This window comes from Humulus lupulus, chromosome 3 (assembly GCF_963169125.1).
Source record: "Humulus lupulus chromosome 3, drHumLupu1.1, whole genome shotgun sequence".
Taxonomy (NCBI): domain Eukaryota; kingdom Viridiplantae; phylum Streptophyta; class Magnoliopsida; order Rosales; family Cannabaceae; genus Humulus; species Humulus lupulus.
In genome coordinates, this window is record NC_084795.1 from 278,802,108 (window position 1) to 278,946,286 (window position 144,179).

The window sequence follows — 144,179 nt, forward strand, 5'->3', positions numbered from 1 at the left end:
GTCATTTTATAAATTATATGCGTCTTGGCATAGGACACATGAAAGAAAAAGGAAATTGGATAATTACTTGAACCAGAATATAGCATCCAGTTAGTATTTCAAGTGCCTGCAAGCCATTCAAAATGGGTCAAATAAGTATCCAGTATTGAAAAGCATCTCTAACATATTGTGTCACAGATAATTATCGTCTGTTCAAAAAATAACAGATAATACACTTTATTTTTAAGTACAGATTATTAGCTAACATATCATATTAAAATAAATAAACACACCTTTAAAGTGGAAGAATTGGGACCTATAAGATGTTGTCTTCGTTTAACAAACCGTTCCTGCATACAATTACACCACCAACCACTAATTAAATTAATTTTGAGGTCTGTTAGTGTTCAAAAAATTTGCACTTCCCTCGTAGCCAGTAAAGAGAGAGAGAAAGAGAGCATTATCCATGAAAGGAATCCATATTACATACAATATTGCATAACTTCAACTATAATATTTTTGCATATCATCAGACTACACACCTAAACAATATCCCTAAGTAATTAATCTAAGGTGGGCACAATGTTGAAAATACTTTGAGTTTGAAGACTACTAATAGAAATGAAAGGTGATTTTTTTTTAACTAGGCTTCCCGCTTGATCTTACAATACTTGGAACCAGAAAACTATAGCAATTGCCATAAAGGTACCCAAGTGGGACACAAACCTAAACCTCGTGGGAGCAAACTGCATGCCGGCTTTTGAAGACTACGTCTCCTAACTGAGCCATTACCTTATAGAACAAATTTATAAACACTTTAGTCTAGTATTGCTTTCCTGCTTGGGCATTAACATCCTTTGTGTTACACCTTTTAACCTCACAGTATTAAATTTTAATAAAACCGGCTATGACTTCACCAACAGAGACGTAAAACACGACTAAGTGCCTGATTCGTAAAAATTAAGTAGAAAATTTAACTTCTGGGAGATCTAAACTAAACAACTAAATATAATTCCAAGAAAAGAGAGATAAATACATATCTGTTTTACTAACAATACCTAAAAAAGACAAGGTCATGATCACCGCATAAGGACCTCAAATTAAAACAACCTTTTAAGATTAGGCACAGCCAATTGATTTTTGTCCAAAACGAGACTAAGAACCTTGCATCAGTCTTGTTAAGATGTTTTTCTTCAAATGACTACTGTAGATTTTAGCCATACACTGTGCACTACAGCAGTTGTTTCTTTAAGAAATAAAAAAAAGTCAATTATTACAAACAATTTTAACACACACACTTTGAGCAAAAAAAATTAAACATATAAATTGCTCACCTTATTGCGAACCAAACCTCCAATCTTGATGACATCACACTGCATTTCATCATTCAGTATTTTTATAGCCTGCATTGAAATTTTAAAGATGATTATTCAAAGTGAATACAATTAAAGGGACGCTTTGCAACAACATAGTTAAAAATTACCTAATTCAAAAACCTATAGTGGAAATGCAAACACAAATGACAAAAACATGGTAATTTGTACCTGAGCTACGGGCACACTTCTTGATAGAAGCTTAATAAGATCCCTAGCCTTGACAATTATGTATGGGTCTTTAGTCTTTCTGGTAGTTGTAACTGTCATGGAACCGTCAACCTGATCAACATATATAAAACCGCAATAAATCAACTATTACAATTAAATAAATCTGTCGATAATGCATCAGGGGGCAAAGATTTGTTGTAAAGTATCTATGTTTTGATGCTGCCTGATTTGTAATTTCAGTGATAAACTTGGTGAAGTTTGTTAGTGCTTACAAACTCCTCTGGGTGTAATCTTAGTTCTAAACCATAATAGTACACCAGTGCCATTTCTTATTCAAATAAATAAATCAGTGAACCCTAATCATAAAGACCTCATCAGCACAAATATTCTCATATATGGTCTGTCAATAACTAATATTGGGCAAATTTTAAAAGAAAAACAAAAGTGATTTTAAACGCTCTTTACTTTAATGACTCACCAGATTTAGTTCACACGAAACACCATGGTCTTTCAAAGCAGACTTCACCTTAGGCCAAATTTCCTGCAAATATTTTTCTGGGCAAGACAATAAATATGTTCATGTCGCATGAGAAAGTGCAACATATCCAAACTAAATTTTTCTAGTTCAAATATTCATCAAAACATAATAACATTACAATAATATTGAATGTAACAAGGTTCTGAAAAAAGTATACTCGGATCCTAAAACAATCCACCGATGAAACCCAAGCGAAGCTTTGAATTGGCTTAGTTTAGCCACATTTTATGAGAAAACAAACAAGAAAGAGGGCAGGGAAAAGAAATTACCCAAGTACTGAGGGAACAAGGTGGAGAAGGTGGAGACTTCGAGCATGCCCCCTTCGTTCCAAGAGGGATCAAATTTCTCAATCTTCCAACGGTCAATGTTGGGGTCATCGTCCCAAGGCTTGGGCTTATCATGCTTCCCCTTGTGCTTTTTGGTCTTGACCTCGTGCTCCAAGTCACCATTGTCGTGCTCCATGACTAATTTCTAAAACCCTAGAACAGAAACGAGGCTTATAGCTATAGCTCGTTTGGAATTGATAATAGGGATATTCAAACTATCTGCAATTCTAAAATTAATAAATCATAAAATTAGTTGATTTTTTCTTTTTCTTTTTCATTTACATAATTATGATTACTTCAACTCATTATGATAATTATATGCAAACAGCCCATATATATTGAAATCTGATCATTTGTAAAGATGCCCAACAACATCACATTAAGCAGCAAGGCACTGAGAATACACACAATTAAGGTTCTGGGAATCTAAAGGTACTCAGAAGACACAAATACTAACACTAAGAAACTGTTAAGACATTTGCAGTAGTGAAATTTAAGACAATTGCAGCAGTAATATACCCAAAACTTAATCAATTTTTCTGCCAGACATTTGCAGCAGTGAAACCCTCAAAAATTAAGAAACTTGCAGCATCGAAACACCAAAGATTAATCAAGTTTTCTGCCACAAAAACTCAGAGAATGCGAGAATGGATTGGAAGAGATATGGTACCTGTTTGTTGTTGCCAAAGTCGAAGTCGCGTTGCCGTCGAAGACGGAGTCCTGCACTTATGCTACCGGAGACGAGAGAGAAGAGCGTGGAGAGAGGCGTTGAACTGAAGAGAAAATGGACTGCCTGCCTAGTAGTCCTCTGCCTGCAAAGTTGAGAACTTGAGAGGCAGACTTAGTAATGGTATAACTTAGGTATTTTTTTAAAAAATATATATAAATTTAATTATGTATATAATATATTAATATATGTAAATGTATAAAAAAATATGTATAGGTGGGGTTAGATTGGGCGGGTTTTTAATTATGTTTAACTCGCCTAATGTAACAAGTTTGTTGCTTAAATTTGGGAAATCTACAAAATTACATTAAAAGTTAAAAAAAATCTGAAAAATATGGTACATTACAAAAATACAGAATTTTTGGATAAAAACACGGAATAACAAAATTGTAAATACGGAGTGACAAAATCATAAATAAAAGCTGTAAAATACAATTTTTTGTAACCAACATTTACAAACTAGTAAATATCTGTTACAAACTTGTAAATATCTGTTACGTGTTTGTAAATAATATTTACAAAATCAGTTATAGAATTGTAAATTTATTTTTTATTTTTTTGTAAATAAAACTTACAAACAAATTCGTAACTAATTTTTTTATTTTTGTAACAATAGTTTACAAATCTAGTTTTACAACTAAGAAATATATTTTTGTAACTAATATTTACGAAAATATTTTATAGTTAAGAAATCATAAACAAAAAATACATAAAAATATTATACTTTTCCATATTGTTACAATATTGTACCAAAAAATTACATGAACCATCATATTTATGCTACAAAACTTAAAAATATAAATTTAAGATATTCATTATTTATAAAACACTTTATTGAATATAGTGGTGAAATATAATATTTTTTTTAACAAGTTTTACATTTTTGTAACAACAATTTACAAAACTAATTTCACAACTAAAACGTTTATTTTTGTAACTCACATTTACATAAATATCTATAAATTTATTTAACATGATTATTACAAAGATTTACAAAACTAATTTTTTAATTTTAAATATATTTTTGTAACAAAACTTGAAACTTGGATTAGATTATGATTTTGGTTTAACATTGAGTGTTGAGACTTGACTAGCTATGATTTAATAAAAAATATATATATAATATTTTTATAAAGAATAATAATATTGTGATTATCTTTAACTATATATTGTAACATATAGTTATTAATATTAATTTTAATTAACAGCATATTGTAATTTGTATAAATATTTATTTATTTTTTGAGTAATTGTATAAATATTAATTTTAATATTAATAAATACATTTATTTTAAATAAAAATAAATTAATCTACTTTATTTTATTTTACTGAAGGTAGTAACTATAATTATTATTATATATTATTTTATATGCCTAAATTCTTATTAAAAATTAAGATAAAAAAATAAAACAAAAGGTCTATATATATACATGGTTGAGGAAAGTCGTATTTTTGTAATTTATTAAACATACCGTATAAAATGAATTTTTTTGTATATTACGGTGTGAGATGTAATTATCTCTTTAAATTTTTGTAGGTTTATTTTGTTTGTGGTTTTTTGGCGATTTAATCTCCTTTTAAACTAATTTTCTAAATATTAGTTACAAAAATGTAAAAGTTGTTTACCATTTAGTAATAGATGTTTACAAATTTGTAACAAATATTTACAATTGTAACAGATATTTACAAATTTGTAACAAATATTTACAATTGTAACAGATATTTACAAATTTGTAATAGATTTTCATATCTTTTTTAGATTTTAATGTATTTTTGTAGATTTTCTTTTAATAAAGTATTTTATAAATAATGAATATCTTAAATTTATATTTTAAAGTTGTATAGTATAAATATGATGGTTCCTGTAAATTTTTGGTACAATATGGAAAAGTACAATATTTTTATGTAAATTTTTGTTACAATTTCTTAACAATAAATTATTTTTGTAGATGTTAGTTACAATAATTTGCTAATATGTATTATGTAAAAGCATGTTACAGGTTTGTAACATGTAAATTCATAGTTGTCATTGTCTGTAAAAGCTTGTTATAGGTTTGTAACATGTAAGTTCTTATTTAGCATTTCTTTATCATGTTGTTTAGGGTTGCTCAAGATCCAAACCAGTCCAATTACCGAACTAATCCAATAATAAAAAATTGGATATCCAATTACAATTGGATTTGTAAACTTAGCCTTTCTCTATCATGATGTTTAATGGACTTAATATTGTAAACTTAATATTTAAAGGACTACAATGTGACAATTGTAAAGACTTAAATTGGTATTATTACTTCATAGTCTCTAGTTTTTTTTTTTTTTTGTGTTTTTTTTTTTGCTTGTTAATTTGTTTAGTATCAAAATTTAGGTTCAAAAATAAAAAAAATAAAAATAAATCGACCCAATCCAATTACAATTGGATTGGATTGGATTTGTAGGCCAAAACAGATTGGATTGGATTGGATGATGATTTCCAACATCCAACATTTAATTTGATTTGATTGGTTAGTGGTAAAAATGTTGGATCGGATCGGATGAGCATCCCTAATGTTGTTTGTAATTTTTTTTACAAGTTTATTGCTATATTTTTAAATAACTTTATGATTATGACCTTTCAACAATATGATTTTCTCAAGTGTAAACTTTGATTACAATTTTACAAGTTTACAAATAAGTAATTCAAAATTGATTTAAAGATGTTAATATATATATGTTGTTCAGGATAATATTTGTAATGGTTTGATACAAATTTGGAGTGTGATATTCAACATGTAATGGGATAGGTAATATGGATAACTGGGTAAAAGTTGGTAATAGTGGGTTGTGGGTTATACGATAGGCATAGATTACTGTAATTTTGTAATTAGTTTAAAATACCGTATTTTTAGAATTTTTTTCCAAATTTTTCGTATATGTGTTAATTTCCCTTTTTAATTTAATATAGTGGTTGTGTCATGTGTTGTGACTTCTTTTGTCTATTGAGGCAAATTTATATCATGTGTGGTGGCTTGTTTCTGTGCATGTCGAGGCTATAATTTTGTGTCATGTTTTATAGATTGTCTTGTTCCATATGCTCGTTTCATTCCAGAGTTGTGAAAATTAATATGAAGAGTTCTTAAGATTTATGGTAGTCAATATAAGATGAGTTTTTTGATCCTATATAAACTTTTTATTTTTTTTAGAAAAATAATTAAATTTATATGGTATAGAATTCATTGTAAGTAAATGAGTTTGGATATGGTTAGTTGTTTTTTAATTATTCAATATCCTTAAACAAAATTTAAGGATTCTAATCAAAGGGAAGGTTTTGGTTAGACTACCTAAACTCCAAAATCATTTTTCTTTCATTTTTTTTTCTAAAATTTTACTCAGGGCTAAACCAAAGGATAGACCCTTCGGTTGGACATTCTATGCTCTAAAAAGGTTTTTAACTTTACTTCATAAGTAACTACTTATCTTTGTTTGGTTTGTGATGCATGTATCTTATTGGCTTTTCAAATTATAGCACTTATTTTTTTCAGGGACAACTTTATTCTGATTAGCTAGATTAAATTATTATTATATGTAAATTACTTTGTCTAATTTTCCGATATCATATTTCCATGTTCTTTGGCTAGACAATGAGTTTATGTTGGTCAGAGGAATTATCTTCTCCAATTTATACTATTTATCATATTATTCCTAAATAATAATAAAATTATTCCAAACAAAAAAAAATTATAATAAAAGAAACGAAATTGTGGGTGAATTAAATAAAGGGTGTTTTTTGGCATCTATTTTTTTTTCTTTCCTTACTCTTTTTAGCTACATCCCTCTTAAAATTTAAAATTTTCTTTTCAAAACTTTTACTAGTTTTCATTTTAAACAAATGCTCAATAAATTTTAAAATAAAAATCTTTCTACACACATACTTTATTAAAATAATAAAGAAAAATTGATATATCTCCAATAGTTTAAAATAAAAATCAATTATAAAATTTAATTTTTATTTTTTTAGATAAAAAGTAAAAAAAAGTAATATTAATTATTTAAAAAAACTTACTTAATAAAATACTATTAAATTATAATATATTTGACTTTAATGTTTGTTAAAAGAAATAAATTTAAAATTTATAGTTTAATTTAAACCTTATTTTGTTTATTTGTTAAAAGTGTGTGAAAACATATAACATTATGAATAAATTACATTTTTGCCCTCCGAACTATGACATCTATATGATCGTGCCCCCGAATGATTCACGATGTTAAAAATTCCCCCTAAACTATGCATGTTATTGAAATATGAGACTTCTGTTAGATTTCACCTTAGGTGGCTAACAAATTGATGATGTGGCGTTTTGTCTGTTGATGTGACATTATCATGTGTAGAATAATTAACAATTTTGCCCTCCAAACTTTGACCGCTACCAAATAATACCCATTTTATTAAAAAAAATATTTTTTTTCCTAAAAATAATAATTGAATCCTTAAAAAATTAAAAATTTAATTAATAACAAATAACTTTTTTTTTAGTTTTACTTTTCTTTTCTTTTACAATATAAAATAAATATATTTTAGAATGAAAATTTAAAATAAATACTAAAACAAAAAAAAAAAAACCTTTAATTAAAGAGGATGGCGAATGACTTAAATAAAATAATTTAATTTAAGAGGAGGAGGACAAAGGGGAACAAACTTTGTTTTAGGATTTATTTTTAATTTTTATTTTAAGATATATTTATTTTATATTGTAAAAGAAAAGAAAAAGTAAAAAAAAAATAGTTGTTATTAATTAGATTTTTAATTTTTGAGTATTTAAATATTTATTTAATTAGTTTGAAACTTTTAATATTGTTTATTTTCTCAATATTTTAAAATGATTTTTTTCTTAATTTTTAAAGATATAATTATTATTTTTAAGAAAAAAAAAAGAGGTTTTCTTAAAAAATAAATAAATTAGTTTTAATAAAAATGGCACAATTTGGTAGTGGTCAAAATTTGGGGGGCAAAATTGCTAATTATTCTACACATGGCAGTGATACATTAACAGACAAAATGTCACATCATCAATCCGTTAGCCACCTAGGATAAAATCTAACAGAAGTCTCATATTTCAATAACTTGCATAGTTCAGAGAAAATTTTTAACATCACGAATTATTCAGGGGCACAATTATATAGTGTTCGAGAAACAAATATGCGATTTATTCTAATAAATAATAAATAATAATAATAACTAATAAATAACTAATAATGCTATTTATTCTAACTTTATTTTTAAATAACTAATAAATAATAATACATAATAAAGATGCCTCGATTGCTTTAGTTTAAAATATATATATATTATAATTTAATACGTACACTATTTATATCTAATAAATGTTTACATAATTAATTATAATATTTATAATGTTGAATGATACTATGAATACTTTCTTTTACAATGTGGTATTTTTTTTTAGGCGATGGTATCTTATTTTAACTTGTGATTACATGGTAAGAAATCAATGATGATATATATTGCACATTTCTCAATGAGGTAATAAAAAAAAATTACATTCCATCGAGTTTTTCAAATTTTATTTACATGGGTCTATACCTTTGCAGACTATGTGTTTTGCTTTATTATCTGTTTGGACTCTGTGTTTTGATAAATTATTTTTTGGACCCTGTATTTTGTAAAATTATTAAAATAGGCTCCTAAACCTGATTTTGATGAACAAACAATTAAATATAACAACACAGTTCTTAGGTAGAATGACTGTATTTTTTTCTGAGTTGTTAGTTTGATGAATTATTTGTAATTTTAGTTCAAAAAACTTTGATCAAAATCGAATTTAGGGGTCTATTTGAACTATTTTAAAAAATATAAGGTCCAAAAAGTAATTTTTTAAAACACAGGGTCCAAATAAGTAATGAGTCAAAACACATGGTCTAAAAAAGCATAAACCCTATTTACAATAATCATGTTGCCATTTTTTTATTTCACAAATATTGGATTGTATACACCAAATTCAAAAATAATTTCCACCTATTATCTTTCTCTCCCTCTCTTTTTCTATTTTCACGGTCAAAGACATGTCACCGACCACTAGTGGACAAGTTCCATAGATGCGCTCGATGAAAGGGAAGAGGAGATGTCGATGATGCTTTTAGCTAAAATTTTGCCACCAACAATCGTTGGATGCCATTGCAAGCACCGGTCAAAGGCGATATCGAAAACATTTAGACTGCATTTTTCAGCGAGCTTCAGCCACCACAGACCTCAGGAATGGCACCATTAGATCCAGCTTTTCGAGAGAAACAAAACCCAATCACTCTCTCATGTTATATCGTTGACATTTTTCGGTGAGTTTGCGGGTATATGCGCGACTTTAAGAGTTTTTTTTTCCAATGACATCGCAGGTCATTTGGGCTCAAAAGTGGTACCATCGCAACATATTCTTCAAGGGGATCATTTTGGTATATGGCAAGCAAAGTTTCTTGTTGTTTCCGGATAAGATAATTGGAATGAGGTGTTTTTGTGTTGTGTATGAGAAGTAACTTTGTAGTTGCTTTTTAATTTAGTTAAGCAAAATTAAGTAGTCCTAAAAATGTGTATTGTTTGCTGTAATTTAAAGTAACTTTTAAGTTCTTTTTTGCATGGCTAATAAAAAAAAAACTCCTATAATTGGCATGTAAAAAACATAGGTGACTCAATGTCTATTATACTTTTTTTCATTTAAAAATTACTATGTACTATACTAAATGGTATCTTTCACTAAATATGGCAACTTGTTATACTATATACTAAGTAATTGGTGTTTTTAAAATAGGCTTGAAGGTAACGTGCACGTATTTCAAATAGAAATAATTACATTTAGCAACCAAAAACTCAATTAATTACAAAAATGTCAGTACATTTTTATTTACACATGATAACTCTAGAAATTAGAGTTATTTTACCACATTTTTTAAGCTAAAAATGATTTAGTTCTTAAGTTTTTAATTAAATTATTAAGTTTTAATTATTTTTTGTATTTACTAGCTTTAATTTAATTTTATAAAATTTTGTGTGTTTTTATAATTATTTTGTTGTAAAATATTGTAGTTAATTATTTGAATTATTATTGTTAAGATAGTGGTAAAAAATTGTTGTATTATTGAACTTAAATGTAAAATATAAATTAAGTTATAATTAATATTTTCAAAGAATTAAATTGATTTATTTTATAATTGAAAATATTGTATTATAATTTATTTTATATTTATTTTGTAGAAATTTATGCTCTTAAGAAGGAAGAAAAATGAAGGACAATATGGCATTTTGAAGAGTAAAGAAAAGAAAGAAAAAGTGGCAAATGTCAAAACAATTGGCATTTCTGATAAGCCCAAATGACGCCAGGCCCAGGCCCAGGCCCATTCCAAGTCCTTGTCTTCCAGCTGCCACCTCACGCCCAAGGCTGCTCAAAGCTCCACCTGCCAGCCGTACGGACAAGCATCACCTCAGCACGCCACTTGTCCACTTTCCCTTCAGCAAGTGCCTTGCCGAAACCACCTCCCATCAGCTTCAGCATAGCATGCTCCTCATCACGCCTGGGACTCACCTGAAGCAATTATTCCCAGGCCCAATCACCTCTGCCAGGCCCGCCTATTTAACCCACGGCCCACATCTTTGGCCCAGCCGAACCCATATGCCACAAGTTGCCAGCACAGCCACCAAAATGCCAAAAATCATGATTTTTATTCCCAATATTTTTCACTCAAATATCAATTCACTCATCCCTATTTTTCTTACCTAAATAAACATTCCTAATTTATTTTTTTATCCTAGCTTTTCACTAATCTTTTACCCAACCAAACATTTCATCTTTCCAATACTCTTACACTTACTTTATTTATCCTACCACTTCCCAACACAATTAAATTAATCAATTTATTTATTTTAATTTGATTAATTTAATATCCATATTTTGCCTATAAATAGAGTCTTGTAAGACCATTTGGGGAGCTCTTCTTCTTCATCTTTTCAACATCTTCTACACATATTTTTCTCTCTTTTCTCTACCATTTTCATCTTTTGAAGAGCATGTCAAGTATGTTATTTTGTAATTTTTATCTAGTTATGAGCTTCTAATCTTTTTCAAAGGTTATTAAGATGATGATGAAGCAAAATGTAACTAGATAGTATTTTTTTTTTGTATGTTGATTTCCCATTTGTACAACATTGTTTATGGATTTTTCTATCAAAGATATGCATTTTTCATCTATTATTGAGTGTTAAAGCATATTACACTTAGTTCTTCATTATGCAAAAATATGATATTCTTTGATTAAATGTTTTTCATTAAATTGTTCACATCTAATTCTTAGAGCATAAGTATCATATTTTGCCTAAACATAATCTCTTTGATTTCTTGTAGTTTCATTAGGTTGTAACACAACTAATGCTTAGAAATTATATCTTTTATAAGTGAAGAAAAATCCTACCTTTTTTAAAGTAACTTGTGCTTGAATAGAACATGTATCTTGAAAAAATATAGTGTGATTTATTTCAACTATATCTAAACTTGGGAATCAATATACTTATAAATACTATTGAACTTGCATTTTGTAGATTCTAAAATCTTAATAATCTTATTTTACACATCTCATTGGAAAACCATTTTTATCATTAATATTTTTATTACTTGTATTTTATTTTTCTAAAACAAAATCTCATCAAATATTTGGAACTAGGTTAGAATATTCTTGCTTTGTTTGAAATAGTTTCTTTTGATGTTAGTCAACTCCCATGGGTTCGACCTCGTACTTACATGAACATTATATTCCGAAACGATTCATGCACTTGCGAGTTTCAATATTAAAACCTACCCGTTTTGGGTCCAACAACACATATACTGAATTTCACACTATCGATTTAAAAAAAATTAAACTTTTCTCTATCTCCTTTTGTGTCAACGCCCCACTTCTCTTTCTTAACGTTTATTGCTTCTTATTTTTTTTAACTTTTCCTGCTTTCTCTCTCTTCTCTTTTTTCTATAACTTCAAAATTATTTTACGACCACACTGCTAGTTGGTTGGACTCAATAGTGGTACCATCATGACCTACTCTTCAATGTGGTCATTTTGATATATGAGAATGAGATATATTTTTTTGCCATCACCGAAAAATGGTACCTTAACCGATATTTTTTCACCATGGCCTATTATTGACACCTTGATGCACGTTTATAACCAAACGACTCATTTAGTGAGTTAAGCACTGTTCAAAGTCCACAGTAACGGTCTTGGAGTAACCGGGGTGTTACATAAACACTCAGCAAACAGCCAAAAACCTCAAAAACACCCTAAAACACCAAAACTCAAAGACTTACCAAGAACACTTAAGTAAACCCCAAGGATAGAACTCCATACCTCTGAATTCCTCAGCAACTCTATTTCCGTTAGCTTGATGACGCCCCTAGCAGCCTCCAGTCCTTAACCACAAAGTCAATTCCAACTCAGATCACACCTAGGTTAAGAATTCTAGGAGAAGCTCTTCCAAAAACCCAAAGAGAGCAAAGAGAGAGAGAGAAAGTGAAAGAGAGAACGTGAAATTGTGTTCTGCCTAAGCTGAGTCTTCAGCTATATCAATGGTAAAAGACCATTTTGCCCATGCCTTATCTAATTTCCAAGTTAACCCCCAAAGGTGTTTTGGTCATTTGGCACCAATTCCCACTAAACCTCAAATCACACTTAAAATTCCTAGTAATTTTCTAATCCTCCAATTACTAATATCTTTCCCCAAGTATATCCCATATCCCAATAATTCATAGTAATTCACCAAATTACAAAAATACACATAGGCTCACCCGAGCTGGGTATTTATCCCCGTTGTGAATTTTCTGCTACCTTACTTGTTATCCCAAAAATTTGAAAAGAATGACGTGGCAATAAAATTGACACATGGCATGACTCGGTGAGGTGATCTGGCTTAATAATGGCCCAATATGTCACTTAAGTAATTGGACAGATAGCCAAGCCAAATACGCCCGATCGAAGAGAATATTTGGACTGGGGGTTGCTTGGCTGAGACCTCAGTTTGAAGACCCTTGTAACAAAATTGGAGCCAAGTCCAAGAAGTTGAAGGGGAGGATTGAAGAAGTGTGGTTCAAAGTATAAAAGCAATAGGTCCGATCGGACCTAAGCTTAGGGGACCTCATGTTAAGCTTGGCTCGAATGAGTTCAAAGAGAATGACCAAGGCTCAAGTTTTACTCAAGGGGAAAGCCACATAATGGCCGATCGGGTATGATGTGGAAGAGTTGCACTTGGACTTGAATGAGGTGAGGAGGAAAGGTATACCTCGGACCACTTTGGTCCGAGGAGAAGGAAGTGGTGTCCGATCGGACATGATGCGTATGAGGTACCTTGGACCATTTTGGTCCAAGGAGAGGACTATGTCCGATCGAGCATATTCATAAGAGGTACCTTGGACCATTTTGGTCCAAGGAGAAGTAGATAGTGGCTCGGACCACCTTGGTCCGAGGAGAAAAGTCCAATGCCCGATCGAGTATTGGTTAAACAAAGAAGGCTCGGACCATTTTGGTCCGAGGAGAGGAGTCGTGCCCGATCGGAGGTACCCATAGGAGAGCTACCTTGGGTCATTTGGATCCAAGGTGATGATATACAAAAGAAGGCTCGGACCATGTTGGTCCGAGGAGAAGAAGGATATGTCCGATCGGACATGGTGCTTGTGGAGTACCTTGGACCATTTTGGTCCAAGGAGATGTAGACGGTGGCTCGGACCACCTTGGTCCGAAGAGAAAGGACCATGGTCCGATCGGACCTTGGTTGAACGAAGGAGGCTCGGACCATTTAGGTCCGAGGAGAGGGGCATTGTGCCCGATCGCATAAGACGCCTGAAAGAGTGCTGTGGACCATTTTGGTCCGAGGAGATGCTAGGAAGAAGATGGCTCGGACCACCTTGATCCGAGGAGCAAAGTGCAAGGTCTGACCGGACCTTGATTGAAGGAGTCAAATAGGGTGGTTTGAACCACCTTAAGCCAAAGAAGACAACCATTGTGTCCGATCGGACACAATGAAGGAGTATACCTCAAATGTGCCCGAGGTAAGAAGCAAAGTAAGTACCCTCGGACGACCTTAGTCCGAGGAGAGCCAAATGTACCTGACCTTTGGTCCGAGGAGAGCCATGCACATACCACCCTTGACCTACGTAAAGCTTGAAGAGTACTCAACATGCATGAGAAACTACGTCAAACTGCCCGAAACTACTTCAGTGAGAATTGGTCCAAGCATCCGGGAATTACTCAATCCTCACTTGAATTTAGGGATCAGTTATATTTTGAATGTTTATCTTGTAATATAAATATTAGGTAAATAATGGAATATCCCGATCTAAAGGGGATATCAGTTGAAAATCCCAGGTCTATAAATAGAGACTTGGGAGGATCGTAAAAGGACTTTTTGGCAAAATCAAGAGTGAACTTGTGTTCTAGAGAGAGAAAGTGTTTTCCCTGAGAGAACCTCTTTTTGTATTCTGAAATATTTCACACTGAAGAAACTCAGTTGACACGGTTCATCTGATCTTGAGTGTGATTACATAATAAAATCTCTAAGTGGATTAGGCTATTACCGATCATCGGGGCTGAACCACTATAAAATCTCGTGTTATTTGCTTTCATTGATAGAAACTGTCTGTTGTCGTTTATAATTCTCTTGAAGGTTTGTCGTAGTTGACGTTCTTACGTCGTTAGCTAAATTTACAGTCAACATTTTGGTGCTTTCATTGAGAGCCTGAAGAGAAGACAGACAGTCCTTGAGGCATTATGGCGCCTAAGAACACCACTGCGGCCTCCAAGAGGGTAAGCACCTCCAGGGAGCATGCTAGATCGGAGAATCCCAGCGTTCAAGATCGTGAGAATGAGCCTAGAGTTGTGCTCGAGGATGCAGTTCCAGAAGTAGAGGAGCTCCAGGAGACTATGAGCGCATTCCAGGAGGAGCTAGCTCAGTTCAATGCTAGGCAGGAGGCCTTTGCTGAGGAAATGGCCAAGCAGAGGCAAGAGATGGACGCTAGGAGCGAGGAGATTCGTCGACAGCAGGAGGAGGTCGACAGGCGACATCGCGAAGCTGCGCTTGCTCTGGAGGCAGCTACGCAATTGACCCGAGCCAATGCTTAAGCTGCGCCTGGGGTGATACCCACTCTAGAAGCAAGGACCACAGAGGCTGGTCATAAGAAAGCTGATAGACCAGGAAGGGGTGATGGTAACCCACCTGGTCATGAGGAGGAGGGAGTACGATCGCGCACTGCCTCTACCCAAAGGGGGAGTTCTAAGACCCCCTCAAGGAGCCACAGATCAGAGACTTCCAGGTCAGGGAGTCATAAGTCTGGCAGTAAGAAAGCACCTTCTGAGCAGGGGCACAACAAAGCTCCTTGTGGCAAGGAGACTTCCCACTTTAAAGATGGACATGGGCGTGATGAAGGTGACAGTTACCACACCAACCAGTCGAAGGAGAAGAATAATAACCGACGAGGAGGAGATGATCAACCAGCTCAAACGGGGAAGCCACCACGGCATCCCAACCAGCGTAATGGCAAGGAGCACGCTCCACCTAGTAGGCCCTCCGAGAAGACTCGGAGTACGGTGTTCGACCGGTTGGGAAGGAACACTGCTCAGAAGGACCTGAGGGACGTCATTGATGACAGAAGGAGGACCGCTCCGGTCGAAGGGCAGGAGCCAATCCGTCCTACCAGTCGAGTAGAAATACTCGATGTGGATACGCCGGATAGGAGTGCCCGACCAAGCGGTCCCGAAGGTGCATCCCCAGCAGTGGCCCCAGCCATCCAAGCCCAGCTTGATGCTTTGACGGCGGCAGTCCAAAGTCTGTCGAAACAACCAGTTATTGAACCGGTAGACCACATAAGTGGTAGCCCTTTTTGTGCTAGAATAAGAGCGGCCCAACCACCAAGGAAATACAAGGCGCCGGTACTGCCAGTTTATACAGAAAAGGCAGACCCGGTGAGACACGTTGGGAAGTTCGAAGATCAGATGGAGCTGCTTGGGGTGAGTGATGACTACCGCTGCAGAGTCTTCCCCACCACCTTGTCAGATACTGCCCAGGAGTGGTACTGGAAGTTCAAGCCCGACTCCATCACCTCTTGGGAGAGCTTTAGGAAGGAGTTCTGCAGGCAGTTCAGTACTGCCCGAACCCCTCCTGTTTATGCCAACCACTTGGTGGACATTAAGCAAGGTAAAGATGAGTCTCTCAAGAACTACATTCAAAGGTTTATGAGAGAAGCCAATCGGGCTACCGCGGTTGGAGATGAAGGGAAAATGGTTGCAATCTCCTCCGGTATTATTTATCGAAGTCCTTTGTGGGACAGCATTCACCGCCATCCGATTTCAACTTTACAACAGTTTTTGGACCGTGCAGATAAGTACATGAAGTTGGATGATGCCATTGAGAAAGGAGAAAACGGGTTGAACAACCCAAGTGGATCAGAGGATACTCCAAAAGATAGTGGAAATGATCAAGGCGGTAGTAAGAAACGTGGGAATAACGGGTCTGACCGCCGCAGTGAGAAAAAAGCTAAGTCTGGGTCGAATGACAAACCTACGAAGTATGAACCTCGATTCACCAACTACACTACTCTTTCGGCAACCCGAGCGGAGATCTATCTAGCCAGCCATCAGGAGGTCCCTTACCGAAGACCCCCTCCAATCAAAAAGGAAATGAGTAAGAGGGATAAGAACAAGTTCTGTCGTTTCCATGGAGACTATGGTCACGACACGAACGAGTGTAATCACCTTAAGGATGAGATAGAGTTTCTCCTCCGCTCGGGGAAACTAAAAAAGTATAAGGCAGAGAAGACCCAAGGAGAGGGGAGCAGCAATAATTCTGGTTTCAAGCGGCAACGGTCCCCACCTTTGCAACCTGAACCTGTGGACTTCACGTTAGATACAATATGTGGAAGACCACATCTCGCTGGTGATAGCAACAAGGCGAGGGAGAGGTATGCTCGTACCCTTCGTCATGAGTTGGAGGCAACGTCCACATCCGAGGTTATGACGGTGGAGGAGAGACCATCAAAGAACCCAAGGTATGAAAGTGAGTCCCTCACTTTCACTGAGGAGGATGCTAAACACGTGAGGTATCCTCACAATGACCCTCTTGTAGTGACAATTCAAATAGCTAACATGAAGGTGAAAAGATGTCTGGTTGATACGGGAAGCTCCGTAAACATTATTTATAAGTCCTCTTTTGAAAAAATGAAGCTATCCATCAATGACTTGAAGCCATGCTCCCACGTCATTTATGGGTTTACTGGAGAGGGACTATCACCAGCTGGGACAATAAAGTTACCAGTCACCACGGGGGAAGCTCCCAAGCATGAAACCGTGATGACTGAATTTTTGATTGTTGAACGAAGGAGGCTCGGACCATTTAGGTCCGAGGAGAGGGGCATTGTGCCCGATCGCATAAGACGCCTGAAAGAGTGCTTTGGACCATTTTGGTCCGAGGAGATGCTAGGAAGAAGATGGCTCGGACCACCTTGATCCGAGGAGCAAAGTGCAAGGTCTGACCGGACCTTGATTGAAGGAGTCAAATAGGGTGGTTTGAACCACCTTAAGCCAAAGAAGACAACCATTGTGTCCGATCGGACACAATGAAGGAGTATACCTCAAATGTGCCCGAGGTAAGAAGCAAAGTAAGTACCCTCGGACGACCTTAGTCCGAGGAGAGCCAAATGTACCTGACCTTTGGTCCGAGGAGAGCCATGCACATACCACCCTTGACCTACGTAAAGCTTGAAGAGTACTCAACATGCATGAGAAACTACGTCAAGCTGCCCGAAACTACTTCAGTGAGAATTGGTCCAAGCATCCGGGAATTACTCAATCCTCACTTGAATTTAGGGATCAGTTATATTTTGAATGTTTATCTTGTAATATAAATATTAGGTAAATAATGGAATATCCCGATCTAAAGGGGATATCAGTTGAAAATCCCAGGTCTATAAATAGAGACTTGGGAGGATCGTAAAAGGACTTTTTGGCAAAATCAAGAGTGAACTTGTGTTCTAGAGAGAGAAAGTGTTTTCCCTGAGAGAACCTCTTTTTGTATTCTGAAATATTTCACACTGAAGAAACTCAGTTGACACGATTCATCTGATCTTGAGTGTGATTACATAATAAAATCTCTAAGTGGATTAGGCTATTACCGATCATCGGGGCTGAACCACTATAAAATCTCGTGTTATTTGCTTTCATTGATAGAAACTGTCTGTTGTCGTTTATAATTCTCTTGAAGGTTTGTCGTAGTTGACGTTCTTACGTCGTTGGCTAAATTTACAGTCAACATTACTCAAAAGGATCCACTCCTTCCAAATATCACAAATATATCCACATAATCATGTGGTCTTAAGCATATAACACATAAAATATAAATATACCCTCAACGGGTCAAAATTACGAAAAATACCAATTTTTAACAAAAGCGAGTCTTTAAACACGTTTAATACACATAATCATACATACTCAATTATATATTAATATAATCCACATATTTGCTCCACGTGCCCTTCCAGCATGCTAATCCAAGCCCTTAATCCTATTGAGAATTTTGGGACGTTACATTTACTATTGCAGAGGATGAAGGATGGTAAGTTGATGAAGCTTTAAAGGAGGAAGCAAGAAAATTATGTTTGAAGGGGAGACTTTGCTCTACAAGAGAGTTTAGTCGCGGGTTTCTCAAGATGGTGGTGCTCTGCTGACTTTGGAGATTGAAGGAACAAGAATGGGATGCAAGCTCAAAGGGCGAACCAATATGGACATCTTCTTGATCTTCACATTCAAAGATAAGAATCATCTAACTCTAATTCTTACTAAAATGCCTTGGCACTTGAATAATGGAATTCTAATTATTGTCAGATTGAGTGAAATGATTGACTCTTGGGAGAACGAATTATTGAAATTTTCAGCATGGGTCCGAGCAATTGATGTCCCAAGTGACTATCTGACCAAGGAGAATACTAAAAGATTGGCAAGAATGGCGGGCGATATCATTGATGTTCAAAATGGCAATATTACCAGTATGATTGTCAATGGCTTCTTTAAGTTTAAAGTTTGGGTCTCAATTTGAAAGAAGATCTGTCATGGATTCTTCCCATGGGAACGCAAAAAAAGATGGATTCCGTTCAAATATAAGCGCCTACCAGTTGTGTTTTCAGTGTGGAGCAATTGTCCATGATCAGAAATGGTGTAGCGAAGAAACTTCAATGTTCCAAAGGGTTGATGGAGCTCAGGCAAGGGCTTAAGGAGTGTGGCTCAAGATCGAGAATGATGTTAGAGATGGGTTTCAAGAATATAACGAAGCGAATCAGAGAGAAAAATCCTTACTCGAACCGAGTAATAGCAAATATGATCGATATACTGGAATAAGGGTTGAAGAACAAGGTTTACCATCAAGAAAGGAAGGCGTGAATCATGAGCAAAACCAGGTTTCAATGAGTTCTCTAGAGATGGATGAAATTAGATTCGCTAATGGTAATGGGTTACTTTCAATGGGAAGAGAAGATAGATGGGTAAGTAACTCTGATAGGTAGGATGTAATGGATGATGGGTCAGAACGTAACTTCAAAAAGAAAAGAGGAGGTGAGGAGATGTGGAATGTGGGGTCGCAAGATTCTGTGATGATTGCTAACTTTACGAAGGGAACTTTACCGAAAGGCAAAATGGAGAAAACAAGCTGGTAGAAGAATACTTTCCTTTAAGAAAAAGACGTGAAATGAAGGAGGTGAACCAACTTAGAAAGGGGAAGTTTCAGATTTATCTTAGGGGAAGTTTATGAAATTACAGATTCCAACCTTGAAACAAAAAACCATATCAGCGGACCTTGCAGGACAAGGTCGCCGGGAGCCATGAATCTTTTATTTTGGAATGTCCAAGGGCTGGGAAATCCTTGGAAATTACAAACTCTAATTTCCTATGATAGAGAATACCCACCTGCTATTATTTTTACGGCTGAAATGCGTTTGAAAGTTATGCAGATGGAGTGGATTAAGGTTCGGCTAGGTTTTGAGGGTTGTTTTTGTGTTGATGTGATCGGTGGAAGTGGAGGGCTTCCTCTTCTTTGGAGGGACTCGATAGAAGTTTCCATTCTTTCATTTTCTTCAGTGCACATTGATGCCATGATTACTATAGAGAAGGGCCCGAAATGGCGATTGACAGGATTTATGGCAACCCTGTGACGAGTTTGAGAAAACACTCTTTGGAAATGCTTCAACGTCTTCATGACAACATCAAAGTTCCTTGGGTGTGTGGAGGCAACTTCAAAAAAAAAGGAGGGGGGTGAAAAACCTGAATATTTGATGCATAATTTTTGGAATGTTATTGATGAATGTTGGCTAAGGGAGATTGAGAATGAATGAGGTATTTTTGCTTGGCGAAAGGAGAGCTTGGTCTTTAAGTGTTTAGATAGAATTCTCTGCAATGAAGATCAGGCTAGTATTTTTATGGTGACAAAAGTTACTCATTTACAAAGACGAAATTTAGATCATAGACCCCTTCTTCTCAAATTTAATTCTATACCAGCCACTATAAAGTCACACCGAAATAGATAGAAAGCTAGATTTAATTATGAACATGCTTGGCTTGATCACGAGGATTATCAAAATGTCATTAAGGAGACTAGGTGAAATTCGGACAACATTAGTAATGTGAGAGAGCTGAAAGGAAGGCTAATTTATTGTGGTTCAAGGCTGAAGTGTTGGAGTAGAAAATGTTGAAAGGAGATGGAGTGTAAAAAGAAGCAGCTGAAAAAAGAAGTGGATATCCTGGCTAGATCAAGGGATAGAAGTGATTGGCTTCGATAGCGGATGGTGGAGAAATGTCTTATTGTTTTGGAAGAAAAGAAAGAAATTATACGACGTCAATGGAGTCGGGCTATTTGTTTAAGGTATGGAGAGAGAGAAATACGAAAATTTTCCACCAGAAAGCTTCAAGTAGGCGGGAAAAGAATGAAATCAAAGGGATTTTTGATAATGAGATGAAATGGCAGGACAGTGTGGAAGGAATTGGGCAGGTTTGTTGTACATATTTTAGTAATCTTTTTACCTCTAGTCTTCAAAATAATTCTTTTCTTCAGGATTTCAGAAGATGTGTTCCTCACCGAATGACTATAGAAATGAATGACATGCTCTTAGAGTCGTTTATTGCTGAAGAGATTAAGAATGCTATTTTTCCCATTGTTGCTCTAAAACTTCCTGATACTGATGGCTTACCAGGTCTTTTTTACCATTCTCATTGGGATCTAGTGGGGTCGTCTGTAACTAGAACTTGCTTGGATGTGCTTAACAACAATGCAGATTGTTCAGCGATTAATGATACTCTCCTCTGCTTGATTCCTAAGAAGAATAACCCAGTTAGTATGACTGATTTTTGACCCATAAGTTTGTGCAATGTGGTCTATAAGGTGATTTCGAAGTGCCTAGCTAATAGAATGAAGGAAAGTTTGCCTCTTATTATTTCTGACAATCAAAGTGCCTTTATTGGAGGAAGGTTGATTCAAGACAATGCAATAATCGACTTTGAGAGTCTTCATACAATGAGGAAGGGCAGATTTGGAAATGGAAATCGAATGGCTATGAAACTTGATATGTCAAAAGCATATGATCGAGTAGAGTGGAAATTTTTGGAGGTAACGATGAGTTGTCTTGGTTATGATGAGCTTTGGATTAAAAAAAATTATGAATTGTATTTGTTTGGTCTCGTTTTCTATTCTTATAAACGGTGAAGTTAGAGGATTGGTTCGACCCCATCATGGCTTGAGACAATGAGATCCAATTTCTCCTTACCTTTTTATTCTATGTTCAGAAGGTCTCTCTTGTCTTATCCATGAAGTTGAGCGCCAAGGCAGATTACATGGGGTTTCTTTTGGAAAAAACGGGCTGAGAGTCTCTCATTTATTTTTTGTCGATGATAGTTTCATTTTTTTTTGAGAGCTTGTAAAGAGGAAGGTGAGACCATAAAGAATATTTTAGCTGAATATAGAAATTTTTTTGGGCAAAGTATCAGTTTAGACAAGTCGGGGGTGTGTACGAGGAAAAGAATATCCAAGGATGTTGCTAGTGGGGTGGCTGGTCATCTTGAGGTGAAGTTGGTTGATCGTCACAATTCTTATTTGGGGATGCCAACTTTTGTTGGTACATGGAAAAAAAAAGATATTTTCTATAATCAACCAGAAAGTTTGGAATAAACCAAGGGGCTGGAAGACAAGTCTTTTTTCACAAGCTGGTAGAGAAGTGCTAATAAAAGCAGTTATTCAAGCAATCCCTTGCTATATAATGAGATGTTTTAGGATTCCCAAAGGCATTATTAATGATATACACGCAATGGTTGCCATTTTTGGTGGGGATCTTCTACAACCAAAAGGAAAATTCATTGGGGTAGTCAAGAGAAGTTATGTAAAAATAAAGGGAAAATGGGTTTGGGTTTTTGCAATTTGGAGGATTTTAATAGGGCTCTCCTTGTCAAGTTATGTTGGAAAATTGTCACTAATCCTACTTCTCTTCTTGCTAGAATTCTCAAGGAAAGTTACTTTGTTCAAGGGACTTTTATGGAAGCAAGGAATAGTTCTTTCAGCTCTGTGATTTGGCGCAGCATGTTATGGGGTAGGGAAGTTCTTGCTAGAGAGTGAAAAATGGGAAGACCATCCGAATAAATGAAGACAAATGGTTACCTCGGTCACACGGTTTTTGTAATGCCCCAAAATCCCTAATGAAGTTTAATGGTTGGATTAGTAGGCCGGGAGGGCCATAATTGATTTATTGTGCCATTAAATGATTATATGCATGTTTATGTGAATTATATTATTATATGATGTTAAATGCATGCATGTGGGTCCACATTTCATTATAGGGGCATTTTGGTAATTTGGCCCCTTGAGGGCATAATTGTATATTTTGGTGCATGTTTGTGATTAATTGATGATGTTATATTATAATGTGGATTTGTTTGAGCCATTCGGCATGAGACGATCTATGAGTGCAAGTTAGCGGTTTGGTCATAACAGGTTTAAATTCGGGGCTTAGGGCGAGTCTCGGGATAATTTGATGATTAGAGCGTTACCGGGAATTAAAGGGTAACAAAATATGAATTATTGGTATTTGAGAATATCGAGAATAACGGAAATTGGAGGGTGTTAATTATGATTAACGAAATAGGAGGAAAATGACAGTTTTACCCTTAGGAGCCTTTAGAAGACTTTAATTGACTTAGGGGAAAAATAGTATTTTCACCCTAAGATATACTTAAGCCATTGAAGGCTGTAGAAGTTGGCCAAAACAGAGCATAAGCTCTTCTCTCTCCCGTACATCTTTCCTCCTCTTTTTCCTTTGGATTTTGAAGCAAGTTGGGGGATTCAAATTTGGAGATTGAAGCTTGAGGTCTTAGGCTAGTGTTCAGCCATTGAAGAGGGTTTAATCTTGAGCTTGAGGTAAGATTCAATCATGAAATTTCTGGTTTTACTCTGTTTTTGGTTTGGTTGAAAGCTTGAGAGTTTTGATTATAGAATTGGGTATTTGGTGTGGTTTTAAGTGGTTCAAAGCTTGGGTTTTGTTGTTGGAATGTTGGTTGTGTTGTGGTGATGATTGGTGTTGATTTTGGGATTGATTTAAGGAAGGTTTGGTTGTGTTTGGTTTGAGAAAAAAGGGGAAAAAAATTTGGGTTCCAGGTTGAGCTGCAGCTCTGTTCTTAGGCGTTGCAGCTTAAGCTGTGTGAAGGAGAAGTTGGTGCTGATGGGTTATTAGAGCTGCGGCTCTAGTGCTGTCAGAGAGGGTTTTGGGCCCTTGATTTGGGTGGATCTACGGCTCAAGTGCTTGGGGCTGCGACTCAAAATGGGAATTTGGCCAAAATGGGTTTTAAGTGATAAAAACTCAAACCTAAGGGCTCGGGATCGAACCTACTACCCGGTTTAGTAGAATTCAACATCCCGGAGGTTAGGACTTGGTCTGGGAACCTTTTAATACTCATTTTATTGATGGAATCACATAATTGGTTATGACTAGGTGACTGTCAAGGAACTAAAAGGTTGATCGTTCTCAAGGGTCGTTCTTTTACTAATTCTCGCTCGAACTAGAGGTAAGAAAACTGCCTCCCATATGTGACATGCATGGTTTTTATTGAGGCATGTTGAGTGTTTAAATGTGGACATTGATTGCATATCAAATGCTTAACAAATCTTGCTTACTTGTGAATGGCACTGACTCATTAGTCAGAATTGGCAATGGTGTCGGTATTAACTGTGAAGCTGTGACTCATTAGTCAAGTTCAACATTAGTACTGAGCACTGGTCACATGGTATTGACTCATAAGTCAAGAACGGTCTTAGCGTGTTTAACGTAAGCCAACAAAGATTAGATTTAATCGACATTTGCATTGAATGACTCATCATGAGCATTAATGCTGGACCGACCTCAAGTTCAATGAAAACTATAAGCGCTTATCTAGCCTATGGCTAGTCACTTAGAGCCAAGGCCAGAAGGCCCAGGTGACTACATCGTCACATGGCTATGGGTGTTGAGCCCCGTAGTGACTTACTCATTAGTCACTAATCTGTTTAAGCTAGTGATTTACTCATCAGTCACTCATCTGTTTTAGCTAGTGACTTACTCATCAGTCACTCATCTGGTTTACGTTAGTGACTTATACATCAGTCACTCATCTGATTAAAGCTATAAGTCTCAGCATGGTTAACAGAACCTCAAATGTTAAATCACTCATTTGTTCAGAGCTATAAGTCCTGGATGATTATCATGATCATCATTTGATATTATATACATGTAATAATAAGTTTTCTTGCTGGGCTTTGGCTCATGGGTGCTATGTGGTGCAGGTAAAGGGAAAGAAAAGCTCACCCAGCCTTGAGTGGAGAGCTTAGGTGGTGATGTGTACATATGCGGCCGCTTGACCACCACGGCCAAGGAGTTTCTCAGAGGGACTAGGGTGTTGACTGCGTTTTTAGCCAACGACGTGAGAACGTCAAATACGACAAACCTTCAAGAGAATTTAAATCACACAGACGGTTTAAACAGGAAAAGTAAATTACACAGGAGATTTTTATAGTGGTTCAGCCCCGATTGTCGGTAATAGCCTAATCCACTTAGAGTTGTGATTTATAGATTTGTACTCAAGATCAGATGGACTGAGCCAACTGAGTTTCTTCAGTACAAATTGCAAAAATACAAGAGTCCTCTCAAATTTAAGCACTTTCTCTCTCTAGACTACTCGGACCCAATTTTCTCTCTCTAGAAAGAAGAAGCAGAAGAAGCCCCTCTCTCATCCCATAAACCCTCTATTTATAGGTCTGGGATCCTCAACCGATATTCCCTTTAGATCGGGATATTTTATTATTCATCTTATATTTATATTACAAGAAATATTTAAAATACAACCGATTCCTCAATTTGAGTGAGGAATGAGAGATTCCCGGGTGCCTAGACCGATTCTTGCTAAAGTCGTTCCGGGGATTTTGATGTAGTCTCACATGCATGTTGATTACTCCTTCAAGATTTTCTTGACTCAAGGTGATGCATGCTTGGCTTTCCTCGGGCCAAGGTGGTCCGAGCCAACTCCCTTGGCCTTTCACCTCGGGTAGGTCCGAGCCTACCTCCTCCAACCAAGGTCCGATCGGACCTTGTGGCCTTCTCCTCGGACCAAGGTCATCCGAGCCAAGCACCTTTTGCCTTCTCCTCGGACCAAAGTGGTCCGAGGCATCCTTCTCTTGCCTTCTCCTCGGACCAAGGTGATCCGAGGCATCCTCCTTAGCATCTCACCTCGGACAAGTCCGAGGCACTCTCCTCTAGCATCTCTCAACTATGTCCGATCGGACATTGTGTATGCTCTCCTTGTCAAAATCTAAGTCTCAATTCTTGGCTTGCATGGAACTCCTCTAACATGGCACTCTCCTCTAGCATGCCATGTTTCTCCTCGGACCAAATCCTTGGGGTCTCCTAGGACCACTCTCTTGGGTTCTCCTAGGATGCACTCTCCTGAGTTCTCCTAGGATGCACTCTCCTTAGTTCTCCTAAGATGCATTCTCCTTAGCCTCCTAGGATGCACTCTTCTTAGCTCTCCTAGGATGCATTCTCCTTAGCCTCCTAGGATGCACTTTCCTTAGCTTTCCTCGAACCAAGGTGCACTTGGCTTGGTTATGACATCTTTCAAGCAGTCCAAATTCTTCGTCAGTCTACCGGGTCCTTTACCACAACTCTGAGGAGTGCACTGCCACTTGTCACATTTATTGCCACGTTATTGATCTCCAATTTTTGGGTATAACATAGGGGTTAACCCTAATTTTGCTGCTTAGGTCGGCGGGTTATAAATTTAAACTGTAATGACCATTTTGGATTGTAAATAACTTGTAAACGCTTTTATGGGCCCATAAACAGTTTCATATATTAAATAAAATATATCATTTCCTTTTGATGGGTTTTATACCTTAACTTATTAATAACACCTAGATGCACGTTTATAACCAAAGAACTTGATTAGTGAGTTAAGCACGGTTCAAAGATCACAGTAGCGATCTTGGAGTAACCAGGGCGTTACAGTTTTACTCTTAGGACTAAAGCTATGGGTTGCGGCAAGGACTGTGGTTAACACTCTAAAAAACGATGATGGTTCTTGGAAGGAAGACGAAATCAAAAGAGTGTTTCATCCAGATGACATCCCTTGGATATTTGGATCAGCTCCTAGGAAGTCTAATAAAGAGGATGATGTTTGTTGGGGCTTCACTTCAGATGAGTTATACACAGTTAAAAGTGGCTATCACATTGCTAGGCAGTTGACAAAGGAAGCTGAAAGTTCTACAGCTAGTGAGCTTAAGGATTGGTGGAGAAATCTTTGGCGTATTGGCATACCCCTAAAGATGAGAACTTTTTGGTGGAAAGTTTGTAATAACTGGCTCCCTGTGAATCGAAATTTACATCAGAAAGGTATTAAGATTTCTCCTAGGTGTTGTTGGTGTAAATCGAATAATGAAGATGTTATTCATGCTAGAGTTAAACACCTTTGGAAATCTGTGAATTTGTATCATTGCTTGCCTCCCCACTGTTCTGACCATTGTTTTTTAACTTTTGTGTGATTTCCTGTGTTGTTTGGCTTCGGAGGAATAAAATTTTGGTTTTGCACAACCAATTTGTCCCTAGAGATTCAGATCTTGTGGAGTGGGCTTTCTCTTATTTGAAAGATTCAGATTTGGCCTTCAAATCAGTAACTTTATTGTTAGAGATGGCTGAAAGCCTTGCCATACAATTGGGGTTAGGGCATCTGCAATGTAACAACATTTTGCTGTATTTGGTGCAGAGATCTCTCCAAGGTAGCATTATTATCCACTGTATTTTGCTGTTTTGCTACAGTACACAACATATATGCCGTGTACTGTAGCACACGTTATTGTCTTTTTTTTTTCTTTTATTATTTTATTATATATAATTTAGAATTTAGTTTATTATGTGGAGATTAAATTGTATATACCACAAATTATTTTTTTTAATTATAATTTAAATAAAACATTATTAAATATTTGTATTTTTTTAATATTACACAATACAAACATTACAAATTTAAAGACACATTAAAAAAAAATTAAAATTGAACACATTAAACATCACATTCTCATTATAATCAATAGTACACATTCTCAACATTCACAATCACATTACAATTTTTTTTAATATTAATCATAGTAATGCAGACGAAACATACTCAAAATTATACAATAAAACATTATAAACTTAAATCATAGTCAATGTTACACAATAAAAACATTACAAACTTAAACATACATTGAAAAGTTAAAATTAAACACGCCAAAATCAAACGGACATAGAAATGAACCTTATGAGATACAAAGACAACAATTCAATAATGTGGAAAATTATTCCCTGTTCCGCCAAGATAGTCAAAATATGGACTATAATCTTGTGAGTCATTTTCAGATCTTTCACCTTGATCTTGAGATCGTTGCCTTTCATCTTGAGCACTTTGTCCTTGATATTGAGATGCTCGATATTGTGATCCCTGATATTGAGATCCTTCTCCTTGTTCTCCAACTTCGGATGTTCGTGCTCTTTCTCTGTAAATTCTTCTTTTTTCGCTTTGAATGTACTAGCGAAACTTTGGATCGGATATAGAATCCAAATCCGTGAATAAAATTTTATCTTCAGTCTTTCTTTTATGGCGTTCATTTCTATCTATGTTACTCTTTTCAATAACTTGAACGAGTTTTTTACTTTGTTCCATTAGTTTGTTAAATTGATCATCACCTAATTGTTTTGCCTTTGGTTTTTTCACACCAATAGGTCTTTCAGTTGAATTAGTAATGATTTCCTCATTATTTACATTAAGATCAAATGAACTCATACCGGTGGATGCTGACGTCGGAGAATCGAAATTGTGAGATGATGATTTGGACGAAGTAAAATTAGGACCATCTTGTTGGAATATACTTGGTGCATTGATGTTGTCATCGCTTGTAAATTTCTGAATGTGTTTAAGGATGGGCCACACATGATCAAATTTGAAGCCTCTGCTATATTTTTTTTTCTTGGGCTAATAACATCTTCGCTTGATTTAACTATTAAAACATAAATAAAATAATGGTGTCAATAAAATTTAAAAACAATTTAGTAACAATAAGTAAATTATAACAAACACTTACAATATCTTCTTGTAAAGCACCACTTGGATTTTTATTTTCAATTTGGTTGATGCATCCCCTTAATTTTGCAACTGCACCAATAATGATAGTCATTTGCAACTGCACCAGTAATGATAGTCATTTGAGTTTGCAAAGATCTTCTTGGTCGAGGTTGATTACTAAACTTCTCATTCTTGTGGTACTCTGATTCAACTCTTGCCCAAAAACTGTTACCTGATTGGTTTCTTCCTATGATTGGATCTTGAGAAATGTCAATATATACATGACACAAGTGCATATCTTCCTCAAGTGAGTATGAAGCAGTGCGATTGGAAGACATTTTGGAAGAAAATGTAGTTGTTTTGAAAATATGTTGAAGAGATGTGATTAGTTTGAATGAGTAGTGTGGAAGAGGTAATCCATTTGAATGAGTAGTGTGAGATTATATAGAGATGAAAAAGCTACATAAGATTTGATTTCTTATCTTCTGATTTTGGATTCAGAAGATAAGATGTGATTTGACAACACAATGCAACGATTGAGATTGTGGTCAAATTATTTCAGCGGTCAAGATTAATCCGTGAGATTTCTTATCTTCTGATTTTGGATTCAGAAGATAAGATGTGATTTGACAACACAGTGCAACAGTTGAGATTGTGGTCAATTTATTTCAGCGGCCAAGATTAATCCGTGAGATTTCTTATCTTCTGATTTTGGATTCAGAAGACAATGATATTTACACTATAAAACATGGATATCACACATGATATAGGGTACACCGAAAAATATATACAATTTAACTTTGATAAAATATGAATTATTATCCTGGTATTTCATATTATTTATCATCGTCTTCTTCAGATGATGACTATTATGATGATATAGAAATGCAAGTAGTAGGTCAAATTAATGCTAACAACAATTTTTGCGTTTCAACACCAAAAAAACAAAGGCTCACGTCGAGGCTCGATTCATGGTCATATAGTTATCAACTGTGACCGGGAAAGTGATGATCGCAATCTCTTCAACGACTATTTTGCAGAGAATCCTCGATTTACCGATTTGATGTTTCGCTAAAGATTTCGAATGAGTCGTCCTTTATTCCTTCATATTTTGGATGCTATACAAAGACATGAAAATTACTTCATCCAGCGAAGGGATGGAATGGGTAAACTCAGGTTATCAGGTTTGCAAAAAGTAACAGCTGTATTTCGAATGTTGGCGTATGGTGTACCAGCAGATGCTACCGATGAATACATCAAAATAGGAGAATCTACAACTATAGAAAGCTTGAAGCGATTTTGTCGTGCTGTTGTCGAGGTGTTTGGAGCCCGCTATCTCCGATCACCTAACGCTGATGATGTTGCAAGACTACTCCACATTGGTGAACGTCGAGGTTTTCCAGGAATGTTGGGAAGTTTAGATTGTATGCATTGGAAATGGAAAAATTGCCCAACTGCTTGGGGAGGACAATATGCCGGTCGTAGTGGGTCCCCAACTATTATTCTTGAAGCTGTAGCTGACTATGATCTCTGGATATGACATGCATATTTTGGTTTACCGGGATCTAATAATGACATTAATGTGCTGGAGGCATCCCATCTTTTTGCTAATCTTGCTAAAGTATTGCTCCACCTGCTAATTATGTTATTACAGGAAAAGAGTATAATATGTGTTATTATTTAGCTGATGATATATATCCAAAATGGTCTACTCTTGTTCAAAGTATTCATGATCCACGTGGTCCAAAAAAGAAATTATTTGCAATGAAACAAAAAGCAGGTAGAAAAGATGTGGAACGTGCATTTGGAGTACTACAGTCTAGATTTGCAATTATTGCTGGATCGGCACGTCTTTGGAATAAAAAAATATTACATGATATAATGACTTTATGTATTATTATGCATAATATGATAATTGAAGATGAACGTGATATTAATGCATCAATTGAAGAGCGAGTCGAAGTGCCAAGTCCAGAAGTTCAAATGGTAGAATATGATAATACTCGGTTTCAAGAATTTCTTACTAGACATAGAAAAATCAAGGATAAAGAAGCTCACATTGAGCTTCAAAATGCATTAATTGGACACTTGTGGGACGAATATGGTAACTCACAAAATTAAAATATATATTTTCAAGTGTCTTTTAAGTTTAATTTAATCTAATGTAATATTTTTTTTCCATGAATGTAATATTTTTTCTTTAGTGATGTAATCTTTATGTTACTACGTGCAATATGATCTTTTAATTTATCAAGTATTAATTATCTATATAGTATTATTATCATGTAATTAAAGAGTAGTTTTATTTAAAACATTAATTAGATATAATAATTATGATGATTTTGATAAATTAATATAATAATAAAAAGAATATTCAATTTATTTTAAAAAAAAATATAATAATAAAGAATATTTTTTTGCGCAGTTTTTAATGTTGTAATTGGAGTGAAAATAGTTTTTGACACCAAATTTGATGTTGGTGTGACACCAAATAGAGTGTCAAGGTTGGAGATGCTCTTACAGTTCCACATGTTTGGTAGATAAATAGGGTTGGGTTAAACTTGATTTTGTACTTTTTTAGTGCGTTATTTCAGATAGCTTTTGTGTTTGTTTACCTTCCAAATAAGTAATAATGTAATAATCAAGTCGTATCATGTTTTTCAGTATAATTTGTTTATTTAGTCTTTTGAAAAGAAAAACAATGCTACTTCCTAGATCTAATTTCTTTTTCAGAAAGAAAAAAGGTATCGTTTATATACACTAGTTTTTAGGTAATTTGCATTGACAATTTGGACATAACATTAATCCATCAAAGTAGCCGAGCAGGTCCCTTTCTATCCCACCAGATTTCTATTTAGTCACCAATCTCAAGTCCAATATCCTGCAACGAAAATAAAATAGGAATATTCGGAACATATATATATATATATATATTCATAGATACTGAAAAGAGCACTTTCTAATAAAAATAAACCAGGCAAAGGAAGTGTCAGAGTGGATATTTACATTACGCAACACACATATGGCCAAATATACAAAAATGTCTTATGTCTTGATGTTGAGATAAGTTCTGAAATTTCAATCTTTGCATAAAGAGTTGTTCTTCTATATTGATAGGAACAAAGGCAAGAAAAAGAAGAGTGGTGTCTTTTGGCATTTATTCAAATGATCTTTTCCAAATTTTTATCTGAATACAACATAGTCAGTAACCTCAGATCTCTTCTTTCTTTGAGAAATATTCCATTGAAGTATATACTATCTCAAATCACTTAGTGGTTAGATTCACAAATATGTTGGCTGAGGTTAATTCAATTTTAGTTACTTTAACAATGATGTCAATTTTATTAACTAAAGTCCTTAAGGTAAAAGGGTAGTAGGAACACCGAACGTGATATGTATTCTCATACACACCCACATACCTGTGACTATGATATATACTCATGCTTTCTAAACATAAAATTATCACTAAGGTTCAGAAGAGCACACCTCTTAAGATCTTCAATTCTGTTAGATCAATCAACTTGAGGTTTAGCAGCACGTAGCATTTCCACTATAAGGGTCTTCACGTCCCTGAAAATATACAAGAAATAAAATTATAAATTGAATTATGCGAACAAACACTAAAAACCTTTATAAGCTTTTATTCTTTTTTTTTTTTTGGATGTACCAACCAGAGCAGATTCAATACCTGTTAGATAGTTGCTATTCTATTTTCAATTTTCATTTTGTAAATATAAGGACTATGATTTTGAATCATTGTCTGTCCTGACTATGGCCATATATCAAGTCGACAAGGCAAGAGAATACGCAAAATTTAATGATAGTGACATCAACACTGAAATTCGAAATTTATAATTTAAACTGTTGATGCTTAATCTGATACAACACGAGTGAACATTGTATATTACATTAGGGGAAATAGTTGTTAAAGAAGACTCACTTCCGATCCTCTGCACGTCTGGGGAAAGGTATTCGAAGCTTGAAGGTATTTCCTTGATAACCCGCCTAAATTAATAATAAAAATAAAAGAATATAACTGTTTGATATCAACAGGAAAGAGAAAATACATTGTCTTTTTCTTTTCTATTTTTTGATCTTCATTTTTTTTTAAAAGAAGCCCTCATAAACTCGTGCCATTCAAAAGAAAACAAATGATTCATATGTTTAAAAAATGAAATCTGGAACAAATGGCTAACACTCAGAAATACCTTAACATTGAAACCAAGGCTATCCAAGTCCAGCATGTAAGCAAAGTCAACCTGTGAAACATCAAAATTCAACTTTCATGTATATCCAATTTAGACTTGTATTTTATTTCCTTAATTATTTTTATTTTTTTTACCAACAAAGGAACATACATGTTACATGCTATTGTAAAAGATTCTATGCATAGGCATGTGCCTAAAATTGACTTGGTAATAGACTTTCATTTCAACGAGGGATATAGATTCCACATGCTTTTTCATAGCTTAAAAACAGAGAAAAGAAGAGGGGAAAAGAATGTCCTTTAAATTTAATTGTATAGATCTCATTACCGGAATAGATGTTGAATGTTGCACAATGACTTTTGTGTCATCAGCATGATCCTTGTTCATGTGAGTCTAGCAAAAAATGATTCATAATTAAAATCACTAAAAGACAAATCATTGAAATCAGTACAAAAAGATGACACAAATATTAGGTAATAAGTAATACCACGACAGGCTTAGAGAACTGAGCAATTGGATCAACTTTTGCATCTTTATACTCCTCATTGCTAAACTCTGAAATTAAAATTAAGAAATATTATAAGAAGATAAGAAAAAAGCAAACGCACAACACCATGATATTAGAACTTATAGTTATAGTAGGTGCAGAAAACATAAAAATTCATGTTTTACAGTCAAGTGAAAGGGAAAGGGAAATTAGAACCATGTGTTTCTTGTGTAAATTGTGAAGTGTAGAAGCTAAAAGAGCGGAAAACATAAAAAGTTATATGACAGTCCTTTCTTATGTAATCTGTGATGTACTGAAGATGAGCATTAGACTTGGAAGATACCAAGACTACACAATATCCAAAAAGAGAATTAGAAAAAGAAACATAAAACTGTATGACGTACAAACCTCCAGATCCTAGCAAAGCCGTCGCAACCCCGGACACATATCTCACCACTTTTGGTTGAATGCGCAGAAATTGGAAGTCGCCAAAGTCAACCTTCAGATGCGAGTAGTGATTTAATGATTTGACTATACAAATTGTCACAACATATGGTGTGACAAAATGTTAATTATTCTTGAGAACAAGGGAGCATAAGTTACCCAAAAAGCATTGGGATGCCTCGCCAAATATGCATTGCGAACAGATGCTTTATCAATTTCAGAGACCTATTAAATTGTTGAGAATAGTCTTAGTCATGTTATTTTAAATAATAGCCCCTTGAGACAATAACATCTTTATACGAATATATATAAATATACATATATACATATGTATATATATAGAGAGAGAGAGGGGCATAATATATTACTTACAGGAATAGCATCACCATGCAGAGTTATCACTAAATCTGTCCTATCCTCAGGATCTCTAGCCACAAGCAATGAACACTTACCATTAGCTGCTAAGTCCTGTGCCAAAGAAGAAAAAAAGGCATTGAGAAGACAACTAATTGAACTAAATAAAGAAAAAGAGCAAAAATTCTCAGACAAATTGATCTCAGCAAAAATTCTCAGGCATTTAGACTATTTCCTTTAATTAGAATCCACATACGCTTCAGGTGACTGTACAAAACATGCTCTTGCAATTTCATAAAAAACTAATCATCATAGAGTGCCGCTTTAAAGTTACCCAAATTTAAAGAAATAAAACAATCAAACATTCAAAGTGAGAAGTGAAACCTTTGAATGAAACGCCAAGCTACTAACAGCTAAAATCGGAGATCCATCTGCCTCGCATGCAAAGTCAACCATTGACCCTGATGGATAACCATCATGCTTCTGCATATCAAAGTAAAATTAAGAAGTTCAAGACAATCTACACATTTTCTAGACAATGAAATCTTTAGAAGGAATTGATGGGTTAAAACCCCAAACCTCATGGGAGCAAACTATGGAGCTACCCTCATCATGGGAAAATGCAGAAACTCAAACTCCCATACTATGCTAGCGATTATTCGATTGCCATGTATGAATGTGAAAACAATAGAATATGCTAAGACGACTTTATTCAATTTAATTTAATTTCGAATAATTTAAGTTTTAGTATGTTTTACATTCTTAGAATTACTAGCTTCTTCTCAAAGAAATTTTTAGAGCTAAAAGTTAAAATGAATTGGAGACCCAACCAACTTCTTAGTTTCCTATCAATTACAACATTATCAGTTGAGCTATACAAAGTTTTTATTTCGGAAGGTCAATCACAAAACGTTATTCGCATTCTCTCTCTCTAAATTCTATCTTCAACCTCTCTCAATCATCCGATTTCATTCCGTTCTTCTCTCCTCGCTCGACTGTAAAAATCCAACCCCAATCTTCAAAGAAAGGGACGAAGAGTTACCAGACCTGCGAAACAGTAGAGAGGGCTCCACGCACACTACGGTCAAGAACCGTACGAATCTCCTCAACCGGAGGTAAACGAGAAGCCTTTTCCTGCAATGAAAAACCTCTAATCAATACTATTGAAACTCACTTCTTCGATTGATAGAAAGCTGAGAAAAATGAAGAGACCTGATGAGACTGAATCAACTGAAAGACATCGATATCATCCTCATCGCCACCTCGAGATTTTGCTGGTGAAACGGTTTGATTCAGAGCAGCCATGGAAAGACGAGACGGAGAAGATGTTGGAGAAAAGAGAGGAGAGGAGTTAGGTAGAGTGGGATTGGTTGGGTGGAAGCGTAAGAATGGGGAGAAGGTGAAGGTAGTCCATGGTCTCGCCAACGACTTCATCGTCTCTCTCTCTCTCTCTTGACGAATTTCTTCGCTCACACACCAATGTCCAATGGTTCAATGCTATGCTCACTTTTTCTTCCTATTTTATTTATTTGTTTGATTTGATTTCCTAATTTTTGCTGTGCTAACGTGGTCGTTTCTTCATTTATCATTTAATACAATAACAGGGACTCAAACTCTTTCTCATGTCTAAATAATCACACTTTAACATATGCAATCTTTGCTTCAAGCGATTTTATAATATATTTAAAAATATTTATATTAATTTGGTTAATTATAATTTTCTAAAAATAAAATATAATCTCAAGTAATTATTGAATTTTTTATTTTTATTTTTGTATACGCTGTAATTTTTCTATTTTTTAATGTTATATTTGTATAATTCATATATATATATATATACTACATACATAAAAAAAAGTACTTAGGACATATCTATCTATATATCTATAAGACAAACTTTACAATTGAAACAAAAGTTTGGTAGTGGTGAATACTCAGCACAATACCGCTGAGGGGAAACAATTCATTTATATACTCTGCAACAATAATACAACCACTAATAATAATGTGACAACCACTAATAATAATGTGACAGGTGGCCCTATTGTTGGCTCTAGGGAGACCACCAAAACAGAGAAAGACTAATACAATTTGTATATAACTAACTGTATTACATTTATTAATAATCTGATAATTAGCTATTAAGTAACTCATTATTCTTAACACCACCCCTCAAACGAGAGGGTGAGCTTTTCACACTGAATTCGGAAACTAAGTACTGAAATCTTGAATGAGACAGTCCTTTTGTCATGCAGTCGGCAATCTGGTCTATTGAGGGAATATATCTAACTTCCAATTCCTTGTTCATAACCTTGTCACGAATGAAGTGAATGTCCAGCTCGATGTGCTTAGTCCGAGCGTGATAAACGGGATTCGATGCAAGAGCACTAGCACTAGTGTTGTCGCACCAAGCTACTGGTTTTTCCAACAGGGGAAATTTGATTTCTCTGAGCAATGACTCTATCCACGTTATTTCAGCACTAACATGAGCAAGAGCTCTGTATTCCAATTCGGTACTGGATCTTGAGACTGTCGCTTGTTTCTTTGATGACCAGGATACAAGCGTGTCACCAAAATATACACAATAGCCTCCAACTGACTTTCTATCATCAACATTGCTGGCCCAATCTGCATCAGAATAACCCACTATGTTCAATCGTTCACTACAGCAAATGTGAAGTCCCTGTGTGTGAGTTCCCTTTAAATACCTTAAGACCCTCTTCGCTGCCTTCCAATGCATGTCTGTTGGTGCTTTAAGAAATTGGCTGAGAAAGTTTACAGTGTAGCTTATATCCGGCCGTGTGTGGCACAAGTATTGCAGTGCCCCAATGAAACTTCTATAGACTGTAGGATTTTTCATTTCATTTCCATCTGTAATAGACAGTGATTTTCCAGTAGCTATAGGTGTTGGACAAGGCTTCAAATGTTGTAAGTCGTGTCTTTGCAGTAAATCTTCAATGTATTTAGTCTGAGTAAGATAGATCCCTGTTTTGTCTCTTGATACTTCAATCCCAAGGAAAAAATGCAGCTCCCCAAGGTCTTTTAGAGTGAAATATTCATTCAGTTTTTGAACAAACTCACTCAGTTTTTGGGTATTATTTCCTGTGACAATAATATCATCCACGTAAATTAATACTAGAATGATGATGTCGTTGCTGATGTAGAAAAATAGAGAGGTATCGGCTTTGGAGTTTCTGAAATTCCAGTCTAATAATGTGTTCTTCAACCTGTCAAACCAAGCTCTTGGAGCTTGTTTAAGTCCATACAAAGACTTATGTAGCTTGTATACATAATCTGGTTTTTCTGGGTCCTCAAATCCCTCGGGTTGACACATATATATATCTTCTTCTAAGTATCCATTCAGAAAAGCGTTATTAGTGTCTAACTGTCTAACAATCCAGTTTTTAGATACAGCAATACTCAGAACAATTCTTACTGTGGAGGCTTTAATTACTGGACTGAAAGTTTCGCCATAATCCAAACCTGCTCTTTGGTGGAACCCTTTGGCTACCAATCTCGCCTTATACCTCTGAAATGAACCATCCGCATTCCTTTTAATTTTTAGCACCCACTTACAGCCAACCAGGTTGTAGTCTTCACGCCTGGGAACCAATGTATAAGTTTTATTTTCCTTCAATGCTTGAATTTCATCACTCATTGCCTTTTTCCAGCCACTGTGCTTCAAGGCTTCTGGAATACTAGTTGGCTCCTCGAAAATTGGTGTCCACCGTGACTCACCAAGGTATGTTTTTGGTTTGAAAATCCCAGCTCTTGCTCTTGTAATCATTGGATGTGAAGAGCCCTTGCTAACTGATGTTTTTTCCATGGCAGTATCTGTTGTTGTTCCAGTGTTCATTTCATTTTCTGGGCAATTTTCTACATTTTCTTCAGTGCATACTTCATTGTCGGTAATCTCAGGAACAATGAGCCCGTGGTCAATAGAATCAAAAACTGAACTTGTTGAGTTTGGATCACTAACCTCAGTTTGAGAAGGTGCTGCTACTGGAGTTGCCGTGGGAGATACTTGAGATGGAACTGAAACTTTTTTTTCTTGTGTAACTTGGCTGAAGGATTTGAAATGGATATTTGGAAGCTGGGACCAAGACTCATTCTAAATGACTAGTTGTTTTTTAGGTGCAAAATTGTTTAGAAAACCAGTTTGGAATGGAAACTCCTTTTCATTAAAAACGACATTTCTGGATATGTATACACGGCCAGTGGAACTTAGGCACTTGTAACCTCTATATGAATCATTGTAACCCAGATTGACACACTTTAGTGAGTGGAATTGAAATTTGTGATTTTGATAGGGTCTTATACATGGATAGCAAGCTGCACCAAAAGTTTTTAGCCGTTTGTAATCTGGTTTTCTGCAATAGAGTGTCTCAAATGGTGATTTCTCATTAAGTATTGGTGTTGGAAGTCTGTTTATTAAGTAGACAGAGGTTTGAAAAGCATCTACCCAGTATTTGAGTGGCATTTTGGCTTGAGCAAGGAGAGTTAAACCCATTTCTACTATATGTCTATGTTTTCTTTCAGCCCTGCCATTTTGGGCTGAAGTGTGTGGACAGGAATGTTGAAAATGAATGCCACTGGTTTTAACTAAATTTTCGAACACCTGGTATTCACCCCCCCAATCGCACTTAATTCTTTTGATTTTGGTCTCAAACTGGTTTTCAACAAAGGCTTTAAAGTCAGTGAATGCTCTTAGTGCATCAGATTTAAATTTCAATGGATAGAACCATGTATATCTACTGAAATCATCAATGAAATGTATGTAGAATTTGAAGTTTGTATTAGATGCAATTGGGGCAGGTCCCCACAGGTCAGTATGGATCAACTCAAGAACTTTAGAAGCTCTATAGGTAGATAATTTAAATGGCAATGCATGAGACTTCCCAAACTGACAAGCTTCACAAAAATTTTCAACTTCATTTCTGGGAATTTTTACATTGTTTGAGTCACAAATACGTTTAAGGACCCTAGATGACGGATGGCCAAGATGCCTATGCCAAACATCTTTCTTGGAAATTTGAGAATTGAATGATCAACACTTGATTTTGACATGTTTGAGACACCAGAAAAGAAACGAAAAAGTTTCTAACCACAACCAGATTTGTTGCTCGAAGACTTGAGCTGATATAAACCATCTTTAAGCACTCCTTCCAGCAGCACATTCTTTGTGACCTTGTCCTTCACAAAACAACAGCCAGAATGAAATTCCACAAATATATCATTATCTGAGGTTAAGCTTGATACACTGATCAGATTTTTTGCAATTTTTGGAACCAGTAATATGTCATTCAGCAGTAGAGATCTAGACACATTATCAGTATTTAATTTGCCAAAACCAATATGAGAAATGTTAAGCTGATTACCATCACCTACGACCAGTTTTTCCTTACCACCATAGTCATGTTTCTGCATCATTTTATTTTCATCTGCTGTTACGTGATTGCTGGCTCCACTATCCACAAACCATGCCTCACTGTCAACGATCTCAGGCGACGCAATGTAGGCGGCTACTTGCTGGTTTTGTTTCGGATTCACAGAGTTTCCAGTTTTTGGATCTGAACCCATGTATGACTCGTCGTATCTGCTGTAGCAAATGGCGGCTGAATGGCCATAACGACCACAAACCTGACACGTTGGTTTGGGTCCAGAGAATCTGCCTCCACGACTTCGTCCACCATCTCTAGTATAGCTTCCACGGTTACTTCCTTGGGTATTTTGACTGAAATTGTAATTGCTTCCACGTCCACGGCCGCTACTGTTGGATCTGTTTCCTAGATTCACATTTGGTGACCCAGATAAGTTTCCCGACTTGTTGATACTCAGATTTTGGAGTCGCTCCATCTTGTTGTCGAAGGCCAGTAGAATGCCTTGAAGTTCTTGTTAGGTGGTCGAGGTACGGGCTTCAATTTGTACCACGATAGGCAAATATTCAATGTCCAGTCCTGAGATCACATTGGCGATGAGTTGGCTCTCTGGGTAAGGCTCTCCTGCTAAGGCTAACGAATCTGACTAGCTTTTCTTCTGCTTTAGGTACTCCTCCATCGATGTCGACCCTTTCCTGGTTGTCTGAATTAGTGTTCGAGTTTCGTCCATTTTTGACTTTGAGTGAGCTCCATACAAATTTTCCAATGCTTTCCACAGAGTAGCTGCCGATTCACATCCCATTACTTCCGTGGCAATACCTTCACTCATGGAGCTATACAACCACCCCATCAACAGTTGGTCACCCACGATCCAGTGTTCAAACTCTGGGTTTATTGTTACTCCAAAACCCGGTTCACCTTCTTCAGATGTTGGCGCTGATACATACTCCGGAGGGCACGGTCGGGTTCCGTTCACGAAACCATCCAGGCGATGACCACGAATCACGGTTGACACCATGGTTTTCCAAAGAACATAGTTCCTTCGGTCAAGCTTCAGAGGAAAGGGTTGATTGAGTGTATTGAAGGGCTGAGTGTAATTTTGTGGGGTCGGAGCTGGTGAGCTTGCAGCACCTGCTGCAGCTGTGGTGGTGGCCTGCGGTGTCTGAGAGTGTGAAGACATAGTGCAGAGCGTGAACCTGGCTCTGATACCAAGACAAACTTTACAATTGAAACAAAAGTTTGGTAGTGGTGAATACTCAGCACAATACGGCTGAGGGAAAACAATTCATTTATATACTCTGCAACAATAATACAACCACTAATAATAATGTGACAGGTGGCCCTATTGTTGGCTTTAGGGAGACCACCAAAACAGAGAAAGACTAATACAATTTGTATATAACTAACTGTATTACATTTACTAATAATCTGATAATTAGCTATTAAGTAACTCATTATTCTTAACACTATATATATATATATATATAAATGAGAGCTTCAAGGGCACTCTAAAATCTCTTCAAATCATTTTTTTTATTTTCTCAATTAATCTAATTTTTTTATTCATTTTCTATTTACTAAAATATCTTAACAATTGAAAATATCAATATATATATATCTTAACTACTTATTTATTGAAAAATACTAAAAAAAATTAATTAAAAATCACTTAATAATTTTCGATTATCTATATATCTATTTTTCTTATTATATTATAATTATATTTTTTTATTCCAAAATATTTATATCTATATCTATATATAAATGAGAGTTTAAGAGTGATGAGGTGACATCCTATATTTTTTACAATCTATTTTTACTATTTTGTGAGAATTTTATAATTATGTTTTTTTATTCCTAAAGTGAATAGTTTTACAAAATATTTATATATATATATAAATAAGAGCTTCAAGAGATTATGTGCCACTTACAAAATATTTATATATATATATAAATGAGAGCTTCAAGAGATTATGTGGCACTCTAAAATCTCTTCAAATCACTCTTTCTATTTTCTCATTTAATTTAATTTTTTTATTCATTTTCTATTTTCTAAAATATCTTAACAATTAAAAATATTAATATATATATACATATTAATTTAATTAAAAAATTAATTTGCTTAAATATCTTAACTACTTAATCATTGAAAAATACTAAAAAAATTTAATTAAAAATTACATAATAGTTTTCGGTTCTCTATATATCTATTTTTCTCATTTTTATTTTAATAAAAATTATAATAGATAAAAATATCTACATATAATAATAATAATAATAAAATCTATTTATTTATATTTTAACTTTTTGACAAAATACAGGATCCAAATATTAACTTTTAATAATAAAATATTCAAACGGGTAATCAACCAAATTATACGTGGTTCAAATAATCTATCTTTACATTCCTATTTTTTAATTTTTGACAAAACATAAGGTCCACAAGTTAATTTAAAAAAAAATAGGTAAACAACTAAAATACAAGGTGAAAATGAATCACCACCCCACAATCTCCCAAAAAATATTTTAAAATATATATGTTTTAATAATTACAAAAAACTGCGCAGAGCGCGGTTATATTTTCTAGTTACAAATTAAAATGAATAAATGGTATAATTTCATAATATTTTGTAAAATATGTGGGACTATATGAATTTTTTAAATTATTAATTAATTCTTTTATTAAATAAAATTATTAGAAAAAAAAACACATAAAATAGATAAATCATATATAAATGATTCATCTCACCTCTTTATAACTCTCATTTATACAAATTTAAAATCTAAATATCAATAACAATTAATGTGTAAAATAGAAGTAACAATAAATTTCTAATGTTAATGAGACTTTTGAGTTTCTTCTAGTATATCTATATTAGGACTAACAAATGCAACTAAAATATCAAAGTTATTAAATTTTAATTTAAATTTAGATAATAGAGATTGTTATTTTTTTCTAAATTAAAACTATTTAAATGAGTTACAAAATAAATATATCTTCGAATTAATATTTCAAAGTTTAGAAAAAAACATCATACTGAATATATATATATATATTAGATACAAATAACGTAAAATGCACGTTATAGAATTTATTAATTATTTTTATTAAATTTATATTGTTGTCATATAAATTTCAAATAAATAAATAATATTATATATAAACGAATATCATAAACCTATTAAAAGAAAAATTAAACAAAAACATTATTTATGATTTTAAAAAATATATATAATATGATATTTTTAATAAAAAAATTAAGATTGTGTATTATATATTATTGTTATAATAATATTTTACAATGTTAAAATTTAAATTAATATAGGTATTAAATATCTAGTTTTGTATTAAATATTATTATTATAATAATATTTGAATTTATATTAATATGATTATTAAAAAATTAGGACTATATATTATTATCATAATAATATTGTATTTGAATTTATATTAATATAATTATTAATATCTTGGCTTGTATTATATATTATTATAATAATGATATTTTATAATATTTGAATTTATATTAATATAATAATGATATTTTATAATATTTAAATTTATATTAAATAATAATAAATATATATTTTTAATTAATTTTAAAGATATATTTCACTAAATATTTAGAATATGTTAAAAAAAACAATTAAAACAAAAAACAACATTGATCATCATTAAAGACATTAAAGAATCCTTCTTATATCATCTTATGTATTTCGTGATTCAAATCAATCAACATTGATCTTTTCCAAAAAAACTATATGTAATCTTATTTATTGAAAACAAGCTTAATATTAGTATTAAAAAGGTGTTTGCATTAGTATTATTATTGAATTTGTATTAATTAGACTGTGCACTCATTAGTAGTCTTTGTATTAAGTTTCAACCATTGCCACAGACACTACAATTTTCACACTACTCTTCAACTCTTCATAAAGATCCAAACATTGAAGAAGAAAAAAAGTGCAAGAGAGAGTAAACTATTCAAACATATAGTATGAGCAAGTTACATTCAAGCATTTTATGAAGGAATATATATATGTTATCTTGAAAAAAAAAGGCTTAAACAGATGATTGAAGTCCAATAATACCTGCCAAGGAAAAAAATGAGAGAAAAATGTCAGGTCACTTTTGTATATGTGTTTACTACACTTTAATAATCTATGGGAGTATTATGTTGACTGCCAATATCAAGAATTTAAAGATCAAATATCTATTAAGTTCAAATCTTCATAATTTTCTATCATGCATATATTTCCTTTCCTCAATTTCTTTCATCTCCACAAAAACATACCTGTCATTTGTTCATTGGATAGGAGCTAAAACAAGACTTTTTTGTTCCTTCATCAATGTTTAGAGACCAACATTAACATTAATTCTTATACACATCACTATTCTGTCTTTTAAATTTTAGCACAATGGGTGTGTAGACAGAAACAAAGTACAATTTTGAAGAATTAAGGCTTAAAATCTGAGAAAATGCAAGTTAGGGAATGCAACAAAACTTCGTTTGTACTTTCGAACTAATAGAATGATTAATCAATTAATCCAGGAAAACATTGTCAATCTGACCTCTCTTATTCTGAGATTCTAACACTCATTTTAAATTCCCTTATTTGACTAATCATATAAGATAAACAAGAGAAAAAGAATCTTCCACCAACAAGAAGAGGACAATGAAGAAACATACCACATCCAACTCTTGCTCCTGCATTTCCAGTTGACTTGCTAAGTTCATGTCCACCTATGAATTGGTATTTGTAATTAGCTACACAGCTAGAAAATCGATTTCATATAGATGAATATTGACATACGTGAGCAAACATTCAGAATAGATATTCAGTATATTGCTTAGAAGTATTGCCAGCGGCGACACCTGCTCTAGAAAATAAGTTCACTAAGGATAGCAGAATAGGTAGTTGACATAAGAGTACCAGAACCAGATTTATTATCTTCACTATTTATTATCATAAATTTTTCCAGACAAAAAGCTAAATAGGAAGGTTCTTTATCATTCAGGAGACAAAAAAAGAAAAAGAAAGAAACCCTTAATCAGTTCATTTACACCTAGCATGAAAAAAATTCTGCCTTGGAATATGGATTACCTCCACAAGATTCAAATCATTATACATATTGTCTTATCCACTTACTCTTATTCAGGGGAATTGGGAGAACTGGAGGAGGATTAAAACAAATTCCAAATGCAGGCTCTCAGCTTGAAGTTTTACAAGTAAGTGTCTTTTTGTCATGACTTTTACAATGTTCTTCTGTAGCTTTTCTTGCTAGTTGGTGAAAACTTTATAAGAGCTTTTTCTGATAGACCTTACCATAGAAAACTGACTACCATTTCCAGGATGTGCTTCCAACAAAAACAAGGGAAGTTGTTCTAAATTTAATAAGACATGTAATTTCCATTTTTACAATATATTTAACTAGTAATGGTTGATATATCATGATATAATCTAATATTCTCATTTGCCACATTTTTTTTTCACCCCAATGATGGGAAAATTCTTTAGCCAAACAAGTTCACGCTAGGTTTCTTGTTCTTAGAACAGAAACTCAGTCATAAGCTTGGTTGCTTTTAAGCCATTAATGAGAGCAACTAATGAGCTAGTCTCAAGTTTTGTAGCATTTGCAATTTGTAGCATTCTTCCACCAAGCAGTTAGCTTTATTTTCAAGCGAATTTCAGAGCTAACATGTTTTTTTGTTCCCTTAAAAAAATTGAATTTTATATACAAATTCTATCACATTGACCAATTAATAAAAGCAGATGTAACAAAAACTTGTCATCCTTGTCAAGCAATTATATTTGGCTATCATAATTTCTTAGTTAAGATAATTCCCCATGAAGTAGTCAAAGTTCTAAATCAGATGATATTGTAATTGAAACTCTAAGCCAATTTAAAAATATAAACATTAGAGTCTCAACATGGAAAAGAGTTAAAGAGGAGACAACAGGTGGTTTAGTGCTGAAACTTTCATTAAGCTTGCTGGCACAAAAACACTACAAAAGATGCACTATAAGAAAAAGCAAACACTGTTTTGTGGTGTAGTTGTGGCTACTATTGTTCAGGAAATTTGATCTTTAGAAAAAATTGTTAGGAGTTAGGACTGTTCTAAAGAAGAGCTTTTCCTCCAGTCCAGATTCAAAGATTGGGGATACTTGTGTGATTCTTCTTGAGCAAACAAATCAATAAATTTTATCAAGTTCTCTCCTAGTTTCATCTTTTTAAAGTGTTGTCTTTACAGCCAAATTTGGATCACACATGTAAGCAAGACACCATATTCAACTACTTTTTATTGATAAAGAGGACTGTTTACCTTTGCCAAGATCATCAGGATCAGCATGCACAACAACTGCCCTCCCAAGAATTGAATTGGGTCCATTGAGTGGAATCTGAAAATTGAAGAACCAAATTAAACACACAACAATAGATAAAGACCAAAGAATCAAAATTAAAAAAAGGATGGGTTCTAAATTTATAATGGATGTGAGCTTAAGAGTCTACCAAACAATCAATTCAAACAAAATGGATCATAACTTAAGAAAATGCCAAGGAAAAATACAAGTAAATCATTATAGAATCAAACTGACCAAACACCATTTTTCATACCTGCCAATCCTTTATTGAAACCTCGGCAACTCCTGAAAAAGTAATATAGAACTTTCTTATCGTCACTCTACAAAGTTTAATCACAAATAGATAATAAGAACAATAATAATTATGATAACACAGGACTCTTCATACCATCTGGGCCTGCAACAATGTTACCCAGATCTCCAGCATGACGCTCCTTATCTAATGGACCTCCATGGTCTTTCTTCAAAGGATTAAAATGGGGTCCTATCAAGAATTCAAATCACCACACACAGACCGACCACCAAAATCATTAAATAAAGAGAACCCACTAAATAGATTAAGAAATTGAGCTTAAAACCAACAAAGAATTGCATAGACAAATATCAAAGAAAAGTAGAGTACCTGTGGAGTTGCAACCATTGGTGGTATCACCAAGGGAGTGAATATGGAAGCCATGAAGACCTGGAGTGAGCCCAGTTATCCTTCCTTTCACACGAGTGAGTCCTATCAAACAACAATTGAATCATCATCATCATCATCATCATCAAAAAAGAAAAAAAAACTAAATAGAAAATGATTAAAGAGAAAACCAAAGAAAGAAACCATTGGTGGAGTCCTGGATAAATTGAAGAGAGCCTCTAATGGTGCTACCATCTCCTCCACTGATGAGAGCCACCGCTTTTAAAGTACCCATTTTAGTTCTACTCTCAATGAAACTCGGAAAGGAAATAACTCTCCTTAGGTTTATATTGGCACCCAAGTAAATATTTGCTTTTTTTTTTTTGTTTTTTTTTTTGAAGAAACCCAAGTAAATATTTTAACAAAATATGTACATATCTAGAACAACTGCAGCCACAATTTGATATATTTTTCGAAATTGACAAGAAAATGAGCTAATTTTGGATGTTATTTAGAAAAGAAAAGGAAAGAAGATGATCAGAGGTGTGGATGGGAAGGAGAGAAGAGAGAAAGGGCGAGGCGGCGGAGGTGGCGGAGAGGGAGGCAGAAGAGAAGATCCAAGACTTGGTGGCTGCTGAGTGTCTCTGGATTACAAGCTATGTATTGCCATACATTCGCTGATACGTTCGCCACTTTCGCCACCACTCTGCTGTTCAACACCATTTCAATTCTCTCTTCTTTCGATTTCCAAGGAAATTAGTGGAAAGCAAAGCATGTCAATTACCACCAGGTCGAGTTTTGTTCATCTCCACCGAAAAATTAATTACGATTTTTTTAAGGAAAAAAATTTGTTGATTAATGAAAAAGGAATATTAAATGAAATGATTTGATTATGGAGAGAAGTATAATGTTGTCAACTTCTGTCAGTAGGCCTACGATTTTTCTTTTGGCCGACAGCAATTACTTTTGAAGAACACAAAAGTTAATTAATTAAACTCTTACAACTATTTGAAAGAAGACCCTTTACCTTTCGTTTGGTTTGGTTTGGTTTTAGAGTATTAATATTGTTTGGTCATTCGTTAAAATGACTTATTTTTTTTTTAATGTTTATTTTCACTAGTTTAGTTTTGATAATTTTTTGTAAAACAGAGTCTTCGTACACACAACTAGTCAAAAATTCAGACAATTAGTCAAAATTTTAGACATATGTGATTTTGTAAAAAATTATCAAAACTAATGTTTAGATAAATGGTCGAAATTTTTAGATTTAGACAGATGCGATTTTGCAAAATATTATTAAAACTAATTTTTAGACCGCTAGTCAAAATTTTTAGACAGTTGGTCGAAATTTTAGACAGATGCGATTTTGTAAAAAATTATCAAAACTAATTTTTAAATAGTTGGTCGAAATTTTAAGATAACTAGCCGAAATTTTTAGACAGTTGGTCGAAATTTTACACCGAAGTAATTTTGCAAAAAAATATCAAAACTAATTTTATGAAAACTGGTCAAAATTTTAGACAGATGCGATTTTGTAAAAAATTATCAAAATTAGCCAGCTAGCAAAATATCTTAAAAAAAAAAAGGTCATTTTCAACTATTACTCTTACATATTTATTTTATTTTAGTAACAAGATGTATAATTATTGTTTTAAAATTAAAAAAAAAAGAGATAGTGTTTTGATTTGAACTAGCATAATTAGGGATGCCAATTTGTCTAGGAAAAATAGAAATGAGAATTATTTTCATTTTTGAATACGTTATCAATGTAAAAATAAAAATAGAAAATTAAAATAAAATCTTGACCGTTGATTAAAATTGTCTGAGTGATCACTTTGGATTAATGGTCACCAAAGATTATAAATTTTTCTAATATTTATTTTTGGTTTCATTAATGATAACTTCTCAGTTTTTATTTATTTATTTATTTATTTTTGTTAAGTTTTTCAAAATGTTAAAAAATCATTGGCCAACCTCATTAGTATTATTACCACAGCTCACTTCTTTAGGCATTGTCAGAAGCAGAAGGCGAGCTCGGATATCCATGGAGGTTGGCGGCTTAGACTCCCACGGCCGCCAATTCAAGAACGCCGATGAGATGTGGACTGATCAAGTCGGAGATCCCACCAAAAAGACTGAATGGTATCGCCAAGGCGTCGGCTATTGGGAAGTGAGTACTCATTTCTTCCTCGTCTCTTTTGGTCCTTCTGGTTTTGGTTCTGCAGCTCAAGTGTTTGATGTTTTGCTTCTGAGATAAAATAGGGCGTGGAGGCCTCCGTTGATGGGGTATTAGGAGGATATGGTCATGTAAATGACGCAGACATTACGGGTAGTGAGGCTTTTCTCAATACACTCCTTTCTGAGCGTTTTCCCATTGTTTCTGCTGCATCAAACCAACGTCACCTCGTTGCTCTTGGTACCTCTCTCTCTCTCTCTCTCTCTCTCTCTATGATCTAATGGTGTACAAGCTATATTTTCTTGCTTTCAAGGTTTGTGTATTTTTGTTCTTAAATTTATGAATGGTATCCATTAGGGGTTGAGGAAAAAGTGGATCAGTGTTGGGAAGAAACATTTGGAGCAGAATATGCTTTATTTCATAGAATGTACTCATTCATATAAGAGAGTGTGTTTGGTGTATCACGTTAATCATTGTCAACTTTTAATTACCAACTTCACTATTGTTCCAAATAAAAGAATGTTAAAGCCCTTATAAAGATTACCAAAGTGGCCCAAGTTAGCTTCATTAGATGCTTATGTAATTATGTATCTTTTTTTTTTTCTTGGCAGATATCAGTGTTGTTCTTTCTATGTAGCACCTTGTTGATAAGTTTTCTTTTCCAAGTTGTTTTTTTTCCCTACTTTTTATGTTGAGCATTGAGTACATTGTGAGTATTCCGCATTCAGCATAGTCAAATGTATGTATACTTGTTTTTGTCGACAAGTCATATCTTACTAACTCCATATTAAACTGTTGCAGATTGTGGTTCTGGAGTTGGGAGAGTAACGAAAAATCTTCTAATAAGATACTTCAATGAGGTAGGTTCAGTTTGTTTGTCCCCTTTGTTTTCCTTTTCATCTTTGTGGAATACGTTTCCAAGTGGTAGTTTTCAAAATGTTATAACTAGTAAAAGTCAATGTGTTATATAATAAAGAATAGGAATCATGGAAAAAATTTAATGTCATCCAAATTTAAGCATGAATTTCACCATTCTTTTAAGAATTTTAAGGGAAACATAGGTACTGTTTTTGTTCCTGTGCTTAGAATTTTAAATTCAAGGTTGCAAACTATCCAAGAAACAAAGACAAAATTTGGAAAATAAAGAAAGAGAACTAAAGATTTGTATGTTGTGTCAAGTGATTTATTTTATTCTTTATAAGTAATTAAATTATTGATTATATGTCAATAATTTTCTCTGTTGACTAAACAAAAATATGTTTATGGAGACTAGGTTGACCTTCTTGAGCCTGTATCACATTTCTTAGAGAAGGCCCGAGAAAGCTTGGCTCCTGAGAATCATATGACCACAGATACGAACAAATCCGTTAATTTTTACTGTGTGCCTCTTCAGGTAATCTATTCTTGTTTAAAGTATAGAAAAACATAAGCTAGCATTAATGATTAGTTTTATGTTTGTTTTCATAAAAAAAATTACTATCTTGTTTAAAGAAATTTTGCATCAAGATGTATGAACTTCTAATTATACATTTAGAATTTAAAGCCTACAATATGTGGTAATTTGAAAGGAAATTCCAAAAAGGAAATAGAAAAGCAGTAAGGTAGGTCTATAAACTGTTGATTTGTTCCTTCTATATTAATTCATTTGCAAAACTTTTTCCAATCAACTTAGATTTCCACATTCAACCTATGAATATGGTATAGTAGAGAAACTAAACCACTGCTTTATTGATTTCTGAATGCCCAACAAGAGGGTTATAATCACTTTGTACCTTAAATTACTATTTCTCAACTCTGGTTTTAGGAATTCACTCCAGAAGTGGGAAGATATGATGTCATATGGGTTCAATGGTGCATTGGACATTTGACGGATGATGACTTTGTGTCATTTTTCAAGAGAGCTAAGGTAAAGTATTTTTTTCTTGAATCGTGTCTTTAAATTCATTTTTCATACAGTCAGCTATTTCATGGGTACTGCTGATTTTTATGTATTTCATTTTATACTCTAGAGTTTCTCCGAGGACAATGAAATTAGAACTTAAATGTTGTTGCATGTTAATAATGTCCCTTATGCTTTTTTAGTTCCCTGAAACTGTGAGAATACCGTTGCATTGTTGATTTGTTCAGATATTTTCCTGACTTTTTATTCACACTGTATGATATGTGGATTTGTTTCCTATTAGGGGATCAATTTTTACCTTTTGATTTTAATCCAATGACCATATTTAACTTCGTAATTATACAAGTTATAGATGCTATCATTTAATATACTGGAATTTGCTCCAATATTTAATGTTACGAAAATTATAGCCATTTTCCGTCCTATTTTTATTTATTTATTGTTTTTTACTTCAAATTAAATTCCATGCCTTTCTTCTGACACACAAAAAAGAAAAGGGAAAAGGAAGAAGAAAAAAAAGACATGCCTTTCTTTTTCAGATATATTTCTTTTCTTGTCTTTTTAATATCATTTTTTAAGTTTTATACTTCATGTTTTAATTGTTGCTAATAAAACTCTAAAAAATTATTTTCATACATTATTTATATTCCTACAACCAAACTAAAGTCCAAAACAATAATTCTTCCATTCTTAGAAACAAACTCCAAAGTAATGAATGTAAACAACTTTTATTGATTTGTCATCAACCTTAAAATATATTAAATACAACTTCCACAATTTTTCAAAAAATTATTTTCCCTTGCCGATAGGGAAAAAAAAAGTACCTATTGAACCAGCTCCCGTGTACATGTATATACTGGCAAATTATATTGCAAATTGATAAGAATGGCATGTTGGAACCCCTACAAATTGTGAACTTGTTCATTTGGGTTTTAGTATAATTTTCATTCTTACAAAATTTCTGCTTGAGCACTAAATTGTTGTTGCTCCATCTAAATGGGAAAAATCCTTTGCTATCTCTGGCTTTATGTCTATCATGCTTTAATCCAACCTCCAAAGGCACATCTATTTAGCAATCTGTTTTTAATTTTTTTTTGTCCAACAGACAGCCACATGAATGTTTTTTTTTCCTTGCTCTGACCATGTCAACAAATGTCAAATAATTTCCAGAGGATCTACTTTTTTTGGTAAAAATTTCAGTGTCAGTGAAAGAATGACTATTGGTTGTTCTTTTCAATAAGAAACAGTTAGTTGTTACCCATTTGTTAAATTAACTCATTTGGGGGTTTGAACCTCATACCTCTTACACTCAACACACCCCACCACCTGAGCTACACTAAAAAAGCACTTGTAATACTTCTTTCTTTAGGATTAAGTATGCATCTTCTTAGTGTAGTTTTCTATTAAGGCGTAACTTCTGACCTATACATATAGCAAGCGATGTGAAAATTATAATTCAATCTATGATGAATACTTTAACGCATAAAGTCTAATCTCTCACTGGATGCTCTTCAACATTTCATAATTCTCATACAGAGTACCCTCTCCACATGATGCTTGTTTAAATGATGCACAAGTGTTGTTTTACCATTTTATGGAGTTGTGATAGAACCTTTTACGTTTGGAGCTGAATATTCCTGGTTAGTGTGACAGTGACTAGCAACATAACTCCAACATTATTCGTAGATTAAGACCCTATATATTCATCTTATGTATGCAGTAACATATTTTGATTTCTATGTCAGTATTTTTTTTAACTTCAGAATAAATTATATATCTTTAATTCACATGTCTGGCACCATATCTCTCTGTGTGGAGTGTTGTCCATTAATGATCAATCAATGAACTGATATGCAATTGTTTTCATGATTCCTGTTTGGTCTTGTCTCACTACCTTGTTCTCTCTGCACAGTATTTACTTCGGGTAAAATTTTAAACTGTAACAAGAGATAAAAGAAAGAAATGAATCTTTTTATTACTTGTTATATCTCATAAAATGAATGATCAAGTGTTTAATGGATTATGCAACTTATGATACATTTTACACATCTGTGTACTAATTTTTTTGTTACTTCTAGGTTGGTCTCAAACCTGGTGGGTTTTTTGTTCTGAAGGAGAACATTGCAAGAAATGGTATTATTGCCTTTTCTTTCTTATTTATTTATTATTATTTTACACGGGAAACAAAAACTTGTATTGAAGAACAAATAAAACAGGATTGATATTGTCAAATATAAATAGAGCCAGTACCTTTGCCAAACTTCTCCCCTGGTACAATGGTGATTCTAATTTTTCCTTGATGTTATACCCCATCAAAACATTATGTCTTCTGTTAACTTTGCACTCTACCAAGTACCAACAAAATATAAGAATTTCAAGTTCCTTTGAATTTTCTTAAGAGCCTCCTGAATCCCCATCCTGATTGCTTATCATATCACATCACACAGCCATGAATGAGGTTCCTCCTTGATTAAGATCTTACATTCAAAGCAGCCACACAATGTTTTTCCACCATCATAACTGATTCCCCCCCATCAATATATATATGTTTTATATTCCTGGTTCAAATGGTCGTTACTTCTGTTTTGGATAGCTCTGATTCAATCTAAAATCATCTTAAAACATTCTAGAGAAGTTCCCACATAGATGTTTCATTCTCAATTCTTCTTTTGATTTATAGTAAAAGACTTACTCTAACGTGTTTGTGACTAAACTAAAGCTTACACTATTTCCCAACAAACTATGCTATTTCTGCAATCTGTACTTAAATTAAAAACTTTCATGAAGTATGGTCAAATATTTAGGATGTTTAATCAATGTTGTTCCAAAACCTAGTGTTAAGGCATGTGCTTCGAACAACTAAAACCTTGTGGAGCTGGGATTAAATTACAAACTTTAATTTTGTTAGTCTCATAGAAGACGTGAGGATGTGTCAGTGCAACAGAAGATGTCACCCACATTGGTGCCACTGCTCTTTCTTTCATCTTATAATTTTTTCCCTTTTGGGGCTGTAGGATTTATCTTGGACAATGAGGATCGGAGTGTTACTAGGTCTGATTCATACTTCAAGGAGCTCTTCCATAAATGTGGGCTGCATCTTTACAAATCAAAGGTTACATCTGCGTTCCTAAACTATTGAATCTATTTCATTTTACTTTGTCTTAATTTTTAGTGGTTCAATATGATACCATTTATTTTCTGGCCTTAATCATACTTCATTTTTTATTTTTATGATGATTACTCAGGATCAGAAGGGGTTGCCGCAGGAGCTATTTGCTGTAAAGATGTATGCATTAACAACAGATGTACCAAAGAAGGTTCATCACACTAGGTCCAAAGTGAGAGCTAACAGACCAGGAATCATCAGATGAACTACACCCATTTCAACATATTCGCATCTTGCGTTTTCTTGTGTTCCATTCGTACCTTCTCATGAGGTATCAAACCATTTTTTCCCCCACTATGGAGACCAAAAATAGAGGGTTTTTGATTCCTGTGCGAGTGTTTCTTGCTCTGCTGTACATACTATTGATGTTGTTGTCAGTGATAGGTTTAAATGTGTAAAAATAGGACGGGCCTAATGAGCTTAGCATGGACGATAGGGATTAGCAATTATGTTCGGGTTGACACGACACGACATGATTTATAGACGCGTTAGTAACCTTAAATCGGCTCGACACAATTTGTAATGGTCATTTGAGTTGGCGCAGCATGATTTGTGTTCGAATTTGAGTGAAACATGACATGAGCACAAGAACAAATATGCTCATGTAACTTGATTGATTAGGTAAGATCGAAAAACCCTTTACCGTTTTAATCAAACTTTTCTCTACCAGTTATGCTAATATGCACAATCTTTGTGGATTCGATCATTAGTTTTGTTCATTTACAAAAACTTACACCAGTTCATAATAAATGTTAATATGCTCTTAATGTTTTCATACATATACATAAAATAGTTTAGTTTAGTTTAGATTCAATGATGGAGGAGTTGTTTGAACCAGGTAGCAGAGTCTTTAAGGCGTCTAGTCAAACCACGTTTGTAGTCGACATACACAATGCCAAAGCGAATGGTATAGCCATCTGCCCATTCAAAGTTGTCCAACAATGACCATGCAAAATAACCCTTCACATTTGCTCCTCTCCTACACACATAACATACAATACAATGCAACATGTCATTTGTTAGAGTTATTATTGTTAGAGTTATTATTTGAGGGCATTTTAGTCTTTTCTTAATTATTGTTATTTTATATCTTTTGCCTTATATAAAATGCTTGAATAATTAATTTTGTAACTTAGAACACTTTTCTCTCTCTATTTTGCAATATACTCTAGTCTTTTTTTCTTCTCTCTTCATCATTTTGCTATCTTTATTTGAGTTTTATGGATTGTATCTTTGCATAATTATCATCATTAAATTGCTCAATAACTACACTTGACACGTTTGTTTTTTTTTTTTTTTTAAAAGAAAAAGAAAGAAATGATGACTGAAGCCCTAGTGAACGATGGCCGTAACTATAAGGTGACGTTTGGTTTAGTAAAATAGAATTAGAATGGTAATGGGAATGAAATATGAATGGTAATAGTGACGATATTATGAAGTTTGGTTTAGTTTTGGAATGAATATTGAAATTAGAATTCTTTTGTTTAGTTTGGTGTGGAAATGAAATGAAATAAGTGGTGTATTGATAAAAATATTCAATAAAAAGATTTGTAATAAAATTGTCATTTCACATTTTTTTTTTCTAATATTATTTTGGAAATGTTTGATTTCCAATGGTTTGGGAGTGAAAATTCCATTAAACATGGGAATTATTATTCCCTTGAAATTTCATTACCAAGCTTCCAAACCAAACATAAGAGTAGGAATCTTGATTCCACTTTAATCTCCATTCATGCAAACTAAACATGTTGTAACAATCTTAAGGTAATGAAATTTCTTATTGGATAATTTGTTAAAAAAACTTTTGTTTTAATGTTACTTTTTCTTTGTAAAGTATTATTTATTATGACTATATACAATAAAGTGTGTTAACTATGTTGGACAGAAAATGAAGTGAGTTGGGAATGGTACTTTACAAAGAATTGTTAATATATATTTTTTAAAACAATCACTTTTTCTAAACATCTTTTTAAAAAATCACGCAATGTGATAAACTAAAAGTTCATTTGCAAAACCATTATGATTCAAAATGTGTAATGTACACAAAATCACTAAAAACAAGTTATGATTAAATTATGAACTCACTTTATGGCCTTTTGAAGGGATGAAAGATGATCCACAAAATATTTGATTCTGGTGTTGTCATGCTTCGAAAAATTCCCAGTGTTAAGTTCCGAATATCCTACAATAATTCGCAATTCTTAATAATAGTAGTAATAATAATAATAATAAATATTATTTTGGGCCTTGGGTTTTACAAAAGTTACCGGTCAGTCTTTTTGTTTTGTTAAATGATAAATTAGATTATGTGTTTTACAAAATTGAACAAAATAATACCTTATACCCAATTTTGGTAAAAAAAATCAAATATAAATATAATCTTTCATTCTCGGCTCATCGACCACTTTCCTTATTTCTTTGAACTCATTGCATCACTAACGACCCGAGAATTGATCTTATAATTGAATTGTTTTTAACGAAAATTGGGTATAAGGTACTTTTTTGTTTCATTTTACAAAACGTAGGATCCGAATTATCATTTAACAAAACACATGGATCGATCAGTAAATTTTGCAAAACACTAAGTCCAAAATAGTATTTACCCTAATAATAATAATAATAATACTTGTTGAAAATAATTATTGTTAAAATAAAATTATAAATATTTTTTTTTTGTCAAAACAAAAAGAAGATAATTTATTTCCGCTCAAATAATTTTATTATTATTATTATTTTACCGTTCTCTGTTATATAAATGACTGGGTTGTTGAGTTTCTTGACTGTATACATCACAATGTTCTCCATTCCTTTAGGATAAGAGTAGAGCCAAGGTGAGGCAGCCTGCAAAATCATTCAAAAACTTAATTATATATGAATAAATAAATAAGTAAATAAATAAATAATTGTTTTAACAAATAATAATAATAATAATAAATACAATAAATAAATATGTAAAAGTTAGTACCATTGGACCGATGGGAATGTTATTTCGATCAACTGAAATGGACAAATTTTGTAAGTAAGAATTAATTATAATAATCAATAAGCTAAAAATTACACTGATACTTATCACATGTCATTATGAAACTGATTTTTTTTTTAAATTCAATTTATATTTTGCAAATGTCATTATGAAACTTATAATACCCTAATGACCCTATACTTGATGAAAGTTGTGTTGTGCTCACTATAAAACATTAACTAATTATTTTTAGGGAAAAGTTTCATCCAATACCATAAAAATCTCTTGTTTTTATGCATATTATTAGTCCATGTGTGTTGCAATATTACTTGAAAATTTAATATCTAGGTAGATGTAATTATGTTTGTTACTATATATTACTATACATAATTGTGGCGCTATTGTAACATTTTTATTTATTTATAATTATTAAGAGTTTATACATTTTTAGACTATGTGTTTTGCATCATTACTTGTTTGGACTATGTGTTTTGATAAATTATTTTTTGGACTCCGTGTTTTGTAAAATGGTTTAAATAGACCCATAAACCTGATTTTGATAAACAAAAAATTGAATATAACAACACAGTTCTTAGGCAGAATAACTGTATTTTGTTCTGAATTATTAGTTTGATAAATTATTTGTGATTTTAGTTCAAAAAAATTTGATCAAAATTGCGTTTAGGGGTCTATTTGAACTATTTTAGAAAACACAGGATCCAAAAAGTAGTTTGTCAAAACACAAGGTTCAAACAGATAATGAGACAAAACACATGGTCTAAAATTACATAAATCCTATAATTAATTAACAAATTAAATACCCCACAAAAAAAATTAACAAATTAAATAAAAATAATAATGATAATGATAATGATGATGAAACTTACATGTAAGATCAACACAATAATCAGTAGAGAATCTGAGGCCCAATTCATCAGAGCAAGTAGCATTCTCAGCATACTTGGCACTATAGTAGTTCAATCCAATGAAATCAAAAGATCCTTTGACCATTGAAGATTCTTCTTTTGTGAATTTTGGAAGTCTTTCTTGCACATATTTTACCATTACACTTGGGTAATTACCTGATTTTAGTGGCTCCATGAACCTACATAATGTACAATTTTGTTTTATCAGACAACCACCAAAATTCTATTAATTTATACATTAATTAGTTTTTTCATTTGGTACTTAGATAGTTTAGTTTAAAAGAACTATTAATTTAAATCATAAAATATGTTTTAATGTAATTAATTTTTTTATTAGAATAAGGATAACATAAGAAATTTTAAAATTTCATTAAGACTCAAAACAACTTCTTTTGTTTTTTTCTTCTTCTATAAAGAACTTCCTATGGAAGTTGGTGATGAAGACTTCCTTGAGAGCTTCCAATCTTTCAAAATTAAAAACACTTTCTAAAACATTCACACAATAGCACAGAAAGTACTTTTAGAAAGCAAAATAAAATTAAAAAAATATTTAGTTTCATCTCAAAATTAATTAATAGAATAACCTATGTTCTCATAAATGGATATTTTATGATTAACTAATTTAATTATATTTTGCAAACCTGAGGTATATATAGGGATGAAAACGGGGCAGGTAATTGGCAAGGTGTTCTCCCCGCTCCCATCCCCGTTAACCATTTTAATCCTCATCCCCACATATTCTCCACAGGGGGTAGGGCGGAGAATCTCTGCTGGGGCAGGGTACTATTTTGATCTATTTTGCAAAACACATGGTCTGAAATATCATTTAACAAGATATATGGGTAGATCGAATATTTCGGCAAAACTAGTATTTTTCTATTAATATATATATATTACACTATATTAATCCCTCAAAATATTAAATATGTTCAAAATAAAATTAAAATATTTAAAAAGTTACTAATATTCTATAAAATCACATAAAAAACATGTCAAATAAATAAAAATATTATGTCGAGATAGGAAATGATATTCCCATCCCCGCCCCATTCCCTATTTAAGCAACGAATGAGGTGGGTCCCACAAGGCCCCGACCCCGTATGGAAAAAACTTTCATCCTTAGGTATATAATTAAAAAAGAATTACTTACCAACCATAGGTAAAGGCCAGAGCACGGTTAGCACCTTCTTTATTTGCTATAGAATTGTTAATGGGCACCATCCAAGCACCATTGAGTGAAATTCCAATTTGGCCCTTTTGGGACTGCAAAATTACAATAATCAAAATCAATATCCAAATACATGTAATAATTAACATTAATAGAGTAATTAATAGATAGTAGTACCTTGTATTTGGTCCTGTAAATACCTACAGCAGCTGCATGAGCAAGAAGTTGATTGTGAGCAACCAAGTAGGGCTCAGTGCTGGAGTCACCACCACTGCAGTTGTTGGCCGCGTACAGCGGTGAACATCTTCCCGGCGCAAAAGTCCCCGAATCATAACCGTGCGTTATGAAAGAAAATGGCTCGTTTAGCGTAATCCAGTTCTTCACTCTATCACCAAACTCTTTAAAACACAATTCTGAATAATCTTTGAAATCACCCCTGTACATAAATTTTGATCGTTGGATCTTTAATTAATTACTTTGATAAGTTTGTTATGATAACTCAATATCTAAAATTAAGAAATAATAATATAACCCTTAAAAATTGTTCTATATAGGTTAATATTTACGATAGTGTTGCTAAGGGTTACCAGTAATATCGAACATCACAAAGACGTTGCATACTGTTATTGGTGCAACTTAATATCAGATCTCACATATTTTAATATAATAAGTATTATGGAGTATCGCTAACCAGCCCTAAAATGTCAAATTACAACACTTTTATGATATGTTCGATTTGATGAGAAAACTTACACAATTTTGGGGCTCAAAAAACCTCCATATGCATCTTCTAGTCCTTGGGGAAGGTCCCAGTGGAATAAAGTCACAAATGGCTGCAATCCTGAGTTTTTATTTTGATTAAATTGATCGAAATATATACAATTTATTATATATGTAACAAAAGAAAATTTAGAAATAATCCAATATACATAGAGAAATAACCTTTGGAAATGACTTCGTTGATAAGATCATTGTAATACTTGATGCCAACTTTGTTCACTCCTCCCTTTAATGTTCCATCTACATTAATTTGAATAACCCAATATTTAATACTCAAACATTAGCAAAACATATATCATTAATAAAAAAAATATATAGTATGCATGCCAAGAAATAATAATTATTTTAGAAATACATATGTTGACCTAAAAATTAAGAAAAAATAAATAAATAATACTTATGGATGTCTTACTTGGTAAAACCCTAGACCAAGAGATGGAAAACCTGTAGGCATCAAATCCAATATCCTTCATAATACCAACATCTTCCTATCTCAATCAAATTTAGTGTAATTAAATTAAATATAAAGAGAGAGTTAATTAAAACTAATGGGGAATTTTCCTCGGGAAACCCTAAAAAGGGGCACACCGGTGCATTTCTTGGTGTTTTTGGCTGGGATGTATTTTTGGCGAATTTCTTTTTTATGACCGTACACATTATAGTTATTTAGAGTATCTACAAATTTTCAAAAAATTCCAAATTATTTACAATGTCAAAAACTAGGTTCAAAACAGATTATTGTACGCGTGACTAATTTTTTTATGCTCGTGGAAGGTAACAAGGCAACATATTTAAACCTTATTTTGGACACTGTAAATTATTCAGAATTTTCTGAAAGTTTGCAGAATGCTCTAATAAACTATAATGTACACAATCATAACAAAGAAATTCGTCGAAAATATTTTCTGAACCAAAAACTTCAGGGGTTGCACCGGTGTGTCCTTTTTAAAGGGTGCACCCGAGAATTTGCCAAAACTAATAATTACATTAATTGAAATTGGAAAAAAAAAAAGTATATTGCTACCTCGTAAGAAGAGTGTTAGTTACCAAACAAGTTAATTGTGAACATGAATATACCTTGTAACGATGATATGAATCAACGGCTCTTATGCCGTTGCTTTGGTCATCAATCTTCTCTATACTCAAAAAAAAAAAAATCGTGAGAAAATGAATATTTTAAATTGTTTTAATTTGTGTGATTAAAGTAGTAATTAATATTGAGAATTTTTTCTTTGTAATATATATATATTTTAAAAAAAAAAGGTTAAGGCCTATTTGGATTTATGATTAATCTTCTTTTTCCTTTCTTTTTATAATTTAGATTTAGAGTTTATATTTTTTTTGGACTCTGTGTTTTGTCTCATTACCTGTTTGGATCCTGTATTTTGATAAATTATTTTTTTGATTATATGTTTTGTAAAATGGTTCAAATAGAACCATAAACCCGATTTTGATTAAAGTTTTCTCAATTAAAATAACAAATTATTCATCAAATTAACAATTCAGAACAAAAATAAAATCATTCTGCTTAAAAACTGTGTTGTTATATTCAATTTTTTCTTCATCAAAATTAAGTTTAAGGGTTTATTTAACTCATTTTACAAAATATAGGGTCCAAAAATAAATTTTTTAAAATATAAAGTCCAAACAAATAATTGAAAAAATTACATAGCCTAAAAAAAAGTATAAACCCTTATATTTATGATAAAGATTTAGTAATTAATAGATTAATATTATTATTATTATTACTAATTTCACTTGCCAATTTTATCATAACTCTAAAGTGATTGTGACTAATATATATTAGGAATAAAAAACAGTAAAGTGGCCATTATATAATCACAATTTAGTAAAAATATTTGATTTGAGAAAAAGTGACTGATTATTCGTATTTTTTTTAATAAAAAGAAAAAAAAGAAAAGAAAAGAAAAGAAAGACAAGTAGAGAAGTAAATACAATGCATGTGTGCCACGTCACAACAATGGACCACAAACTCACGTGAAGATTAAGGTCATCGTGGTAGTTTTGGTCATAGAATAACTAGTGAAAAAATAATTATTTTATTTTAATTTTAAAAAAAATAACTTATGTACAGTATATATATGAGTGTGACAATTAATTTGTAAGAATTACAAAAAAGAAATAAAAATAAAAATAAAAATGTAGAGAGCGAGGAGGCGTACGTGGGTATCTTTGGGTAAAATTGTCCCATATGCTTGGTCCTCTACCACCTTCATTAGCACCACCTTCATACTTTAAAAAAAAAAAAAAAAACCCCAAAAATTAAAATGTACATATATATATTATAAATATAAAATATAGAAAATAATTTGAACCCAAAAAAATAAAAATAAAAATAAAAATAAAAAAGAATTAAGAAACCTGGTAGGCAGATGAGGCAGTTCCGAAGAGGAAACCGTTGGGAAATGAATTCCGGTTGAGAGAACCGGACGAGGTTGAGTTCCAATTATTCTCTACAGTTCTTCCATTGAGAGTTGGGAAAATAATATTAAAGACTAAGAGAAGAAATAATAGACTTGTATGGCTATGGCTATGGCTATGGCTTCTTATCCCCATTCTTCTCCTTTTGCTTTACTTTTTTTTTTTTCACCAAATTATATGTATAATATATATATATATATATATAGTGGTAGTACTGGTATAAAAAGTGTGGATGACCTCTTTTGGTGGGAACAATACTTAAATTCCACTTGTGTCCTCCTCTTCTTTACAATTACTTTTTTGTAATTAAATCATATAATTATCTCGTTGAGTGTTACTATTTGATATTTTAAGGTGTCCAACAACACGCGAAATGACATTTTATGGTCGGTTAGCGATATCTCATAATACTTATTAAATTCAAATGTGTAGAACTCGATATTAGATTGTATCAATAACAATATGTCACTTTCTTATGGTGTTGAACAACAGTTGTGTCCCTTAACAATTCTTTTTTGTTGTTGCATATGTACTGAAATTGTTTTTTTTAAGAAAAAAAACTAATAATAATTATGTATATATATGTTGTTAACTGTTGTATTTAATTATGTTGTTAGAACTGCTCTTGTAAAAATAGTTAATATTACTTGTGATCACATTACACATTAATATTTTAGACAATGGTACAATACACCACACATATCAATTGAGTTCATACTTTTCACAAAACCTCTATTAGTTGTTTTGTTAAAGATTATTTGTATTTTTTTTTCCTTTTAGTTTCTAGGTTGGTTGTTTTTAGTGTTACATATACTAATCATGTAATGTGCACCATGGTATAAAGAATTTTTTAAACCGATTTGTATATATTTTTTAAATGAAATATCATTTCATAAAAATTTTTGTATATAAATAATATCATTCATAATACATTTAAGAAAAAAAAAAAGAAATAATATCTATTCATATTTTTAAATTTTTGACAAAAACACGAAGTCCAAATGTTAGTTTTTAAAAATAATAGATCTAAATAGGTAATCAACTACAATACACGTGGTTCAAATTATCTATCTATATGTTCTTATTTTTAACATTTTGAAAAACACAAAAGGTTCACAAGTTAAATTTAAACAATAAATGATCCAACCGGGTAATCGTCTAAAATAATTATAGAAAACATTATTATATATATTTATATAATTTACTTTTTATAAAGAATATTTAACCTTTTGAATAAATACCAAAGGTTAATTTTTATAAATAAATGGTCAAATTGAGTAATCTGCCAAAATATATTGTTCAAATAATCAATATATCTATTCTTATTTTTAACTTTTTGACAAAATTTGAGGTCCACAAGTTAATTTTAAAAAATAAAGGGTCCCAATGGGTAATCAGCTAAAATACAAGATTCAAAATAGTGTGAACCCTTACATAAAACATACTTTTTATAAAGAATTTTTAACCTTTTGAATAAATACAAGGTCCAAATATTAATTTTTAAAATAAAAGGTCAAAACAGGTAATCGGCCAAAATACAATGTTCAAATGATCGATCTATCTATTCTTATTTTTAATATTTTAACAAAACACGAGGTCTAAAAGTTTATTTTTAAAAATAAAGGGTTCAAACGGGTAATCGACCAAAATAACCCTTGTACAAAACATAAATTTTCTTACACATAATTTATAATTTTTTATATAAAAAAAACCACGCAAAGCATAAAATAATAATATTAAAAAAAAGCACACGTACAACAAGTTTTTTTAACTTTGCTTTCAACACTTTAATTATCTAGAATTTTTCGAAAACCTACAGGAGATTCGTTATACAATGAACACTATCATAAAAAAAATTATGGTCAAGGCACCCTCACACGTCTATATAAAATGTATGTTGTACGAGTAGCGTGAAAAATAATCACTACCACACAATCTCCCAAAAAATATTTAAAAATATATATTTTTAAATATTTTTTAAGAGATTTTGTAGTAATAATTATAAAAAACTGTGTGAAGCATGGATATGTTTTTTAGTTTTATCTATAATTATTGAATGCGACTATTAATTATTAAAATAAAATTATATATTTTAAAAAATTATGTAGATGTGTTAACCTTTATAATGCAATATATTTAATATGAGGGAGAAAATGAAAGAGATTGAAAGAAAAAAAAAGTTCTCATATGAAGAAAAAATTGAATAGTTCTAGAAGAAGTAGATAATCGAATTGCATTAGATAAAAATTTGATGAAAACTTTCCTATATTATAATTTGATGGGATTTAAATGAAAATTGAATGAAATACACAAATTTTGTTTACAATGTAATTTATTAAGGATTTTTTTTGCTAAAGTATTGAATTTGATTGATTATAGTTGAATTAAAAACTTCAAGAACAACTTTGCCAAATAATGAGAGCATCATAATATTAAATTTATGTAGCATTTGCAAGTTAAAGACAAATTTAATGAAAATTTTCTTTTAATATAATTGGATAAAATACACAATTTTATTTTTATTATATATATATATTTTCTTAAAGTATAAAATTTTCATCAACTTCAAAAGCTCAAGAATGAATTGATTTTTAAAGATTTCATAAAAAAATGTATTGAAATTCATCTAATTCTATAAAAAATTAACAACACACAATAAAATACATAGAACATACTTATATTTTTTCCCTAAACGTAACAAAAAACACAAACAAAAAAAATTACTACTCTATTATTATTGTAGATATTAAAATCCACAATCAATTAGTAATGATCGTTCACATGCATTTAAGTTGTTTGTCTCTCTTATTAAGGAGTTACATCGCATGTGTGATAAATTTTAGGGAGACACTAATGACATTAAGAAAATACACTAGTACAAGTGGAAAATGCTCCATTAGCACAAAAATAATGGGAGACTTGGTATCAGAGAACTCTTGCTCTCCAGTAAAGCACTATTGGCTAAAAAGGCATGGCAAACCTATGACAATCCTACTTCTTTCGCAATTAGGGTCTTGCAAGGTCTCCATTGCTAAATTTTTTTTGCAGATTAAACCAACATCTACTGCCTTTTACATTTGGAGGAACATCATCTCTAGAAGTATTTTTTGAAAGAGTAATGATCTATGCACCCAAACATTACACACAGTGACGTGTCACTGCTTTATAAAACAGTAGGTCCCAGTTTTAATAAATGTGATTAGCTAGACTAAACAACTACATGACTGTGTGTAATATTTAAATGTATATTTTGAGTGCACGTATCATTACTCTTTTTGAAAAGTTCCACTAGTATGGTTGATTGTCATGATCTTTCCATTTGTTTGACAAATAGATTAAAAAAAAATGTCTCTTGCTTTGTCGAGTTGAGTCCTACCCTTTCAGGAATTGGAATGAGCTGTTGGAGCATCAGTCTTCTACTGATGAAGCTTCGACAATTCTCTCTATACCCTGGGCCTAACAGACATGTAAAGATTGATTGATTTAGCATTACAGAGTCTGGGATGATTTATGTCAAAATCAGGTACTGGTTAACAGTGTGTGATGCTCAATTGGGACAAGCAACTTCATCTTTAGGACTGTGGCTTTGGTGGAAATGCCTTGGAGTCTACATATTCTTTCGAAAATCAAACTTTTTCTCTAGAAAACTTGTCTCAATTGGATTCCTACTAGGGCTAATTTGCATGCTCATGGTATGATCATTGATGTCTATTGTCCTATTTGTGGTAGAGCTACAGAATCTACCTTCCATGCATTAATAGATTGTCATGATATGATCCCTGTCAGTGGTGATTCTTTGGAAAAATTGGTAGAGGCGTACCAAGATAGTTCATGGCAATACCTCCTGGAATGTTCATATGATAGTGTAGCACTGCTACTCTGATTTAGACTGTTGCTGAAGCTTCTCAACCCAACACTTGCTAGAAACGGCCAAAGCCGCCCCTATTTGCAAGGCGGGAGTTGGGGCCATGATTCGTGAAGCCTGCTTCGAACCCCATGTAGCAGAGGCCTTTGCTCTTCTTCGACGACTGTTACTGTGCCTTTGGTTAGGCTACGACTCAATAACGGTGGAATCGGATTGTCGGAGGGTCTGCCGAGCTTTCCAATGCAAACACAAGTAGTACTCAGCATTAGGCACTCTTATGCATGATATTTTTCAGCTTAGTATGAGTTTTTGATTTTGTTGTTGTTAAACATTGTCCAAGAATGGCAAATGTTGTTGCACATTCTTTAGCAAAGCTTGCCTTGTTTATGGAAGATTAAAAAATTTGGAGGCCATGGACATTCACTCTCTTGTAATAGCTGACTCTCAGTTTTGATTCTAATGTAATCTTCTTACTTTCATGAAAAGAAAAAAAATGAGAGAAAGAAAAAGTTGGAAAAAATTTCATATAAATTGAAAAAGAAAATCAAACAAACCATATAAATGAAAAATATTACATAAAAATAAAATAAAGAAATTGTCCTGTTTGTTTAATTTTTTTTTTTTTTTAACAAAAGATATATAGTATATAGGATAATTTCGCCATTTGGCTCTTTATGGAATAATCTTAACCGAATGGTTCAATTAGGACAGATGGAACTAAGAACCAAGCATGTACAACCAAAAAAAAAAAACAAGTCTTTCAGATTCACTACAAGGCTTATAGTTTTGAATTCATTCTGTGTGTAATATCTATAACTAACCATGGAATTGAATGTAAAAGAAATACACACCTTAGTACTTTACCTTCCTCAAAACACCAGTTCGCTGTCCATTTTCCACCTTGAAAAATATTTCACTTCTCCACGATTCAATCTTCGTCGGCCCTTTAACTGGTCTGGGATTGCTACATACTCCGAGTCAAGAAATAGCTCGAGCCATGATTAGTCGATTCCTTCTACATTAGTAGCAGAAAATTTTATAGGTGAGCATGCAGAGGAACCAAAAGGTGGCCGCACCTAACTTTGAAGTTTCATCCTGCGACTAGTGCTTGAGCCAGTAGTTCCGTAGCTGAGCCATATGCAGTAATATCTCGTCGCGACCCTGATTTGTGACACTGCTGGTCATAATCCATGGGGGTACTGTCTTGAAGAAGCCACGTACTAACTCCTGGAAATCATTCACATTTTCTTCTGGCCTTTTGCCTCCATTCTTCTTCTTCTTTCGCTTGTCACATTTGGTGAAGATTAATGTCATGGGGATCTGAAAACAACATATATATTAGACTCAACAAATGAATTGTCCCAAATTGCATAGAGAATGGAATTATGGTCTTATAAGCTCTTTCTCTTTAGCTCTAAGCTAATGAATTGCTATGGCCAACAACCTCTAACATACAAAATTATCCCAAGTTCCCAACAAGTCAAAAGTAATAAAACAACACCTCGCATCAGAGTATGAAACAAATTCTACATTATAAAAATTAACAATTGGATTAGGGAACAATATTGATTCCGAAATGAAATTTAATGCCATTTTTTTCTTTTTCAAGTGGTTGAAAAATACCTGATTCTGTGCCAGCCAACTAGCATATTCAAGGTCAATGCTTTTAGCAGGAATGCTAGCATCAATGAGAAGGAATACTGAAACTAGTTTTGACCTATTTAGGAAATAGTCTTTAGTAAATTTTGCCCAATCTGTTCTAAGATCCTTTGGTGCGGAAGCATACCTGTCCAATTACACAATACATTTAGATTAAGTAAAACCACTGGTTTTAATGTCAACTATCCAAAAGAAACAGAACTAATCTCTTTCTAAACTTCAGGAGTCAATAAATTCAATCTCTGGTAATTAAAGACCAACAAAGAGACAACAAATTTCCATCTTGTACTAATAAAATGCATATAACCCAAAACAGATTAGAACCCAGAAATTGATACCCACACTCGAAAAATCCGAAGAAAAAATTGTCAATAAAAATGATCAGACATAACCAACCATAATCAAAATTATGTAAGTTATGTATGAGTTTACAGTTTACTCATCCCACAATCAAAGTACAGCTTGTAAATCATTGTTTCGTACCCATATCCAGGCAAATCCACAAGGTACCAGCTATCATTGATTCGAAAATGGTTGATGCATTGTGTCTTTCCTACAAAAATAATAATTAATGCAAGGTAAAGCCTCCAAGGCAAGAAATTCCAAAACTGAACTTAGCATAAGATTATAAACAATAGTCAGTGAATTGTTCAATTTCACAACACTGACTTACCCGGCTTCTTTGATGTTAAAGCGAGTCGCTTTCGGCGCACGAGGGAGTTGAGAAGCGAAGACTTACCGACGTTGGAGCGGCCAACGAGCGCGAACTCAGGGAGGCCATCGGAGGGGCAATCCTCGGTTTTGACGCTGCTCTTGACGAACTCAGCTTGCGCAACCTGAGCGTCCCTGGCGTACTTGCTCAGAACAATATTGGAGCCCCTCAAGATTCTCGAGGTCAGGGCTGAACCATCACCAATGTCGGTTTCCGGAGGCACGAAGAGCTTTTCGAGGGATACTTCGATTTGGGTGTCGAAATCTTGGGGGGTTTCGATTTCGGGCTCTATAACATCCGAGATGGATAAGGTTTCTGGTTCTAAGGCTGAGGCTGAAATGGTTGATTTGGGAGCTGAGAGAAGCTTTGAGGTGGCGGCGGCGAAGGGTTTAAGGGTGGTGAGTAAATGGGGTTTTGGGATAAGATTGAAATGGCAATGGGTGAGGGAGTGGAGTGAAGGTGGTTGAGCGAAGAAGGCCATGGCCATGGGAGTTCTTGGTAACCGAAGCAAAATCATCTTACTCTTTCTTTACTCTCTTCTCTACCCTCACTCAGCCTAATAGAGCTTTCAAGTAAACGAGCGTTTTTTTTTGTTTTTTGTTTTTTTTTGTTTATGCCTGTTTTTGTACTATCACAAAAAACATTAATAAAATAAATTCAAAAATATATTCTCTAGTCCTTCCAAAAAAATATTAATAATTAGAGATTTTTGCAACAAATATTATGATATATACCTAATTTTTTTTATTTTTGATTCTTAAAAGTTAAAATACCGTGATTTAATTACTATCGAATGTATCATCTTAGAGCAACTCGAACGGAAGTGGTTAGGATAGATGTTTATAAGATGGTAATGTAAAGTGGATGAGGTGGAGATGTATTAATTAGTAGAAAACATGCAACGTTGCTTATGCAGGGCAACGTTGTCATACTATTTTATTTTTTAATCTTTTTTTTATTGACTAAATTTATTTAAAAAACGGAAGTGGAGTTAGTTAAGCCACTATTGGAGATGTTCCCATTAAAGTTGCTCTTAGAGCATCTCCACTGCCACGGGTCTTTGGAGTTGCTTGACTCATAGTCTGACATTAGTTAGTTCTCACTCATAGGTGGCCTTGCCCGAACATTGGAGGAGAAAGAGTTGTCCACCAAAGATGCCTACAATGTTGCTTTTTTTAAAAAAAAAAAAAAACACAAAATGAAAGTTGCCTAAATTTAAAAAGAGATATTTGCGGCATAAGTATCCAATGTTTGGGGGAAATATCCAGCATGGACCTAATCTTTTTTTAGTGGGGAAAGTACCCAAACATTAAAACATTGTAATTCCGTTAGGGCTCATCCGTTAGGTCTGTTAATGAGCTTATTAGGCAGACACGTCTCACGTTTTTATTGGTCCAAATCATAATTATTTTTAAATTTTAATTTTAAAATAAAAAATGAATTAAAAATACATTTAAATTTTAAAAAATAATTAAATTAAAAATACATTAAAAAATAAATAAAAATTTATAATTGATTTTAAGCACACTTAAAGTTGTTTAAACCACTTTATCTGAGTAATACGAGATCTATCTGACGAAATGTTCTAGACTTTATAAGTTTATCCTTGATTATTTTTATTCATCTAAAATCTTTAAATAATATACATGTGACAAATGTCACATTCTTAATTATTTTATTTAAACCTTAGACTATAAATAATACTTCTAGGACAAACTTCAATAATTATTAAACCTTATGATAAAATTAATATTTTTAAACTATAGGCTAAACTTATAAAATCCATAACTATCTCTACGAGTTTCCAAATAATTCTTGGCTTGAACCAATATCTGCGAAAATCAAAATACTACAGCATAAGATAATACTATCTAACTAAGTAAAATTTCGAGGCACTACAACAAACCTCAAAATCCAAATTTATCAAATTCTCCACTTACCAACCCCCATAATCAAAATTTCCAATATTATTAAATTACTCAAAATTTATCAAGTTCTCCATATATCAACCTCCAAAATCCAAATTTTCAATATTTGCAAGTTAACCAAAATTAATTATCCTATGTTCTCATTCCCTTACCAAAATTTTGGCTCTTTTGAAACACCTCAACATGCTCCATTCTTCACACTAAGAAATTCACTACCATATGTTTTTCATACGCCTTCCCTACACCAACCCGAAATAGTTTCAAGAAATTATAGGCCAAGTATTAAAAAGTCTAGTAATCATTTGAATCTTGAAATGTCATCCACATCTGTCTCTGAAACCCAACCTATACATGGTGATGAATGGTTGAAAATGTGGTTCTACACAATGAAGAGGAATCAAGCTTGTTATCCCCATTTCCTGCATGGGCTCGGGGCCTTCGTCCAGGCCCATTGTCAGGGGCCATGTAAGCATGCGGGCCCGACCCAAGGCCTCTTGGTACGGAAAATGTCTGAGGGGAGGGGTATGGACCGGGGGTGCATGTCTGGGCCCATTTGAGGGGTCCGGCATGGCCCTCCGGGTTCCGTCCTCTGGGACGGTCGTCCGGGTGATGTACAGATCATTCGGATCCCCCACGACCTACGCGTCCAGGTCTTGGACCCTGGTACGGTACGGGCCTGTGGTAAATGAAGAGGGACAAAGGTAAATGGACCTGGATCACCTCATCCCTGGTTGGAGGGGTCAAGCGTCCCGGACCCTGAAGCCGCCCCACTCCGCGTGGGAGTTGTCCCCACTTTTCACCTGCAAAAAAGGCCACCTCGGGATTGCACGCCGTTGTTTCAGGTCTGCGCTGCCAAGTACTCTGACTGGTCTTGTCTCCTGAATCTGCCTCGTAACTCGAAATGTCTAGACCAAAAGCACTGTTTTGTCGGGCGAGATATAGCTCTTGAGTCAACTTATTGGGCCTTAGCTGGTCTGGAATTCATGTATTTTGTATCTTTTGTATTGGGCTTCCACTAGAAAGGCCAAGAGTATCCATATCTCCGATGGGCCCGGGTCGTACCCGGCCCAGACCCAGTGTTCCCATAAGCCTATAAATATAAGCTACAGAACACTATAAAAAGGATCTCCCTTCATCTGAGATACAGTAACCCTGTCAAAATACAGAGGGAAACTCCATTGTAAAAGTTTTTTCAAGCTCTAATACTACAGACTCGTGGACTAAGGCTAGTTAACGCCCCAACCACGTAAAAACTCTGTGTTAATCTTCAGCTTTCATTACAATTATCCTTAAGTAACATTTATTAATATAGTTACCAAAAATCTCGGTTAACAGTTTGGTGCTTTCATTGAGAGCTGAAGGAAGCTAGTGCTAACGTCAGGCCTTTACTACAATGGTGAACACACGACACACCACCTTCGACCCTAGCAATCCAGAGCAGGGCAACAGAGACCCGCTGCCTTCATAGCATATCCCACAGGATCTACCCGAGAATGCGCCTCCTCAAACATCTCACCACGGCGAGTCACAGGACTACGAGGGTGGGACAGAATAGGAAGAGGAGAACGAGGAGGAATATTATGAAGAGGAAAATAAGGGGGAGTACCACGAAGAAGCAGCAGATCCCGAGACCCCCGAAGGAGAGCCCGACCAGCACGACTTGGAGATGACCAGACTAAGGCAGCAAGTCCTGGATCAGGAAGAAGGCAGGATCGCTGAGCAACCGGAGGCACATCGACGGATGCAAGAGTCTCTCCAAGCCCTGCAGGCGCTCATAGCCGCGCAGGGTCCGGAAGCCAATCCCGCAACTGGCCCACTTCCAGAAGCGCAGCAGCCTGCTCCCCAAGAGCGAGCCGGGGTCCCCGAAGGAGCCGGCCCGACTCCTCCCCCGGAGCCTTTTCCTGAGCCAGCCCCAGGAAACCCGGGCAGGGAGAAAGAGAAGGCCGGTGGAAAGACCCGAGAAAGGACCACCCCCGTCGCAAAAGCTGGGACCTGTTCCCGGCCAATCCTTAGGAAAGAGAAAGTGTGCCCCGTCACAGGACGAGGCCACCCAATCGATCCGCAGGGGACGCGGCCGCGAAATGTGCAGCCCCAGCACGCCCCAGGGCGAGACGGGCGGGAAAGATCTTTGCACCCAAGTGCCTCGGTTAACAAGAACCGTCGGGAACGGCCCCGCCGCGAGGAATGACATGCCCTCAGTTCAGGGGACGACACTTCCCGGATAGACTTACGCGATGGACTGAATGCTCGGAAGGAGCGGGCACGCAAGGAAAAGATCCTCCCCCGAGATGGCGACCTCAGGAACAACATCAACGACAGGAGGAACGAGAGAATCCCCCTGGAAGATGGCACGGCCAGACAGCTCATGGAGCAGATGGCCGCATTGAAAAAGGTCACAGATCGCCTAGTCCGCAAGCAACAAGGCGCGGACACCGACTCCGACGAAGAGGATAAAGAGCCTTGCGCAAGGCACATCCTGGACGCCGTACTCCCCAAGGGGTTCAAGATGCCAAGCCTCACTGCCTATACTGGAAATACCGACCCTAGGGACCATCTGTCCCGATACAACTGACTAATGACAGTGGCCTATGTCAGCGACGAAGGCAAGTGCCTCTGCTTCTCGATCACTTTGGGCGGTCCTGCCGAAGAGTGGTGGAAGAGACTTAAGATGGGGTCTATCCAATCCTGGTCCGGGTTGCAGTCAGCATTTCGAAAGCAGTTCGTGGCCGCCATGAGGATGGATATGCAAATCAGCGCTCTCGCAAATATTAAGCAACTCCCCACGGAGACACTGAGGGCCTACATCCAGCGATTTACTGAAGAAGCCTCCAAGACGAAAGTAGACGACGGACAGCGCCTGGTGGCACTGCAGTCCAGAATCCGGGCTGGGTCCCCCCTTTGGGATGACATGCAGCGTAGCAAGGCCGCCACCTTGGAAGAGTTCGTCAGAAGGGCCCAAGGATTCATCAACTGGGAGGAAGCCTAGATCCAGGCCTTCGGGTGGCCCCCGGCTCCTCATCCCATCCCCCAGACGTTCCCGGGACATGCGGGACAGTTCCTGGCGCAGTCCTACACCGCACCCCCCGTTGCCCCGGGACCAGCCGTCGCGCCCGGAGTCAGTTACACCTCTACGATATACGGCCCTGCCACTTCGGGATACGCCCCGGCCCAATCCACCCACTTCTCCGGTTATGGCGTCGCGTCGGCAGGGCACAGCATGGCCCCTGTCGGGGCCCAGCAGTCACAAACAGGAGTGACTGAGGCAAATGTGAATCCCTCCCGGGGGAAGCGATCGGGCAAAGGCCAGAACCGGCCCGAGCCAGTCAAGAGGGGGAAGAGGGGCTACGAGCCCCAATATTCAGAATACACCAACCTGGTGGACAACAGGGAAAACATCTATCTGGCGACAGAGAGGGCGGTTCACTACCGGAAGCCTAGCCCCATGTTTAAAGGAGGGAGGAACCCACGAGACACCAGCAAAAGGTGCGCCTATCACAAGGATGTGGGCCACACCACCGATGAATGTCGGCAGCTCAAGGATGAGATTGAAAATCTCATCAAGCTGGGGCACCTCCACCAGTGGGTAAGGATGCCCGTGGGAGTCCCGGGCCTGTTAGCAAGCCCCGGACAACCTGCGGCCCCGGGAATGACTCGGGCATACCCCCCCCAGGGGGGGTATGCACAGGGACCCCCAGCGCAGGCCCCTCAGGGGCCCCTGCCGCGCAAGTTCCCGGCCCCGGAATGCCTTATCCCTCCGGGGCAGCACCCCCTCGAGTTGACGGACATGTGGCAACCATCTCGGGCGGACCTCACCTGGGAGGCCCATCAAGAAATGACCAAAAGCGCTACCTAAGCGAGCTGGACCACGACCAGGAAGTTTGTGCCCTTGTCCAGGCTCCGGCTCAGCGCCCTAAGTTGATGAACCTCCCCATCACCTTCACGGAGGACGACGCCCGCAACGTCCACTTTCCGCACCACGACCCGCTGGTCATAGATGCTCAAATCGCCAACAAGTTGGTGTCCCGCGTGTTGGTGGATGACGGAAGCTCCGTCAACCTGTTGTTCAAGCCTGCTTTCACCGCCATTGGCTTGACGGAAGTGGATCTGGCATCGTGCCCAACCCAGATTTACGGCTTCAACGGAGATGCACTTCTCCCCATGGGAAAGATCCAGCTGCCTGTTACGCTGGGGAGTGAATTGCAGCTCTCGTTCAAGTTCTGCACCTTTGTAGTGGTGGACTGCCCCACTGCTTACAACGTCATATTTGGCCGACCCGCACTGGTCGAGTCCAGGGCCATCACCTCCATCCGCCATCTTTGCATGAAGTTCCCATGAGACAACGGAGGGGTAGGGACCATCCGGGGAGACCAAAAGAGCGCCCGGAAATGCTACCATGTGTCAGCCCGGCCCATATACATGATCCAAGAAGATCCCGTCGAACCAGTTCCCCTTCCGCCTGCTGAGAGGGCTGTAACTCCCATTTCTTTTTACAAATACATTATAAACAATTATGAAAAATAAGAGAATATATTTTTATTCATACTTTTGAGTGCATTACAATGCTAATCGAAGGCTAGAGCTATTAAGTAAAGTGGAAGAATAACTAATGAATATGCAACTATAACATTCATGGGCATCTCATTAGTATAATACCCATAGAATGATGCTAAATACAAGCAAGCAATCACTAAAGTTATGAACAATAAAGAGAAATTCATGATTAGATGATGAATTTTATCTAGAAAGGGTAAGGATTGAAGAAGTTTGCAAGTAAATGGTTGAAAGAACAAGTATTTATAGGACAAAAACTAGCCGTTATGACTGTTGGTGAATAGTGACTTGACCGTTGGGGATATAGGTGTATTCTATTGTGGGATTTTAACAATTCTAAATTGTTGAAGTAACTAACACATGAGAATAATTAATTTACGGATGTTAGAGAAACTTTTTCAGAAAAGTTTGTGAGTAAAAAATGTTAAACTAAGTAACATAAGAAGATTGGGAAATTTTCATTTTTTTTACTATTCACCAGGTACTATTCATAGTGGGTCCCACAGTAGGGTCCACATGGGTCCCACAGCGGGGTCCACCCCATGGTTCCCACATGATGATGCAGTAGTGATACAATGATGACTTTAGCAAACCACCATGTTTATATTTTGAATATTTTATTATCCCACTATGCTTGATATTTTTAATATTTTATTAGCATAGTAACCCAAAATTTTCCTATAAATAGCCCTTCCAAAATTAATCTTGAATCACAAAATCCTCATTTTCTTTCTCTTACTCTACCCAAAAATCTTCTTAACACCCTTCTAAAGTTCTAAACCTTGAAGATCTAGGTGAAGTTCTGTTCACAACGCTAGCCTACAAAAACTTTTTAGGTAAGCCCTTTCCCGAGCCTTTCATTTCAGTTATTTAGTTATTATATATGTATAGATTATTTTACTATGTCGTTATAATGCCAAAATTTATATATAGATTATTTTACTATGCCGATATGTACGCCCTGGATTTCCCACGGGCTGATTAGCAAGCCGAGCTGCGGCTTAGCCATGATTACCTCATGAACAACCCCAATACCGGAGCTTCTGTCTCGAGGTCGTTCCTCCTTAGCTCGGGAAGACCCCAAGGGCTCGCCAAGATTGCCCAAGGCTGGGGGAAGGACTCTGAAGGCCTAAGGTCGAGTCAAGTATGCAGCTCGTGGTAAAAGCTAGATATGGAGGCTATGACCCTTTATAAGGTCTACACACGCAAGGTAAACATGCATATATCAGACATCACGTGTCTGATATCCCCCTGACTTCTCGGACACGCAGCAGGAACGTGCGTATTCAGACACCCACGACTGGGTTGGGTCGTGCGGCCCATTATCTCCTTACCTATTGGTTTGACCACACTTATGTGTCAGGTTTAGGAATTAATCATGAATGTCACAGAGTTGATATGATAGATAAGAGGGTCACAGGATGACCTTCTTACCAACTCCCAGGTGCCTTCTCCTATAAATATGGAGACCCTGGGACTTAATAAGGGTTGGACTCTCAATTGTAAAAAAGGCCCTGTAATTAAATACCCAGTATAGAGCAATAATACTGACTAGTGGAGTAGAAGGATTTTAACCTTTGAACCACTTAAAAACCGTGTCTTGAGTCACCTTTCCATTTGCTAAGATCATATATCTGTTTCGGTTCATTATTATCACTAATCTCTTTCTCTTCTTCTTTTAATTACCTGTTGGCGAAGAACCGCGTCAACACGTTATAATGCCAAAAGTTATATATAGATTATTTTACTATGCCGTTATAATGCCAAAATTTATATATAGATTATTTTACTATAATGCCAAAATTTATATATGGATTATGTTACCATGCCATTATAATGCCAAAAGTTATATAGATTACTTTACTATGCCATTAAAATGCTAAAATTTATATATGGATTATTTTACCATGTCGTCATATTTTACAATGCCAAAAATTGAAATATAAACTATTTTTTTTTTTATGTATCATTATAATACTAAACTTATATAGGCTATGGTCACACTTTGGACTATTTGGACATTTATTATATGACCTTATTCCCTATTATTATGGACTGATACTATGACCTGGACATTTCCGTATGACCATGACCACGACTTTTAGACCGGGATCTTGTCATGGACAAATTATAGTATGACCATATGCCTGGACATAAAATAAACAATAAAATAAGAAAATAAGAAAAAATAGAATAACAGCAACTATAAACTAAAATTACATCATGTAGATTTTATGTAAGTTAATAGTTTGTGTTTTTATCAGGAAGCTAACAATTTCAGTTGTTTTATCAAGACGCAAGGTAAGTAGAATCCTCATCTACAATGCAAGTCTTTTATGTGTCTTATGTGCATGTATATGCTTTATATGTTATCCTGCCATGTTCTTATGCATAAGTTATTTTCAAGAATGTTATATTTATTATGCCTAAGCACGCTTAATGTTCACAAACAAGTTATTGAAAGCGTTAAAGTAGAGGTGCTGCTTGGGAGACCTAAGTCCCAAATACGTAAGGAGGGAGATGTACTTCCCTATATATAATGAATTTTTATGAGGGAGAAATTCCTTATTATCATGTTTATGTTCAGGTGGGAATGTGATTCCCTATGTAATGCCGGCAGCAGCATCCTCTAGGACCCAAAAGAAAGGAAAGTGAAAGAAAGAAAATACATAACATGTTGCACGTTTATTTTAATGCATATGAGGTAGTTATTCTGCTTACTGAGCCTTAGCTCATTAGATAATGTTTTGTATTGTAGGTAAGAGGCCCCAAATATAAATTTTTGATGAGTATACGTGGAGCCAACATGACTGTACATATGGGGCTGACCTGAAGGGAGTGGAGTTCTGCTATGCTATTTTATAAATAAACGAGAAACTTGATTTTATAATTATATTTCATTAAAAGTGTTTTGTGAACTTTATAATTTACTTAAAGATTTAAAAGTATTTCATGAACGTTGTAATTTACATAAAGCTTTTCAATTTATCGGTTGGATACATCTTCATTTCTACGTTAAGGTGTAGTAACGCCACGAAAATTATTTATAAAAGTATTAAGATTTGTATGTAAAATAAAGTTTTTATTTAGTTGTGAGTATTGTATGGTTTGAGGTTATCAACATTAGTTATGTATTATTTAATAAAGTTTTTGTAAATTCAGAATTTCAGTATTGTTATATTTAGGTTAAACTTTGTTTTTACACTATATATATGTATGTTAAGAAAGGAGGTCGTTACAAGGGCGGTCCAGGAAGAGGACGACCTGGACCCGCTGATAGGGGATGAACGCGTCCTGGAACCAATGGACGAGATAGAAGAGGTGTGCATCAGCGAAACCGATCCGACCCAGATCATCCAAGTCGGAAAAAGCATGCTGGCAGACATTCGGGCTGCCATCATCGCCCAAGTCAAGGGAAACCAGGACCTTCTGGCCTGGTCCCACTCCGACATGACCGGGATCGACTGCAATATCATTTGCCACGCGTTAAGTATTGACCCAAACGCAACCCCGGTTCGCCAGAAACACAGGCCTTTGGGGGCAGAGAGGCCCGAGGCCCTTAAGCTTGAGGTTGAGAAGCTGTCTTCCATCAACTTCATACGCGAGGCTGTGTACCCCGTGTGGCTGGCCAATCCCGTCTTGGTGCTGAAACTGAATGGGACCTGGAGAACATGCATTGACTTCACGGACCTCAACAAAGCCTGTCCGAAGAACTGTTTCCAGCTCCCTCGGATCGACCAAATGGTGGATGCTACATCTGGATACGAGATCTTGAGCTTCATGGGCGCATACTCCGGCTACAATCAGATCTCTATGCATGTGGCAGATCAGGAGCACACCAGTTTCCAGACCGACAAGGGAATCTACTGCTACATAGTCATGCCTTTCGGACTGAAGAATGCCGGAGCAACTTACCAAAGGCTAGTCAATCGGATGTTTCAGGCCCAGTTGGGGCGAAACATGGAGGTATACAACGATGATATGCTGGTCAAGTCCAAGACGTCTCGGAACCATTCGGATGACTTGGCGGAGGCTTTCCCAGTCATCCGGAAGTACGGGATGAAGTTGAATCCCAAAAAGTGCACTTTCGGCGTGGCTTCCGGGAAGTTCCTGGGCTTCATAGTGAGTTTCCGGGGAATAGAAGCCAATCCAGATAAGATCAAGGCACTAATCGACATGGCCTCTCCCCGGAAGCACAAGGACGTGCAAAGTCTGACGGAGCGAATAGCCACTTTGAGCCGTTTCGTTTCTAAAGCCACGGACAAGTACGTCCTGTTCTTCAACATCCTTCGGGGAAGCCACTGTTTCGAGTGGTCACCCGAATGCGAAGAGGCCTTTTGAAAGCTGAAAGAACACTTGGCCGAAGCCCCAATCCTGGCGAAACCGGTAGAGGGGGAGCCCCTGTATCTATACCTGGCTGTGACCGGGCACGCGATCAGCGCCGCACTGGTGCGAGAGGAAGATAGGATACAGCTCCCGGTATACTATATAAGCAGGCGATTGCTGGATGCTAAGTCTCGGTACCCATTGATCGAAAAGCTGACTTTCTGCCTGCTGATGACATCCCGAAAGCTTCAACCCTACTTTCAGGCCCACGCCATAAAGGTCCTAACCAACCATCCCCTGCGGCAGGTGTTGCAGAAGCCCGAGTCATCGGGAAGACTCCTGAAGTGGGCCATGGAGCTAAGCCAGTTCGATATATCCTACGTCCCCAGGGTGTCCATCAAGGGACAGGCCTTGGCTGATTTCATCGTTGAATGTTCTGGCACGCCTCCGGAAGAAGATATTCCCGAAGCCCCCGCTGCGCCCGTGTGGAAAGTCTTCGTGGACGAAGCCTCGAATGAGAACGGGGCCGGGGCCGGGATCGTCTTGGTATCACCGCAAGGACACCAGTTGCAAAATGCCTTCCGTTTCCAGTTCAAGGCGTCAAATAACGAAGCGGAGCATGAAGCTGTCCTAGCCGGCCTGCGCTTGGCCCGGGAGGTAGGGGCAGCGAACCTAGAAATTTACAGCGATTCCCAGCTAGTTGTCAGACAAATCTCGAGAGAATATCAGACTAAAGGCGAGAGAATGGCGGCCTACGTGACTCAAACGAGAGAAATGCTACAGGCATTCGCAGCACATTCCATCCGCCAAATCCCCCAAGAGCAAAATGTCTTTGTGGATACACTAGCAAAGCTGGCCACCGACGCCGAGGCCGAGCTGGCCGGACTGGTCCCCGTCAACCATCTCCCCGTCCTGAGCATCAGGGCCCTCGCCGTCCACACCGTCGACCACTCCGCTACCTGTCTACCGGGGAAGTTCCAAGCGACCGGGCCGCAGCCAGGAAACTCCAGTACCAAGTCCACCGATACGTCATGATGGACGGAAAACTATACCGCCGGGGTCTATCCATGCCTTACCTCAGGTACATGTCCGGGAATGAGCTGAGCGCCATTATGCATGAGGTGCATGAAGGGCTTTGCGGAGATCACACTGCCGGGCCCAGCCTATCCAAGAAGATCCTGCGCCAAGGATACTTCTGGCCAACCATGAAAAAAGACTGTATTGACTACGTCTGCAAGTGCGAACAGTGCCAAAGGTACGCGAAGGTCCCACGGGCCCCCCCAACAGAGATAACCTTGATGAATAGCCCCTGGCCCTTCGCAGTGTGGGGGATTGATCTCGTTGGATCTCTCCCGATCGGAAAAGGAGGGGTAAAGTATGCCATCGTGGCTGTGGATTATTACACGAAGTGGGTTGAGGCGGAGCCCATGAACACAATCACTTCCAAAAAGGCCTTAGATTTCATCATCAATAACATAGTGTGTCGGTATGGCCTCCCCTAAATACTCGTGTCCGACAACGGGAAGCAGTTCGACAGCGCCCACTTCACGGATTTTTGCGAAAGGCACGGTATAGTGAAGAGCTTCTCCACGGTTGCCAGACCCCAGGCAAACGGGCAGGCAGAAGCTGTGAACAAAATCCTAAAGGGGACACTGAAGAAAAAGCTATAGGCCTGTAAGAGCAAATGGCCCGAGGAACTGCCCCGCGTACTATGGGCTTACCGGACGACCGAGCGGACGTCAACCGGACACACCCCCTACTCTATGGTCTATGGATGCGAAGCCGTCATCCCAATCGAGACGACCGTCCCGTCCCACCAACGTGACACGTATGATCCCACCCAGAACCACGCCTTACTCCAAGAATCACTAGATCTCATCGAAGAGATCCGGGAAGAGTCGCAGGTGCAGCTGAAGATGTACCAAGGCAAGATCGCGCGACACTTCAACTCCAAAGTCAAGAGCCGTAAGTTTGAAACCGGTGACTTGGTCTTGCGGAGAGTCTTCCCTGCTACTCAAGATCCGGGAGTGGGGGTTCTGGGCCTAAATTGGGAGGGGTCGTATGAGATCCAACACGAGGTGTGCCCCGGAACGTACCGCTTAAAGCGGCTCGATGGCTCGGAAGTCCCGCGAGCCTGGAATGCGAAGCATCTCCGTAAATACTATCAATAGTCAGGGAGCCTTTCCCAGTTTAACGTTTTCGTTGTAAACAATGTACGCCTCAGGGCGAACCTTTTCCAAACAATGAAAATGACGTGTGCAAAACGTCATAAAGAAATATTGTGAAAATCCATGCTAATCTTTCTCAAGTGACCCTAGACCCGTCTCCGCTCACTTGCGGGGGGTATCCCGGGTGTAAGCAAACACCTGGCGGGGCGCAAGCTTAGGCTAGTCCCGGCTCGGACCACCAAGGTCCGGGCGATGCAAACCCCACGGTCCCACCCCGAACGAACAATGTCTGGGGGTATAAAAACGAAGGACCGGGCATGAGGCCGGTCCCTGTAATGCCCTGGATTCCCTAATATGGTTTAATGGCCGGATTAGTAGGCCGGGAGGGCCATAACTGTTTAATTGTGCTATTAAATGTGTTTATGCATATTCATGAGAATTATATGATAATATGACGTTAAATGCATGCATGTGAGTCCACATTTGTTTACAGGGGTGTTTTGGTAATTTGGCCCGTTGAGGGTATAATTGAATATTTGTTTGCATGTCAATGATATATATATATATATTGTGAGGCCACATTATAATGTGGATTGGTTCGAGTATCTCGGCATGAGACGATCTTTAAATATGATTTATCGATTTGGTCATAACAGGTTTAGGCTCGGGGCTCGGGGTGATTTTAATGGTTAGAGCGTTACCAGGGATTTTAGGGTAACGGGATATGAATTATTGATGTTTGAGAATATTGAGATTAGCGGGAATTAGGAAGCGTTAATTATGATTAACGGGTTAAGCGGAAAGTACCAATTTTACCCTTAGAATAGTTTGAGAAGCTTTAGACGACTCAAGGGTATTTTGGTCATTTAAGGGTGGACATATATGACTTAGGTGGCTGTTGGCTATAGAAAGTTGTAGACTAAAACAGAACAAAAAAAAAACAGAGGAAATCTTCTTCCTTCCCGTACGTTACTCCTCTTCATATTTCTCTTTGGTGTTTTGAGCTCAAGGTGGGATATCAAGCTAGGGAACTCCAAGGCTGAGTTAGTGGACTTAGTTTAGCTGTTGAGGAAGGTTCAAAGCAGGTTTCAAGGTGAGTTTTAGTCACTTATTTCAGGTGGTGCTCTATTTTTATCTTTAGATTTTCAGCCTTTGATTCTTGTTGGAAGTTTGGATTTAAAGGGGTTTAGATTGGGTTTTGATGTGAGGGAGTTGTGGGTGATGTTTAGAGGTTTAATTGGGTGTTAGGTTGGTGTTTTGGATTGGTTTGAAGGGCTGGTTTCATGTGAGAATGCAGGGGAGGTCGAGCTGGTGCGTGCTGATTTCTGGGCTGATTTGCGAAATGAGCCGCGGCCTGGCTATGGTGTGCCGCGGCCTAAGTGGGCTTCAGAGGTGGAAACACCTCTGTCAGGAGGGTAAGCCGCGGAATGGCTCTGGTGAGTCGCGGCCCATCAGGGAAATTTTGGCCAAAATGGTGTTTTAGCTTGGGGATTCAAACTTTAGGCCTCGGGGTTGAACCTAGTACCCAGTTGGATAGTGTTTGGTGTCCCGAAGGCTAGATTTTGGTTTGGCTACCCTCTGTTATCATTTTATTGATGAATCCTATATTTTGGTTATGACCAGGTGACCGTCAGGGACTTTAAAGGTTGATCATTCTCAGGGGTCGTTCATATAATAATTTTCACTCAAACCAGAGGTAAGAAAACAATGTATGGATACAGTTGCACCCTGTATTGGTATATGACATGCATGGTTTGTTATTGAAGCATATTGGTTGATATATGTGGACGTAGATTGCATACTAAATGCTAGCGAATGTTGATTTCCTATTTATGGCACTGACTAGTCAGGGACCGACTCTAAAGTCGATGAACACGCATTGAATGGTTCTATGGCATTAATGCGGGACCGACCCTAAGGTCAAAGAACTTATAAGCGCTTGCCTGGTCTAAGACCAAATGTTCATAGACAAGGTATATGACCCCGGTGACTGTTTGTCACATGGTTGGGGGACGCTGTCCTTAGTTACGACTCTAGAGTCGGGAGGAAGGTTATGTTGGTGACCAATCACCATGCACCTATCCTGATCAAACTTGTGAATGCACTACTTATCAATTAAGCCCTGGTGACCCTATCGTCACATGGCTAGAGGGAGCTGTACCCACTATTGTGACTTTTGGCTATTGTCACCTATCTGTTTTGGACTGTTGATCCTGAGTGATTATTATGATTACTGTTGATATTATATCATGCCTTATTGTGTTTTCTTGCTGGGCCTTGGCTCATGGGTGCTATGTGGTGCAGGTAAAGGAAAAGAGAAGCTCACCCAACCCTGAGTGGAGAGCTTGGGCGATGTTGTGTACATACTAGGCCGCTTGACCACCACGGTCAGGGAGTTCTCAGAGGGACTAGGGGTTTACCCTATTTTTGCCGCTTAGGCCGGCGGGGACTGTATATTTGAAACAGTAGCAACTCTTTTGTATTATGAACATCTTGTAAACATTTTGAAAGGCTCATGAGCAGTTTATTTACTTAATGAAATGTACCCTTTCCTTTTTACTGGTTTTCACCTTAACCTAATAATAACACCTATATCACGTTTTTAACTAAAGGACTCGGGTAGCGGGTCAAATTTCCGGTTCATTGTTCACCGTAACTATTCTGGGGTAGCCAGGGCGTTACAGTCCCACCCCGGACGAACGACGTCCGGGGGTATAAAACAGAGGATCGAGCCCAAGGCCGGTCCCACCCCGAATGAACGACGTCCGGGGGTATAAAAAGGAGGACTGAGCCCGAAGCCGGTCCCACCCCGGACGAACGACGTTCGGGGGTATAAAATAAAGAGGATCGACCCAAGGCCGGTCCCACCCCGGACGAACGATGTCCGGGGATATAAAACGAAGGACTGAGCCCGAGGCCGGTCCCACCCTGGATGAATGACGTCCGGGGGTATAAAACAGAGTACCGAGCCCGAGGCCGGTCCCACCCCGGACGAACGATGTCCGGGGGTATAAAACGGAGGACCGAGCCCGAAGCCAGTCCCACCCCGGACGAACGACGTCCGGGGGTATAAAATAAAGAGGACCGACCCAAGGCCGGTCCCACCCCGAACGAACGATATCCGGGGAAATAAAATAAAGAGGACCGACCCAAGGCCGGTCCCACCCCGGATGAACGATATCCGAGGAAATAAAATAAAGAGGATCGACCCAAGGCCGGTCCCACCCCGGACGAACGATGTCCAGGGATATAAAATGAAGGACTGAGCCCAAGGCTCATCCAAGTCGGACAATTGATGTTTGGGAGATAGAAGCATCCGGTTTTCCCCAGGGCAAAGCCATGGCCTAAAACTGATAAAAGGAGAACAAAGCTCCAAGTTAAACTAAGCCCCGATGGCCCTGGACTTGGTGCCAGGATTTAAAACTCGGTAAGTCGTTGGGTCTCGTCCAGGCCGTTGGAACCGGAACTAAAACCTCACAATCAATTAATTGCGGCAAAAGAGGATCGACCCAAGGCCGGTCCCACCCCGGACGAACGATGTCCGGGGATATAAAACGAAGGACCGAGCCCGAGGCCGGTCCCACCCTGGACAAATGACGTCAGGGGGTATAAAATAGAGTACCGAGCCCGAGGCCGGTCCCACCCCGGATGAACGACGTCCGGGGGTATAAAATAAAGAGGACCGACCCAAGGCCGGTCCCACCCCGGACGAACGATATCAAGGGAAATAAAATAAAGAGGACCGACCCAAGGCCGGTCCCACCCCAGACGAACGATATCCGGGGAGATAAAATAAAGAGGATCGACCCAAGGCCGGTCCCACCCTGGACGAACGATGTCCAGGGATATAAAACAAAGGACCGAGCCCAAGGCTCATCTAGGTTGGACAATTGATGTTCGGGAGATAGAAGCATCTGGTTTGCCCCAGGGCAAAGCCATGGCCTAAAACTGATAAAAGGATAACAAAGCTCCAAGTTAAACTAAGCCCCGATGGCCCTGGACTTGGTGCCAGGATTAAAAACTCGGTAAGTCGTTGGGTCTCGTCCAGGCCGTTGGAACTGGAACTAAAACCTCACAATCAATTAATCGCGGCAACAGAATAAAATTTCTACTTAGAACAACGGGAGGAAGCCTACATAAAAACCAGAGAAGGTAGCAGTGTTCTAAATTTAATTACAAGCTAAAAACACTAATAAAATTACAAGGCCGGGGTTCGGGCCTACAGCTCATCCGCCCGGAGGTCCGCAGCCTCCCTCTCCTTGGCCTCGAACTCGGCCCGCTTCAACTCCGAATCAGGGAAGACAAGGAGGTTCATACTCTTGTCCTTGCACCAGGCCATGTAGATGGCCTCGTCAAAGGTGACATCCAGCAGGCCCTCGGCCTTCTCCTTTTCGCAACGGGTGGTTTCGTGCGCCGCCTTCTCCTGAAGTAAAGAATCGCCCAGTTCGCAGACTCGGACCTTCAGGGCTTGGATCTCCTCCTTATCCAAGACGGACTGAGCCGCGGCCATCTCCAAAAGCGTCGGCCGTTCATCGGCCTCCTTCGATTTCCAGGACAACTCCTCTTCCAACCCGGCCTTGGTGCGGTCGAGCTCCTCGCGCTCTGTCTTTGCACGGGTCACCTCTGTCTGGGCACGGGCCACCTCCCGGCCAAGAGCCTCCTTGGCAGCCTCCCTCTGATTCACGGCCGCCTCCAACTCCAGCTTGGCCGTCTCCATCTTTATGGCCAGCTCGGCCACCAGATCGGCACTCCTTTGGGACAACAGGTCAACCTGAAGCAAAGAAAAGTTAGAAAATAAAACCCTTGTCAACAAGCAAGGGAAAGAATGTAAGAGAAGTGAAAGTTACCGCGGTGGCCTGGTGGCGGAGCGCCTGGGAGATGAACAGTACGTCCGGGTTGGCTATCGTGGCGTACCTCTTGAGCTGGAGGTTGGACATGCTGCTCCCAACCTGGTCTAGCAGGTCAGCCGCCAGGGGGGTGTCCTGGCCAAGTTTAGGGCAGAACCCCGCTTCGACGGCTGGCCGATCCACGATTGGCTGTGGAGCGCTAAACTCGGCAGGACGCTCCGCGAATTCGACCTGACGACGGATCGTCAGAGCCTTGTAAGTTTCGTCCCTCCAGCACTGGCCGTTTTCCCAGGTCCGGTTGATCAGCTGGAACTGCTCGTCCCGCAGGGTTGACTCCCCCTCCTCGGGAAAAGTCGGGCGTATGGGGAGAACAGGCAGTGCAGGGATTTCCTTCGCGGCCAGCCGACTCTCACCATGTGACTCTTCAGCCGAGCCAGCTCGCCTCGTCCGGGGCCTCTTCCCGGTGTTGCCCTCTACGGCGCTAGCATCCGGGCCCCTCTTCCCCAAGCTCCGGCTGACCGCCGTGCCCGCCTCCAAGTTAATCACGCGGGGCTAGGCGCAGGCGGAGACTGCTTCAGGCTCCATGGCCTGGAGGGGGACCGCGGCTAGAACTCCTTCGCCGGGACGGAACTCCGTCCCGAACAGTTCCTTGGTAAGGTGGGGCTCCGAGCCCGTCACCTCGCTGTTCTTCCTGGCCGCCCTGTCCTTGATGAGCCGCCTCATTTCGCTGGCAGGGGTTGACATATCGGAGTCCCCTGCAAAAGTACAGAAAAAGGAGTTAAGGCGATAAACCAAATAGATGAAAACACGCAAATCAATGTTAGAAATGACCCGGGACAAACCCTCATCTAGGCCCCGGGCGTGACTCAATTCCTCTAAAGCAAATGAGTGGACTCGATCCCCTATGTCGCCCAGGTTCAGGAAGCCCCCGTACTGGAGGAACCCGGAGAAGAACATGAGTACCTCCGAGCCTACGGGGACGGGAACTGAAGGTCTCATCTCCCCATCGGCCCCAAACGCGGGGCCTGGGGGTACTAGCCTATCCCTAGCTAAGTCCCCGACTCGGGGAGCATAAGTTAAAATTAAATGGGAGTTACCTCGCCCCGATACGCTAGCCCCGAGAGTCCCAATGTTTGGTAGGGCATCTTCAAAGAGCTCCTCCAGCTCCTCTGAGGTGGCCGCCTCTGTAGGGGCCTGATCCTTCTTGCGCCGGGCCGCATCGGCTCGCGCCACCCTTTCCACACTGGCAATGTGGTCCAGGGCCAACTACTCCTGGACGTCGGCGTTCTTCTCACAGGGGATGCCCCGAAGGTTCGGGATAACAATGGTCTGGGTGGGCACGAGCATCCCGACCAGTCGGAGATTGTCGTTCGTGACATAGCCACCCACGTCCAGATCCTTCGCGCTCAACTCAGAGTAAAACCTCCTCCTTTCCATGATGAACTCGGTAAGAGAAGTTTGAGCGAAAGGCCCTGCCACCCGGAAGATACGATAAGAGACGACTAAAAAGGATAAGGAGTAAAAGAGAGGACCAGAATAATACTTACCCACTCGCTGGAAGTCCAGCAGCAGCGTGGGGTTCTTGTCCACGAGAAACCCGGACGTCAGGAACCAGTAATGCCTGACGTCCGGGGGATGCCTCCAGGAGCTGGTAGGAGCGGGGTAGCCACTCCACGACTTCAGTCTATAAAAGTCGTCCAGAGTCTTGTCCTTGACGTTGACCTGCGGCTCCAGCTTGTAGAAGTACAGGATCTCTGCAGGGGTGGGCTCCGCGACCTCCTTCACGATGCAAAACACCCGCCATCCAGAAAGTAGCCGGTACGCTTGAGGCAGAAGCTAGAATGGCGCAATTCCCATGTACGTCAAGAACCGCATGAAATATTCGTGAAGCGGGAGCTATAAGCGGGAGCGTAGCTCCCGTGCTGATATGACCGGCGCTCCAGGCCCTGAATCCTTCCACGGACGTATGCTCCAGCTCCTCGATCCTGGCCATGCGGTTGTGAAAGAGTCCAAGAGTTTATTCAATGCCCAGATGCTGCTCTAGGAGCAGCATCATCCGGTAGTTCCGGAACAGGTTGGGCGTCACGTCCATTTCCCACCTGTTGCCCTTGGGCGTCCGGGTTCCAGAAACGACGACAGGGGCCCTATTAACCTCTTCTTCAGAATGGAGCGTAACGCCCGTTGCCATAGATGATGATCTGGGAACAAAGAAAGAAAGCCAAGCAGTCAGTACCTGAACCCAAGAAAGTCGGTCAAGGTACGGGGGGTCTCCTAAGGACTGCTTGGAGCCCCATCGGATCAGGTCCGGGACTCCAAAGAGCCACGGGACCTTGATCGGGAAAGAAGGAGACTACTAAGACTCGCCCTCTGTCCGGGAAGCATCTGGATACAGAGCAACCCAAACTAGGCGGCCTTCCTAACAACTCCTAAACGTAAAGCCTAAACGCACGCATTAAAAGAACATAAGTTCTTAAAGTTGTCAAGAGAATTAGGAGGACTTATTATGAGTTGTCGGCCGTAGAAGATGATGACTGTCCAGCTATAAGAACGGCAGAACCTCGTTCTTGAAGTGGTGTAGCCAGTGTAGCAGTTCGTCGACAGGACAGACCCGAGATGCGTCTTCAGGAAGAAGGGCAGAAGTTGGGGTTCTGGGGAACAGGCGGCGGCGCAGAGTTAACAGATGGCGATATATGTCGTCGGCGATGTCGGACATGCAAGGCTCGAGTAGTGTTTGTCGGTTCTTAAGCTGGTTCGAAAGTGTAAAAGTGCCAAATTTGGTTTTCGTGGGGTATTTATAATGGCCCTAAGTCCTGGCCCCCGATCCAACGGACAAGTGTCTCTTCATCGGACGGTCAGGAATCGCGCAGGGACATTTATGAGTCCTTTCAGGTTGGATCCTCGCCATCTCAGATCTAATGGCCCAGAAGTGGCTGATGCCAAAGGTCGCCCCATCCTACGGTCCACCTCGTCCCAGGGACATTAATGATGGACCCCCGTGCGGATGGGCGCCTCGTGACGTGCTCTGACATACTAGCCTAGGCCTAGCGACCCTTGAGAGGGCTAGGTGACCTTTCAAGACCCGTGCAGCAATCGCCTGGTGACACGTGTATCCTTGCCATAAAGCGGGACAAAGGTAAACGTCCCCGGATCGTGGTAAACGATTCGGGCCAAACATCTAGCTAGTGCCATGGCCCGTTATCATGGACCCGCGATCTCGGGCAGGAACTGGGGAGGCAACCATGCGAGCTTCCTAGGAACGATGCAACCCTCCCCCTGGCAGACCTAGGCGAAGGCTTGGGGGGTAAATGTTTTCCCCATTTCCTGCATGGGCTTGAGGCCTTTGTCCAAGCCCATTGTTAGGGGCCATGTAAGCATGCAGGCCCGGCCCAAGGCCTCTTGGTACGGAAAATGTCCGAGGGGAGGGGTATGGACCGGGGGTGCATGTCTGGTCCCGTTTGAGGGGTCCGACATGGCCCTCCGAGTTCCGTCCTCCGGGACAGTCGTCCGGGTGATGTACAGATCATTCGGATCCCCCACGACCTACGCATCCAGGTCCCAGACCCTGGTACGGTCCGGGCCTGTGGTAAATGAAGAAGGACAAAGGTAAACAGACCCGGATCACCTCATCCCCGGTTGGAGGGGTCAAGCATCCCGGACCCTGAAGCCGCCCCACTCCGCATGGGCGTTGTCCCCACTTTTCACCTACAAAAAAGGCCACCTCGGGATTGCACGCCGTTGTTTCAGGTCAGCGCTGCCAAGTACTCTGTGTGACGCCCCACATCACTATGGCTGCTTTCTGGAATGACGACTGGCCCTACAAACCAACATGAGTCTTTCCAGCATGCTTTTTCCTCACTCGCACACTTCCTGGGAAAACTTCCCAGGAGGTCACCCATCCCTAGATTACTCCAGGCCAAGCACGCTTAACTTTGGAGTTCTCAAGTGATGGGCAACCGAAAAGAAGATAGATCTTCGTGATATAGGTAGTACCCATCAATCCATTTAAGCCCTCTTCAACTGTGTAGTCCCATACCTACACAGTCTTAGAATCATCACACTTGACCTTCCCCAAGCGGTGTGGGATTGCACAGCTTACCTGATCTTTCCTCTTACGGATCACAAGATTCTGACTGTCACACTCTGACTGGTCTTGTCTCTTGAATCTGCCTCGTAACTCGAAATGTCCATACCAAAAGCACTGTTTTGTCGGGCGAGATATAGCTCTTGAGTCAACTTATTGGGCCTTAGCTGGTCTGGAATTCATGTATTTTGTATCTTTTGTATTGGGCTTCCACTAAAAAGGCCAAGAGTATCCATATCTCCGATGGGCCCGGGTCGTACCCGGCCCAGACCCAGTGTTCCCATAAGCCTATAAATATAAGCTACAGAACACTGTAAAAAGGATCTCCCTTCATCTGAGATACAGTAACCCTGTCAAAATACAGAGGGAAACTCCATTGTAAAAGGTTTTTCAAGCTCTAATACTACAGACTCGTGGACTAAGGCTAGTTAATGCCCCAACCACGTAAAAACCCCGTGTTAATCTTCAGCTTTCATTACAATTATCCTTAAGTAACATTTATTAATATAGTTACCGAAAATCTCGGTTAACAAAGCTAAAAAGGTAAAATTAAATGGAGCAAGGAAGCAACTATACTTCTGATAAGTAGATGGCTTAATACATCTAAGGATGCCATCATCGGGAATGACCAAACTTCTAAAAATTTCTAAGATTGGATTGCAGAATACTTCAATACCAACCACAAAGATGAGCAAACAAGAATTGGAAAGCAATTCAAAGACCATTGGAATAAAATGAATCAAAAGGTGGAGCGTTTCAATGGGTGTTATAAACAAGTACAACAAGCACGTCACAGTGGTTGGTTGTAATGACCCACTAATCTAGACTATTTGGACCATTAACGAAACTATACATAAAACTTACATTTTTACGAAAATACCATAATTTTATTGAGTAACTTGTAAAATAAGAGTTACTTACAAATAAATAGAATACTAAGAAGGATATGGGATCCCATTGTCTTTAAAAACAAAACATGATTTAAAATAAAAGACATTACATAAATGGTGCGGAAAATACATGTAAAAAGACATAAAACAGAAACTACATCCTCAAATCGAATAATGCTCGGCCCCTTGACTCCATTCACCATCGATACACATCCTCTAAGCGTCACGAATCTTACCGCCTCTAAAGCTTATTTTCCTGCACATAAAACAAAAAGGAATGAGCCTAATGCCCAGCAAGGAAAATCTAACACATAGTCATAAACATAACTTCATAAGAAACATAAAGACTTAACATAATACATATAACATACACTTATTATAATGGCCATTATTACTTGGGGTCCCATAGACTAAACAAGCATATGCCCATGGGATTAGTGGGGTCCTACTAGCTAAGTAGGTCATATGCCCATAACCCATTTGGGGTCTTGTTAGTCATATGGGTCATATGCCCAAGCCTACAAACATACATGCATACATATCATAACACATTTAACAACATAAAACATAAGATAACATAAGCATATAACATATTGATTCTAGCCTATTTTCCTTACCAAAGTTACCGGGATATGTGGACTGAGTTGGGACTTTTGGAACACTCCTAATAACCATAATGAACAAGAGTGAGTTGAAAGAAGAAAAGAGATGAAAAGGAAAATGGGAAGACTAAACCATTTGAGAATCATGCTTACCGAAACTTATGTGCTCAAGAACTTAGATTCCCTAACCAAAATGAAGATTAAGGTTAGAGATTGAGTAGAAGACTATGAGAAAGAAAATAACATAATACAGAAATGAACTAGAGTTTTGGTTACCTCAAAGACTTGAAAGACCAATCTACACCTCAACCGAAATACTATAGAACCTCACTTCCCAAAGTGTTTGATAAGCTTATGATGTTTAAACTTATGATTTTCCCAAACCAGGTGTTTACACTCTCACACTCTCTTAACACTAGCAGCTTCAGAACTTAGAGCAAAAGGTGAGTAATGGTTGGGTACTAGGTCCTATTTATAGAGTTTGGGAAAGAAAGTATCTTGATTTTACTTGAATAAAAATAATGGCTTTTTAGGTGAAAATCATTTGAATAATCGTTCAGCAGAGGCTGAAGACTCGTTCAAAAGATGTTGGACTTTTGAAGAAGTTTGAATGGCTGAAAGGAAAAGAATTCAAAAGAGTTTGAATTCATGCTGGAGGAGGCGATATATCGCCCCCTGTAGGCGATATATCGCCTGGGCCAGTATGCCCGAGGCGACAGTGCATCGTCTCGTGTTTTCCGTATCTACGTGCTGCGATATATCGCTCCCTATAGCTGCGATATATCGGCACACGCTGAATATTTAAACACGAAATTACACATTTTTAGCTAAGTTTGAATGGAGTAAACAGCCTTGACTAAGCCCTCAACGTACTCAAAGCTGCTGACTGACCCTATAACATTCAAACTTTACTCCTTATTAAATTTAATCCTCAAAAATACTTAATCCTTAATCACCATTCATAACATGTGCTTAAAATCCTATTGGTTGATATCTAAACCTTATAGTATAATAAATATAATCCTTAATATCAGTCACATTAATCAAACCTTAGGTTATACTTAATATTCTTAAACTATAGATTAAACTTAGAAAATCTATAAGTACTACTATGAGTGTCCAAATAATTCCCGGTCTGAACCAAAAATCCACAGTAACAAAGATAATACTATACATACTATAATACTACTAAACAATTAGCTAAGTAAAGTTCTTGGACTCTACATTGGTCTGATGAGCAAATTCTTGAGAATGTGCATCAAATGTATAAATTTGAAAATGAAAACTCAAATTCTCTACTTGTAGACTTTTATAGATTGCTAAAGGATGAGCCGAATTGGAATACAATGTACAAACTAGAAGGTGGAAAGAGAACAAAAGTGTCAGAATCAGGGGCATATACTTCATCGTCCAATATAGACATCAATGATGATGAAGTACGTGAAGTGCGCCCTATTGGCCAAAGGCGGCAAAGAGAAAGGGAAAGGAAAAAAAATGATATACACTACATATATAGAGGTTAATGCACGAAAGCATCTGCACTGGAGAAGATAAAAGGATGACAAAATTTATGGATTATCTCGTCATGGACACATCGCATATGAGTCCTGAGCGAAAGAAAAATCATAAAATTTGTGTACTTACATTAAGACTAATATCTTGAAGTTCTAATTGCGATGTATTTTCTTAAAGATCATTATTAAGTATTATTTTATTTAAATAAATTATCTTTTATTATTTAATGAGTCGATAAAGGTTATTTTTTTAACAACTATATACGTCACCATGTCTATAAATACCACATTCCAATCTTCATTTTCTCAACTCTTTATTCCGTCCTTTGTTTTACTCTTTCATTCATCTTACATTCCCAAATATCTTCTAACTAAGTTTAACAATGGATTCACCAAATTCTCTTAATCCTTACGAAAATATGAGTCTGGATGATATTATAATAGCATAATGTATTGATGAGAATTATGATAAATATTTCAATGATTTCCCGAATGAAGGTAGCTCAATAAGGCGAGGAAAGAAGAAAGCCCACATTGATAGGGATCGTGTAGAAGGACACCAATGTGTTGGTAACTGGATTACCATGTGCGCAGCGGAATACACGAGGTGGTGGGCCCATGGATTTCAAATTTTTTTATTTAAACAATCTTTAAATAACCATATCCATTAACATGCGTACATTAATCAATGACATAGAAAAAAATAAGGAATTTACCAGTCGTAGAACTATCATCACTATCTCTTTGAATCTCATATGAACATCCAATCCTAAGTAGCCTCCAAGATACTAAGACCAAGATCTTCCAAGATGTATCTCTACACCTCAAGATGCGAGTGAGCACGTAGAGTTATGGCAGGTGATTGACGTGCACCTCATGTCATTTTCAGGGCATGTGTCTTAACCAATTTTATTTAATTATTCTTTAATAATTTATTTATTAAAAAATATCTAAACTTGATAACTAATCTTATCAGGTTAATGTTTTAATTAATGAATAAATTTTAAACTAATTCAAATCAATTTTGAATTATCTTAATTATATTTTCACATTATTTAAATAAATAAAACTAATTAATTCAAAATTAATTATTCTAATTATTTAAATGGAATTTTAAAAAATTACAATTATATTTAAATAATTAATTTTGAAAATTCAATTAATGAATTTATTAATTTAAAAAATTAATATATTAACTAATTAATTTATCTCAATTACATATTTGACCCTGAAGAATAAATTTATTCCAAATATGTCATTTCCCTTATTTTTTTTGGTTTCAACTCTTACCTTGAATAATGTTAATGAAGCCATCTCGGAGACCTATAGACCTATAATTTCAAGCCCCAATAATTTAGATTAATAATTAAAACTTGTTGACCCCCGTTTTGGCCAACGACGAGTAGACACAAAAATGATAGAAAATAGAATATCACTGAATATAAAAATAAATGACACAAGAGATTTTATAGTGGTTCAGCCAGAGAATTGGTAATAGCCTAATCCACTTAATGTTTTATATATGCCAACCTACACTTGAGAGTTGATGAACCTTGGCCAACTGAGTTTCTCAAGTGCAAGCAGGGAATAATTTGACAGATTGTCTCTAGAGAATTAAATTATATCCCCTGTAATGTCTCAAATTTCCTAATGTGGCTTAATGCTTGGATTAGGGGGTCATGAGGGCCATAATTGAGTTGATAAGCAATTATGTGACTATATGCATGATATTATGTGAGTTATATTATTATATGATGATAATTGTATGCATGTGGGCCCACTTCTTATCATAAGGGTATTTTTCATAATTTTGGCCCGTTGATGGCATATTTGTATATTTATGTACATATTTGTGATTTATAGGTGAGACCACATTATTATGTGGATATGTTCGAGCTATTCGGCATAAGACGATCTTAGGTTGCAAGTTAGCAGTTTGGTCTTAACATGATTAATCTTTTTAATTAATTAATGAGTGTTTATGTCTCACATGGTGGTTAGATGCCCTTACTTTTTTTGTGTCTTCAAAGAATTATGCATTTACATTTATATAGGTGAGGTGTAATATGTTGCTTCTTCATGGCATAATATCCACATATATTATGTTATGTCTGACATATTTGTGCTTTTTTTATGTCACGCAACGAATTGCATGACATAATAAAGTGTCATATTATCTAATTTTTGTAGTAGTGACATTGATATGAAAAACTCAAGAAAATTTTACACCATCAAATTTAGGTCAAGTGAAGGCTTTGAATTGGATCATGAACACCATTCTCAATATCATGGAGCCGGCATGGATTGGACTACAGAAGTGGAGAGAAATCCATGTGATAACCTGCACATTATTTATGGATAATATTTTATATAAACATTAGGATGGGATCGAGATATGTTACAACTAGCACTCCCACAACTATTTCATGGGCTACATATATATATATATACTAGATACAAGCAACGTGCAATATGCATGTTTAATTTTATTTATAGAATTTATTAATTATTTTTATTAAATTTATATTAATGTCATATAAATTTTGAAATAAAAATCCTAATTTAATTAAATAATTTATTTATTTTTGTTTAAGTTTATGTTTGTTCTAGTTTTTGACTAATAAGTCACAGTTTCACAGACGGATCTGACACCACTGCCGATTCTAGCAAATAAGTCAGTGCCACACATAAGCAAGCAATGCTACCAAACATATATCATATGTCAAATATCTGAATATAAGGTATTCCACATGCTTACTTTACCGCTACCAGCATAATTAGGACCATGCATAAACACAGAGGCTCAAGCTCTGACCAATCTCATACTCGATATTCACAGCATGCCCTAATCATATATTTCTCGTGCATCATATGCATTATATTTAAACATCCAACATGAATCAAGAATAACCATGCATGTCACATATACACAGGGTGCAGTTTTCTTACCTCAGATCCAAGCTAGAATGAATAAAAGAACGACCCTTGAGAATGATCAACTTTTAGTCCTTTAGCAGTCACCTTCGATTGGGTTGTTTTCCGTCAAATCCTTCAGTTAATGTAATGACCCACTACTCTAGACTTTAGGACCATTAACGAAACTATACATACAAAACCTTAATAGAACTTACATTTGCGAAAATACCATAATTTTATTAAGTAACCTGTAAAAATAAGAGTTACTTACAAAATATCAAGAAGGATATGGGATCCCATTGTTTGAAAACAAAAAAAAAACATAACATGATTTAAAAATAAAGGGGTTACATAGTAAGTGCGGAAAATACATATAAAGACCATAAGTAAACGACTACATCCTCGAAATCAAACTCTCGACTCCTTGAATCCGTTCATCACCGATACACACTCTCTAAGCGTCCACGAATCTTACCGCCTCTAAAGCTATTTTCCTGCACATAAAACAGAAAGGAATGAGCCTAATGCCCAGCAAGGAAAATCTAACACATAGTCATAAACATAAATTTCATAAGAAACGTAAAGACATAACATAACACTTATTACATACACATACTATAATGGCCATTATTACTTGGGGTCCCATAGACTAAACAAGTCATATGCCCATGAGATTAGTGGGGTCCTACTAGCTAAGTAGGTCATATGCCCATAATCTATTTGGGGTCTTGTTAGTCATATGGGTCATATGCCCAAGCCTACAAACATACATATCCATAACATATTTTATAACATATTTCATAACATAAAACATAAGATAACATAAGCATAAAACATATAGATTCTATCCTATTTTCCTTACCAAAGTTACCGGGATATGTGGATAGTGTAGGGACTTTGGAACAATCCTAATAATCATTATGAAAAAGAGTGAGTCTAATGAAGAAAAAGAGATGAAAAGGAATGGGAATACTAAACCATTGAAAAACATACTTACCAAAACTTATGTGCTCAAGAACTTAGATTTCCTAACCAAAATAAAGATTAAGGTTAGAGACTGAGTAGAAGATTATGAGAACTTAAAAGAACAAATACAGAATTGAACTAGAGTTTTGGGTTACCTTGAAGACTTGTAAGACCAATCTACACCTCAAACCGAAATACTCTAAAACCTTACTTCCCAAAGTGTTTGATAAGCTTATGATGATCAAGCTTATGATTCCCAAACCCAGGTGTTTATACTCTCACACTCACTTAGCACTTGCAGCCTCTGAACTTAGAGCAAAAGATGAATAATGGCTGGGTACTAGGTCCTATTTATAGAGTTTAGGAATGAAAGGATCTTGATTTTACTTGAATAAAAATAATAGCTTTTTAATTGAAAATAATTTGAATAATAGTTCAGCAGAGGCTGAAGACTCGTTCAAAAAGATGCTGGACTTATCAAGAGGTTGAATGGCTGAATGGAAAATGAATTCAAAACATTTCAAAATACACTGAAGGAGGCGATATATCGCCTGGGCCAGTATGCCCGAGGCAGTCGTGCATCGTCTCGTGTTTTCCGTATCTACGTGCTGCGATATATCGCCCCCTATAGCCGCGATATATCGGCACACGCTGATTAATTAAACACGAAATTACACATTTTTAGCTAAGTTTGAATGGAGTAAACAGTCTTGACTAAGCCCTCAACGTATTCAAAGCTGTTGACTGACCCTATAACATTCAAACTTTACTCCTTATTAAATTTAATCCTCAAAATACTTAATCCTTAATCACCCATTCATAACATGTGCTTAAAATCCTATTGGTTGTCATCTAAACCTTATAGTATAATAAATATTATCCTTAATATCAGTCATAAAATCAAACCTTAGGTTAACATTAATATTCTTAAACTATAGGTTAAACTTAGAAAATCTATAAGTACTACTATGAGTGTCCAAATAATTCCCGGTCTGAACCAAAAATCCACAGTTACAAAGATAATACTATACATACTATAATACTGCTAAATAATTAGCTAAGTAAAGTTCTTGGACTCTACAGTTAAGAAGCTTCTAATCTTTCCTAGGATTGCTATGCCTCGACCCTCACTTGATTCCGACTCCTAGAACTCGAGATTTCTTCAAAAAGGCTTCGAACGGTAAAATGAGCTAACGAGGGAGAGGGAATTTATTTTCTAACGTACATTCTTATCTGACAGGCTACTTCAAGCTTAAGTAACCTAAAATAAAACCTAGTGCTCGGGGTCCCAAAAACACTCCCGGGGACATTATAGTCAAAACTTCCGGAATTTCCTCCTGATCTCAATAACTCCCAATTTATCATCAAATAAACATTCTTATTACCCAATAATTGACCCCGTTATGAAAAAACCGATAATCCATTATATAGGACCGTCTCATGCCGAATAACTCGAATATATCTTCATAATAATGGAATCTCATCCACAAATCACAATATGCACCCAAATATACAAATATGGCCTCAACAGGCCAAATGACCTAAACATCATTAAGGGGGAGCTAATCTAATATTAATATTTAAAAATATTTCCTTTCCCTTTTAAAATAATCAAATATTTGATATCATCAAAAATGGGGAGATTGTTGACCCAAACTCTTAAGTCTCCTTGTTTTGATGATTAACAAATATTTGATTATTATTTGTTACTAATGATTTGTTGATTTTGTAGCAAAAACCAAAGTGAATTAGCAAATTCAAAGTCAAACTTATGACCAAGGGCAAAATGGTCATTCTACCAAATTTTCCGGAAATGACCCGAAATGGATTTCAAAACTCAAGAAACTCAAGATAAAGGTTTAATTTCACTTCTTAGTCTTGTAAAGTGATTGCAAGTTTACTTTAAGTCATAAGTATAAAATTTGGCTCATTCACGTGCTAAAAATGGTGATTTTTCAAAATGATAACTAGACATCCTAAATTCACTTTTAAGAAAATACATCCCGATATGGTCGTAACGCAATTGGAATTTTTGAAATCGGATAAACGAGCTAAAAGTTATAAAGAATTGAAAAACGGGAAAATACGCATATTTTGAACTTTTGCTCACTGTCTGCCATCCGGAATTCCGGTTGGCAACCGGAATTCCGGTTGCCCATCCGGACTTCCAGTTTGCGGCAGGCAGCTTCAAAAAGTAACCCCCAACGGCTATAAACGGCTAGTTTTTTTCCCAAACTCTATATAAACTCGTTTTTCACTCAAAATTAGGTGTTGGCTGAGCATTTATTACATATATCAAACTTAATCCATTGATTTCAAAGAGCTCCAAAAGTTTAAATCATCCAAACACATATTCACACAATTGAGCCAAAATTTATTTTTATTTCTTCTAAGTGTGCTTGCTAATCACTCTAGGTTTCTCATTGTATCATCATACTTCTAGAGTGATTTTTGCTTGTAATATCAAATACATTCCCATATTGTGATTAAGGTGAGGTTGGCACCGGTTTTGTAAACAACCCGGTTAGAGTGAGATTGGCACTTCAACAATCCGAAAAAGAGGTTGATAATACCTTGGTGGTGGAAAACTATTGTAAGAGGTTTGGAAATACCTTGGTGAAAAATTCCCGGTTGTAAGGGTTAGTCAAGCCCGTTAACTTGGCTCGATAGTGGAACTCAAAGCTAGGTTCATAGCTTTGAAGACCAAGGACGTAGGTGGCTTAGTTCTACCGAACCTTGTAAAATTCGAGAGTTTGCAATTTCTTAACCTTAAACTCTTTACATTACAAGTTTGATTATTTGCTATATCTATTTGATTGCCATATTATTTGCTTTTACTTGATAAATTTGATTTATTGCATAATTTGGCATATTAAGTTTTAAATTTCCTAAATTAGTTTAAATTTCCAATTCACCCCCCCTCTTGGAAACATATCTTGGGTTAACAGTTATAAGTATGCTCTGTGGTTGCGGTTCTAACTGATCTTCCACATCAGAAATTTGTTTTCTTGTGATTGTTTGTGTTATTTGGTGAGATTTGTGACATTGTATGCATCAATGGCATCGTAATTCAAAAAATCGTTTGGTGAAAAAATTAGTGCATTTACGTGAAATTGAAAGTGTTTTTGAAAATTTAAGCATAATGGAACAAGAACCTAATGTTGTGCAAGAAAAAACTCTTCTTGAATACTTTTCACCTATTTCATCTAATGCTCCATCATGCATTGTTTTGCCCACTACAAATGCCACTCATTTTGAACTTAAACCATCAATCATTCAATTGTTACCATCATTTTATGGTTTAGAAAGAGAGGATCCATACATGCATGTAAAAGACTTTTTGGAAATTTGCTCAACCTTTCGTTTTCAAAATTTTTCAGATGAGTCGGTTAAGCTTAGGTTGTTTCCTTTTTCTTTAAAAGATAGAGCCAAAGCTTGGTTAAACTCACTTCCAACCGGAACCATAAATACTTGGGATCAACTTTTTAATAAATTCCTTGCTAAATTTTTCCCCATGTCCAAAACTGATAGTTTAAGAAGAGAAATCTCCGAATTCTATCAAAAAGATAACGAAGAATTCTATGAATGTTGGGAAAGATTTAAAGATTTATTATTAAAATGTCCCCACCATGGTTTTGAAAAATGGAGACTTGTAAAATATTTTTATGATGGTTTAACCCCTTCAAACCGACAAATGATTCAATCCATGCATACCAGAAATTTTTTAAAATTGCAAGGGCAAGAGGCTTGGGACGCTCTTGAAGAATTGTCTGTTAATTCACAACAATGGAATTATTCTGAGCCTAGGTCTAGAGCCAACCCTTCACCAAAAAGAGAAGGAAAATATGAAATAAAAGAAGAAAGTGATTTAAGAACATCATTTGATAAATTAGCAAGAAAAGTAGAAGCCTTAGTAATAAGTCAATCTATGAATTCTCATGTGCAACCTAAAAAAGATGTTTGTTCTTTATGTGCTAGTTCATGTCATAATGCTCAATCATGTCCTTCTTTTGTTGAAACATTTTCTGAAGAGGCTAATGCTTTACATTCATATGGAAAACCTTCTTCTGATAGCCCATTTTCCAACACATACAATCCAAATTGGAGAAACCATCCCAATTTTTCATGGAGACAAAACCAACCACAAATGAATCAAGGAAACCAATTCCACATGCCAAATCCAAATCATGCCCAGCCAAGTCAACCTTACCCTCCACAAAGAAAACCTTCCTTAGAAGACACCTTACAACAATTCATGCAATCCACCCAGCAAATCTTACAAAATCAGTCTCAATCCATTGCCAAACTCGAGACACAATTGGGTCAACTTGCTAATGCTGTAACCGAGAGAGAAAAAGGAAGATTTCCTAGCCAACCCATCCCAAATCCTAAAGGCCAATATGAAATAGGAACTCCTAGTCATAAAGAAGAAGCTAAGTCTATCTCAACTCTTAGGTCCGAAAAACAAATTGTCAAACCCGATTACATACCTCAAGTTGAAAAAGACCAAAGCCACCCTCAAAGTTCCAACACAAATGACCTTTCAAAAGATAATGCTCAAATCCTTCCTTCCATCCCAAAAGCTCCTTTTCCACAAAGATTAATTCCACTCAAGAAAGGCAACCAATATAGTGACATCTTAGAAGTTTTCAAACAAGTAAGCATCAACATTCCTTTCTTAGATGCCATTAAACAAATTCCTGCATATTCTAAATTCTTAAAAGACCTTTGCACTGTTAAAAGAAACACAAATGTTCCAAAAAATGCATTTTTAACTGAACAAGTTAGCTCCATAATTCAATATAAAAGCCTTGTCAAGTATAAAGATCCCGGTTGTCCAACAATTTCATGCATCATTGGCAATCATTTTATTAACAAAGCTTTACTTGATTTAGGAGCTAGTGTGAATTTACTGCCTTATTCTGTGTATAAGCAACTTGGTCTAGGAGAATTAAAACCAACTTCTATAACACTTCAATTAGCCGATCGTTCAGTGAAAATCCCTAGAGGTATTGTAGAAGATGTTTTAATTAAAGTGGATAAATTCTATTTCCCTGTGGACTTTATTGTTCTTGACACTCAACCTGTTGAAAATGCTCATGCTCAAATACCCATCATTCTAGGTAGACCATTTTTAGCTACATCTAATGCAATTATCAACTGTCGTAATGGTGTATTGAAATTATCTTTTGGAAACATGACTGTTGAATTAAATGTTTTTAATGTTGCTAAATCTGTTGAGTGTGAGGAAGTGCATGAAGTTAACATGATAGAGAATATGTGTGAAGATGATGGAAGTGACTTACTTGATTTTTGTGAAAAATACTTTGGTATGAACTTGCATATTGATGATTTTAATGATGATGTGAATTCTTTGTTAGAGTCTATACCCTTAAATGAAACCAAAGTTGAACCATTTTCACCCTTAGATCATGTTCAATCAATTTCCGAGTCTCCAAAGTTAGACCTTAAACCTTTGCCAGAAAATTTAAAATATGCTTTTCTAGGAGAGTCTGAAACCTTGCCTGTTATCATAGCATCTGCTTTAGATAAAGAACAAGAAGATAAATTGTTAAACGTCCTTAGAAAACATAAGGAAGCCATAGGTTGGACTATTGGAGACATCAAGGGAATTAGCCCATCCATATGCATGCATAGAATCCATCTAGAAGAAAATGCTAAAACCTCTCGGGAATGTCAAAGAAGGTTAAATCCAAATATGAAAGAGGTCGTTAGGGAAGAAGTACTTAAACTGTTAGATGTAGGTATCATTTACCCTATTTCTGATAGTCAATGGGTTAGTCCAGTTCAAGTAGTGCCTAAAAAGTCTGGGATCACAGTTGTCGAAAATGAGAAAAATGAATTAATCCCTACTCGAGTACAAACGGGGTGGAGAGTGTGTATAGACTATAGAAAGCTAAATAATGTTACTAGAAAAGACCACTTTCCTTTACCCTTTATTGATCAAATGCTTGAACGTTTAGCTGGCCATGCATATTATTGTTTTCTTGATGGCTATTCGGGATATAACCAAATCCCCATTGCCCCTGAAGATCAAGAAAAGACTACATTCACTTGCCCTTTTGGAACCTTTGCATATCGTCGCATGCCTTTTGGTCTTTGTAATGCTCCTGCAACTTTTCAAAGATGTATGATTGCAATATTTTCTGATATGGTTGAAAGAAATCTTGAAGTGTTTATGGATGATTTTTCTGTGTTTGGAAATTCTTTTGATGACTGTTTGCACCATCTTTCTCTTGTTTTAATTCGTTGCAAAGAAAAGAATTTAGTTCTTAATTGGGAAAAATGTCATTTTATGGTTAAAAAAGGAATTGTTTTAGGTCATGTAATCTCATCTGAGGGAATAGAAGTTGATAAAGCAAAAGTTGACCTTATTTCAAAACTTCCCCCACCTAAAACAATAAAAGAAATTAGATCATTCTTAGGCCATGCCGGTTTTTATAGAAGATTCATAAAAGACTTTAGCAAAATTTCACGCCCATTATGTCATTTGCTCGGAAAAGAAAATGCTTTTATCTTTGATAATGATTGCCATGTTGCCTTTGAAAGATTGAAATCCCTTTTGACTTGTGCACATATTATTCGCCCTCCTGATTGGAATAATCCTTTTGAAATAATGTGTGATGCTTCTGATTATGCTATTGGTGTTGTTCTAGGACAAAGAATTAACAAGTTACCTCATGTAATCTACTATGCTAGCAAAACTTTGAACGATGCTCAATTAAATTATTCTACAACTGAAAAAGAATTGCTTGCTGTTGTGTTTGCATTGGAGAAATTTAGGTCTTATTTGTTAGGATATAAAATAGTTGTCTATTCTGATCATGCTGCATTGAAATATCTCTTGTCGAAAAAAGATGCTAAATCTCGCTTAATTCGTTGGATCTTGCTTTTACAAGAATTTGATTTAGAGATACGAGATAAAAAAGGTTCTGAAAATATTGTTGCTGATCATTTGTCTAGAATTGTTGTTGAGACTAATAATGAATCCACCACTATAACTGAAACTTTTCTTGATGAACAACTCATGCATATATCTTCTTTGCCTTGGTATGCTGACATTGTGAATTATTTGGTCACTGGTGAAATTCCTTCTCATTGGTCTAAGCATGACAAATCTAAATTTTATTTTGAAGTGAAAAATTTCATGTGGGATGATCCTTATTTGTTTAAATATTGCCCTGATCAAATAATAAGGAGATGCATTCCAAATTGTGATCAAACTAAAATCATATCTTTTTGTCATGATCATGCATGTGGTGGACATTTTAGTGGTAAGAAAACTGCTTTGAAAATTTTACAATGTGGATTTTATTGGCCTACTATTTTTCATGACACTTATGTTTATTGCAAATCTTGCGAACATTATCAAATGTTAGGAAGTGTAACTAGAAGAAACATGATGCATTTGAATCCTATCCTTATTGTTGAAATATTGGATGTTTGGGGCATTGATTTTATGGGTCCATTTCCTAACTCCTTTGGTAACTTGTACATTCTTGTTGGTGTTGATTATGTGTCTAAATGGGTTGAAGCTGTTGCATGCCACACAAATGACCATAAAGTTGTGCTTAAGTTTTTGAAAGAAAATATTTTCTCCCGTTTTGGCTCACCACGTGCTATCATTAGTGATAACGGTACACACTTTTGTAATAGATCTTTTGAGCATTTAATGAAACAATATGGTATTACACATAAAGTCACTACACCTTATCACCCACAAACTAGTGGTCAAGTTGAAATATCAAATAGGGAAATTAAGCACATCTTAGAGAAAATTGTCAATCCAACTAGGAAAGATTGTTCCTTAAGACTCATTGATGCATTATGGGCATATTGCACTGCATACAAAACACCCATTGGCATGTCTCCCTATAGACTTGTGTATGGAAAGGCATGTCACTTACCCGTTGAGCTAGAACATAGAGCCTATTGGGCAATTAAGCAATTGGATTTTTCCTTAGACAAAGCGGGTGAGAGAAGAAAGCTTCAATTAAATGAGATAGAAGAGCTTAGGCATGATGCATATGACTTTTGCAAAAAATATAAGGATCAAATGAAGATTTACCATGACAAAAACATTTTGCGAAAAGATTTCTCTCCCGGTCAAAAAGTCCTTTTATACAATTCTCGTTTGCATCTCTTCCCGGGGAAGTTACGCTCTAGGTGGGTAGGTCCATACATTGTTCGCACTGTTTTTCCACATGGAGCCATTGAAATTGAAAATCCTAATAATGGTAATGTATTCAAAGTGAATGGACAAAAATTGAAACAATTTTTAGAATTGAAAACTGCTAAAGTGGATGAAATCCTTCTTGAGGATCCTATTTACCATGGTCCTTGATCGCTCTCATCAGTTATTGGTAAATGTGTGTTTTATTTATGTTTTAGGTTAACTTCTTGTTTTGATTTTTGTTTCCTTTTTGTTGCACTCTTGACAATGCTCCATGATGAGGTATGACCATTCTAAACTCTAAACTCTTTCACGCTTCAATTTATATTTGTATTTTGATACATTGAGGACAATGCATAAATTAAGTCTCGGGGTAGTGGGTTTATATGATCACTTCTTTCATGTGTTTGACAATGGTAGAATTTCTTTAAAAAAAAAACAAAAATCAAAACAAAACAAAAAATTGGATGGTAGAGTATCTATTTTATATATTAATTATATAAAAAAACAAAAAATATTATCTTTCTAGAAATATATATATATATATAGTTTTGTACTTTTATACTTTATTTTCTATAAAAAACTATATAAATTTTTTTTAAAAAAAAAAAACCCTCTTTGGTGATATCCGTTTTTCCTATGATAATACCCTTGATTGAGTTTGATTTTAGTTTAAAAAATATATGAATCTTTTTTAAGATTTGTGTTTAATTCTTGGGTCAATTTTGCTAAAAAAAAATGAAATTTTGAAAAAAATCATTCATCATAATATGTGAAATAAAAAGTTTATTAGAACAATTTTTCTAAAATTCACATAATAACTTGATAAATAGTTTTGGATTTCTAATTTAAAATATATTTTCAAAGCAAGAGTGACTATGGAATTAATTACATAAGGTTAATTTTGATTCATATTTTTTATAAATTATTTTCAATGTGCAATCTTTGAGGATATTTTTGATATCACCAAATAAAAAAAAAATGTGTTTTTTTATTTTTCTTTTGCTTGAGGACTAGCGAAATTCTAAGTTTGGGGGTGTGATAACTCTACAAAATAGAGTTATTTTACCACTTTTATGTGCTAATTGATGCTTAATTCTTGAGTTTTTAATTGATTTATTAAGTTTTTAAGTAATTTTGAATTTAGTAGTCTTATCATGATTTTACATACTTTTGTGTGTTTTTATAAGTATTTTGTTGTAAAATGTTGTAATTAATTATTTGAATTATTATTGTTAAGTTAGTGGTAAAAAAAGATGTGGTATTATTGAGCTTAAATGTTAAATATAAATTAAGTTATATTTAATATTTTCAAATAATTAAATTGATTTATTTTATAGTTAAGAATATTTTATTATATGATTTATCTTATATTTATTTTGTAAGAAAATTTATGACACTCTTGCTCTTGAAAAGAAAGAAAAATAAAGGAATTGTGATATTTTTAAGGAAAGAAAGGAAGAGGAAAATGGCATTGTTAAAAATGTCATGGATCAAGCCCATTCCAGCTGCTACACCCAGCCCACGCCGAAACCACCTCAGCATCATCACTCCATCAAAGCCATCAGCGTCCAACCTCTACCCAGCCTTCACGTGCTCTCCCAGCCTTCACGTGATTCCTCAGCATATATCATCTTGCCAGCCGAAGTCATGCCTCCAACTGAAGACATCAGCCAAGGCCCAAGTCGCTGGCCCAATCACACCACATGGCCCACCATAGCCCAAACAGCCCAAGCCAACTCTACCACAGCCACAAAAATAAGACCAAAATATCATGTTTTTATTCCCAATATTTTTCACTCAAATATCAATTCACTCTTCCCTATTTTTCTTACCTAAATAAACATTCCTAATTTATATTTTACCCTAGTTTTTCACTAATCTTTTACCCAACCAAACATTTCATCTTTCCAATACTCTTACACTTACTCTATTTATCCTACCACTTCCCAACACAATTAAATTAATCAATTTATTTATTTTAATTTGATTAATTTAATCTCCATATTTTGCCTATAAATAGAGTCTTGTAAGACCATTTGGGGAGCTCTTCTTCTTCATCTTTTCAACATCTCCTACACATATTTTTCTCCCTTCTTTTCACTATTTTCTCTACCATTTTCATCTTTTGAAGAGCATGTCAAGTATGTTATTTTGTAATTTTTATTTCAATCTAGTTATGAGCTTCTAATCTTTTTCAAAGGTTATTAAGATGATGATGAAGCAAAATGTAACTAGATAATATTTTTGTGTTGTATGTTGATCTCTCATTTGTACAACATTGTTTATGGATTTTTCTATCAAAGATATGCATTTTTCATCTATTATTGAGTGTTAAAGCATATTACACTTAGTTCTTCATTATGCAAAAATATGATATTCTTTGTGTTAACCGAGTTTTTCGGCAACTATAATTATGAAAGATAAGAGAGCTTAAAATGAAAGGATTTCGAAAATGAAAACAGGATTTTTACGTGGTTGGGGCGTTAATGAGCCTTAGTCCACAAGTCATTCGTATTAGAGCTTCGAGAGCTTTTTACAATGGAGTTTTCTGCAAATTTGAGCAGAGTAATCTCTTACAAGCCAAACCTGGGATCATTCATTGATGGCCCGGACCATATGGACAGGACACCTTGTCCGGGATCATTCATTGCTGCCCGGACCGTATATGGACGGGGACACCTTGTCCAGGATCATTCATTGATGGCCCGGACCATATGGACGGGGACACCTTGTCCGGGATCATTCATTGATGGCCCGGACCATTATGGACAAGGTCTATCGGGACTTTCTTCCCTGTTCATTGGGCTCAGGGTGGGGCTGGATCTCTTTGAGGGAGCCCATGTACCCATCGTGTCACGCCACGCGTCCCGGGGGAAAACAGAGATAACATTTACCCCCAAGTCTTCATTCATGTTTGCATGGTGGAGACTTGCTTTACTAGGGCGAATCCCTACAGATCCCGCATGTTAAATTGATATTCCTAAATAGAATATTGTATTTAAATTAAATTATTTTTATTTAACGACATATAAAATATCACTATTCCTCGAAACCTCCCAAAATATTAATTGGTGGTCTTTTCTCACTAATAAGTGCTTTGGTATATTTTGCTTGAACTTTTGATTTATTCATTTTCTCTTTGACATCCCAAGAAGCAGCCGCAAAATACTTTTGCAAATTTGATCAAGTGCTTTGTCCTTTTTATTGTTTTATGTTCTTTTGTCCTTCAGAAAAAGTATACAACTAAAATAAATATATATGTGGAGAATTTGTATGAAACAGCTGTAATAAATTATGACCCTCAAGATTTGCAAGACAGATCTAGAAGAATCTATTATTTTTAAAGGGTACTTATAAGAAGACAAGAGTTTTCTATAATACATCTAAGTTATGGTATTCATTTTTTTGCTCTGTATTTATATATATATATATATATATATATAAAACATATGGCTGTGAACTGTTATCTGATTAACGTCTTAGATAGGGTCGAGTATTGGGCGGGTTGGTCGGGTTACAAGGTATTTTTATCTGTCTAATATCATAATCGGGTTAGCAAAAGTGACCCATAACTTACCCAATTAAAAAAAAAATTTATCCTGTCTAATAATTTGGGCGGGTTGGTCGGGTCAACCCGTCCAAACAAAAGTGATGATTTTTTTTTTTTAACATTTTTGTAATTTTTTCTTTTAAATACTAGTACTAATAGTGTGAAGTTTATATTTTTAAGCTTAAAACAATATTTTAAATTTATAGTAAAAAAATTAAAACAAAACTTAATTAATTTATATATTTATTTGAATATATTATAAATAATAAATTCTTAATTAGGCGGATTGAGTTATATTGAACGGGTTGATAATTATTTTCAACCCGCCCAATGTAACAATTGGGTGGTTTAAATTTTGATCGATTTATTCAGATTATAATTTTTGGCAGTTTTTTCCGATTAGTTTGGACGGTTTATTCAAATTAGGCGGGATGTAAAAAATTTTGAACAACCCTAATCTTAGATATGAATCATAATCAATCATATTCTTATTTGGCACATGCGGCTGGGTAAGGTATCTACTCACTGTCTCTCGTAATAATTACAGCAAATAATTGAAATATATAAAACTGAATTAATTATTCTCAGAAAAAATACGTCATCATTAATTTGTATGTTTTTTTTTGTTGTTGTGTACATAACCTTAAAAAACAAGCCAATTACTTAATTAATAATTATACATATAAATTAGTTAATTAAGCGTGTCACATATCTTCCAAAGAAGATAGAAATGCAGGGGTAGCCTCTACACTCTTAACTTATTCATTGCAAGAGACAAATAAAAAACACCGACTTGTACTACACACGTGAGTGTACTCACGTGGTTTTGTCTTGCACACTGGTGGTATACATATACATATACGTATACATATACATATACTAAATACAAATATCGCTCAATATGCGTTTATTTATAAAATTTATTAATTATTTTTATTAAATTTATATTAATTTTATATAATTTTTAAATAAATATCTTATTTTAATTAAATAATTTGTTTATTTTTATTTAAGTTTCTGTTTGTTCTAATTTTTGAATTTGGGAGTGATAACAAGAGATTATATATTATATGTTTAAAAAAAAAATTATTGCTAATTGACAATACATTATATTATATGTTTAATATGATATTTTCTAATAAGTGAGTTTAAGTTTAATTAAATTTTATTTAAGTTATAAATTATATATATTTATTATTCTTAAATAATTATCATTGTAAAATATCTCAAAAATATCATATTTTAATTTGTTTAATTATTTATTATTTTAAAATAGTTATTACTGTAAAATATCTCAACAATATTATTTTTTAATTTTTTTTAATTTTTAACTTTTTTTTATTTAAGTTTAAGTGTTTACAAACTACCGTTAAATATAAGAATATTCCGTTAAAGTTAACACTAAAAAAATAAAAAACTGTTAAAACCAAGAATTTCCGTTATCTACCCACTTATTATATAGAAGAGATATAATATAATATTTATTTATTTATTTAATAATCGAATTTAGCAACTAGAAAGAAAAATACAAAACACCTCATTTAATTCACTTAAATATTATTGTTATTATGAATTAAAAACAAAACATATGCATAGGAATATTAAATCAAGTGCATTGATCAGTACACATAAAAGGAGCATAGGATGATGGTATAAGATAAAGGGGAGTTTTCTTATGAACTGTGAGTCCATAAACTTCATCCATATCTAATTCCTCACCCAACATTATCTGATCATCATCACCATTATTGGCATTATTAGTAGGGATTTTCCAGTCAAACCAATATAAAAGATTTGATATCATATATTGAAGACTAGTAACCCCAAATTCCAAGCCAGGGCATCCTCTTCTTCCAAACCCAAATGGAATCAATTCAAAGTCTTGCCCTAGTTTGAACTCAATAGGGTTGTTCTCAAATCTTTCTGGGATGAACTCATCTGGCTTGTCCCATACAGTTGGGTCCCTTTGGACTGCCCATGCATTGATAAAAACCCTAGTGTTTTCAGGAACATTGTAGCCTCCAAGCTCAGCATTTGACATAGTTTTTCTAGGGACTAAAAGAACAGCTGGTGGATGTAGTCTTAGACCTTCTTTAATGACACATTGCAAGAACTCCATTTGGTTGATATCATTCATATCAATTTTCCCTTTGTTTCCCACCACTCTTCTAATCTCCTCTTGAGCTTTCTTCATTACTCTTGGACTTTTAACTAGCTCTGCCATTAACCATTCCAATGCTGTTGATGTAGTATCACTCCCACCCACAAACAAGTCCTGTAATAATTATATATATATATATATAAAAAAACAGTAAAATATGACATATATTTACACATAAATAATAAAATGTTAGATAATAATTATATAAATCAATAATTGATGATAATAGACAATATGAATATGTACAGCTAGCCCATACAGCACATGTGATAATATATATTTTCCATTTTTTAATTCATTGGTTGAAACAATAGGAAATATTATATATATATATATATATATATGAAAGAGATTTAGAGGTGAAATTACCATAAGGATTGCTTTCATACTGTCTTGAGTGAGGTCAAAGTCATCCTTCTGAAGTGCAAGAAGAATGTCTAAAAAATCTTTTGAATGAGATCCACCATCACTGCTTTTGAGACCAGCCTTGTGTTCTTCAACAACTTGATCATAAAAAGTGTCTAATTCTCTAAAATTTGATTTCAAACGACCTATCAAGCCTCTAACCACATCAATCCACCTAGCATATTTAGTAGGGAAGAAATCTTGCACACTAAAGGCCATGAAATCTTCCATAAATCTTCTTGTCAAGTCTCCAAACTTGCTTTGTCCATTTTCATCCTCAAATCTCTGCCCAAGAATACACATAGAGACAATGTTATTAGATGTCCCAACTAACAATTTGCTAAGATTTAAAGGCTCTCCAACATCATTGTGACAAGCTCTACTTATCCTATCAACCAAAAGATTAGTCTCTACTACTCTCACAAACTCAAACTCATGAACCCTTTTGTGGCTCAAAAGCTCCACAACACAAATTTTTCTAATTTTTTTCCAATACTCGCCATAAGGAGCAAACCCCGGATCTTGACATCCATAGAGAAGGATGTCGGCCGCGGTGGTTTTAGGGCGGTCAGAGAAAACGACGTCGTAATTCTTGACAATCTCTTTCACCATTTGTGAAGATGAAACCACTAGGGTTGGAACTTGTCCCATCTTCATTAGCATTAGAGGGCCATACTTGTTAGAGAGTGTTTGGAGAGAGCGGTGTGGTAGGGTTCCGAGCTGGTGGAGGTTTCCGATCACCGGTAACCTAGGCGGCGACGGTGGTAAGTTGGATTTGGTTTGTGATGATCTAAAACGTTTGAGCAAAAAGATCAAGGAGAGAAAGAAAAGAGGGATAAGAAGTATTGAGTATTGCATGGTTGTGTTATTTGGAGACTAATAACTCATGTATAACTCTTTAGAGGTATACATCTATTTATATAACAAGTTTTAGTTTCCATTATTCTTATAATGATATTGAAAGAGTCCAAGACAAATTTGTATTGTGGCTATCTACTATTTTATGTGGACATGAGAAAAATGCCTAATTATTTAATATGGGTCAGATAACTTGTCCCAGCTTCCTTACTAAAAGATGAAAAATATTAAATAATTCCAGCAAAATAGCTATTTAATTAAAGAATCTTTTAGCTGGTTAATTTTATAATACTTAAGTTTTGGAGTTAAGTCGTATGGTGGGTAGCTAAATATATATTCTCTGTAACCTCTTCCCACTCAGTTCTATCTGCTGTAAAAAGATAATTAAAATACTCTTCCAATATATCCACCCAAGTCCCGTGCAGTTTATAAATTTGATTATTCCTTTTTCTAGCACTAGCATGAAAGAACTTTATCACTTTTGGTTGGATGAATTGAAAATTGTAGAATAAGAATAGAAATGAGAAAATGAATAAGAATGAAATTGAATAAAAATTTAATATGAATAACTTACCTAGAGCTTCATTTAGAGAATCGATGTCGTTTACTTTGATTGAAGTTGTTGCACGCTTGACTAATTTTTATGCGCTTGGAAATCAACATGTTTACTTTGATTCTCTCAATCAAGTTGTTGATTCTCTCAATCAAGTTGTTGCACCCTCCTTCAATCAACAACTTGATTGGGTTCTTGGGTGCCAAGCTATATACCCTGACATTCGTTAGCTCCTGTGCCGAAATTAATTAATTAGTTAATCAATATTAATATATAAAAATAATGCAAACTGACTAACTAAAAATTTATATTTACTTAAATATATTACATTAAATTTAATTAAAATTACATGTCAAATTGATAATAATTCTACAAATTTTAATTAATATACTTCCTAGTTGTTGACCCACGATTTGGCCAACTAACACGGAGTCAGAATATGCTTGATATGAATGAATGCGTAGAGAAAAACGTAATGACAAAAGTAAATAAGACACGGTATTTTATAGTGGTTCGGCCCCAAGATCTGGTAATGACCTACGTCCACTAAGACTGATATTGATCTAAGAATCAAAGGAGTGATCAAAAAACCAGGGTTCAATGAGTTTCACTTACCTCTGAAGAACAATACAATATTGCTAGCAGAATTACTACAGTCTCTAATGATTCAAAAGCCAAAAGTCCATTCCTTGAGCTATCTTTTGCTATTTATAGGCTTAAGGGGGATTACAAAAGATTGTTACAGATATTCTCTCCTGAATAATCGGGTATCCAGGAGATTGTGTGAGATAAATTCGGGATTCACAAAGATCTTCCCATAAATGTTGCTTTGTATGCGGAACTATCGACCAGACTGGTCGCAGGTAAGACTGGGCTGCACTGCTTCTAATGTGTCTTTTGGTCGATACTCTAGCAGAATGTTTCCAGGTGTCAGCCACGTGTCCTGGGATCACTTGCCACGTCATCAATGCTAATTTTTTGGATAACATTTGCCCCCCAAGTTTATTTATCATGAGTAGTAAAATAAACTTTTGGACGAACGACTCTTCGGTAACCCCGCTTGATGTGTTAGAACCCTTCGTGTGTTCTTGGAAAAAGTAACCTACCTCTGTCTAATCACGTCCTTTCGGTTCCCCAGAAATGATTTCGACGGCCATCCCGCTTCCCCATACTTTGAAAAAGGGAAACTAATGATTACACTTTTTAATGCCAGAGACAAACTTATATAAGACCTTCAAAGTCTTTATTTTCTTTTTACGTACACCATCGTCTTCACAAGAAAACCTAAAAACCAGAGCTCTTACCGTTCCTGAAGACCGTTTCCTCTGTATTTTCAAGACCCCGCCCGAGAGTTTCTTGATTCCCGAAGGCCCTTTTTCCACCTCCACAATCATTCTCTTGGTAAGTTTTCGAATTCCCATGCTTCAGATTTTTGTGGTGCATGTTTCTAAATGTAGACCGTTTGAGATTATCTGTTTCTGGTTTGAGATGCTTGTGAATAAGATGTTTTGTAAGCAAAAAGAGTTACGAGTTAGTTTGATTAGTCAGGATCATATGTTTAGGACGTAAGATCGAAGTAAAAATTCGATCTTTAGGCTAGTTGGAAAATAGGTTTTTCCCGCCCTAAGGGGAGTTGAAAAAGATTTCTTGAAAAACTTTTTGCTTTCACCCTTTAATCCGTCTTTCAAACTGTTCGTATGGAAAACTTTAGCTTCTTGTTAGAATGCTGTTGTATAAAAGCTTAACTTTTATACACGACCAGCGTTATTCTAAAAAGCTTTTGAAAATTCTCTATCCTCACCTCCCCATTCTTCTATTTGCAGACATTAATGCCAGATTTGTGGGGAGGTGAGAGGCCCATTGACGACGACCTTCTCGCCCAGCTGCTCGAGGGAGAAGAACAACCGGCCGACCGTGTCCACGAGATCCCTTTCTCGCGTTCCTTTTCCAGACCACACCCTTCTCCTCCAATGGCCCGCTCCAAATCTTTAGGCAAGAAAAGGTCTGAGTCCGAAAATAGCCCAAATTCTCCTGCTCAGCCTAACTCGCAGGCTAGGGCTCCCTCGACCAGCGGTCGAGAAAATCTTGTTCCTGACCCTAATATCCAAACTAGGGCCCGCCCTCGCCATCAGAATCTGCCTGATGTCGAGTGGTATACTTCCCCGGCTAGCTCAGTGACCCTGCGGATGGTTGCCAACTGCTTCAGGAAATTCCCTCTCACAAGGGTTTCCATTATACGTCCTGCTGCGGACCAGAGGGCTAACCTCCCCGGAGGTGCAAACAGCGCCTGGTCCCAGTATCACATTGAGGCGGGAGCTTATCTCCCTCTTCATCCCTTTTATGAGGGGGTGGCCAATTATTTCGGTGTCACCCCCTTCCAAATCACTCCAAATGGATATAGAATGTTGGCCGCACTCTATATCCTGTATAAACATAAGAAATGGCCAGAGCCTATGCCTCATGAGATCAACTACCTTTTTGACCTCAAATCCAACCCGCAACAGCACGGAACGGGTTTCTTCCATTTCTGTCACCAGGAGACCAACCGAACATTCCTGAGTGACACTATGCACATCTCGAATGTGGGGCAGTATAGTAAGGAGCACTTCCTTACCCCGGATATAACCAGCAACAACCTGGCCTTCACTTGAGGAGGTAAGTGCTTGTCTTCGACTGGTCGATACTTTTCATCGAGGTGTTCCCTTTCATTTTTCTCAAACTGTAATCTGTTTTTCAGGGCCATGGTTACTTTGGCCAGGATGTCCGACGCAGCAAAAAGCGTCAAGACCCTGGTAACTGAAGAAAACTTGAGGCTGTCTGGCCTCCTGGCTCCTCGCCATGAAACTAGAAGGTCCGTGGTGGACGAAGCCACTACCGAGGGGGTTTTCGAGCAGCAACCTCCTGTGTCTCCTCGGAGGAGGAGGCCAACGGGGGTTACTATTAGGGAGCCCACGGGCAATCCTTCCGCAGAAAGGCCTTCTGCTCCCCAAGGCAAGGGGAAACAAAAGGCCAAAGAGCCAGTTGTGTACTTGGGAGAGTCTTCTGATGAGAACGGTAACACTATTTTACTTTTAAATGGTTTGCCAATTCCCTGCATTTGTTCGACGGGGAAGGCAACTTTACATATACTCCAAAATTAGGGCCAGACTTCTTCATGCCAGATAATGAGTATATGACTAATAGAGTCAATAGTGTAGCGACCAATAGTTGTAGCTCGGGTATTCACTTTGTTACCTCTTTTCTGTTGTATAATAAATTTTCATTTGCCTCTTGTCTTATCATTTTCCTGTGTTTTCTTGCATGCATACATGGCCACTCCCAACATCTTTGACATGTACCAGGCCGAGGAGGAAGAGGAAGTTCCCCAACTCCGGCGAAAGTCATCAAGGAGGCACACCGGCGAGACCAGCCAGGGGCCCACCAAAAAGAGTTGAACCGAAGATCCTCCAAGGGACGCACCTACTGGGAAAACTTCCGCCCATCCTCCGAATCCTACGGAGAAACAGATTCCTTCTGCCACGCTCAAACCTCTGACTGCGCCTACCGGAGAGCAAATTACTCGGGAAGAAGCTCTCGGGGCCAAAATCTTGTGCCGCACTCTGCGATCAGCCAGGGATCGCCTTGAACGCATCGGTAAAAGCGACCGTGTCAAGGATGCAATGGTTGAGGCTGAAAACATGTCGGTCGACCTGATCCTGAATAGGGCCCTGAATGAAATTCCCAGCGTAAGTACTTCTTTGTTTCTCAAGCCTTAGTCTTTTAGTCTTCACGACAGGTTCTAACGCCTTCTTATTTTATTTACAGGCCTTGCTGTCTGCTATTACTGCTCGTACCCGTGCCCAGGCTTCCATTGAGCAAGCTAAGGCAAAGGCCATTGAGAGGCATCAGGTGAAGGCAGCTGAGGAGCTTTCGGCTGCAGAGGCTAGGCACGCCAAAGAGTTGGAGGCAATGGCTCGAGAGAGGGACGCTGCGGTGACTAAGCTGTCAGAGGTTGAAGCTGCAAAGGAAGCTGCAATAAAGTCGAGGCAGCAGTATCGAGATTCCAGCGTGACCCATCTTCGCGAAATCAAAAGGTTGGAAGAGATGCACAAGTCCAAGGACGAGGCCATCGCCACTTTTGAAGGCAAAGTGAAGCAGCTGGAGCTTGACAACTCCAAAAATCTGGAAAGGTACAAGAGGACGACGCTCCGATGTTTCTACAACTTCTGGAAACACAATCAGGGTGCCGACTTCAGCTATCTTTCTGAAGACGTTAGGAATGCCGAGCTGGCGCGTTGTGCTGCCCAACTGGCCGAAGAGGAGGCAAGAGCGAGGATCCCTGCTTCCCCAAGCCTGGCTGGTGCTGAAGAAGAAGTTGTTGCTGAGGATGCTGTCATCCAGAATGCTGCCCAGGACCCTCCGGCCCCAAATGCCTCTTAAACTTTTTCATTTTTTTTTCTTTCCTTTTGGCTACACGACCCACGGGTCGTGATGTAAAGACAATATTTTTGTTTTAAACTTTGCTGCACGGGCAGTAAATCTTTTTTCTTTTTCTTGAACAATTACATCCAAGCAGTGATGCTTGCGGTGTAAAAGATTGCATGATGCTATAATATTTTCATTTATTATAACACTTGTCCGTATGACCGAACTTAGCATAGTACTCTGGCATGATTTAACAAAATATAAATTTTGAAAAATACTCTAAGTACTCTAGCATGCTTTCACTCATTTTGTTCATGTGTTTACATACCTTGCGGGTATGCTTTGCTATCGATGTGCCTTATATGCCCCCCAAGTGATCGAGGAGCTTTAAGTCCTTGGTCACTTGCCTTGATCATGACCTGTTCGAACATTTCTGTTCGTGTGAAAAGATGATACTTGTAATACAGCAAAACAACACACGTAATGAACAAATACTTGTAAATATAAATTCACAAAGGTTGGCAAGAATGACTGGCTGCGCACAGTCCCTTATAATCTCGTATTAAAAATGGACTCAATCATGTCTTTACGAGTGATTCTGAAATAGAATCTTACATATACGAGCGATTAGCCATACAGCGTGGCTAACCCTCTTTGCTAAACTTGTAAAAAAGAGAAAATTATTACAAGCCAGCCCTTTAAAAAGGACTATTCACTGATAATACTTGCGCAGGTGTTCTCCATTCCAATAACGTAGAACGAGATCTCCGTTTAAGCGTACAAGTTTGTAGGTGCCTGGATGAAGGACTTCTTCAATCTGGTAAGGTCCTTCCCAATTAGGTCCGAGCACTCCAGCAGTAGGGTCACAGGTATTTAAGAAAACTCGTCGTAGCACCAAATCTCTGACGTTGAATTTTCTTTCTTTAACTTTGGAGTTAAAGTACCGGGCGAATTTTTGTTGGCATGCAGCAACTCGGAGTTGGGCCTTCTCCCGTATCTCGTCAATCGAGTCTAGGGATTCCATCATTAGTTGGCTGTTCTGATCCTGGTCGTATGTTAGACGTCGATGTGAGGGGGGATCTAACTCGACAGGCAACATTGCCTCATATCCATAGGCTAAGGAAAATGGGGTATGTCCTGTCGCAGTTCGGTGAGACGTTCTATACGACCAGAGGACATCAGGAAATTGCTCTGGCCACACTCCCTTAGCTTCTTCGAGTCTTTTCTTCAAGGTGTCCTTAAGAGTTTTATTCACGGCTTCGACCTGCCCATTCGCTTGAGGGTGTGCAACTGAATAAAAGCTTTTAATGACTCCATGTCTTTCGCAGAAATCGGTGAATAAATCGCTGTCAAATTGGGTCCCGTTGTCTGAAACTATCTTTCTGGGCAGACCATATCGACAGACGATGTTCTTGATAACGAAGTCAAGGACTTTCTTGGTCGTGATGGTAGCGAGTGGTTCAGCTTCGGCCCATTTGGTGAAGTAATCGACCGCTACGACTGCGTACTTTACTCCGCCTTTCCCTGTAGGCAGGGATCCAATCAAATCTATCCCCCATACTGCAAAAGGCCACAGACTTTACATCTGATTCAAATCGTTTGGAGCCGCTCGTGGAATCTTCGAGAACCTTTGACACTTATCGCACCTTCGTACAAACTCCATGGAATCCTCGTTCATCGTTGGCCAGAAGTAGCCCTGCCTTAGGATCTTTTTTGCCAAACTCTGCCCCCCAGCGTGATCTCCGCAGAAGCCTTCATGCACCTCTTTCATGAGTTCCTTAGCTTTTTCTAGTGTAAAGCACTTGAGTAGTGGCATTGAATATCCTCTTCGGTACATTACACCGTCGACCAGTATGTATCTAGCAGCTCGCCTTTGTAGAGTTCTAGCCTTGTTCCTATCTGTTGGCAGCGTACCATTCATCAGATACTCCAAGAAAGGCGCCATCCACGTATCCTCCATCCGAATCTCCATACTGGATTTCGTGGCTTGTATGCTCGGCTTACTCAGTCTTTCTACTGGCTCGATGTTCAAGGTGTCAACATCCTTTGCGCTCGCGAGTTTGGCTAAGGCATCTGCGTTTGAATTCTGATCTCGCGGGATTTGCTGGAGGGTGTACTTCGTGAACTGGGCTAGCAAGTCTTTTGTTTTATTTAAGTAGGCCACCATTTTCAAGCCTCGCGCTTGGTATTCTCCCAGGACCTGATTCATCACCAGCTGTGAATCACTGTAGATATCAAGCGTCTTTATGCTCATATCCTTTGCCATTCTCAATCCAGCGAGGAGTGCTTTGTATTCCGCTTCATTATTTGATGCAGTAAAGTCGAACCTGATGGCGCAGTGAAATCGATGCCCTTTCGGCATTATCAATATCACTCCCGCTCCAGCGTGGGATTCGTTGGATGAGCCATCCGTGAATAGCTTCCACGAAGGAGTTTTATCTTGAGGCTCGGGCGCTTCAGGCTGTTCGCACTGCTCGCTGTCTGGGAGTTCAGTGAACTCTCCAATAAGGTCGGCCAAGACTTGTCCCTTGACTGCTGCTCGCGGTGAATAAGTTATATCGAACTGTCCCAGTTCGACTGCCCACTTTAATAATCGTCCAGTCGCTTCCGGTTTTTGGAGGACTTTCCGAAGGGGTTGGTCAGTTAGAATTGTAATAGGATGGGCTTGAAAGTAGGGGCGTAGCTTTCTAGAGGCAGGGATCAAGCAATATGCTAACCTCTCGATTGGCGGATATCTCAATTCTGCCCCGATCAGTCTCTTGCTGACATAGTAGACTGCTTTTTGTACACCTTCTTCCTCTCGCACTAGCACCGCGCTGGCAGCAACTTCAGTAATCGCCAGATAAATAAACAAAGTTTCTCCTTCGATCGGCTTTGATAAGATGGGAGGCTGTGCCATATGAGCCTTCAAGGCCTGGAATGCTTGCTCGCAGTCTCCTGTCCATTCAAACTTCTTGTTTCCTCTAAGTAGATTGAAAAAAGGAACACACTTGTCTGTTGATTTCAAAATGAATCTACTTAGGGCCGCGATCCTCCCGGTTAAACTTTGTACATCTTTGATCCTTTCTAGCGACTTCATGTCGATCAGGGCTTTTATCTTGTTGGGGTTGGCCTCGATTCCTCTTGAATTTACGATAAACCCCAAAAACTTCCCTGATCCGACTCCAAAGGAACACTTGAGGGGATTTAATTTCATCTGGTACTTATTTAACACATCAAAGCACTCTTGTAAATCCCTCACATGCCCTTCTGCCTTCTTAGACTTTACCAGCATGTCATCCACATATACCTCCATGTTTACACCGATTTTCTCCTTGAACATGTGGTTGACTAGCCGTTGGTAAGTCGCACCTGCGTTTTTCAGTCCGAAGGGCATTACTTTGTAACAATATAAGCTCGTATCGGTCTGATAGCTGGTGTGATCCTCGTCAGGGGGATGCATGCTGATCTGGTTGTAGCCTGAATATGCATCCATGAACGAGAGGATCTCGTGTCCGGCAGTTGCATCGACCAGCTGGTCGATCCTTGGGAGTGGAAAGCAGTCTTTTGGGCAGGCTTTATTGAGGTTTGTAAAATCCACGCAGGTTCGCCATTTGCTGTTAGGCTTGGGAACCAGCACTGGATTGGAGACCCGCGATGGATAAAATGCTACCCTGATGAACCCATTCTCCTTTAGTCTTTCGACTTCTTCTTTTAAGGCCCTTGATCTATCTTTATCGAGCAACCTTCTTTTCTGTTGCACAGGTGGAAAGGTCTTGTCTATATTCAGGACATGGCTGATTATGGCAGGATCTATCCCAGCCATGTCTTTATGGGACCAGGCGAAAACCTCCTGGTTCTTTCGCAAAAATTCCACCAGTGCGTTCTTCGTGGTAAGCTCTAAGTTTCTCCCAACCTTTACGACTTTGGTTGGGTCCTTCTCGTTGAGTTTGACCTCCTCCAGGTCCTCAACAGGTCCAACATTTTCTTCAAAATCCCCAAAGCGAGGATCCAAATCTCCATCCTCACCTTGGGCAACACCCTATTTGGTGACTTCATCACCGGATTGGGCTTGTGTATCAACTGCCATCTGCAACCTATCTGAGGTAGTGCTCTTCGGCATCACACTCTTCGCCTTTGTGATTGAGGCGTTGTAGCACTCCCTGGCTTCCCTTTGGTTCCCCAACACGCGTCCTACCCCCGCGTCTGTTGGGAACTTCATGGCTAGGTGCCACATAGAGATGACGGCCTGTAGATCAACCAGTATGGGCCTTCCAATAACGGCGTTGTACGCCGAAGGACAATCGACCACTACGAAAGTGGCGAGTAATGTCCTTGTTGCAGGCGCTGTACCCGTCGTTACTGGGAGTTTGATCAATCCGGCTGGGGCGAGTCCTTCTCCAGAGAAGCCGTATATCGTTTGATTGCAGGGTTCCAAGTCCTTAACGGACAATTTCATGCGTTCCAGTGTTGATTTGTACAGGATATTCACTGAACTTCCTGTATCGACCAGTACCTTCTTCACCATCATGTTTGCCATCTGGATGTCCACGACCAGCGGATCGGAATGTGGGAACCTGACATGCTGGGCATCGCCATCAGAGAAGGTTATCTCTCCTTCTTCTGACCGAGCCTTTTTTGGTGCACGGTCCTCCACAGTCATCATCTCGATGTCCTGGTCGTGGCGTAGAGTCCGAGCATATCGTTCTCTGGCCTTTCCGCTATTTCCCGCGAGGTGCGGGCCTCCACAGATGGTTAAGAGTGTTCCAGCCATGGGGGCAGGCTGTAATGGTGGCGAGCGTTGGCGTGTGGATGCCTGCTCGTTGCCACCCGGAGCTTCTCGTTGGGAATTTCCCGAGGCCCGTACGTATCTTCTCAAGTGTCCTTGTCTAATAAGGAACTTGATTTCGTCTTTCAACTGGTTGCATTCATTGGTGTCATGTCCGTAGTCGTTATGGTAACGACAGAACTTGGTGGTGTCTCTTTTTGAAATATCCTTTCGAATGGGGCCAGGTTTTTTGTAGGGCACACTCGAACTTGTGGCCTGATAAACCTCTCCCCGAGACTCAACGAGGGCAGTGTAGTTAGTGAACCGAGGTTCATAACGATTACCCTTGGCTCGTTTGTTGTCGGAGGCGGAAGGCTCGTTATACGGCCGTTTTCCACCATTCTTGCCATTGCCGTTACCGTTCCCATTGTCCTTGCTGTTGCCATTAGGTTTGGACCCATTGGCGGCTTTGGCGGGTTCGGAAGCCTTCTTATCCTTGCCTGAGGGCTTTCCATCGTCGGCAATGGCTTCTTCGAGCTTGATGTAGCGATCAGCCCAGTCCAAAAATTCTTGGGTAGTTCTCACTCCTTCCTTTCGAAGGCTTTTCCAGAGGGGAGAACGACGTTTAACTCCTGCAGTTATGGCCATCATTTTGCCTTCGTCCCCGACCGTTTTCTCTCCAGCTGCTGCTCGCATAAAACGTTGGATGCAGTCCTTCACTGACTCCCCATCCTGCTGGCGAATTTCAACCAACTGGTTTGCCTCGGTCGGATGCACACGACCTGCGTAGAACTGTCCGTAGAACTCCCTTACGAACATTTCCCAGGAGACTATGCTTGCAGGAGGGAACTTAAAAAACCATTCCTGCACTGCTTCAGAAAGTGTTGCAGGGAAGATCCTGCACCGAGCGTCTTCGGACACTTTCTGAATGTCCATCTGAATTTCAAACTTGTTGACATGGGACACTGGGTCCCCATATCCGTCAAAGTTTGGGAGTGTAGGCATTTTGAACTTGCTGGGAGTTTCGGCATTAGCTATCCTTTGTACGAAAGGAGTACATTTCCTCCTATCGTGGTCGATGTAAGAAGTTCTTCCCCCGACCCGCTGATGCACTGCCTGGTTGAGGGCGTCTATCTGGGCCTGTACAGCGGCAGGAATCGATGTGGCCTCTGTCCCTGGGGGGACGTTCTCGCCATACCGCTCACGGCGATCGTTGAGTACATCTCTTAGGTCCTCGTCTCTTCTCCGCTGCTCGCTACCCCTGATGGACCCAAAACGGGTATGTTTAAAAATTTATATATCGCAAGCGCACGAATCGTCCATATAGAATAGTGATCGTAAGCAAGGATGTCGAACCCAAAGGAGTTGTCTAAAATCGAAAATGAAACTATTTTAAATCAAAAGTAATAAATTCTAACCTAGTTCCAAAGATTGATAAGTTTTAATATTATGAACATAAAATAAAAGATTGAAAAATAAAGCTATTTAAGATAATGAAAACAAACCAATAATGAGTTGAAAATAAGTGTTAAAAGAAAAGATTATTAAGATACTAGAATCCACAAAATGTAAGTTTAATAATATTTATTAGTATATTGATTCCCAAGTGTTAGTGATAGTTAAAATAATTTAAACTATCCTTTTTCAAAAAGATTTATAATTTCAAACACAAATTTCTTATAAAAAGATAGGATTTTTCTTCACTTTTCAAAATTATAATTTCAAAGCATTTAGTGTAAATCAATCTAATGAAATAACAAATAAATCAATGAACATTATTTATAAGGAAAAACATAATATTTTTGTTCTAAGCATGGATGTGTACAATTTAATGACACATCTTACACAAAGAATATTATGTTTACGCACTAATGAAGAACAAAGTGTAAATATGTTCTAACAATCTAAAATACAAGATATTTAAGATGAAAGAAATATATGAAGAAGAAAAATCCAGACTTTGTTGCATTACAAGGGAAATCAACATACAACATAAACATTACCTAGTTACAAGTTGATTCATCATGATCTTAATAATCTTATGAAAAAGATTAGAAGCACATAACTAGAGTAGAAATTACAAAATGAAAGACATACATACTTGCAAAATGCTCTTGAAAAACCCAAATGGAAGAGAGAATGGTAGAGAGAAAATGAGAGAAAAAGATGGTAACCAAAACATTAAGCACCTAAAAATGGTCTTCAAAACCCTTATTTATAGCCAAAATGAGATTATTAAAATAATCAATTTAAATTAAGTAAATTGATTAAATTAATAGTAATATGGTAAATAGGGGTAAATTATAGGAGTGGTGATGATTTTGGGTGACAAATGTGTAGAAAAGTGGGTAAAAAGGTGGTATTTTTAGACAAGGGGACAAATGGTACACTTGAGTTATTTATGGGCTCAAGAAAAATAAAGGGGCTGGTGGCAGGCACACGGTTGGAGAGTGTCTTTCGGATTGGGCCTTGGGCAGGCGCAGGTGGAGTTGGGCCCAAAATCTGGGCTGGCGTGGAGGAGGAAATGGTGGCTGCTGGTTGATGTAGAAGCCAAAAACTGAGAAGGAGAAGGCTGAATGTTGAGAGAAAATGGGACAGGTGGCGGCTGGGCAGTGAGTCTCGGCTGCAGGGAGCAGGCGGGCTGGGCCAGGGGTGGCAGTGGGCCTGGCGGGCCTGCTGAAGGAATGAAGCTTCAGCTGAGTGCTTGGCTGAAGCTTGGTGCCTGGCGCTTGGTGAATGGCAGCTAGGGACAATTGTTGCTGCTGGTGACTGCTTCAGCGTCCGTACGGCAGGCTTGGAGGAAATGGTGGGCCGGCTGGAGCATGGGCAGGAGGCACGGGCCTGGGCTTCACGTGGCTGGGCCGAAATTGTTACAAAAATGCTACAATTTCTTTGTTTCTTCCACAAAAATGCCACAAATGAAATAATTATCCTACAAAATAAATTATAAACTAAATTAAAATTAAATATTTTCATTAATAAAATATACCATATAACTCCCATGAAAACATTAATTAAAATTTAATTTACATAACATTTAAGCTCAAAATTTCATCTTTTAACTCATTACTTAACAATATTAATTTTAAATAATTAAACTATAACATAACACAGTAAAATATCTATAAAAACATATAAAAATCTAGAAAATTACAATAAGACTAATAAATGCAAAATTACTTAAAAACTTAATAAGTTAATTAAAAACTCAAGAACTAAGCAACAATTAGCATATAAAATATGGTAAAATAACTCTATTTTGTAGAGTTATCACACCCCCAAACTTAAAGTTTTGCTAGTCCTCAAGCAAAAGAAAAATTAAAATACACATATATATTTTTTTTATTGGTGATATAAAAATGATTTTCTCAAAAATTGCACAATGAAAATAACTCTCATAAATTATTATGAATAAAAGTTAAGCTTATGTAATTAATTAAATTGTCAATTTTGCTTTTAGAAAATAGGTTTTCATTAAAATTATTTTTCACTTAAACTTATAGGAAATAAGAGTGTTTATGAAAAATGTAATTTTTGTTACAAGCAAAATTGACCCTATAATTAAAAACAAAGCTTAAAAATTATTCATATTTTTAAGAGAATTAATTTCAAACTCAATCAGAATTTTTATCATTGAAAATGAAAAATATCACCAATTTTTTTTTTTTTAATATATTAATTTTTTTTTTAATTTTTATGAAAATGAACAAATAAATAAAAAAAATTAACAAAACAACAACATATAAATAAATAATTTTTTTTTTTTCAAACAAACATAAATAAAACACAAAACATACACAATAAAACATAAATAAAACACAAACATACACAATAAAACATAAATAAAACACAAACATACACAATAAAACTCGATACCCCCAAACTTAATTTAAGCATTGTCCTCAATGTGTCAAAATATAAATATAAATTAAAATTGACAAGAGTGTAAGGTTTAGAATGGTCGTACCTCGATATTGTGCATTGCGAAGAGAGAACAAGATACAACTAACAAAAATTAAATCACACATAAAACAACAATACAAATAAAACACAAGTTATCAAGATCACATAGGAATTAAAGAGCATGGTAAACAGGGTCCTCAAGGAGTATCTCATCCACTTCATCAGATTTTAATTCTAAAAATGGTTTTAATTTTTGTCCATTAACTTTAAATATATCACCATTTTTAGGATTTTCAATTTCAATAGCTCCATGTGGAAAAACAATACGAACAATGTAAGGACCGGACCACCTAGAGCGTAACTTTCCCGGGAATAAATGCAAACGAGAGTTGTATAAAAGGACTTTCTGACCTGGATAAAAATCTTTTCTCAAAATATTTTTATCATGGTAAAATTTCATACGATCCTTATATTTTTTTGAATAGTCATAAGCATCATTCCTAATTTCGTCTAGTTCATTTAGTTGAAGCTTTCGTTTCTCACCTGCTTTGTCTAAAGAAAAGTTTAACTGCTTAATTGCCCAAAAGGCTCTATGTTCTAACTCAACAGGTAAGTGGCACGCCTTTCCATACACAAGTCTGTAGGGTGACATGCCAATAGGTGTTTTGTACGCGGTACGATACGCCCATAATGCATCAGTGAGTCTTAAGGACCAATCTTTCCTAGTTGGATTCACAGTTTTTTCTAAAATGTGCTTAACTTCCCTATTAGACACTTCAACTTGACCACTAGTTTGTGGGTGATATGGTGTTGAGACTTTATGTGTAATGCCATATTGTTTCATCAAATGTTCAAATGGCCTATTACAAAAATGTGTACCGTTATCACTAATTATAGCACGTGGTGAACCAAAACGGGAAAATATATTTTCTTTCAAAAACCGAAGCACAACTTTGTGGTCATTAGTGTGGCATGCAATAGCTTCAACCCATTTAGACACATAATCAACTCCAACAAGAATATAAAGATTACCAAAAGAGTTAGGAAATGGTCCCATAAAATCAATGCCCCAAACATCAAATATGTCAATAATAAGAATAAGATTTAAAGGCATCATATTTCTTTTAGTTAAACTTCCTAACTTTTGGCAACGTTCACAAGCTTTACAATAAACATATGTATCATGAAAGATAGTAGGCCAATAAAAACCACATTGTAAAACTTTAGCAGCTGTTTTCTTACCACTAAAATGTCATCCACATGCATGATCATGACAAAAAGATATAATTTTAGATTGATCACAGTTTGGAATGCATCTTCTAATTATTTGATCAGGGCAGTATTTAAACAAGTAAGGATCATCCCAAATAAAGTTTTTCACCTCAGAATAAAATTTAGATTTATCATGCTTAGACCAATGAGATGGTATTTCTTTAGTGAACAAATAATTAACAATATCAGCATACCAAGGCAAGGAAGAAACATGCATCAATTGTTCATCAGGAAAAGTTTCAGTGATAGGAGTAGAATCATGTAAAGTTTCAACAACTAGTCTAGATAAATGATCAGCAACAACATTTTCAGATCCCTTTTTATCACGTATTTCTAAGTCGAATTCTTGTAAAAGCAGGATCCAACGGATCAAACGAGACTTAGCATCTTTTTTCGACAAGAGATATTTTAATGCAGCATGATCAGAATAGACAATAATTTTAGACCCTAACAAATAAGATCTAAATTTCTCCAATGCAAAAACAACAGCAAGCAATTCTTTCTCGGTTGTGGAATAATTTAATTGAGCATCATTTAAAGTTTTGCTAGCATAGTAAATTACATGAGGTATTTTTTCAAGTCTTTGTCCTAAGACAGCACCTATAGCATAATCAGAAGCATCACACATTATTTCAAAAGGTATTTTCCAATCAGGAGGTCGAATAATGGGTGCTGTGGTCAACAAATTTTTTAATTTTTCAAAGGCAACATGACAATTATTATCAAAGACAAAAGCATTTTCTTTTCCAAGTAAATGGCATAAAAGCCGAGAAATTTTGCTAAAGTCTTTTATAAATCTTCTATAAAAACCGGCATGGCCTAAAAATGATCTAATTTCTTTCACAGTTTTAGGTGGGGGAAGTTTTGAAATAAGATCAACTTTAGCTTTATCAACTTCTATTCCATCAGATGAGATTACATGACCTAAAACAATTCCTTTTTTAACCATAAAATGACATTTTTCCCAGTTAAGCACAAGGTTTTTCTCTTTGCAACGAATTAAAACAAGTGAAAGATGATGCAGACATTCATCAAAGGAAGAACCAAACACAGAAAAATCATCCATAAATACTTCAAGAAATCTTTCAACCATGTCAGAAAAAATCGAAATCATACATCTTTGAAAAGTCGCAGGTGCATTACATAATCCAAAGGGCATGCGACGATATGCAAAAGTTCCAAAAGGGCATGTAAAAGTAGTCTTTTCTTGATCTTCTGGGGCGATGGGGATTTGGTTATATCCCGAATACCCATCAAGAAAACAATAATATGCATGGCCAGCTAATCGTTCAAGCATTTGATCAATAAAAGGTAATGGAAAATGATCTTTTCTAGTAACGTTATTCAGCTTTCTATAATCTATGCACACTCTCCACCCCGTTTGTACTCTAGTAGGGATTAATTCGTTTTTCTCATTTTCAACAACTGTGATCCCAGACTTCTTAGGCACAACTTGAACTGGACTAACCCATTGACTATCGGAAATAGGGTAAATGATACCTACGTCTAACAATTTTATGACCTCTTCTCTAACTACTTCTTTCATATTTGGATTTAATCTTCTTTGACATTCCCGAGAGGTTTTAGCATTCTCTTCTAGATGGATTCTATGCATACATATGGATGGGCTAATTCCTTTAATGTCTCCAATGGTCCAACCTATGGCTTCTTTATGTTTTCTAAGGACATCTAACAATTTACCTTCTTGTTCTTTATCTAAAGCGGATGCTATGATAACAGGTAAGGTTTCAGACTCTCCTAGAAAAGCATATTTTAAATTTTCTGGCAAAGGTTTAAGGTCTAATTTTGGAGACTCAGAAATTGATTGAACATGACCTAAGGGTGAAAAAGGTTCAACTTTGGTTTCATGTAAGGGTATAGACTCTACCAAAGAATTCACATCATCATTAGAGTCATCAACATGTAAGTTCATACCAAAGTATTTTTCACAAAAGTCAAGTAAGTCATTTCCATCATCTTCACATATACTATCTATCATGTTAACTTCATGTATTTCCTCACACTCAACAGATTTAGCAACATTAAAAACATTTAATTCAACAGTCATATTTCCAAAAGATAATTTCAAAACACCATTACGACAATTTATGATTGCATTAGATGTAGCTAAGAATGGTCTACCTAGAATGATAGGAATTTGAGCATGCATATTTTCCACAGGTTGAGTATCAAGAACAATGAAGTCAACAGGAAAATAAAATTTATCAACTTTTATCAAAACATCCTCTATAATGCCTCTAGGAATTTTCACAGAACGATCGGCTAATTGAAGAGTTATAGAGGTAGGTTTTAGCTCACCAAGACCAAGTTGCTTATAAACAGAATAAGGCAATAAATTCACATTAGCACCCAAATCAAGTAAAGCTTTGTTAATAAAATGATCACCAATAATGCATGAAATTGTGGGACACCCAGGATTTTTATATTTAACAAGACTCTTATATTGAATAATGGAACTAGCTTGTTCAGTTAAAAACGCCTTTTTAGGAACATTAGTGTTTCTTTTAACAGTACAAAGATCCTTTAAAAATTTGGAGTAGGCAGGAATTTGTTTAATGGCATCTAAGAAAGGGATGTTGATACTAACTTGTTTAAAAACTTCTAAGATGTCATTATATTGGCCACCTTTTTTAATTGGAAGTAATCTTTGTGGGAATGGGGCTTTTGGAATGAAATGATGGATTGGAATTTCTTTGTTTGAAAAGTCATTGGCATTAGAACTAGAAGACTGACTCTTTTCTTTTTCTTTTTCGTTTTCAACCTCGGGTATGTAATCGGGTTTGACAATTTTCTTTCCAGACCTAAGAGTTGAAATTGATTTGACTTCTCCATTATGACTAGACTTTCCTATCTCATATTGACCTTTTGGATTAGGGATAGGTTGACTAGGGAATGTTCCTTTCTCTCTATCAGCTAAAGCAGTGGCGAGTTGTCCTACTTGTGTCTCGAGTTTGGTAATAGATTGAGATTGATTTTGTAGGATTTGTTGGGTGGATTGCATAAATTGTTGTAAAGTATCTTCTAAGGAAGGTTTTCTTTGTTGCGGATATGGTTGATTTTGTGGGGCATGAGCTTGGTTTTGTGTGTTGTATTGGTGCCCTTGATTCATTTGGGGTTGGTTTTGTCTCCATGAAAAGTTTGGATGGTTTCTCCAATTTGGATTGTAGGTGGACGAAAATGGGCTATCATTTGGTTTCCCATAAGAATGAAGAGCATTGGCCTCCTCAGAAAAGGCTTCTTGGTAGGAAGGACAGGATTGGGCATTATGGCACGGACTAGAACATATAGAACAGACATCTTTTCTTGGTTGTATTGGAGAGTTTATAGTTTGGCTTATGGCTAAAGCTTCTACTTTTCTTGCTAATTTATCTAAAGATGTTCTTAAGTCTACTTCTTCTTTTACTTCATACCTTCCTCCTCTTTTTGGTGAATTAGTTGACCTAGACCTAGGATCAAAATAATTCCATTGTTGTGAATTGACAGATAAATCTTCAAGGGCGTCCCACGCCTCTTGTCCTTGAAATTTTAAAAATTTTCCAGTATGCATAGATTGAATCATTTGACGATTAGAGGGAGTCAAACCATCATAAAAATATTTTACAAGTCTCCATTTTTCAAAACCATGATGAGGACATTTTAATAATAAATCTTTAAATCTTTGCCAACATTCATAAAACTCTTCATTATCTTTTTGAAAAAACTCGGAGATTTCTCTCCTTAGACTATCAGTTTTAGACATTGGAAAAAATTTCAACAAGAATTTATTATAAAGTTGATCCCAAGTAGTTATAGACCCAGTGGGAAGGGAATTTAACCAAGCTTTTGATTTATCTTTTAATGAAAAAGGAAGCAATCTTAGTTTGACCGACTCATCAGAAAAATTTTGAAATTTAAATGTTGAGCAAATTTCTAAAAAATCTTTGACATGCATGTAAGGATCCTCTCTATCTAACCCATAAAAAGATGGCAACAATTGAATGATTGCTGGTTTAAGCTCAAAATGAGTAGCAGAAGTTGTAGGTAAAACAATGCATGAAGGAGCATTGGATGAAATAGGTGCAAAATATTCAAGCAAAGTTTTTTCAGGCACAACATTTTCATCAACAATATTAGCAATAGGTTCCATGATGCTCAAATTTTTACTAACACTTTCAATTTCAAGCAAAGATAAACGTCTTTTTACTAATCATTTTTTAGAGTTACGTTCCCAATGATGCATACAATTTTCACAAACAAGGCAACAAGGATAATCTCAAACAAGCAATTTTCTGATGTGGAAGATCAGTTAAAAACCGCAACCACAGAGCATACTTAGAATTTTTAGAGATTTCACAACAATAATTCTTATGGTTTACTTGTCCCCAGGCCTATTTGCTTCCACTTACTCGCGCACTACTAACAACTCCCCGAGGTTAATTAGTAGAGGCGGATGAGAATTTTGTTCAAATTTCCTTTAAGCAAAACTTGCTTATGGTGAAAGGACAAGATTTAGGTTTCTTTTTCTTTTTCTTTTTTCAAGTATTTTTCACAATATTACACTAAAATATTTAAAGAAGACAAAGAAAAATAAGGCAAAAATTAAATAAGACTAAAATTTAGGCAAGAGTAGGGAGGCATAGCATGCCATCAACCATAACAAAATTAAGGTAAAAACTAGGAGGCACAAGTGCCATCAACTTAAACATAAGATAGATGACTAGGAGGCAAAAATTGCCATCAACTAGCTAGGAGGCAAAATTGCCATCTACTAGTAATTTGCGGAATTTAAATAAAATAAAAATTACAACAATATAAATAAAGAAAATTACAACAAATGTTAGGAGGCACAAGTGCCGTCAACTAACAAAGATATAAAATAAATAAAATTACAACAAAATTATAACAAAACTAGGAGGCACAAGTGCCATCGACTATAAAATTTAAAAGGATAGATAGGAGGCACAAGTGCCGTCACTAAAAAAAAAACAATAAATATAAATATATAAGTATATATATATTTTTTATGGGTGGTTGAACCGTCCCAAATTTCTTTTTATCTTTTTTTTTTTTTTAGATTTTGTAGATATATATTTTTTTGTTTTTTTTTTAAGTGTAAAAAAAATTAAAATAACTAGTAGAAGAATTCACTAACCTTGAGATAAATTCGTTTCTTTTCTCTTTCAACTCCCCGGCAACGGCGCCAAAAACTTGATGGACCCAAAACGGGTATGTTTAAAAATTTATATATCGCAAGCGCACGAATCGTCCATATAGAATAGTGATCGTAAGCAAGGATGTCGAACCCAAAGGAGTTGTCTAAAATCGAAAATGAAACTATTTTAAATCAAAAGTAATAAATTCTAACCTAGTTCCAAAGATTGATAAGTTTTAATATTATGAACATAAAATAAAAGATTGAAAAATAAAGCTATTTAAGATAATGAAAACAAACCAATAATGAGTTGAAAATAAGTGTTAAAAGAAAAGATTATTAAGATACTAGAATCCACAAAATGTAAGTTTAATAATATTTATTAGTATATTGATTCCCAAGTGTTAGTGATAGTTAAAATAATTTAAACTATCCTTTTTCAAAAAGATTTATAATTTCAAACACAAATTTCTTATAAAAAGATAGGATTTTTCTTCACTTTTCAAAATTATAATTTCAAAGCATTTAGTGTAAATCAATCTAATGAAATAACAAATAAATCAATGAACATTATTTATAAGGAAAAACATAATATTTTTGTTCTAAGCATGGATGTGTACAATTTAATGACACATCTTACACAAAGAATATTATGTTTACGCACTAATGAAGAACAAAGTGTAAATATGTTCTAACAATCTAAAATACAAGATATTTAAGATGAAAGAAATATATGAAGAAGAAAAATCCAGACTTTGTTGCATTACAAGGGAAATCAACATACAACATAAACATTACCTAGTTACAAGTTGATTCATCATGATCTTAATAATCTTATGAAAAAGATTAGAAGCACATAACTAGAGTAGAAATTACAAAATGAAAGACATACATACTTGCAAAATGCTCTTGAAAAACCCAAATGGAAGAGAGAATGGTAGAGAGAAAATGAGAGAAAAAGATGGTAACCAAAACATTAAGCACCTAAAAATGGTCTTCAAAACCCTTATTTATAGCCAAAATGAGATTATTAAAATAATCAATTTAAATTAAGTAAATTGATTAAATTAATAGTAATATGGTAAATAGGGGTAAATTATAGGAGTGATGATGATTTTGGGTGAAAAATGTGTAGAAAAGTGGGTAAAAAGGTGGTATTTTTAGACAAGGGGACAAATGGTACACTTGAGTTATTTATGGGCTCAAGAAAAATAAAGGGGCTGGTGGCAGGCACACGGTTGGAGAGTGTCTTTCGGATTGGGCCTTGGGCAGGCGCAGGTGGAGTTGGGCCCAAAATCTGGGCTGGCGTGGAGGAGGAAATGGTGGCTGCTGGTTGATGTAGAAGCCAAAAACTGAGAAGGAGAAGGCTGAATGTTGAGAGAAAATGGGGCAGGTGGCGGCTGGGCAGTGAGTCTCGGCTGCAGGGAGCAGGCGGGCTGGGCCAGGGGTGGCAGTGGGCCTGGCGGGCCTGCTGAAGGAATGAAGCTTCAGCTGAGTGCTTGGCTGAAGCTTGGTGCCTGGCGCTTGGTGAATGGCAGCTAGGGACAATTGTTGCTGCTGGTGACTGCTTCAGCGTCCGTACGGCAGGCTTGGAGGAAATGGTGGGCCGGCTGGAGCATGGGCAGGAGGCACGGGCCTGGGCTTCACGTGGCTGGGCCGAAATTGTTACAAAAATGCTACAATTTCTTTGTTTCTTCCACAAAAATGCCACAAATGAAATAATTATCCTACAAAATAAATTATAAACTAAATTAAAATTAAATATTTTCATTAATAAAATATACCATATAACTCCCATGAAAACATTAATTAAAATTTAATTTACATAATATTTAAGCTCAAAATTTCATCTTTTAACTCATTACTTAACAATATTAATTTTAAATAATTAAACTATAACATAACACAGTAAAATATCTATAAAAACATATAAAAATCTAGAAAATTACAATAAGACTAATAAATGCAAAATTACTTAAAAACTTAATAAGTTAATTAAAAACTCAAGAACTAAGCAACAATTAGCATATAAAATATGGTAAAATAACTCTATTTTGTAGAGTTATCAACCCCCGAGCCGGTTGAAGACATTATTTTGTCTGGGCTGCCCCCCAGCGTCCCGTCTGTTGGGTTGTTCATCTCGAGGTACCTGGCTCCTACCTTTACCTCTTTCTTCGCCTCTCTCACCATTTCCCTTGCCTGAGTCAGCCTCATTATATCCGTGGTCATCTTTGAACCTCGACTGGCTTTGGTGGGATCGACTGTTCCCTCTATTCCCGTCTCTGGCTGAAACGTCCCGAGCGTTAGAGGGCGGCCTGCGCTGGTCGTGGTGTCCCCGTTCACTATCATGTCGTGGGGGACCCCGGACCGCAGAGCCTAACTCTGAGTCCCTCCTGTTACCAGGAGGGTGCTGACCTCTGTTCGGTGGGTTTGGCCCATCATCCCTACGACGTCTAGGACTGCGAGGCTGATGCTCGGCCCTATTCTGCCTCTGTTGCGGGGGGTTACCTCGAGCAGCTTGGGATGGTGGCTGCGCCTCAGGATCCAGTGGGACATCGTCACGAGGCATCTGAGGCTGCTCGGGCCTCTGCGGACTTGAAGGCTGGATCGGTGGGCTAGGATTGGGACCCCTCTGAGATGGCCCATTAGCAGGTTGGTCAGGCTGCGAAGCAGGTGCAGCCTGATTTCTAGCCAGTTGCAAGGCTGCCTCGAGGGCTGCCATGGCTTCGCTCTGGCGGCGGTCCACCTCCGCCTGCCTTTCGCTCAATTCCGCGCCCTGCCGTTCAATCTCTTGTTGCTGCCGCGCCATAACTTCAGCGGCAGTCTCCTGACTGGCTCTCAGACTAGCCAGCTCTTCCTGCAACGCGCCTAGTGTACTTTTCAACGTTGCATCATCCATTTCCTCCTCCTCAAAGTCCAGTTGTGGCTCATCCTCTGCCATGCTTGCAGGAGGAGGAGGAGGTGGCGGGTTCGACGGTGCAGCGGCGGCCGCCTGTCCAGTTTTCTTTCCAGCTTTCGCCATTAGTTTTCTCAACAACGATAAACCAAGTTCTCAATGAAAGCACCAGAATGTTGACCCATGATTTGGCCAACTGACACGGAGTCAGAATATGCTTGATATGAATGAATGCGTAGAGAAAAACGTAATGACAAAAGTACATAAGACACGGTATTTTATAGTGGTTCGGCCCCAAGATCTGGTAATGACCTACGTCCACTTAGACTGATATTGATCTAAGAATCAAAGGAGTGATCAAAGAACTAGGGTTCAATGAGTTTCACTTACCTCTGAAGAACAATACAATATTGCTAGCAGAATTACTACAGTCTCTAATGATTCAAAAGCCAAAAGTCCCTTCCTTGAGCTATCTTTTGCTATTTATAGGCTCAAGGGGATTACAAAAGATTGTTATAGATATTCTCTCCTGAATAATTGGGTATCCAGGAGATTGTGTGAGATAAATTCGGGATTCACAAAGATCTTCCCATAAATGTTGTTTTGTATGCGGAACTATCGACCAGACTGGTCGCAGGTAAGACTGGGCTGCACTGCTTCTAATGTGTCTTCTGGTCGATACTCTAGCAGAACGTTTCCAGGTGTCAGCCACGTGTCCTGTGATCACTTGCCACGTCATCAATGCTAATTTTTTGGATAACACTAGTGCAATATCATATTCTCTATCCTTATCCTTGATTTTGTTTATGTCCAGCAAGGATTTACTGGAAATGAACTATGAGGAATAATGCGAAACAAATGGTGAAGGAGAGGAATCTTAACAACAAGGAAAGCAAGGAAAAGCATGTTAAAGTCATGATCAAGGATATTATGAAGAAGGTCAAGGATTGACCAAATGATTTTATTAAAATAACTTAAATGATTTTGGTAAATATTTATATTATGTTGGAGGAACTGGAAATAATCTATCAAAATATTAAATTACACTTTTAGTTTATATTCTATCTTTTAAAAAATTTATGTTAGTGTTTTCTTTTAAAGGTTCGTAATGCGATTTTAATTTCAGTATTATACAGTTTATAATGTTTAATGTTATTATTTGAGTACTTATTTAATTTAACTTTATTATGCATAAAGGTATTTAGAATACTATTATGTAAAAAAAAATATTAATCAATGATAACAATTATATATAAATCTTAATTTTTTATAGAAAAACTAAATTATATATTGTAAATTATTAATGGTATTATTAAAAAGAAAAAAAAAAGTAGACGCATCACTCGATACAGTGAACGAGTATCCTTGGACACTACTTTGCCAAATCATCACTAAATACAGTCCAATAACGTCTTCATGTATATTTACTTAATGTATTCAACAAAACAAAACAAAAAACAAAATGCAGATGGCTCAATATGACATGTTTTAAACCCATTTAAATTGATTTATAGCTCAAAAGGTCACGTTTTTTAACACAACAAAAATGTGCCACTAGGTGTACTACTAGCTACATATTTATCATGATAGACATTAAAATAATTTGTGGGATATGGGAGGGACATGAAATTTAAAACAGGTGATTTTTTGTCCACGACAATGCCTTACAGCAACGCTCTATTAATAAATAAACACCATAACATGGAAGCCTCCATGTGAGTCTAGTTAAATTGTTTAGAAAAGGGAAATCTACAAAAATACACTAAAAGTTAAAAAAAATTTGAAAAATATGGTGCATTACAAAAATACGGAATTTTTGGATAAAAACACGGAATGACAAAATTGTAAATACGGAGTGGCAAAATCATAAATAAAAGATGTAAAATACAATTTTTTGTGAATAACGTTTACAAACTAGTAAATATCTGTTACAAACTTGTAAATATCTATTACATGTTTGTAAATAATATTTACAAAATCCGTTATAGAATTGTAGATTTTTTTTTGTTTTTTTGTAGATAAAACTTACAAACAAATTTGTAACTAAATTTTTTATTTTTGTAACAATAGTATACAAATCTAGTTTTACAACTAAGAAATATATTTTTGTAACTAACATTTACGAAAATATTTTATAGTTAAGAAATCATAACCAAAATATACATAAAAATATTATATTTTTTTCCATATTGTTACAATATTGTACCAAATAATTATAGGAACCTTCGTATTTATGTTATACAACTTAAAAATATAAATTTAAGATATTCATTATTTATAAAATACTTTAATGAATATATATAGTGGTGAAATACAATATTTTTTTAAACAAGTTTTACATTTTGTAACAACAATTTACGAAACTAATTTCACAACCAAAAAATTTATTTTTGTAAGTAACATTTACATAAATATTTATAAAATTTATTTAACATGATTGTTACAAAAATTTATAAAATTAACTTGTGAATTTAGTACATGTTTGTAAAAAAAATTATAAAACTAAGTTTCTTTTTAAAAGATACTATTTTATTTTGTAACTAATATATACAAAAATGTTAGATTACATAAGTAACAAATATTAGAAAAAATATATAACTACTAGTATAGAAATAGATTATATTTATTAAAAATATTATAATTTATGCAAGCATAAATATTTATTTAATATTAATAATACATTTATTTTAAATAAATAAAAATATAAAAATTGAAAAGAAAATAATTGAATATTATTATATCACATCAACATAATTAAATTACATCAATTAATGATGTTTTTTTTTTATGAGTAAACGATAAAATAAAATTTCATTATACTTCTGACATAAAAAAGTTATTCATTACCTATTAGAGACCAAATTGATACATTAATGAATTGTATTATTGTTTTATTTCCTTTTACTAATCTCCATGTATTTTTTTTGAAAGCACAGCATATTTTTAACTATTTGTATTCAAAGTACATTTCAAACTTTTTTTAAACATATAGAGTTTTATGTAATTAATCCTTTAGAAAATCACAGTGATGTGTCATTTTTAAAACTTGAAAAAATTGTCACACAAAAAAAAAAAAAAGAAGACGGGACCACGTGGTCCCCTTGCTCCAGTAGTAGTAAGAGCATCAGCAATAGTCGTGGCTAAAAATGATGCTTGTGTTAAAGTGGTCCAAAGTCAACAAAAATAATATATATTTAATTTTAATTTTTGGCAACGTTGCCAAGTGTTGGCAACGTTGCTTTGTTTTTCATTTGTTATTTATAGTCAAAGTGATAACTCTAAGATTTAGAGTTATTTTAATATCTTTAAACTTAATTTTCAAACCAAACAAAAGAGTAATGTGTTTGTATTTCGTGTAATTGTGTATAATTTAGTGTGTCTGTGTAGCTAGGGATCTTGTGTTTGCATGGTCATACTTTTGAGTGATTTATGTAGTTTAGCGTTTGTGTTAAGCAGGAAAGGAAACTGGAATAGGTGATCGGGAACTTTGGATCAAGAAGGGGAACAAATATGGAAATAGCATGTTGTTGTTCTATCAATGCTGTAGCAACCACAACGTAGCAATCGGCAGGGACCAGTGAAGAAACGTGACAAATTCCAGCTGGACTTAATGAAGAATAAGTGACGCCTAGGTGGTGAGAATGTTGTACAATGAGTCAGCTGGATGGTGTGGCAAAGGACAAGAGAGAGCAATTGACGTTGACTTACTAATTAGGATAAACCAAGTACCCTAAAAAGGAGGCAGCCGAAATATAGAGGGAGACCCATCATTTTTTAGAATTCTGCATATTTTTGGAGAAATAAGTACAGAGAGAAGCAGAAAGAAAGAAGAAGAAGGGAGTACGAAATAGGAGAGAAAAAGAAGGCAGACGCCTAAGGGGGACTAGAGCTCAACACTCAATTCTCTCTAATCTCTATTTCTCTTTAATTTTGTATTATTTTCTCATCTTAATTTCTGTTCAAACTTCATGGAAATATTCTGTACTGGTTTTATGTTTATAATTTCAGCTATGAACTAACACCCTAAAGATTTGGGTGGTTATGAACCCTTATGTATGAACTAAATTTCTAAATGCATGGTTAAGTTGTTTATGTCATAGTTCAATTGAATGTGCTGTAATGATAAGGGAATGTTAATTACTGGCCATTTTTAGCATTTATTAAGTTAGATCTAGCTTGGAAAAGGGAAGTCTAGCTGAACCCATTCAATTGATGCAAGAAACTTACCTAGTTTTAGGTGATTTTGAGTAGTGGAATAGGACTATTTTGCTGCCTTGCATAACCTAAAGATTTGGTGCTTGATTGGTTGGTTATAATCTGTTTTAATACAGGAATGTATTGAGGGGGGTTATAGAGAATAGATATTAAGTTTTGGGAAAAACTTACTGGGTTTACGAAATCTGTTAACTGTGACATAAATTGCTGACCCATTGCTGAGTCATTGCTGTAGCAACTGGAACGAACCGAGGGGAATTAACCACCCAAATCTATTTTTCTCATATCTGAAATCCACCCAAAATTCTTTCATTTCAATCTCTGATTTTTAGTTTAATTAATTTGCTCATTTACATTTATTTTCAGAATTAATTACATAAATTTTCTCTTGATTTGGTTACTGAATTGTAAATTGTTATTAGTTGATATTGCATTATTTTTAGTTTAAAAGTCCCTGTGGAGACGAACTTTGATACTATATCACTGTATTACTTGTTGTCGACTGTGTATACTTGCGCATATTTTAATCGTTAGAAAATTCACAACACAAAGTTACAGTAATTAAATAAAATATTAAATTTTGCATTATTCCTAAGATTGGCAACGTCATCTTATTAATCTTTCTTTTACAACTTATTTTCAAATCATAATTGGTTTATGTTTATCCTCTTAAATAGCTTTACTTTAATTCTTTTATTTTATGTTCATGACATTAAATCTCATCAATCTTTGGAGCTAGGTTAGAATGATCATTCCTTTCATTTTCATAAATAATAGTCATTCCACTAAAATGTTAGAAAATCATTCTATTCTAATGGTATTACAATACTCTAAAATGCAACCAAACAGAGGAATGGAATGAAAATTGATTCATTTACATTCTATTACCCTAAACCAACATTACCTTACTGTTTTGATCACCCTTTTTCGACCATAATTTTTTGGAACGTTGGTGCCAAAACACTTCTATCTTTGTTAAGATTTCGAAAGAAAAAAAAAATCTTAAATATGAACTACTTTTAAATTTGGTGTAACTTAAATATTATGCATTATTTATATTAATTTATGAACTTTAAAAAATTAGTGTGAAAATAATATATGAAAATTTATATGGGAGACCATGATGGGCAACTTTTGGAGTTGCCTTACCATTGAACCATTTTTTTAAGAAAAGTTGCCAAAATTGATGTGGATGAGAGAGAAAATAAAAAAATATTTTAAAAAAAGTTTTGTACTTTTGGCAACCAATAGCGTTGCTAGCATTCGATATGCTATTAGTTAAGTAATTACTAGAATGCCATGTGTCGTCTTTTTATTAGTCCATCTAATATATTTTTTTTGAAAAAATATAAATTGATTTTAGAATATAAAATATATATTTTTAAAATAAAGCAAATGAATTAAGTCAAATTAAATAATATTAAAAAATAAATGTACAAAATTAATTAAATCAATTTAAACTTAATCAAAATAATTAAATTCAAATCTTCATCTGATCACGATTTGTAGAAACATCACACAAACAATAAAAATAGACATTGAAGCTACAATCATAGATTTTCATCATCTAATAAACACAAACGCACATTTGGATACTTGAAGAAGAAAAAAAATAAATCCACAAACCCAAATTTACTATTCAAAATTTGAGAGAGAAAAAAAATCAAATGCTTGTTTTTTTTTTTTATCCAATCACTTGACGTCGACTAAAGTGTAACTACTCAATGTTAACTTAACCCCAACCAGATGCTAGTTGGCCATCCTTACACTGGATTTGTAGCTATGTCTAGCCCCCAACAATGTCCAGCATGGAGCCGAATAAAAATCACCTGTCCCCAAATTTTCTGTCCCCTCCATGTCCCACCAATTATTTAAAAACACTTCATTTATTTATTTAATATATATTTAAATTATTTACAACTTTCTCTTTTCCCAACTATATATAAATGTGGTGTCTTAAAATAATTAGTGGGACATGGAGGAGACAGATAATTGGAGACAGCAGATTTTTTTTCCATGGAGCCTAGCTCCCTCAACCCTATCCCACTCTGAGGACAATGGCGAATGAGTTTGTAGTCCCCTAACTCTATCCCACTCCGAGGACATGGCCAATGAGTTTGTAGCCCCCTCAACTCTATCCCACTATGAGGACATTGAACCTATAGCTTTACCCACCCACTTTGCAAAACCCATATCTAAATTGTTTTTCTTTTTAACTTCGATAAACCCATAAAAGCATGATTAGAGATTGGTTTTGATATCTGTTACTTTTGTTTTCATTCAATTTTTTTAATCATTTTTTAATTTTAATTGATAATTTGATTTTTGTATTCATTTTTTTTTTGTTAATTTTAAATTTTATTGAATTTAATTTTTTTATTCTACTTTTTAAAAAAAAATTGTGATCAATTAAAAATATTATATTTTCATTAATTTTTATTTTAAAAGATATATTTCTAATTTAAAATAAATTTAAATTTATTTTAAAAAATTATTAGCTAGATCAATGAGAGGGTGGTGTGTGTCATTTAGTCATCACTTAACTGAGTAAATAGACTTGATAGTGATGAAATCACAATTTTCTAACTTATTTTTGCCACTAAAAACATAAGCAACACTTGTTAAACAATGCCTATTTATGTCGTAAATACCATTTAATAATTATTAATCCTTTTGTATAGAAAAAAATCATTCTTTATTGGATGAAATTACTATATATATTTAATAAATATAAAACAATAATAAGCAAAACATATGGTAAAAATTAATTTATATTTTAGAATAGATGCATATTTTTTTTATATTTTTAGTAACATGCCTTTTCTTTTCTTTTCTTTTTTACATATATAAAACAAAAAACTATTTACAATAAAAATATAACACATTAAAGTTGAATCCACATATTTCATGGTAATTTTGAAAATAGTATATTGGATTTGACCAAGTTTTACTTATTCACAATTTCATTGAAATGTTGACTCTTGAGAGGTCCAAGTGATTTTTCCTTTTAGTTAATTAATAGGTGTTTATGTCTCACATGGTGGTTAGAAGCCCTAATATTTTTTTTTTTTCTTCAAAGAATTATGCATTTACATTTATATACTTTTTTTTTTATGTCACACAACAAGTTGCATGGCATAATAAAGTGTCATATTATCTAATTTTTGTAGTGGCGACATTGATGCGAAAACCTGCAAATTTTACACCATCAAATTTAGGTCAAGTGAAATGCTTTTAATTGGAGCATGAACACCATTATTAATATCATGGATTGGACAGCACATTGTGTTGCAAACGTGGCAAACTCTGAATAAGTCTAGCTTTTAGTTTGAATAAGTCTATATATACCTCACTATTTTATCTATTTTATTACTATTATGTAGTCATTACTTTGTTATTATCCTATTTTTATTGTAATTTCCATTATATATATAGAAATGCATTATTCAACAAAGGATATCATTATTTGCAATTTAGAATTTATCTTTGGAGGAAATTGGTCATAATCTTTAATCAATATCAGCCAATATAGAAAAGATAGGGAAGTTGAAAGGGTCCCACCACATTGTTTATGGAAAATATTTGGGCAACATATATATATAATGGACAATTCTTTTACAGGAGCTTCACTTTAAATCCTACCGGTAGGGCTCTCAGTGTTCTCGATCTTTGAACAGTTTTCAGCGCGATTTTTTTTATGATCGTGTATATTGTAGCTATTTAGAGCATCAGCGCGATTTTCAGAAAATTCCAAATAGTTTACAATACCAAAAACTTAGTTCAAACATATTGTTGCACGCGTGACTAATTTTTATCATCAATGCACCACCTGGTATAAATATATTACCACATGTCACCTCAAATTGCCACATCATTATATTACTTAAATATATTATATATTTAATGTAATATTAAATATTATACGTAAATTTTAAATTTAAGTTTCTTGCTAGTTTTAAAAAAAAGCAATTTGTTGCTAATTCATAGTACATTATATTATATGTTTAATATAATATTATTCTAATAAGTGAGTTTAAGTTTAATTAAATTTTATTTAAGTTATAAAACGTATAATTTTATTATTTTTAAATAATTATCATTGTAAATTATCTCAAAAATATCATATTTTAATTTGTTTAATTATTTATTATTTAAAAATAATTATCATTATAAAATATCTGAAAAATATCATATTTTAATTTGTTTAATTATTTATTATTTTTAAATAATTATCATTATAAAATATCTCATTTTAATTTTTTTAATTATTTATTTTATTTTATTTAAGTTTAAGTATTTACAAACTACCGTTAAATATAAGAATATTCTGTTAAATATAAAAATATTTAGTTAAAGTTAACATTAAAAAAAATTAAAAACCATTAAAATAAAAAATTTCCGTTGACTACACTTATTATTCAATAAAGGATATCATTATTTGCAATTTAGAGTTTATCTCTTTGGAGGAAATTGGTCATAATCTTTAATCATATCAGCCAATAATATAGAAAAGATAGGGAAGCAGAAAGGTCCCACCACATTGTTTACGGAAAATATTTTATATAAACATTAGGATGGGATCGAGATATGTTACAACTAGCACTCCCACAACTATTTCATGGGCAACATATATATATATATATATAATATTTATTTGTTTATATAATAATTGAATTTGGAAACTAGAA

The 144,179-nt window shown here is 36.1% G+C and overlaps 9 protein-coding genes and 2 non-coding genes across 16 annotated transcripts in view; 3 read left to right on the plus strand and 8 right to left on the minus strand.

Moving 5' to 3' along the window:
- LOC133824524 (KRR1 small subunit processome component-like) overlaps positions 1-3,239 on the minus strand; it is a 4,647-nt gene extending 1,408 nt beyond the window's left edge. Inside the window, exons 1-7 of one of the 4 annotated variants that reach the window (XM_062257416.1) lie at positions 3,058-3,239; positions 2,331-2,540; positions 2,002-2,078; positions 1,524-1,634; positions 1,314-1,382; positions 273-329; positions 68-106 (exon numbers count right to left, since the gene is read on the minus strand). In XM_062257416.1, the coding sequence (XP_062113400.1) occupies positions 68-106; positions 273-329; positions 1,314-1,382; positions 1,524-1,634; positions 2,002-2,078; positions 2,331-2,523 (546 nt within the window). In that variant the 5' untranslated portion in view covers positions 2,524-2,540; positions 3,058-3,239. Of the gene's footprint in view, positions 1-67; positions 107-272; positions 330-1,313; positions 1,383-1,523; positions 1,635-2,001; positions 2,079-2,330; positions 2,615-3,057 lie in introns of all 4 variants that reach the window. The other 3 variants (XM_062257418.1, XM_062257417.1, XM_062257415.1) reach the window with 3 other exon arrangements.
- A 25,004-nt stretch (positions 3,240-28,243) lies between these two features.
- Positions 28,244-29,115, minus strand: LOC133825765 (uncharacterized). The gene is made up of 3 exons (XM_062258667.1): positions 28,956-29,115; positions 28,797-28,867; positions 28,244-28,618 (listed from the first exon to the last, which is right to left on the minus strand). The coding sequence occupies exons 1-3, from the start codon at positions 29,113-29,115 to the stop codon at positions 28,244-28,246; spliced, it is 606 nt and encodes a 201-aa protein (XP_062114651.1).
- A 746-nt stretch (positions 29,116-29,861) lies between these two features.
- On the plus strand, positions 29,862-30,317 carry LOC133825766 (uncharacterized). The gene has a single exon (XM_062258668.1). The coding sequence runs from the start codon at positions 29,862-29,864 to the stop codon at positions 30,315-30,317; it is 456 nt and encodes a 151-aa protein (XP_062114652.1).
- A 1,198-nt stretch (positions 30,318-31,515) lies between these two features.
- On the minus strand, positions 31,516-35,780 carry LOC133824525 (uncharacterized). Its single transcript, XM_062257419.1, has 12 exons — positions 35,483-35,780; positions 35,318-35,404; positions 34,655-34,753; positions 34,289-34,384; positions 34,076-34,141; positions 33,881-33,971; positions 33,473-33,540; positions 33,313-33,378; positions 32,986-33,036; positions 32,718-32,782; positions 32,264-32,347; positions 31,516-31,658 (listed from the first exon to the last, which is right to left on the minus strand). The coding sequence occupies exons 1-11, from the start codon at positions 35,702-35,704 to the stop codon at positions 32,290-32,292; spliced, it is 969 nt and encodes a 322-aa protein (XP_062113403.1). The 5' UTR covers positions 35,705-35,780; the 3' UTR covers positions 31,516-31,658; positions 32,264-32,289.
- A 7,824-nt stretch (positions 35,781-43,604) lies between these two features.
- LOC133824529 (superoxide dismutase [Cu-Zn] 2) lies at positions 43,605-47,589 on the minus strand. The gene is made up of 7 exons (XM_062257425.1): positions 46,838-47,589; positions 46,637-46,738; positions 46,403-46,498; positions 46,268-46,299; positions 45,975-46,050; positions 44,340-44,393; positions 43,605-43,740 (listed from the first exon to the last, which is right to left on the minus strand). The coding sequence occupies exons 1-7, from the start codon at positions 46,926-46,928 to the stop codon at positions 43,712-43,714; spliced, it is 480 nt and encodes a 159-aa protein (XP_062113409.1). The 5' UTR covers positions 46,929-47,589; the 3' UTR covers positions 43,605-43,711.
- A 990-nt stretch (positions 47,590-48,579) lies between these two features.
- LOC133824528 (alpha N-terminal protein methyltransferase 1) lies at positions 48,580-54,581 on the plus strand. Its single transcript, XM_062257424.1, has 8 exons — positions 48,580-48,803; positions 48,896-49,049; positions 49,611-49,669; positions 50,083-50,202; positions 50,614-50,715; positions 52,788-52,842; positions 53,724-53,821; positions 53,955-54,581. The coding sequence occupies exons 1-8, from the start codon at positions 48,585-48,587 to the stop codon at positions 54,078-54,080; spliced, it is 933 nt and encodes a 310-aa protein (XP_062113408.1). The 5' UTR covers positions 48,580-48,584; the 3' UTR covers positions 54,081-54,581.
- Positions 54,582-54,614: 33 nt separating this feature from the next.
- LOC133824526 (beta-glucosidase 12-like) lies at positions 54,615-62,320 on the minus strand. 3 transcript variants are annotated; one of them, XM_062257420.1, is made up of 13 exons: positions 62,094-62,319; positions 61,895-61,964; positions 60,789-60,847; positions 60,124-60,199; positions 59,874-59,951; positions 59,685-59,772; positions 59,109-59,367; positions 58,914-59,026; positions 57,725-57,942; positions 56,841-56,872; positions 56,614-56,716; positions 55,961-56,057; positions 54,615-54,854 (listed from the first exon to the last, which is right to left on the minus strand). In XM_062257420.1, exons 1-13 carry the CDS (start codon positions 62,286-62,288, stop codon positions 54,686-54,688), a joined length of 1,557 nt encoding a protein of 518 aa, XP_062113404.1. In that variant the 5' UTR covers positions 62,289-62,319; the 3' UTR covers positions 54,615-54,685. The 3 variants fall into 3 exon arrangements, with proteins under 3 accessions (XP_062113404.1, XP_062113406.1, XP_062113405.1); XM_062257422.1 differs by having other exon boundaries at positions 60,789-60,852; positions 62,094-62,261; XM_062257421.1 differs by lacking the exons at positions 60,124-60,199; positions 60,789-60,847 and having other exon boundaries at positions 62,094-62,320.
- A 4,343-nt stretch (positions 62,321-66,663) lies between these two features.
- On the minus strand, positions 66,664-68,984 carry LOC133824527 (GTP-binding protein At2g22870). The gene is made up of 4 exons (XM_062257423.1): positions 68,351-68,984; positions 68,161-68,230; positions 67,642-67,804; positions 66,664-67,338 (listed from the first exon to the last, which is right to left on the minus strand). The coding sequence occupies exons 1-4, from the start codon at positions 68,904-68,906 to the stop codon at positions 67,120-67,122; spliced, it is 1,008 nt and encodes a 335-aa protein (XP_062113407.1). The 5' UTR covers positions 68,907-68,984; the 3' UTR covers positions 66,664-67,119.
- Positions 68,985-100,707: 31,723 nt separating this feature from the next.
- LOC133827943 (small nucleolar RNA R71) lies at positions 100,708-100,814 on the minus strand. Its single transcript, XR_009890592.1, has one exon. It is a non-coding gene; the product is annotated as a small nucleolar RNA R71 (small nucleolar RNA).
- Positions 100,815-110,395: 9,581 nt separating this feature from the next.
- On the minus strand, positions 110,396-112,397 carry LOC133824530 (phenylacetaldehyde oxime monooxygenase CYP71AN24-like). Its single transcript, XM_062257426.1, has 2 exons — positions 111,456-112,397; positions 110,396-111,200 (listed from the first exon to the last, which is right to left on the minus strand). The coding sequence occupies exons 1-2, from the start codon at positions 112,347-112,349 to the stop codon at positions 110,532-110,534; spliced, it is 1,563 nt and encodes a 520-aa protein (XP_062113410.1). The 5' UTR covers positions 112,350-112,397; the 3' UTR covers positions 110,396-110,531.
- An 18,469-nt stretch (positions 112,398-130,866) lies between these two features.
- On the plus strand, positions 130,867-130,973 carry LOC133827826 (small nucleolar RNA R71). The gene has a single exon (XR_009890477.1). It is a non-coding gene; the product is annotated as a small nucleolar RNA R71 (small nucleolar RNA).
- The last annotated feature ends 13,206 nt before the right edge of the window (positions 130,974-144,179 follow it).

What these genes read in the sequence shown, in the direction of transcription:
- LOC133825765 (XM_062258667.1), bottom strand. Translation starts at nt 29,115, where the DNA reads ATGTCTTCCAATCGCACTGCTTCATACTCACTTGAGGAAGATATGCAC. An exon ending in CCACAAGAATGAGAAGTTTA is followed by an intron (nt 28,868 to 28,955) that starts GTAATCAACCTC and finishes TTATTGGTGCAG; the next exon opens with TTGCAAAATTAAGGGGATGC. An exon ending in GTGCTTTACAAGAAGATATT is followed by an intron (nt 28,619 to 28,796) that starts GTAAGTGTTTGT and finishes AAACACATTCAG; the next exon opens with AAATTTACAAGCGATGACAA.
- LOC133825766 (XM_062258668.1), top strand. Translation starts at nt 29,862, where the DNA reads ATGAGTCGTCCTTTATTCCTTCATATTTTGGATGCTATACAAAGACAT.
- LOC133824525 (XM_062257419.1), bottom strand. Translation starts at nt 35,704, where the DNA reads ATGAAGTCGTTGGCGAGACCATGGACTACCTTCACCTTCTCCCCATTC. An exon ending in GGCATCCCAATGCTTTTTGG is followed by an intron (nt 33,972 to 34,075) that starts GTAACTTATGCT and finishes TCGCATCTGAAG; the next exon opens with GTTGACTTTGGCGACTTCCA. An exon ending in GGCTTTGCTAGGATCTGGAG is followed by an intron (nt 33,541 to 33,880) that starts GTTTGTACGTCA and finishes TTTTAATTTCAG; the next exon opens with AGTTTAGCAATGAGGAGTAT.
- LOC133824529 (XM_062257425.1), bottom strand. Translation starts at nt 46,928, where the DNA reads ATGGGTACTTTAAAAGCGGTGGCTCTCATCAGTGGAGGAGATGGTAGC. An exon ending in TCCTGATGATCTTGGCAAAG is followed by an intron (nt 44,394 to 45,974) that starts GTAAACAGTCCT and finishes ACCAATTCATAG; the next exon opens with GTGGACATGAACTTAGCAAG. An exon ending in AGGAGCAAGAGTTGGATGTG is followed by an intron (nt 43,741 to 44,339) that starts GTATGTTTCTTC and finishes TTTCCTTGGCAG; the next exon opens with GTATTATTGGACTTCAATCA.
- LOC133824528 (XM_062257424.1), top strand. Translation starts at nt 48,585, where the DNA reads ATGTTAAAAAATCATTGGCCAACCTCATTAGTATTATTACCACAGCTC. An exon ending in AAGGCGTCGGCTATTGGGAA is followed by an intron (nt 48,804 to 48,895) that starts GTGAGTACTCAT and finishes GAGATAAAATAG; the next exon opens with GGCGTGGAGGCCTCCGTTGA. An exon ending in TTTACTGTGTGCCTCTTCAG is followed by an intron (nt 50,203 to 50,613) that starts GTAATCTATTCT and finishes CTCTGGTTTTAG; the next exon opens with GAATTCACTCCAGAAGTGGG.
- LOC133824526 (XM_062257420.1), bottom strand. Translation starts at nt 62,288, where the DNA reads ATGGGGATAAGAAGCCATAGCCATAGCCATAGCCATACAAGTCTATTA. An exon ending in TTTTACCCAAAGATACCCAC is followed by an intron (nt 60,848 to 61,894) that starts GTACGCCTCCTC and finishes TTTTGAGTATAG; the next exon opens with AGAAGATTGATGACCAAAGC. An exon ending in ATTCATATCATCGTTACAAG is followed by an intron (nt 60,200 to 60,788) that starts GTATATTCATGT and finishes TGATTGAGATAG; the next exon opens with GAAGATGTTGGTATTATGAA.
- LOC133824527 (XM_062257423.1), bottom strand. Translation starts at nt 68,906, where the DNA reads ATGATTTTGCTTCGGTTACCAAGAACTCCCATGGCCATGGCCTTCTTC. An exon ending in TTTAACATCAAAGAAGCCGG is followed by an intron (nt 68,231 to 68,350) that starts GTAAGTCAGTGT and finishes TTATTTTTGTAG; the next exon opens with GAAAGACACAATGCATCAAC. An exon ending in GTTGGCTGGCACAGAATCAG is followed by an intron (nt 67,339 to 67,641) that starts GTATTTTTCAAC and finishes TGTTGTTTTCAG; the next exon opens with ATCCCCATGACATTAATCTT.
- LOC133824530 (XM_062257426.1), bottom strand. Translation starts at nt 112,349, where the DNA reads ATGCAATACTCAATACTTCTTATCCCTCTTTTCTTTCTCTCCTTGATC. An exon ending in GTATGAAAGCAATCCTTATG is followed by an intron (nt 111,201 to 111,455) that starts GTAATTTCACCT and finishes TAATTATTACAG; the next exon opens with GACTTGTTTGTGGGTGGGAG.